Source organism: Brienomyrus brachyistius, chromosome 3 (genome assembly GCF_023856365.1).
Source record: "Brienomyrus brachyistius isolate T26 chromosome 3, BBRACH_0.4, whole genome shotgun sequence".
Lineage (NCBI taxonomy): Eukaryota > Metazoa > Chordata > Actinopteri > Osteoglossiformes > Mormyridae > Brienomyrus > Brienomyrus brachyistius.
The window spans coordinates 30,937,326-31,081,504 of NC_064535.1; the positions used below are offsets into that span (position 1 = coordinate 30,937,326).

At 42.0% G+C, this 144,179-nt stretch overlaps 1 protein-coding gene and 1 long non-coding RNA gene across 6 annotated transcripts; both read left to right on the top strand.

The window, feature by feature from the left end:
- Window positions 1-3,279: 3,279 nt before the first annotated feature.
- Window positions 3,280-112,130, top strand: LOC125738038 (protein O-mannosyl-transferase TMTC2-like). 5 transcript variants are annotated; one of them, XM_049006521.1, is made up of 12 exons: window positions 3,280-3,719; window positions 37,637-38,219; window positions 61,723-62,524; window positions 64,149-64,263; window positions 66,895-66,980; window positions 67,770-67,954; window positions 68,292-68,370; window positions 72,077-72,198; window positions 78,885-78,966; window positions 82,119-82,233; window positions 105,868-105,931; window positions 109,781-112,130. In XM_049006521.1, the coding sequence occupies exons 1-12, from the start codon at window positions 3,637-3,639 to the stop codon at window positions 109,958-109,960; spliced, it is 2,496 nt and encodes an 831-aa protein (XP_048862478.1). In that variant the 5' UTR covers window positions 3,280-3,636; the 3' UTR covers window positions 109,961-112,130. The 5 variants fall into 5 exon arrangements, with proteins under 5 accessions (XP_048862478.1, XP_048862481.1, XP_048862479.1 ...); XM_049006524.1 differs by lacking the exons at window positions 105,868-105,931; window positions 109,781-112,130 and adding exons at window positions 82,773-82,846; window positions 83,358-84,917; XM_049006522.1 differs by lacking the exons at window positions 105,868-105,931; window positions 109,781-112,130 and adding an exon at window positions 82,722-84,917.
- LOC125738067 (uncharacterized) lies at window positions 94,865-101,721 on the top strand. Its single transcript, XR_007396690.1, has 2 exons — window positions 94,865-95,390; window positions 101,663-101,721. It is a non-coding gene; the product is annotated as an uncharacterized LOC125738067 (long non-coding RNA).
- Window positions 112,131-144,179: the final 32,049 nt, after the last annotated feature.

Genomic DNA, 144,179 nt, shown 5'->3' on the forward strand with positions numbered 1-144,179 from the left:
AGTCAATACCAAGGCACAGCTGACATGCTTTCCCTTCCCAAGAGTTGCATCTACTGGACATGGGACACACCGCCGTTGGTAAGGCTGTATATGAGAGAGATGTGGGAGCAGAGCACATGAAAGAAAACACGCCTGGGGAATAGTTACATCAACACATGTAAGTGTGAATCAGGATGAACTCTGTCACTTTATAAGTCCCGCTGAAGGCCAAGTATCCACTATATTGCCAATTATTGTATAGTAATGTGAATCACACCACTACAGCTTCCCTTCCTGAATATTGTGTATAGTGCACAATGCCATATAAAACAATGAGGATATGGATGGGCACAGCTTAGAGAGCAGTTGCTGCAGTGTCTATGAGCGAAGTTCTCAAGAAGTACAGCGAGTCCAATTAAAAATGTGTTATATATAATGTAGGTGATCAAAAGGAAGAATAGAAGTTGAGCTCCTCAGGAAGACATATTTGCTTGGGTAGATTAGTGTTACTTTTTATGACTCACATATATCAACAAGTTTACTCATTCACTAGTCAAGTGGCAACACACGTCTCAAATTTAAGTTCCTGAGTAGTGACTGCTCTTTCAAAACATTCAGGTTTGGTTTTAGAAAGTGTCATATGCTAGATGAGATGTGGGCTTTCATGGGTCTCTCGTTGTTCTCACCTCTTACACTGACTTACTTATTCCTTCATGTTCTCCTCCTGGTCACATGGGTGAGGTACCCCTCAGATCACAAAACCCAAAGAGTTTAATTCACAAACATTGTTTAGACATTAACTTTGACTGACTGACATGAAAACATGAGCCACAGTATTTTATGATTATAAAATGGTTAGTTTTTGGGGGTGTTAATGGTGTTGGGAAATACATTTTCATCTTCGTTAAAAATACAGCTCTTGGCATTCACAAAAAAAAGTGATCACGATATCCTGAGCCACAAAGTGGTGAAAATATATAGACCTTTAGACACTTAAAATAGTTATATTTTTTAAAATTTCTGGAATACTCCTTACCTCACGAATTTCTTAAACTAGTTAACAAGACAATTCAGGGAAGTAGCATGCTAAACTGAATCTGACAAGATTAATGCATTCCTGAACTATGCCGGACAAAGTCAATAAGCATGCTTCATTTTTCTCTTTTCAAATTCACTCATTTATTTTTCTATAAAGTAGCAGAAACCTGCACAAATCCTGCAGGTTAGTGCTCAAGTTCATAGGGAACTCGTGTTGGGATGCAGTATGTGAGCCCCCTGCTGGCAGTTCCTGGAACCGGCACGATATTTCAGCTTAGAGATACGGTTCAATTGTGAACACTAAACACAACGCATTTCAGAGGTACATCTGTTTCAGATACCCTGGGTCATTGGAATTAACAGTTAGAAATGACTGCCACTTGCTCAAACAAACAAAACTAAAAAACTTTAAAGGAATTCCAGGTGTCCATCAGTTGTATTGATCAAGGCCAATTTAATGGAACACTTTGCCAAATAATTATTAATAATTATAGCTATGCTTTGCCTCAGTTTACAGTGATATGTAAAAGTACTGTAAGAAGAAATGAACATTGCTACCCTGAGATAATGCGATTATTTCAAAAGGTATAATAGTGTTTAAACAATCTGTTTGATGTGTTTAAATATACTGATGAGGAAAAGTTAAAAATCACCTTGCAATGAACAAACCATTTAAATATCTTTATAACATTGCCAGTTATTTACAATTTTATGTTATATTGTATGTCAAAGGATTAAATACACTATACAAAGAGTACTATCATATCCAGAGATTACCCTATATGACTCTAAAATCTGTCATAAATATTTTTGAGATGCTATTTATTATTCATTAGTTCCCAAAAATCCCTATAAATTGTACTTTAATCTCAATCCCAGATGTTACTGAGTATACATGCCAGGTATTTTTCTATTATTGTCAGACACAATCTAGAGTCAGTCCTACAATCAATCAGTTCCCAAACCTTACTAAGGCACTCAGTTTCATTTACATCGCAAATTGTCCCATCCATCCATTGTCCAAACCGGTCATCCTTCTGGGTCGTGGGGAGTCTGGAGCCTATTCCGGAAGCAATGGGCATGAGGCAGGGAACAACCCAGGATGGGGGGCCAGCCCAGCACAGGGCACGCAAATTATCCCAATTGTGCAATTAAAGACAATATTTGGATTATAAATCACTTCACCTGGATTTCCAGGTGTCATTCAATTGTTAATTTTAAAGTAATTCAGAACCAAAGAAAACTAATTCTTAAGCCAAGGCTGTTACTCTAACGTGCCCAATATGTCATTAAAACACGCCTATTGTTTACATGTTTGGGATATTTGCATGCTTAAGGTAACACGTTATAGATCTCCAAGGAGGACATTTTCTTAGTCCAGCTGCAAACATAAACAGAAAGAATTTGGAGATTAGGGAAAAAAAAAAATAATATACACACACATACAGATACATATAAACAATACATACAGATAAAAGGAGAATAAAAATACAACAGGGGGGGCATGGTAGTGCAGTGTTTAACACTGTCGCCTCACACCTCTGGGACCCGGGTTTGAGTCTCCGCCTGGGTTACATGTGTGTGGAGTTTGCATGTTCTCCCCATGTCGTCGTGGGGTTTCCTCCGGATACTCCGGTTTCCCCCCACAGTCCAAAAACATGCTGAGGCTAATTGGACTTGCTAAATGGCCCATAGGAGTGCATGTGTGAGTGAATGGTGTGTGGGTGAATGGTATGTGAGTGTGCCCTGCGATGGGCTGGCCCCCCATCCTGGGTTGTTCCCTGCCTCGTGCCCATTGCTTCCGGGATCGGCTCCGGACCCCCCGTGAACCCAGTAGGATAAGCGGTTTGGAAAATGGATGGAAACATACAACAGTAAGAAGTAAAACAGAAACAGTCTTCTGTATTGTACTACGTTTATTTTTTAAACACTTGAATGTACCTTGGTAGCATGAATTCGATTTTAATTAAAACCTGCAAGGAAAGAATTTGGGGTACGATAATCCTGGATCAAGTTAATTACTTACAATGTCGCCTACTCTAGGCATTAGTCACCCAGTACTCAGTGACAACGTTTATAAAGACGGCACTCATCCTTGCATTTTATGCGTTCACCTAGTAATTCCATATACTGTATTTCATAAAAGGAATTTTTCACCATGCACATAAATATATTCGGGGTGTGTTGCGCCACAGTGAAGAGAACACCAAACACCGCGACAATGGGCGAGTAGAACACGAACATTGCGCATGCGCACCGGGATCTTAACCACATGTGGCTCGGCAGTACGGTTCATTACGGTGGGTCTGACTGATCCACTGGCACTACAAGGAGAAGGCTTTGCCGGTGCTGTCCGTCAAATCTTAAACGCCGGCCAGTACGCCGTGCCGGGCGTCAGGTCAGTGGCGGTTCGCGCGAGCTAAAGAGAATGGGTTAGGGGGAAGGATGCTGGATTACGGACTTTGGCCACTTTTGCGAAAAAGGAGAGTTGCGGTCGGATCTTTTATTATTATGGACACACAGTGACAAAGAAGAAGAAAGAAAATAAAGAAAACAGAGGCGGGGATTGATTTAGTACCTCCGCAATTCCTCGTATTTTCATTCTTTTTCTTTTGAGAAATGATCGCGGAGCTGCTCAGCTGCGCCGTGGCTGTCGTCCTTTATCTGAACACCCTGGGCGCTGATTTCTGCTACGATGACAGGTACGGACGCCGGGTTTGGTAATGTGCACCGTGAGACTCACTAGCCTCGGTTAAGTTTTACGCGACGGCGTTAACGTCTCCAGACGTAAGTTTTGGGGCTATGAAAACGCATGAAAGAACCCCGCCGATCGATCTAAACAAGCAACCGGTTACTTTTACGTTTGCTAAGGGAGATTTGTGTGGCATTTGTAGGTGCGGGCAACTTTCAGCTATCAGGAGGAATCGTGTCGATTTTGGGGATTCGCGCAAACGTGGCTCTATAAACTCTGCTGTCTCATGTCCAGTCAATATGCATCCATTCACGACAATAGGGACATAATTTATTAGTGAATCGGAGTCTAGACTCTGAAACATAATAATCTGACGATTAATGTGACAGTTAATGTTAAATTTTTCGGGGAATTTGTGAGGACACGCAGGTGAATGAGCCTCGGTCGGGAAAACTTTCATAAGAGAACCTGTGTTTTCACGGTACGCCCCGGCCGCTTGAAGAATTAGTTATTAAACTAAATTATTGACGTGCAGCTTTCATATAGCTTGGAAATTAATTAAATAAAACAATACGCTTGTTAAAGCAATTGAGGGATCAGTCGCGCTTTATTAAATCTCATTCCATATATTTTATACTGATTATAAGATTTTTTTTTAATTCTACTTAGAGACCTGGTTTTGCTTTTTAGAATTTTTGCATTTCTTCAACAATAATACAATGCTGTGTTAGCTAATACAAGAGACGGGACGTTACAATGTTCCCATGGTAAATTGTGGCCGTCTTTTGACTTGAACTACTCGCGTATTTTTCCGTGTATAACATGCAAGTAGGTGTCAGACAAGAATACATTGTTTATAGTAATAGTCATATTCATAGTTATAACCTGTTATTCTTTAATTTCCCTCTTCTTGTAATATACATCTAGCTGAGTTCTGTGTACCATAAAGAACCGTGAAGCTTAAATGTTTTGTTAAACATTACATTTGTATAATGACAAATGTTGTATTAAGATGAATATGGGTGTGTGATTGACCTACAAAGGGAACCAAATGGGTGCTGTGTGGCTGTTCATGGTTGGGGGTGTGTGTTTGTATCTAGAAGGTCACCAGTTCAAATCCAGTGGCCAGCAGAGCAATTATATCACTGCTGAGCTCTTCAGCTAGAACCTTAACCTCACAAACTGCTATAGGGTAATGGATAAATGGCAGACCCCATGTTCTGACCATAGGCTTCTCACCTTTGTTTGTCAGTTTCATAGGTGAGACGAGTCGTATATGAGTGGGATGAACTGTGCCAAAATCAAAGAATTCTGCTATATTTACAGCCTGCCTCAGCCATCTATTGATCATATTCCCTAGCTGTCTCTGTGGCAGTTAAGCTTTTGTATGTGGTTAAGGGGGTTAGGAGTTCACTATGCTCTGGCTTTAGTAAAGACAATTTGGAAAGAGAGAGAAGGGAGAGACTTGTTAGGCAGATGGAAGATTTCATCCCTTAATGGGTTTTTTGTGTTCAGAAAGTCTGTTTGGTACAGAACGGCACATTCAAATGGTCTCTTTCTTTGTGGAATAGGTTCACTTTGTGCTAAGACCCATGATTAGCAGGTTGTAACAAGATGCTGGTCTATGCTGCACCTGCCCTTCCCTGGAGAACTGGGTGAGGACTCTTTTGCAAAGTGTTGCTGAAATGTTGGGGTGTTACTCTGCGCATGATGAAACTTCATTGGCTGGGAGGCCAGATGAGGGTGGAGCAGGACTGGTGAAACCGGCTCCTGTAATTGGCTGTCTGCTGATGTTAGCTCATTAAAAAGGTTCCTCCTGTTGCTTGCAGGCTAGGCTGAGTTGATGCATGAGCCACAGTGTATCAGTTGTTTATTGCAAATTACCATGAAATATCATTGTTAATGTATAATGCCTGAATGGAGATATGTGGTTGGTGAAAACTTTGATGCTGAAAGCATATCTGTGGCATCGTAATGTGGAAAAGCAAACCAAGCACTTGCAGTGATTTGTTGCTCTGATCTGGAATTTTATTTTTGGCACCTGTGATCTCTACTCCTCAAATGAGGGTGTTGTTAGAATTGTGGTTATGGCTTTAACGTCAAAGGACTGCCTGTTAGCAGCCTGGCCTTCATGGTGATTGCAGATAATCACATCAGCCCATTGTTAATGCTGGAGTCCTTGTCTCACACCTCTGAGGCAGTTTGTGTTGCATTACTGTTTTGCAGCCCTTTGTAGTGCTAACATTTTATGTTGCCCCAAGTTGTTTAATGTTTGAATTATTTGTTTGTGACACTGATCTTTTTTTCCCCATTATTGAACTGTGAAATTGAAAAAGATGACGGTTTTTAGACATTTAGTTACTCATCATGTCTAACACATCTAAAGTATTCTACAGTTTCTTTACACCCATTTATGTCACTGGATATATAACCTGATTAAATAAACACTATGCTTTAAATCCTCAGGTGACAACTTTAAGATGTTAGTTTCCATATGATTAGTTAATGGTGTTTATAGCAGAAATGGTAGCAAATTTTCCAGGTTCTAACTTTTACTGGTAGGTGTTGGCATCACCCAGAGGTTTGTCTGTCTCATTGGCTCTGGAAATGAAGGTGGTCCTGCTATGGTGTTCTTGTGGTTCTTGTACTGGTCATTGGTTTGATAGACATCCCCTGACAGAGGCTCATGTTGACTGTTTGGTATATATCTTCTGACACTCGTTTTCAGAGCTGGATTGGCTGACCCTTCAAGGAATTGGAGACAAGCAGAGACCTAGATTAGGTTAGTTCATTTTTTATTTCCATAAAATCCTTGTACTGTACCCATGAAATATAGAAGTTACCCGTCATATAAAGAAGATGCTCTGTCGAAGGATACACTGGTTGTGTTATACTGCAGGATTTGTCACTTGAGAGAGATCCATAAAATTCAAATGCAGCACTTTTTAGGAGGGTAGCATCATTGCTCCAACCTTGGAGTTGTTTGGCTTGCAGCCACCAGTCACAATACACTTGAATGAATCCTAGGCTATGCCTAGTGTTTCATCTGCTAAAGACACCCTCTGAAAATCTCATACAAGTAGATAAGTTTGAAGGGTGAAAATAAAACCAATACTGGAGGATTCAGGGGACATTGTTACTGTAATTCAAAGGCACATGGTTTTTGCCCATCAGGATTTTTAGCTTAGGCTGACAAGCTTGGGGCGAGTTATCACATCCATTAAATCTATTACTGCTTTTGTTTTAGTCCAATCAGGTGATTATAAGCTTATCCAAAGGGGGTCTAGAAACGATCCATCCCTTTAGGCTATGAACTGTGTAATCCTTTTGTTCTCATGATGTGATGAAGTCCTAGGCATGCTGGGCTTGTTCTCAGCCTACACAAAGCTATCTCCAGGCTGCCTGGTTCATCTGAACGAAGGAGATGCCCCGAGGATTCGTTTCTGTTGACAGGTCCATTGTCCTGAGATGTAAGAGAGATAGCACCTGCAGGGGGCGCTGTTGTGTATAATAACCCATCAGTTCCACATTGCGAACTGCCACGTAAATGGCATTTAGAGGGAACCGAGCTTGTATTCATCTGGACTTGGGATCAGTTGGTTAGTACAGATGAGATTATGGCTCCTGTCACGTTGCTGCTACTGAAACGGTCGGCCGTTTTGTGCTTTCTGGCAGTTAGCGTTGCCCCGCTGTCCTAGGGAGATGAACTTAACTGCCCTGTAAGGTTTCAGAGAAAGACACTGAGCTTTTTGATGCAGTTTTCCGTTTGTAAAGAAACCATTAATTCAGCTACTGAAACATGTTTAGGATTTGTGTTATAAAAATTTAGTGCATTTTTTTTTAATTGGTAAAGGTGTTTACTTACTGGAGTAGTTTCCCCGTGAGATGGGTGTTGAGACTGTAGGGTAACTGAGCATGACATCCTGGGAATCCTCCCTCCAGCTCTCCAGATTGAATCTCACTCCTCTGGTGACGCTCTCAAGCGTAAAGGAGAAATATGATAACGAGAGCCCTGCTTGGACAAATTTAGTATGATTTCTACTGTTGTGCCATTTTAAATCATACAGGAAGACAGGAGATGGTCACACTTTGGCACTTTTCTTTATCTTATTCCAGAAGTTTTCTTGGCGAGGAAAAAAAGACACCGTTGTTTAAAAAGTACACTAGCTGTGTGTGTATTATCCTTGAGCATTTTTTGCACGTGTCCCCAGCTCACTCTCCTGTTTACTTAGGTGGATATTCACCTGAATTTGGTTTGGTTAAATAACTTCTGAAAAGGTACTAGAGCTGGACTCCAAATTACAATTTCTGAAACACTCGGCTGTCTTTATATGCTTCACGAAAACAATGTAATAAAAACTTTATAGAACTACAAAGGCTTGATGCATAAAATGTTATTAGTAATTGTATGGAAAAGATTTTGAGTGATAGAAGAATCCAGAGTTAACTACATGGTGTATCTTTGTGGTTGGATCTGGAAAAGTGGCATCACGCTCCATTTTTGACAGGCACACTTTTTGGTAAATGGCTTATATTTTCCATCCATCCATTTTACATAAGAACATAAGAACATAAGAACTATACAAACGAGAGGAGGCCATTCGGCCCATCAAGCTCGCTTGGGGAGAACTAAACTAATAGCTCAGAGTCGTTAAAATCTTATCTAGCTCTGATTTAAAGGAACCCAAGGATTCAGCTTGCACTACATTATCAGGAAGGCTATTCCATACTCTGACTACACGCTGCGTAAAGAAGTGCTTCCTTAAATCCAGCTTGAAATGTTCTCCCGCTAATTTCCACCTATGGCCACGAGTTCGTGTATTTAAACTAATGCTGAAGTAACTATTTGGTTGAACAGCATCCAAACCTGTTAGAATCTTATATACCTGGATCATGTCCCCCCTCAATCTCCTTTGCTTGAGACTGAACAGATTTAGCTCAAGTAACCGTTCCTCGTATGACATTCCTCTAAGACCAGGAATCATTTTTGTGGCCCTACGCTGCACCTTTTCTAAGGCCACAATGTCCTTTTTAAGATATGGTGACCAAACCTGCACACAATATTCTCTGTATATTTTCTGTAACTACTCATTCTATTCAGGGGCATAGAGCCTATAGGCATAAGGTAGGGAACAACCCAGGATGGCATGCCAACCTATACACATGCACACCTACTGGCAATTTAGTAATTCCAATTAACCTCAGCATGTTTTTTGGACTGTGGTGGGAACAACTGGAGTACCTGGAGGAAACCCCACAATGTCATGGGGAGAACATGCAAACGCACAAACATGGAACTCTGGCAGAGACTCAAATCCAGGTCCCAGAGTTTTGAGGCAACCGTAGTAACCACTGTGCTGCTCCTGGCTTCTATTTTGTTTTTATAAAGAACAAGACTTGTGACCCTGTCCAGGATAAGTGGTTAGAACAGGATGGATTGACAAGATCTAAGTCAATTTTTGCAGTGTATTCAAAATAGTTCCAGTTCGAACTTCTCAGAGAATACACTGGTTATAAATAGTTCAGGCACTTAGCTGCAAATGGACCAATTAGTCTTGGGAAGTGGGCTGTATTAAAAAAAAAAAAAAAGATGCTCAGCTCTTGAGAAATCTAGTTGACATCCCTATTTTGAATAAAGATTGCTTTATTAGATTTCATTATGTTTTTGTAAACCTATATTTACCAAAATGTGTATTTTTGTTTGTAATTTGCAAGGCTTTACAGGTGTATGAGAGGGGTTAAGTTATAATTCTGTTGACTTGTGGGGCTTGAGTTCAACAACCCCTGTCCATGTTCATGGAACTCTACCAACTCTGTGTCCTGCAAAGGTACGGTTCTGGATCTCACGGCATCTGTAGTAGAGGTTCAAAAAAAGCATATCAAGATATAGTGTTTATAAGAAGTGGATCATGTCTGTTTTTCAGGCCTGTAAAATCAACAAAACCACTCCATACTGCCATCAACATCCTTGATGTTGGTCAATGGTTTCTCCACATTCTTCTGTCCGATATGAGTCCCAAATTGTATGTTATATCCACCACCGAAGCATCGTAACGGAAACAACCGGAAACTTGTTTGCTGCTAAAAATACTGCTGATTAGATGTTTGACTGTGCATTGTGTTCCCGTTGTTTCCCACAAGCTGCATAATCAACTAAGGAACTTGTCAAACAGAGTCAATTTCGGTGATCATGGAAAACCATAGGCTACATTTTTTTTCCAGGTCTTGTTTCTTTTGTGTTCTTCAGAAACATTAGTTTAGATACTAGATTTGAGCTTAATCCCTAACCCAGTATTTATACCTATGGTCACTTTCTAAATACAAATAAAATTGAGTCTTTATTATATCTTTAAAGAATGCCTTATAGCTAAATGGGACTGGATTCTGTTGTATTGGTCTACGTTTCCCTGCTTGAAACAAGCATTGGGTCCAGGGCTCATCCAAGGACACCAGATGTGAAAGAGTGATGCTTTTCTCTGACCGCTTGTTTTGCATTGTTGAATTTTTGGGGCAAATTGGCTTACTTGGAGTGAGCTCCTTTTTCCAGGCTTTGGTAGCTCTGCTGAGGCAGCCTTCTCAGATTGGCCTCTCATCAGTCTTCCATCTGATGCTGGCTCTCTGCTGATGATGCGAAAGTGATCAGCTCATGTGTCTTGGCTGTTTTAACCTTTAAAGAACAGTAGTATTGAGTGTATGAATTCCTTTTATTACATAGCTGCATATGAATTGTGTGATTGGTAAGCATCTTTTTGTATTCCCATGTGTTGACTCACTTTAGTCAGAACAAGCTCTAGCCACTTGACTTTGTTGCTCCAGCAAGGTTGTTTTCAGAAGCAGTGTGACCTTTTTGCCACTTCAGCTGTTTAAATTTAATTTGGGAAAAAAAAAAAAAAACATGAGATATTCCAGCTGCCGACTTTTAGAAATGGATCCTCACTGTGCTGTGCAATGGATTATGATTTGGATGCTCCTGGTGTCTTTTGGTAGGTCGGAATTGGTCCCAGCCGGGTCTGATGGTAGGTGGCTGCCTCTCTCCCTCTGCTGTAATCCTGTCCCCATCCCTGCTCTCAGTATGCCTCACGCTAATGGGATTAGCAGTGGTATTCTGGTGGGGGGAGAGTTGGGAGCTCTTTCAATCAGAAACAAAAAGTCCCTTGTGGGCCGTTTGCAGTGAGGACACTGCGTGCCAGTGTTGGTAGCGCTGGCACGGATGCCGGAGCTGGTGACACTCACTGACCCCGATTGTATGTTCACCCGCTGTCGAGCGTTGTGTGGTCCAGCCACTCTCACCCGTCATGCCAGGCTCTTCTATATATCTGTGTGTGTGACCAGCTGAGGCCTGCAGGCTGCTTGTTTGGACCCCCAGAAAGTGCCTCTCTGTCCAGCCAAACAACAGATCTACATGAGTGGTCTCGTGACATGAATCGGCAGGTCAAGAAGATGGTGGTGATGTTGCAGTCAAGTGCTTGAGATTAGAGGTGGGCCATATCATATCATTCACGATAATTTCGTATTTTTTTTTTAAATTTATTTTACTTTAAGACTAAATACTTTACTAAATAAAGTTATTGCACTAAAACTAACATGTAATATATTTTTTAAGTTTTTACAGAATATTTGAAGGTTAATCTGTTATGTTTATGCTGTCAAATGATTAGCATGCATTTTTTCAATATTTTGTTATATCATCAAATTTATCGTTATTGTCAGAATACTCTGAAATATCGTGATATTATGTTTGGACCATATCACCCACCCCTGCTTGAGATACCTGTATCTGTGTGTGCCCCGGTATTACGGTGGTTTCTACAGAACAGTCTTAGCCCACAGTCTTCAGCCGTAGCCAAAATAAATTAGCTCCTCAGGCTGAACAAGTATTGACCATTCTGATGTCATTCGTGAAGCAAGCGTAATGGCCTCCTTAGTGGCGCAGGCTCCATACTGAACTGAATGAAAGGCATATTTCACCAGCTGTCGGGCTTCTTGGGGCACTAAAACTGGGCTGAACCTCTGTGGCGGCGGCATGACCTCCCAGCATGCTTTCCCTACTTTTTACCGGCTCAATCCGTGTCATCAGCTCTGTGTTCTCCTCGCACAATAGGATTAAGGAATGCTGCCATGCCAAGGAGTTGGGACGAGACCTCTTAGGCAGTAACAGATGTTCTGAATGGGGAAGATCTGTTTTCGATTAGGTAATTGGAATTGTTGTTAATACCTGTCTACTTTGAACATTTTCATACTTTTTATTGTATTCTTTACAAATGTTAAAAGCAGATTGCTTGGTGTGACGTACTGTATAGGGGAGCAATTTTCATATGGGCGAGCTGTACGATATTGAAAACTGGACCTTAGCATTGGTTGAAAACACAGTAATAAGAAGACATTAATCAGCTTGGTATAATACTGGATTGTGCCTTTAAAACAATGCATGTTATATGTAAAATTAATGAACACTGAGTGAAATATCGCAGGATGTGTGTAGAGGCCATTTTTGTGTGTTATTGTGGCTTCTGTTTGCTTGCCAAGATGGTGGTAGTGATGTGTTGTTGACTCTGTCAGAGTCGTGATCTAAACTCCTAGGTTCGAATTCCAGGAAGTGTAATGGTGCTTCACGCTTGAGTGTGCGGCTGGTGCAGCTCTCTGAATGGATTAGAGTGGAATGGGCTCTCCATTCAGATGCCTGTTTGTAAATGTAAATCTCAGAGTGGTGATTTCCAGAGAGGTGTGGAGAGAGGGAGGCGGCTCACACTGTTGACTTTTCAGTAAATGCCCTCTCTCTCTCTCTGGGGTCCCCATCGCCCCCTGCTGACTGACACGTCTCCCAGCACCGATCCAGTCCAGCTTTATTTATAAAGCACTTTAAGGACCAAAGTGTTGTACAGTAAATCCATCCATCCATCCATTTTCCAAACCGCTTATCCTATTGGGTCGCGGGGGGTCCGGAGCCTATCCCGGAAGCAATGGGCACGAGGCAGGGAACAACCCAGGATGGGGGGCCAGCCCATCGCAGGGCACACTCACACACCATTCACTCACACATGCACACCTACGGGCAATTTAGCAAGTCCAATTAGCCTCAGCATGTCTTTGGACTGTGGGGGGAAACCGGAGTACCCGGAGGAAACCCCACGACGACATGGGGAGAACATGCAAACTCCGCACACATGTGACCCAGGTGGAGACTCAAACCCGGGTCCCAGAGGTGTGAGGCGACAGTGCTAACCACCGCACCACCATGCCGCCTTGTACAGTAAATAAATTTAAAAATAATAGATAAAACAACACAGCAACATAAAAAATAAGAACGAAATAAAACACATAATAAATAACAGATCTATATTAAAACAATATAAAAGAACATATAACTAACTAAAACAGTCAAAAAAAATTTTAAAAAAGGTGTCAAAGGCCAGGGTGTAGAGATGGGTTTTCAGAAATGATTTAACAGACAGAGAAGATATCGGTCTAATCTCTAAAGGCAGATCGTTCCACAATTTGGAAGCTGCTACAGCACAATCTCCTGTAAGTTTATGCTTAGCCCTGGGGGCATTCAGGAGCAGCTGATCGGCTGACCTGAGAGAGCAGGTGGGTGTATAAGGCATTAGCAGCTCTGAGAGAGAGGATGGGCCAAGGCCATGGAGGGCTTTAAAAGAAAACAAAAGAATTTTAAAAAGAATCTTAAAAGAAATGGGCAGCCAGTGAAGTGAAGCTAAAATGAGGCAAATGTGCTCAAACTTCCAAGTGCCAGTTAAAAGACGAGCGGCAGCATTTTGCACCCTCTGGAGGTGAACGATGGATGAAGCACTGACCCCTATATAAAGTGCATTACGGTAATCGCTGGTTGGTCACAAAGGCATGGATTACGGTCTCAAAGTGTTCCTGAGAAAGAACTGGCTTTTATTTTAGCCAGCTGCCTCAGCAGGAAGAAGCTTGATTTTCCGATTTGCCTTAATTTGACTGTAAAACTTGAACTCAGCGTCCACATTAGCCCTTCACTGCTGGCCCGGGCCTGTTTGCCTCTTTTGGTATTTGGTCTTTCTGGTGGCTGAATATTGAGGGGTTTTCTCAGGCCCTCTACTGTGAAGGCTGGTTCATACTTCCCGCGCATCCACTCTGCATCTGCATACACAGAAACGTTCATATTTCCCCGGTCAAGCTGTGTACTTTGCGAACGTTTGAGTGGACACGTCCGCTAGTACACGTGCGGAGAAGTATGAACTAGCCTTTACTTTTTCTTGCTGTGGTGCCTTGCGGGCCGAGGGTAGGAAGTATGGCATTTCTGTGTTGTGGATGCATAAGCAAGATGTGGCATCGAAGTGATCTTCTGAGGGGAGTAGCCTCAAGTGAGAAAGGAAATGCGTTGGGGTTAAAATCCATGTCAAAATCCATTTTAAAGCTGTTTTAGGATGTAATTTCATTCAGTTCATTGATTATGGTTTTCTCATGTGGTCACAACAATGGGGGCACAAAGCAAAGCATGAGTGGTTAAAACGCTCAGTTGTCGTTATAATCCTAATTACAGACAGTGGCAACAACAGGACTAAAATGAGCTCTGTAATCAATTTAGCTGCTTTGCGTACCACGAATGGCGCCGAGGATTAGCAGGTACTATGGGATTAACATCAATGTGAGCTCATTTGAATTTTATGTGCCTTCTGGGGTCTAGGGGTATTGAACACACTTTCACTGACTAGGGCATGATCACACATTTCATTCATTATCCTAAACTTAATTCAGGGCAAATAAATTATTTCTAGTATATTTATTTTGGCATTAATCTCATCTTAATCTTAGTATAATTTATATGTCAGATTTATGTGATGTTTGTAATTTGACAGTATTTGAAGTATAGACATTGTAAAATGCAGTTTGGAACACGTGCAGGAACATTATAAAAGTACATATTAAGCAATGGTGGTAGTTTGTTTTGATCCCATATATCTTATCACCAAAGTCTTGGCTACATGAAGATGACTAAATTGTAAAAAGAAATGCTCCTTTCTATGTCACTATTTCTGGTCTCTGTAGCAACTTTCATATGTATGCATGAGCCATTCACACCTGGCCATATCGCCCCCCCCCCCCATTTTTAAGGTGCTAATGAGGATGTATCTGTTCATCAAATTACCATGCGAGTGCGATTTGAATACGCGGTAATGCGCTCATTTAGAATGCGAATAGTGATCTTCAGGTGAGGGCAGCACTACACGCCCCTGATGCAGGTAAAACAAAGGAAGGTGGCATGGTTTTACTTTTTTGCTCATTTAACCTCATTTTAAAAACTTTAATACTTATGACAATGGACGTTTTGAAAGAGAAGACAGATTACAGATTTAGTCAGTGTTTTTTTCATGTTTCTACAATAAGATTTCATTGAGTTATGAACTGAAATACATGAGAAAGATATGTGGTATAGCTGATGATGCTTTCGACTCCAGAGGGTTAATCAAAAGGCGTAAAATGTACCTCATTTGGAGTGATGCTTAGAGAGAAAATGCTTATTAAACATTCCTGACCATTTATGGTGAGCAAGCAATTGTTTTCTTGTAAATGTGAAGGAGACCAAAGTAATGTTCCCTCAACATTCATAGGTGTTGCCTTCAAGCCACGTGGGTGCTCCAAGCCCTGGGCTATGACAAAGCCGATTGGGTGCCTTTGCTGTCATGTCACTGCTAATGATCCAATGACGGCCTGGTGCTTTGTGTGAATGGTGTTTTAATTTGCTCTGATGAACCGGTAGCGTGTTGATCAGAGCTCTGTGGAATGCATAATTTCTGTCTGACATCTGATCGGGCACGTTGGGACCTAAGGCCGGTTTGTGATGAAGCAGGGGGAACCTGTCTGTCCTCAGATATCAATCTCTCCATATCCTAATGGTATATTTTGAAATGTTCTTCTTTTTAAAAAACAACCCCAAATCCCCTATGCGCATTGTGAAGATTTCCAGTGTATATGATTTATGATCCTTCTAAGCATCAGCTTTTAAAAAGGGCACACTGAGTAGCTGGTTCAAATTATATTTCACATTGAAGTTCAACTTTTCACATGATGTATTTCCAAATGATGGTTTTCCAAAGCAGCGTTTCATTTCAACATGACTAGCTATGATTGGAGGACATCGGCATGCCTTTTGTAAGCCACCAAGAGGCTGCAGGTCTGTAACTTTCCCATAGGGGACACTGGCTGAGGGTTCCGTGGTAGATGACGGTATGACCCAGTCTGCGTTTGGAAGGACTGTTAGAGATGTGGTCATTTAGGAAACTTCAAGCTGAGCATTTGAGCATTACTTCGTTGAACTCTGGATTAGCATCATGGCTATTTGCAGCACTGTTCCTCTACACCTTATGCGTTCTCTTTTCTGTACTCTGGTGTCCTTCTGCAGTCATTTTTATAGACCTTTTTCAGAATCCATTTTTCCACTTGTATCCCTTGCCATTGAAGACGCTAACTATACTAACCATGGTAACCATGCCAAACACCCATTAAAAGGAGATTTTAACATTTTTGCTGTCCTGTGTATTTTGTGCTGTGTCCATCGTGTTGCTCCAAGGCAGTGACTCCTTAAGTTTCTGTTAAGCCAAAAGGGCCTGTTGGAGTGTCATGTGACCTTCACAGCCATTTTTAGGCCTTGTGTATATTTTTGTTTTACCTCACCAGCTTGGGGCAGCAGTAGGCTCTTGTAAAGGAGGGTCACGTCTGAGAACAGTCCCTGGGTGCCGTCTCCTATTAAGGCTGACCTTTTTGAGGAAACGCGTCCAAGTGCTCATTAAGGCTGTCAAGATGACATTTAGTTTTATTTCCCATTGTGCAGTTTATTGATCACTGTAACTGTAAATGTTTGACATCGTTTCCAAATATAAAAATAGGTTATCAGTGAGACGGTTGCATTTGGGCTTTTGGTTGATGATTTGTTATAACAAATTGAATAGACTAATTGAATGAAATTCTCAAAAAATTCTAACAGTCAGATGAGTACAGGGTGATTTTTTTCCCATTGAGTTGGCTCGGGCTTGGCAGCAGAGGGAAAACATGGAGTTAAGTGAATAATTACTAGGAGATCATTCATAGTAAAAGTATTGCATCATTAACCTTGAAATGTGGTGATGTTCATTGTCTGTTTTGTGCCTGTCAACTTTCTAAATTACAGTACTTTGTTCGTCACAAATTTTGAATTTACTACTTTCCGTTGTGTATCTTTGTATTTATTCTTTTGCATTATAACTAATTGTTACTTTTCTGTTGTCACGATCTCCAAGTTTCCAGTGGTCGTGGTTGTATGGCAGAGAAAGAGATCCTAAACACCTGCTGAATGTTTTGTCTGGATTGTGATTTTTACATTTACGTTACCAAAGAGAGTGATATGAGGGTGCTGGTAAGATGTAGATGATAAGGAAGCTCTGCTGGGGGTAACGGCCTTTTAGAGCTGAATATTGGTGGTCATCATGCATGGGTTTATTTAATTAGAAGCACCTCCCTGGACCTCTGGATGCCCGCCTGTACCCTGGTTTCCTGCATGAAACCAGCTTTTAGAAATCAGTGTAATAAAATAATGTAAGACATGCAGCAGGTCTGAAGCATGACGACACCATCATGTTTCAGGCTGGAGCAGCACTGTGGCCTAGGGGCTTGTTAGGTTCGATCAACTGCTCTGTCACGCACCACCAAACTGAACACAGCACCCCACTTGTAGGTGAGGGTGCATCACGCTTTCATGCTTGCTGGACAGCTGACAGGTACACAAGTCATTTGTGGCAAACCCTTGGGAGGGCAATCGGGGTGCATCTTCGTGGTCATACCACGCACGTTGCCTCTAATGAACTGAGTTCTGAAATTCCACTCGCCAGCATATTGTCAGTGTTCGACATAGATAATATTCTGATTGTCTTTGGAAGCTGGTAGAATCTGTTAGCAACCAGTCCCTGCATCTAGGAAGGTGCAGCTTGTCATTGGGATCCAGCTAGTGAAGCATACCACAGCTCCCCTTTAGGGTCCTCCATGGTCTTGAATCCCTCGAACACTTCCTGCCAATTTTTTCCACTGTATCGAGTCACTTGGAGTAGGGCAGAATGTGATTGTATTCCTCATATGGATCATCTCACTTTGACCAGACACTTATTGTTACCGTCGTATCTCTGCTGTAACTCTGCTTTCGCAGATTGCATTTCAAGTGGTAGAGACTTTTAATATTAGGGATTATACATTATTAGGTCGACATTTGAGAATGTCCTACACTTTTACCTTCTCCTCTCCTCTTTAAAGGGATCTGCTCAGTCATATTGATGACTGTAGTCATTAGCACATTCTTCCTGAGAGAGCGGCATTTGTTTATTCGAGTTGAAGCTCATTTGACTGCTGATATCCATTTTGCAGCTAGGAACCCCTGTGTGAGTGGTTTCCTCTCCTCTCTTATTACAGTACGCAGGTGGCCCCTGTACCTACCACGGGCAGCCTTGGGTTTTACTCAGATAATGGATTATTGCTGCATATGAGTCAAATTGATATAGAAGGCAGTGACTCAGGCCCCTTTGAACTGGTTATATTGATATATCACTGTAATATCCCAACATAAACAGCATCATTTGGCTCCAGGGACCCCTCCCCCTGCTCTCCCTTGTTTGCTAAATAGCAGCAGTAACTGATGACAAGGGGGAGAGACCATTTTTTTCGCTGCTCATCTGGGTTTGTTACCTTTGTTCTATTACCTAAAAAAGCGAGGGGTCATTTTTCTTCGTTCTCTAAGCCAATAATTGGTTCCCAGTAGCACTGAGGGGCTAGCTGTCTGTTATTTTCCAGGAAGTTTAATAACTGTTTAATACATTTTCAGGTTCTTTGGTTGCATCATGTGTGGATCCACAACTCTGACAAGGATTAGAAGATAGAATGATGGACATATACAGTTGTGTGTATATTTAAAAATGAATCACATTATTAGTATTTTTTAGGGTCGTAACTAGAAAATCTGAGCAAGATGTTCTATTATTTTTAAACAATTCAATAAAAGGTATTTCATAATAACATGCATCTTCTACATATAATCTTTTGTATTTTGTAATAATGTTATGGTTTTCATTACAATCTTATAAAATATTATTTTATAATGAAAATGTGTTGACGTAAATGGTTAAAATTATTATTATCTGTATTATTAAAAGCTTTGTATTTCAAAATGCTGCTTTTCATAATGGCGTGATTTATCAATGTCTTTGATGGGGGTGGACCCATTTGATAAGTGGGAGGTCTGTAATGTTTCTTGGGAATATAATTTATTTTTGGTGTACTGAAGCACCCTTGTAAAACAATGGATCTGCTGAATCTGCCAGGGTATCAATACCCCTTCAACACCCCTGGTTGTCGAATTAAACCAATAGTAAAACAATATTACTGATTTAACTTGAGACTATTATGTCAAATAGGAAAATAATCCAAACTGTTTCAGAATTTTCATCATGTGTGGGCTTTTTTATTTCGGTCCGGCTTGCTGAGAATGATGGACCATGCAGCATAACTGAAGCATTAGACCTGTAACAATCAGTGGACCAGTAAAAGACCACTGCTAGTTTAGCCAATGCGCAATCCTTTTGTGTGACTGAAATGGAGTGTAGCTTTTTTTAGGAGGCTTTTCTTGGAGAAAATGATCGCAGCTGTTTCCTAATAATGTAAAATGATGGCACCTAATACGGTCTATTTTCATATTTTATTTGCTTTTTCATCTATGTCTATCTAGCTTTTTCAGTGCTGTTGGAGATATGGTAGCTGAGAAATTTTGTCATTATCATTTTACCCCAGGGTCACACTCTTTGTTGCACAAAATTATAGATTAAAACAAGTGAGTAACATCTGCTGAAGGTCAGTGTTGAATAATTGCCCTACAGACAGACAGGTGACTTTTTAAAAAAAAAAAAAAACAGGGTGTCATCACCATTAACTTTACAGTGCCACATGATCTCTAATTTGGTTTGCATTTTTTAAGCAATGTGCCTGCTTAGGAGGGTGGAGTTTTTGTTCTGGAAGACATTTAGTTCTAGAAGACATAATACTAATTGAACATCGCACTATACGTTAAAGTGAACCAATAGACTTGTGTAACACTGTAAATATGGATGCTGGTAATCTTTTGCTTGATGGACAGCAGTTTTGTTGTACCCTCTGTGATCGTTGTGACACCTCAAGAGCCAAAGTGTTGAGTAACACAGATGTGATTATCACAACAGAACTCTGTCCAGCCTGTGGCTTGAACCTAGTCAGCTTTCAGCAGGTGATGGATACCCAGTCCTCCATCGCTATTGGTTTCTCTAACTCCCTTTTACCAATATTTGCTCTGTGATAAATGTAAGTCGTTTTAACGCCTCTTCACCTTCTCCCTGTGAAAAATATCTGCTGGCAGCCTTTGCAAACTGATATAATTAAGAAACCAATTCAGCACGCGTTTGGGCTTTGTAGCAGAATGGAGCCCTCTTAAACTGGGTCTGTGAAAGATGTCCATCATTCGTAAATTTATGTTTACATGCCTGTCTGCCAGAGTGAAAACACTCAGGAGACAAATTTGTCTTCACATACTGTTCACAGGTTAACCACTGTTGGACCCAAAGCAAACTCAGACCACATACACTTGTTTTTATATGGGGGTGGGGGGCTTCGCTTTCTTTGCCAAGAGAATCAGTTAATTTACATTTGAGATTTGAAAACCAGATTTGGGCTGTCACTGGACAGTGTGCATGGGCGAGCGGAATGGAATGAAGTCTTTGGCAAAGAGTGATACAGCAAAGAGACCATCTTGTTATGTGAACTGCAGTAGTGTTCGTGTGAGGAAACTTCTACTGGATTCTCAAAATGAACACCATGTTGTCTGTTGAGCTGCTTCCCCATATTCCTAAGAGTATTGTACTTTTGTTCTTTATTGACAAAACTTAATCAGTTTAAACTAGTGCCTAAGCAGCTCTTTCTTGCCGTATTTAGTGTAAGTCAGGTAATCTGAGTCCTCTTTGCGCTGTGACATCCCCAGCATCGAATGCTGGGCTCTGTCGGCGGTTACGGTCCCCATAACAAGTCTCGACAGGGAATTGGAATCTGCCACCACACTGACAGCTGGATATTCAAGCCCCCTGTATTCGCTCCATGCTCAGTGACTTCTGGGCCAGACTGCGACCACGCACACCATCAGATGTCTCATCGTGGCAGGGACACAAACCCTTTTCCCGCAGTGAATATAAATGGCGAACAGGAAAAACTATAAAAACAGGAGGAAAAACTTGTCATTGGCTGGTTTGCTTGATGGTGTCCGTTGATAGCTATTGATTTTTTTTTCCCCTCTGTGATTCATTTTTCCATTTTGCTGCCTTGATCACTGATTCCAGGTCAGTGATTCCTGGCTTAATTAGTGGAATGAAGCTGGGTCTGAATATTTTGAGTCTGGTTAGTTCCTGACTGTCTTCTTTACCCATTATGGTCACTGGTGTCCATCTGCGGGGAAGCTGGCAGGCCCGATGTTCACCTTGACTTTCGGATTCCTGCAGAGAGAGGAGGGGCCAGGAATGACAGTCTGGCTGTGATGTGCTCATTTCAGTCTCCCTAGCACTACCCACAACCCTTTGCTTTGTGGCCTGCATTTGGAAGAGCAGACTAATATTTAGTCCTCTGTCATATCTCACTTCTAAGCATGGATGACACAGGCCATATTGTGTTTGCGTGTGTCTTTCCTGAGGGGTCACCTGATTTAAGGCTTTCATTAATAAGGCTAAGGTGTACAACCTGGCTATGTTTTGCTTAACCAGCATTAAGTCCTCCTAGTGCGAATGAGAAATAAACATAACTCCTTTGGATCCTCTACACACCAATGGTAGCACAGCCAGCTGTTCGCTTGGCTGCTTTTTACAAACATTGTTGAATGTGCGATTTTGCCCTGAGGCTGTATTGATAGCTGTGTCCTGGTTTGAGGGATCTGCCGCATCTGTTTGATTGCTTTGTTGCTTTGGGTGACAGCTTCTTGGGCCCTGAACAGCAGGACCTATACAGACTGGAAAGTTCATGTGCAAAAACTGGCCCAGTTAACCTGCAAAGATAATGATTATTTTTTGTTCTTATGCAATTTCCTGCTCATTTTTCAGGTGTGGTACCTGGGTGGCCTTTAATTCTCTGAAATATAATGTTGGCTTTTCTTGAGCCAGATAGTCTATAAAAAAACTGTCTGCTTCATGTTTAAAATGAAGCACATTGGTTGCAGATTATTGAAAAAGCCATTGTTCCCCAGATGTTAACTCCCTGCGTCATGCATTTGAAGCCCTGATTTTGTGCCTGGTTTCCCAGCTGGTCTCTGGCAACAAGGGCTGGGGATTCCGAAGGGGTTTATGGGGGTCCCTGGGGTATTGTCAGTTCATCAGACCAGCTTGTGAAGGGGGCACCCCGGTGGACTCCCCATGTTCCGCCCACGTGTAGTCCACCTCTGCTTCCATTTACCTTTAATTTTTCATTTAAAAATTCATTTAAAACTACAAAGTGTTTTATTTTGGTATATGTGGCAATAAAAATGTTATCTGACCACTAAAACCGAACACTGCAGTCTCTCTAGGTCAGAACAGCAGCCAAGTTACCAATAAATCATGCTCGCGGGAGTTTTACTTACACAAAAATGTTCTGAGGGCAGAAGAAAAAATTATTGGTTCAGAAAGAGAACTAATCCGATTGTAGTGGAGGTTGGTCCAAGTAACCAGAGGAGGCGGGACCAAGAAATCTGATTGCTTGGATTCCTCTACTTGCTTGGACCCACCTCTACAATCTTTAAGGTGTGCAGTGTGTTAACCCTATGGGTGTTTGATGGGCTTAAGAACACAGACATCACATATGAACTGGAGTCTTGTAACTTTGTTGCTAAGGAAGTTTTAAACCAAAACTTTGCAATCATGCACCTTTTCTGTAAGCTGCACATTCAGTAAAATACTTTGCAACCATGGGATATAGCAGCAACCCCCCCCCCTAGCAAAATTGTCACCTTTTGTTCACAAGGCCAGCCTTGAAAGCAGCACACACCCTGGCCTCAAAGTGCTGACACACATAATCTTGCACAATCTGGGGGGGGGGGTCAGTTTTAAACTGAGTGCTGCCATTCCCAGAGGCTGCCTTGGATGGGGGTGGGTTGGGGGGGGCGGGGCAGGCAGGCCTGCCCAAACTGATAATTTGATTCGAATTTGCATTCCTGCTGCAGCTTTAGCTTCTCTGGGGGATCTGTGATCCCCCACCCAGGTGGGTTAGGGAGAAATTAGCTGCTCATTTTGGGGGTGCCGATTTCAGTATTTATGTACTTTAATGGTGCCTGCATATTTCTAGGAGACAAACTAATTGCTTTGTGTAATTACTTTTTATGTGCCCGGAGAACCTTGGCAAAGTACTTTTACAGGGAGCAAATCTCCCCTCCCACCCCATGTGAAATATTTACTTTGATTCTCCAACACTGTGGCACCTTCAAATTTCCATCTGCAAAGGAATTTACCATTCCTTGGTATGTGACAGACTCCCCCCTCCACACTTCTCTACCATGGAATGGTCCAGTGTGAGTGCCTTGTACATGGGGTGAATGTTGTGCATCACTCCATCTGAGAGCTGTCCTCAGCTCCAGCTGACTGTTGAGGACTGCAGTCATGTTTTGACTTGCTGTTTGCTAACAGCAGTGGCTGATTGATTGATTGATCCTTCCTGTTTGGTTGTACAAATAGTCTGTGCACCAGGATGCTCAGTACATCAGCAGCATTTAATGTGTTTACGGACAATGCACACGTAGCTTACTAGGTATGTGTTTGTTCATCTTCTGCTTTGTCCTGCATATATTCCAACAAAATGTTTCAGCACAAAAACTTCAGGGTCCAAAATATCCATCCATCCATCCATCCATCCATCCATCCATCCATCCATCCATCCATCCATCCATCCATCCATCCATCCATCCATCCATCCATCCATCCATCATCTTCCGCTTAATCCGAGGTCGGGTCGCGAGGGCAGCAGTCTCAACAGGGAGGCCCAGACTTCCCTCTCTCTAGCCACTTCATCCAGCTCCTCTGGGGGGATCCCGAGGCATTCCCATTCCAGCTAAGAAACATAGTCCCTCCAGCGTGTCCTGCGTCTTCCCCGGGGCCTCCTTCCAGTGGGACATGCCCGAAACACCTCACCCGGGAGGAGGCATCCTAATTAGATGCCCGAGCCACATCACCTGGCTCCTCTCAATGCGGAGGAGCAGCGGCTCTACTCTGAGTCCCTCCTGAATGACTGAGCTCCTCACCCTATCTCTAAAGGAGAGCTCAGCCACCCTGCGGAGGAAACCCATTTCGGCCGCTTGCACTTGCAATTTCGTTCTTTCGGTCACTACCCACAGCTCGTAAGCATAGGTGAGGGTAGGAACGTAGATCGACTGGTAAATCGAGAGCTTTGCCTTTTGGCTCAGCTCTCTCTTCACCATGACAGACTGATGCAGAGCCCGCATGACTGCTGACGCCGCACCGATTCACCTGTCGATCTCCCGTTCCATCGCTCCCTCACTCGTGAACTCGTGAAGACCCCGAAATACTTAAACTCCTCCACTTGGGGGAGGACCCCATCCCCAACCCGGAGAGAGCATTCTACCCTTTTCTGGCTGAGGATCATGGTCTCGGATTTGGAGGTGCTGATTCTCATCCCAGCTGCTTCACACTCGGCTGCGATCTGTCCTAGTGAGAGCCAGAGGTCACGGTCCGATGAATCCAACAGAACCACATCATCTGCAAAAAGCAGAGACCTAATCCTGAGGTCACCAAACCAGACACCCTCAACGCCCTGGCTGTGCCTAGAAATTCCGTCCTAGAAAAACTATGAACAGAATCGGTGACAAAGGGCAGCCCTGACGGAGTCCAGCCCTCACCGGAAACGAGTCCAACTTATTGCCGCCCATGTGGACCAGGCTCTGGCACCGGTCATACAGGGACCAAACTGCCCGTAAAAGGGAGCCCGGCACCCCATACTCCCGGAGCACCCCCCACAGGACTCCCCGAGGGACACGGTCGAATGCCTTCTCCAAGTCCACAAAACGCATGTAGACTGGTTGGGCAAACTCCCATGAACCCTCCAAAACCCTGCAGAGAGTATAGAGCTGGTTCACTGTTCCACAGCCAGGGCGAAAACCACACTGCTCATCCTGAATCTCAGGTTAGACAATCCAGCGGACCCTCCTCTCCAGAACCCCCGAATAGACTTTACCAGGGAGGCTGAGGAGTGTGATCCCCCTATAGTTGGAGCACACCCTCCAGTCCCCTTTCTTAAAGAGGGGGACCACCACCCCGGTCTGCCAGTCCAGAGGCACTGCCCCCGATGTCCACGCGATGCTGCAGATGCATCCAGAGCCTTGAGGAACTCCAGAGTGGAAAAGGGTCCAACCCCCCTCAAGGAGACTGGTTCCAGAGCCCAAGCCGTGTGTCGAGGTGAGCCTGACTATATCTAGCCGGAACTTTACAACCTCGCGCACCAGCTTAGGGTCCTTCCCCATCAGAGAGGTGACATTCCATGTCCATAGAGCTAGCTTCTGCAGCCGAGGATCGGACTGCCAAGGTCCCCGCCTTTGGCCGCTGCCCAACTCGCGTTGCACCCGACGCCTATGGCCCCTCCTATAGGTGGTGAACCCATTGGAGGGGGAACCCACGTGCCTTGTTTGGGCTGTGCCCGACCAGGCCCCATGGGCGTAGGCCTGGCCACCAGGCGCTCGCCATCGAGCCCCGCCCCCAGGCCTGGCTCTAGGGGGGGCTGCAGTGACCCGCGTCCGGGCAAGGGAAACCGTGGATTCAGAATGTTGTCCGTCATTAGGGGTCTTCTGAGCCGTACTTTGTCTGGTTCCTCACCCAGGACCTGTTTGCCTTGGGCGACCCTACCAGGGGCATAAAGCCCCAGGTAACTTAGCTCCTGGGATCATTGGAACATGGAAACCCCTCCACCATGATACGGTGTCGGCTCCAGGAGAGGGGGTAAAAATTCTCAAATTTAGCTAAACTGATTTTTTGCTACCTTACAGCAGACAAAATAACTTCCTCAATGTTTCACGGCAAAGGTTTATTGTGTGTCAGTGTAACATGTTTCTTCTTTTTTTTATTAAGGATTACGTGACACCTTTTGAATCCATACACAGCCTGAAGGCTTCACTGATGCATGTTCTTTAGTGGGGAAATAAATTTTAAGCATGACTGGTCCATAGGCTTTATCAGACCACTGAAAGTTATAATTATGTCTGGAACTTTATAAGTAAATCCACGTTCATGAGGAATACAACTGAAAACACTGGTTGGTCTCCAAGTGAAATTCGTTTTGTTAAATTTGATCCTTGTGGTATTCGTACCCCATCTGTCGATGTGGGGTTGGGGCATATGGCTTGAATAAGGCTCCTGCATGGCCACATGACCCATGGCTTTGTGACAATGTCAGCTAGTGACCAATGGTATGAAGAAGCAGAGGTCGTGCTTGTGAAACTTGGCCACTTGTGCCTGGGAAAGGTTAGCTTGCAGGAGGTATAGCCAGTGATGTGTACAATTGACTAATGAGATGCAAGAGCAAAGGTCATATGTGTCTTACCTGACCAATGAGAAGAGCTAATCCCCCAAAAAGTCTACTGCTGTATTTTTGCAGTCTCCTCCGGGCACTCTATTATTTCGGCACAGCTTAAATTCTAGGAATACAGTGTCCCAAGAGTGGGACAGAGTGTATCAGGCCCCTGCATAATGTGCAGAGTTGCATTTCAGGCCCCCTTGGCCTTGTTATCATTTTTGCTGCAGCTGTTGTACACCAAGGTTACTTGTGTGTCACATTAACAGATTTCCTGCTTTATGGGTTACTTTTTAAAAACACTGTGCAGCTCTTCAGGCCTCAGTCTGTCGTAGTCACTGACTTCCCCCCATTAATTTAGCGATATTTGGGCTCCTTTGGGTTGGTGGGTGGGCATGACTGACTGTGCCATCCCTCTAGAGAGCATGGTGTCTCATTTTCACAGTGTCAGGAGCTGTTCTGCTGAGATGGCTACCTTCCTGTTTAGGGTGGCAGTCTGTATTTGCCTGCCGACTCTGCACTTCACATTCAAGCGTGTCCTTGGGTGAGTGTTTACAATGATCCGCAAAGGGTAGGAGCCACTCACATTGGTCTTTTGTGTCCCCTTCTTGTGATGTTGTTAATCACTCTGAAACTTTTGTCAGATCAGGGGACCAGCTCCAGGAGTGTGTTTTATGCACTTTCTAGTAGGAGTGTAGCAATATACTCAGCCCACGAGACGAGACACGGTATTGGGTTCACGAAAATGAGACGAGACGATATTTTAACAATATTTTAAGGAAAACTTCAAAGAGGAAATATATTGCTGGAAAGGAGCCTTTTATTTGATTAATTTGAAAGACAAAAAATGCTAAATAATGCAGATGTATGGTGAAATGTTTTAAATAATCACCATCATCATATGCGGTAAAGAACAGAACAAATATCTATCACCATAAAATATTTCATCAGAAACTCAAATGACAGGATTCTCTGGTATTTGACTACTCAATTGAACATAAAATAGAATATAAATTAAACAATATAAGAAACATAAAACTTCTTAAATGTTTTCTTTACTGTTGCAGTGGATTTAAGTAATGAGCTATGATGGTGCTGCAAATGGCTTTGCACGGTAGTAGCGTTAGCCGCTGTGTACAGCATTATTTTCCTACAATGCTTACAGATGGTTCGTGTTTTGTCTGTCACCTTTTCACCATTTACATATTTCGTCGGGTAGCCGAACTGCTGCCACATAGATTTAGAAGTGTCTGGGGCATCTGCTATGGAAATTTCGTCAGACGCTGACATGCGTACATCAGTTGATTTGCAGCGCCTTCGCGAGACCGTTGTTCATTCCGACGAGAAATCTCGTCATTGTAATATCGCGAGATCTCATGACACCACTACTATTCAACCAGGGTTTCTTTAATAAGTGTTTCACGTGTAAGTAGATCAGCTTGTTGCTCATTATTCTTATTCATTGTCATGCCCAGGATCTCAGAATTTATCACAGAATTTCACACTTTTAAGAAATATTGGTCTTGATGATAAAGATTTCCGAACCAGGGTGTAAATGACGTTTTGTATTTGTTCAAAATGTATTTAGTTTTTAGTTTTAGTCAGTTGTTTTAGTTTTTGTATTTGTTCAGCATTTAATTCTTCAGTATAGGACGATCCCTTAAAATATGCAATGGGTGGCAAGTCTGCACAGAACATGAGAGGGCAGGACATTGCAGAGGTAAGAAAAGGTGTAAATCCATGTTTAAAAGAAAGATGGGGTGACAATGACCAGCCTCTGGGATTATACAGCGGCTTCCCTGTGCTAAATCCACATTTGGTACAGTCTGGCGTGGCTAACTGGCAGCACTAAACCTTGGGCTTTTAACAGCAAATTTTAACCTCAGTCTCCTTAGCAGCAGGTGACTGAGGCAGCCTCAGACATGAGCCTGCAACCTGGTGGGTAATATATGTGCTGCAAGAGGCTTAGCCTTGGCAGGAGGGCGACATGTCCCATAGGAATGCAATTCTCCCAGCCCGATGACTGGGGAAGGACAGGTATTGTGACCCATGCTTACACCTAGGCAGGAGTCATGAATCACAGAAAACCGATTAGCCCTGATTCAGTGTGTCGAGGGAATCTTGCTTTAAAAGCACAGCACTGTTAATGAACTGAATTGCCTTTTAATAATCTTGTGGCCAAAATGTGATGGGGGAATGTTACTGAGCACTTGTGAAGCTGATTGATAAAACCTGGGAGAATGGTCTGAGAACTGCGAGCAGTGTTGAACACGGTCTCCACCTCCAGACACAGGCTGCGATCCAAGGCTTAGTAGCAATCCAATACAGTGAGTCAAACAAAGATCTCTACTTCGTAGCACACAGGTACAACAAACCATATTGTGGTCATTAAGCCATGACTTGCTCCGAAAAGCCTCTTGGAAGGTACCCCGCTACAGTATCATCAAGCTGTGAAGGCTGAGACATTTTTGTTGTTTTTCCCATTGCTGTTGTGGCTAAAATGAGGAGAATCGCAAATGAGAGGCAGTGGAGCCCACAGGCTGAGCAGGAGGCTTGTGTGGTTTTGGTAATTCGGTGGCAGTAAAGTCAAAATGCGCAAATGAGCCACTCTAAAAAACGCAAATGGCCACCATGTGGTGGTCGGCGCCTTTACAGACGTTTACGTGGCTGTTTTAGGGGTTTTGGATATGTTTATGGGGTTCTGAGTGTCTCCGTCTCACGCAATGGGGCAGATCTGCTTTCTGGTTGGGGATTTTCTTTCTTTTGTTTGTTTTTGTTGAATTACTTAGAGCCTTTTTAAGGTGGGTTGAGTGAATATCAGTCCCACAAATGTGTTGTTTGTGCCTGTGGTTTTTCATTTAGACTTGATTAGTGACTCAATTTCAGCAGACTGCGCACGGTATAACGCACCCCTGGTTCACCATCGCTCAGTGGCACCTCTTGACCATGATTATCATGGTGACCAATAGTTGCTGTGTGGTGAACGTGTCCTGCCTGACAGAGTAGGCCCAGTCCCACTCAATCATTGTAACATAGAACCATCCGTCCATCCATTCATCATTCTTCTGCTTAATCAATACCGGGTCAGGGCATCTAATTAATAAATCAAAACAGATTTAAATGCAAACTAACTAAAACTTTTGTATTTATTAGCCTAGATATTTTTAAATGTCAGGCAGATTTCCTGGAAAATTGTGATTTTTAGGTTTGGGTGGGGCTGGAATCCATCACAGGCTGCCTACCTACTCATCACTCTGTGATTTAGTAACACCGCTTACCCTGATGTCTTTGGAGCAAATCCTGGGGGAGGTGTGATTTAAGACCCCAAACCATGGAGGTGGGAGGTGATTGTGCTACCCACTGAGCCACCATGCTGGGCTAGATTTATGTTGGCTTAAAAATACACTTTGGAATACCATTGTTTTGGCATTTGCAACAATGGCTTTTTGTTTGTCTCAGTGACACGTTGCCTGATGATTAGATGAGTAGTTTTTTCTTTATTTTACTGCACCGCATTATACTGACTAAATCCATCCATTTTCCAAACCGCTTATCCTACTGGGTCGCGGGGGGTCCGGAGCCTATCCCGGAAGCAATGGGCACGAGGCAGGGAACAACCCAGGATGGGGGGCCAGCCCATCGCAGAGCACACTCACACACCATTCACTCACACCAATTTAGCAACTCCAATTAGCCTCAGCATGTTTTTGAATTGTGGGGGGGAAACCGGAGTACCCGGAGAAAACCCTACGACGACATGGGGAGAACATGCAAACTCCACACACATGTAACCCAGGCGAAGACTCGAACCTGGGTCCCAGAGGTGTGAGGCTACAGTGCTAACCACTGCACCACCATGCCACCCTACTGACTAAATTGGTAATCTTAATTGTTAACCTTATAACCTGTATCTGGACCAGCATCCAGCAGCAGTAATATTAACTTTAACTTTAATTAGGCTAACCACAAGTTAATGGAATTATCATGTTTTTGCATGGTGATAGTACTGTACTATGTTCGATCTATTTCTTCTTTTAATGTATCATGTTTCTGATTGGATTATAGAAGCCTTGTATGATTTAAATTTAACGCCACATGTGAATTTTGACCTCTTTGGATTTTTTTTTGCTGTAACAGCTTTAGAAAGTGCATTTAATTAAATAACCCTGAGTGCATATGCATTCTCTGCCTCGCATAGCAATTTTATGAAGTAAACCAGTATTTATGCTCCCAGGAGGACTCTGCTGGTATACTACTCAGAAAGGTAAAATATCCAATCGTGTAAATGGCTAAAGTTGCTGTTTTCTCTACAAAATGTTCTTCTTGCTTTTCTGCATTTTAAGCGCATTAGATTCTGCAGATGTATACGCTTGCTGGAATGAATCAAGGCACCTTTCCACTAGAGATTTCGGCACTGCATCCTACACTCGATCTGAGCTGGTGATCCATGATGGCGCTGTCTAGTGCCAATGATGGGTGTTGCATTGGACGATGCGTTTTTTTTTAGCATTCTCCATGACCACACGCATGCGTCGTTAACGTGATATGGTGCCTCAGTCGGACCAGACAGCTCTGCATCGCTTTGTCGAAGGGCCATAGCGCCAGAAGGGATGTCCTTGACACAAAGGCCATTGTGTTTTTAATGAGGTATTTTGTGAGATAAAAGCTGGAGGAAGGGGAGTCTAGCCAGGAGCTGGATAATGGACAACACTTTCACTCTGAACAGTTTAAGGGAACAAACCTATAGACAGGACGGTCTAGGATATTTAAAATATATCTGAGGAGTTTGCTATACCCTGAACTGTACACCATCATCTCTCTCTCTCTCTCTCACTCACTCGCACTCACTCGCACTCACTCGCACACACTCGCACACACACACATTGGTGTGTGCCTGTGACATCTGTATGTCCCCCTGTGTATTGACAGTCTATCTTTCACAGTCTAAAGGCAGGTAGGTCATCCAACCTAAGTTGGTCTTCCTATCTAAATGGGGACCGTCTGTTCATTTCTATGGGAAAAACCCTAATCCCAATCATGACACCCTTAATCTCTACACAGCCCTAACCTTAACCATAAGTAACCTACCAAAATACAAGAGTTTTTGCACTTTTACTATTTTGATTGCATTCACAGATTATTATAAAATTGAGGTTATCTAAATGAGGACCTGAAGAAGTGTCCTCAAAAGTAAGATTCAGATTTTACCGCACTTTGGGGACATTTTGGTCCCCAAATGTGATCTGTGCAAACCCATACACACACAGGTCACACAATGAATTGCCCTTTGAGTCTCCTCGAGACCCCAATTCACATAAATCAAATGCTGGAGAGGGGACAAGTTAATTCCATACATCCATGTTCCATAGACAGTTGTCCAGTGAAAGGTCATGGAGAGACTATAGCCTGTTTCAGGATGCATGGAGCATGAAAAAGAGGACAAACTGGACAGAATGTCAGTAATAATTTTTCATTATCGTTCATAGTTTTGTGGAAAAATTCATCGAGTTCTATTCATCAAGTAAATGAACTGGTATAATAGGTTACCTGAATGTTTTTTCCTCCAAAGATACTATAACAAGAACCTGCAGTATTAGGTCATTAAATATGTCATACTTAATATAAAACACAAAAAAACCAACATATTTAAAAGTGCATAAGTCCATTAAAAACAGACAATAAAGGGAAATGCTTTTTTTGGATGATACGCTGAATGATATTTATTTAGATGTTTTTCTGGCCATAAGATGTTTAATGCAAAGTGGCCGATTGATCTAATCACTGTTAGGGGTCTTTTCAGGGGTCATGTGACACTGGGTTAGTAGGTCACCGGTTACAATCCTGTAGCTGGCAGAGTGATGTCACCGTTGGGCCCTTAACCTCAGTTTCTCCAGGGACTGGCTGATCCTCTCTTGTATGCTGTTTTGGGTGAAAGCATCTGCTTAATAAATGTAATGTACATGTTTTCATGGTAAATCATTGAAATGTTACATTAACACTTACACTGTTACCCACTGTTATCTGCTGTCTTCAAATGCAGCCCTAACGAAACTTGGAGGTTCAGCTGTACTGACAGATTCGTAGCTGCAGGTAACGGGGTCATCAGGTCCACAGGGAGGCCTCTCTCCCTGCCTTCAGTGAGTAATCAACGCAGACCAGTGACTCTACATTGCCTATGATATGCAGCCAAGGCACGTGGCCGTGGATTTATGCCATTCATTTATCAGCCACCCTCCATAAAATTGGTTCCCACACCTGGCTCGGTCATAAATAGAGCCCATCTGAGTGAGGGGTGGTGTTAGCGTGGAGGAATCATGGCTGTAGTGAAACGTTCTGTCATTGGTTGCACTGGAGTTTCTCAGTTCAGCCCTTTTTTAAATTATTTTTCTGTGAAGCAATGTGCAGGCCAGCTTGCATTATTACTTAATCATGTTTATTTTTTCAGCACTGTACAGATTGCATACTTTATTTTTTTTCTTATTTTTTCCACATTTTAACAGGGGAGATATGTCCATAATTAAGGTCACTGGATTAAATAGCTTAGTCTACAAAGTGATTTCAGTATTGGACCGTTGAGGAAGGCCCTTCCACTTTTGACTGGTTGACCCTGCTTTCTCAATTAATACTTCACATTAGACTAAATCGTCTGCTTTGACCCAGTGTGATGAAGACCTACTAGATGGGGAATAGATATTTAGGCCGCGTGGGGCGCCTTCAGGACCGCCTTCCTGGATGCCAGGACACGGAGATTCTGGAGTTTTCGGAGCTCTGCTGTGATCCCATGTGCCTTAATTTGAGATGATAAAATTCAGATAAATGGCACTACCAGTCAGATTTAACACTTCAGCTGCATTAAAATGAGCTACATTAACATACGTTTGATTTTTCAAATACATAATCTAATACTCGGAAAGCCGTCCTGCATGGCCTAGCTGTGGTTATTCCCAGCCACATCACAAGAAAGCAATGGTCACAGTCAAAAAGTCATTTTTGTAGTTTCCTGAAGCCCTGGGTTAAGGTGTCCGTGAAGGTCATCCTGAAGCTGTCCTGCATGGCCTAGCTGGGGCTGCTTTGGCTTGTGTGCGAGGCTTGGTGGCTCAGTAAGCAGCACTGTAGCCCCCCACCTCTAGGTCTGAGGGTCTCACTCTTACTTCCACCCTATGTGCATGGAGTTTGCCTGTTCTGCATGTGTAGTATGGGTTTCCACTAGATTATCTGATTTCCTTTCACAGTCCAAAGACATGCAGTTAAACAAGTAACCCTAAATTGCCAGTTTTGTATGATTGTGTCTGCATGTAAGTGGATTTGGCACCCCACCCAGTGTGTTCCCAGCCTTATTCCCTGTTCCAATTTGAAGAGGCTCCCAGCTCCCCTCCATATCTGAAATGGATGAATACAATTTATCACCATTCCCATCATCCTGACAATCCAACATGAATCTGATTTAATAACATTAGAAAAGGAATTTGTCTTCTGTTTTGTAATTTCAATGTAGAATGATTTGGCATTGCATTACCCATAGTCAAATCTTGGCCAAAGCTGAATAAAAACTGGATCTAGCCCGGGAGACCAGGACCTTCTCACCTGCTATGTAGGAAACCCATAGCTCCCCAGCATATCCACACCTGCCCAGGTGTTTATCCTTGCTAGCTGCAAATTTTTTTACCGCTGGCTCAGATTGTTGCTTTTTTAAAACTATAAGGTAAAAACTTGCACATCTTCGACTCTTGCAGCATGAAATTCAATATGTCATGATGTAACACCTCGAATATCCCTCCCAGAAATGTCTTCTGAAGATGTTTCATCACGCAGTTTAAATACCCACCAAACAGCCTTCTAAGAATAACCTGTCAATGAAAAGAATTTAATGCATTTAAATTATTTTGGCTTCTGTTCCCTTTATATGCAGCCCTGAAAGATGATAAGACTGTGATTCTGGAGAGATGATTTGAATCCACTTGATTTGGGGGTTATTTGAATGATGTATTCGATTCAGGTCTGTGTGATTTATGGACTTTTTTCCCCAGCACTACCTGAATCAGGTTTTCAGAGATTGTTGATTTAGGGTGTTGTGATTCTGGGTACCTTAATAAATGACTGTGTAGCACTTGTCTTCTATGATTCATGGCTGTGTGTTTATAGCTGCATGAATTAGGACTGTGTGATTCAGGTCATAAGTTTTTGTTTGATCTAGGCTGGCTTGATTAATGATTATAACTAGGCTTATACACCAGGAGTGACATCACTGAGGGCGTGGACAGTTCTAAGGTCACCCTGAGATAGAAGCGCATTGAATGTGGATGCAATGTCCCCCTTGAGAGATGTTAAAATATCATGAGTGACTTCATCTGTACTGAAGTCCTGTCACTCCTTCATCTGTCAAAACTCAGTGGCAGAAGGAGAAAATTGATAAACATCCTTGGCCTTCTTGTGGCACCTCTGCCTGTGTGAGATTTCCAAAATAAGACCCAGAGTTCGATGACTTGGTGGCGATCTCTTCCGGCGCTGCAGTCATCTAGTGAAACCAGGCATGAATTCACAGTTCCTCCTGGAGTTTGGTGGAAAAACTTATTTTAATCTGGTAATTTAGCTCTTGCTATCAGAATCTCTCAGTTTCCTGTTTGGGCTTTTCATTGTGGCTGGTCGCTTACATCCTCTATTGGAAGAAGCACACAGCTGTATTGTGGCACAGTTTCCATGCATGTTGTCTGTACTCATGCTTGTAGTGATGAATGGACAGTCTGATGGACATGTGTCAGTCAGCGCGTGATCAGCTGCACAATACTCAGAGCATGCAGAGGAACTACAAACTCACTGCATGTAGATGTTTTGTTACCTGACCAAGTGGTAAGACTATGTTGTGCTCTGGTGAGGAGTTTCACAGGGAATGGCTTTAAAATTTATGTATATTAATGCAATCAGCAGTATCTGTACAAGATGCCAGTATAATCAGTCTGACTACCAAGCTGGTTGGGGATCTCAGCTGGGGGATGGGGTTCACTGATTCCTAGCTTCGTAACTGTGGTTGAACAACAAACATTCGTTTGATGGTAGAACAATGGGAGGGTGGATGACAGAATTGCATGGGGGACACGCAGCATGCGTGCTTAAAGGAGGAGCCGGCTTATGAAGCGATTAGGAGGAGTTGGCAAGAGCAGATAGCAGAAGGAAATGGTGAGGTGATGGAAGAAAGAAGAAGCTGAGGCAGTCACCTGGAAGATTAATAAGTCAATGCCACAGCATCTTGGCACACAGTGAGGAGCACCTGAGTCTGATCGGGTAACATTCACATCTCGGAAAAGCCCCACACAGAGGCCTTTTACATACTTTTTGAAATTATGGTGCCAAGGGCTTAAAGCATGGTGCAGGAAATGGAGCTGAGAACAGCCATTCCAGCAAAATGACTACAGCCACTTTGAAGTTGGGTGAATATGCAGCAAAAGAAAGAAACATGCTTGTCGCGTTTAGAAATAAATTCATTCATATGATGGTGTGAATAATGATTTAAAGTATCATCATAAGAATTGTTTTTTATTCGGTCATAGAAAACAGCAGTGAAAGACAGACACAGCGAATGTAGTCAAGCAGTCATGTCTGTACAGCCACAAAGCTGACGTCGTTTATCTGGCTGGTGCATGCTGTTCTCCAGGAGCATAAGGACATCGCTATTTAGAATTGCAAATGGCCTCTTTTAGCCACCCCCAGCTTATTTGTAATCTATTGAAACAGCATGACAGAATACATTTGTTGTGCGTGTGGTAGATATTTGTTTGAGGAACCGCTTTGTTCATTTTGAGCTCTACCTCTGCTATTTGATCATTTTTTTTTACTGGATCTGCGGAGATTGTATCCTGGGACTTTATAGACTTAACAGTAAACATTGGGGGTATTTGTTATTGACATCATCATCACCCAAACCCACTTGTCTCCACTTTGTTCTAGTGGGGTAGTTATGTTTTGGTCATGTGATAGCATTGCGCTCTTATTGGTCAAAGATGACCCAGATTCTTGTATGCTGACAGCTAGGCACATGCAGGGTGCTGGAATGTTTTCCGGGATCTTGAAACCCCTGTCCAAATCGGCTAATAGTCTTGCTGCACCGTCATGCTGAATTTGGCCGCAGTGAATTGAGAGCGCTGCGTGAGACAGGACAAATGCATCACTAGTGCTCGGTGAACAGAAGGGTGAGAGTGCATGCAGCATAACGACCAGAACGGCTGCCCTGGCTGGGCCTGGGGCTGCTCTACAGTCCGCCTGATTGGCTTTAGAGTTTGAGTGCACTGCCCCCACACCAGGCAGCTGTTACAGTAGAATATATCACTGCTTTTGCAAATCTGAGAGCAGTGGTCTCCAATGTTTTTTTTGCAGTGAGTAACATTTACAAAGAAAATAATCTAGAGAGCTACAGTATATTTTGCCAGCTGGGGGGGTCCCATCTGAGATTCTGTCAACATGACAGGTACATGCATAAAATGCTTTCAGGTGCTACAGTACTACTAACGTTAAACTTACCGGAATGTCCCTTTTGTGTGCCAGTTTATTCAGACAGTCTAGTCAGAAGTGTGTTTCCCCCTATCACATGCCACTGTGTCCTGGGCAGCTCACACTGCCTTCTGGAACACGCCTGTCAATCCTCTGGGAGTAAAGCTGTTGGTGAAAGTGAGTGACCCACTGAGAGTTTTCAGTTATGAGCGCATGAGGACTGAATTCCTACAGGGAGGGATTAGCTGCTGCTTAAAATATTTAGGAAATTCAAGCTGTTATAGTAACAGATACTATTCACAGTAGAAAGAAGTAGCATGAAAGCCTGTCTTACTCCATTACTATAAGTGATGTAGCTTTTATTTCAGCTTGTGGGGGGAAAATTCTTTTGGAGTGTGTGGAGTTTTTTTTTTTAACACTTCAGCAGGATGTAATGTCTGTCAGGAAAGTGAATGAGACCTTTATGCAAAAAGCAGGGTTTTACCGATTTTTATCTGAAGAAATTCAACCCCACAGCCCAGCAGCGAGCACATAATCAATTTCAGGAGGCTCATATTTGCGTCCTTCATTGAATCACATTGTGTGATAGTGTGACATGTTGAATCTGAAGTTAAGGGGTGAGGTTTTCAGGTATAAGATCTCCCAACATTGCCTACCTGCATTAGAGTTCATCATAACATCTTAAACATGGATAGTTATTATGTTATCAGCTTTTGTATTTCTCCAGGGATGAGCATCTATTGCATTTCCTACTAAAAGATAATGGAGGTTATGATGCTTTTTGACCATAGTCCTCTTTTTTTTCTGCCATTCAGCTTTCCCACGATTATCTTGTGGTGTCAAGTGGTCCTTTGAGACTGTAGCTCATACCCATCTGCTCTTTTGTTTATTTTTCAGCCGTGCAATTAAAACCAACCAGGACCTCCTTCCAGAAACTCCCTGGACAAACATCTTCTATGATGATTTCTGGGGAACGCTTCTCACCCACAGCGGCAGCCATAAGTCTTATCGGCCCCTATGCACCCTCTCCTTCCGCCTGAACTACGCTCTGGGTGCTTTGGATCCATGGGGGTACCATTTGGTGAACGTGGTGCTCCACTGCGCCGTCACAGGCCTCTTCGCCCACCTCTGTCGCCCCCTGCTGGGTGGCGGTCGCTGGACACTGATGGCCGGGCTGCTCTTCGCCTCACATCCAGTGCACACGGAGGCAGTGGCCGGCGTGGTGGGCCGGGCAGATGTTGGGGCAGCACTCTTCTTCTTGCTCTCGCTCCTGTGCTATGAGCGACACTGCGCCCTTGGTCTGCCCTTGGCCCAACTCTCGTTTCGCTCCTGGGCCTGGTTCTTGAGTAGCCTTGCTTGCGCCTCCTGCAGCATGCTCTGGAAGGAGCAGGGAGTCACTGTGCTGGCCGTGTCAGCCGTCTATGACGTCTTCATCCTGCAGCGTCTCAAACTCCGACGGCTCTTCGTCCTTCTCCACAAGGTACCTGCTGTTAATCTTATCTACGTCTGTTTCTGATAGCATGTTTCTACTACCTCTTCCAGAAATTATTTTTATTTTTATTTGAAACCAAAGCCAAAAAAAGTGTGTGTATGTTTGTATAGACAGCTTGCTGTTCATTAAGCGTTTCTGTTGGAGAATATTGCTTGTGTTGGCAAGGAGATGTATGAGTAAATTGGATCTTTTTGTCCTTGCTTATAAATGAGAGGAAAACATGGAAGTAAAAAACTGAGCATAGAGACAAAAGACGTGTTCACTGGGACTAACTGTCTGGGAGGCTGTAGCTAGCTGTCTCCTTTTGCAGTGCTGTAGCAGCTCCTCAGGACCCTCCTCATCTCTCTGGAGAACTGAGCCCACATCTGCACTCCCAGCCTGCAATTCAGAATTAATTGGATAATCTTTAGGAGCATTTGGCACCGTGATACCTTCTTAGATGTTTCATTTATAGGGATGAGTCAACCTGAGTGAGCTGCTGTAGATCTTTAAAGAGACGGACACTTGTGAGATGGGCTGGGTGAACGATCACGGGGAGTTTGGGGGTGAATACATGGCATTGAACGCAACCATAAAAGTTTGGAGTAGAAATCTCTCACATCTTTGGCTCAGCAGGGGCTGGATGGTGGATGGAGATGGGGGGTGGGCAGAGGCTGGGAATATGGGTATGTGTTTATGAAATTTCTGGACTGTGATTTTTCTATCCAACCCCGCTCTGAGATGTAAACTTTATGGACTATTGATGGCAGGCGATGTACACTGAATATCTGGGGTGTTTTATTTAGGGTGTGGTTAGATGCACTTATGGGGACATTGTGTCCCCATAAGGATAGGTATACCCACTCACACACACATGGGTTCTGCTTGTTCACCCCCTTCTGCTGGGATGGTCCTGTTACAGGGAAGAATATTGTGCGGCCCTAAACCCACAGAAGTCAGTCTGTTTCTCGTGCTTGGGCTATTACCTACTTAGTGCTGCTTATGGTTCCTGTCAGGCTGACGGGAGGAACATGTGTGTTTCAGTGAAAATAGATGCCCCACATGGTTCCTTGTTTGAAATGCACAGTTCCTGCCATATTCCTGCTTAGTTTTGCTAGTCAGATGATAAGGTCTCTGGGTATTTAGTTCCTTTTATTTTTTTTCTCTCCTGGTCTTCTCAGAGAGTCTCTTTCGTTATGACTAGATTAAATACCTTCGGTACAATCAGAGCTGCTTTTTTTTATTTTAATTTCCTCCCTAATGGGTTTTTCTTGGTCTACCTGCTTACCACATTAGACCAGACTAGTATGTTCTTTGGATCAATGTATTTATACCTGGAGTCCAGGCAGTGTTAAAAAACTGAAGGAACAAATCTCTGCAGCATCTTGCGGAGCCGAAACAATGGTCAAATTTCATTTTGATCTCAGGATGAATCTGTGAGTGTGAGCACATTTTGAACTCACCAAGATGTAAAAATAGAGCAGAGGTCGGTGGCATAAGGTCTCAACATTCAGAAGTTCAGCTGATCTGGTTTACTGAATGTTTTGTCTACAGCCAGTGTCTGTAGAGGGACCTGTGAGTTGTTGAGGGGTGTTCCTTCGTTAAAGTCTCATACACCTGCCATGATCCCTTGTCTCTGAGCTGTTCAGTCATCCAGAAATGACCTGAGCCTCCTCTGATTAGGGTGTAGGGTCCCCCATCCCATTCTCCTGGTGATGCTGATAGTGAAGGATTTACATGTAATCGTTTCAAACCAGTGGAGGGTGTTGCTTTTGTCCCAGAGTGTTTCCCCATCATTTCCCTGTAACCAATTGCCATTGTGTTTAGGGTCAAGAACAATAGAGATGCACAGGGCCTATCCATGCTTCTGTTCCTCAGTATAGTTTTAGCAAAACCATTTTCCCAGGAGCAGCATGCATCCCCCTTTTTTAGTTCAAGCAGTCCCTCAGATGCAATGCTGTTTATGGATGGTAAAGATTTTTTTTCGATTGATCATAGAGCCAAAAGTTTAAACTTCCCCTGAGTTCTTATAAATTTGTTATATTAGCAATAGCTGCTGTTGCTAATTTAGCTGATGATCTGTGTGGTGGTATTCTTGATTATTTTTGATGCTGCCATGTATCTTTGAAGGCATGTGTGAACTCTGCAGGTCTCTTTGCATCTTGTCACCCCCTGCTTCAGCAGGAGCTGGGCACAGCAACAAACCAGCAGATTAGTGAGGTTGCTGTCTGCCAAATAACAGGCTTTGTGTCCGTGATCTGATTGCAGTCATTTCCTGCCTGAAGAGTGAAGCCTGCTGTGGACAGTCCCCCTCTTTCCTCAACAAAATTCCCTCTCACCAGGCTCTGCCTGGATGGATCCATCTCTTCTTTGCTTTTTTGTTATTGTTCATGACTTCTGTGTCTAACTTTCCATACCCCGGAGTGTCTGTCTGCCAGCAGCAGGGTTTCCCATCTCTGCCCCAGCAGGTATCTCTGGCCTCTTCCCATCAGCCCCTGTGATTCGTTTAAACCACCCACTCATGTGACATTTTCCTAGTCAACTGACTTCACTCCAACAATACAGCATTACCTTTTTCACTTACCAGTAAAATTATATTTCTTACTTTCTGGTTTTCTAATGTTCTTTTAGACAGGTACATGAATCATAAATGTGTCAATGTCCAACTAATTTGCCAAAGCATGCTGTCTGACGCAGTTATCTCCATCTCAGACTTACTGATGAGTATTGTATTCTGGGTGTTTCACATGGTCGGCAGACGCCGTGACAGGCACGTTTGTGGTATTGGTCGTTTTGCTCAGAAGTGTGTCGTGTTCATTAAAGATGGGGGTTCTGAAAATACCATTTCAGTGGTTCACCACTATTTCCTGTCCATTGCCTGATTGTTCAATTAATAGCTGGATAATTCCCATGTGAAGGTTGTGAATGTGCTGTAATAAAGGAGGTATATGCTTCTTTAATGCTGAATATAGAGTGCTCATTATAAAGCCCAAGTGAATGTCCGGGCTGATCTGCTCTTCAGATAAAGCCTAGTTTAAACAGATCAGGTTTTCATCGACTGACAGCCAGATGCAGACAGGCGGCGTCAGGGGTAATTGGTCCCTGCTATGAGTTTTCTGCCCATTAATTAGCCTTGGGCTTCGCTAAAATAACAAATGAATAAAATCTCAGGCAAATATTCTCCAGTAGATAGTGGTGGTGGTGTATAGCTATATAATGCTTAATTTGATTAATTTAACTAGAATAAAAGGTTTTTTGAAGCTTTTGTGGCATTACCCATGTAGTTGTGCTCCCTCTGCCATCTGTCCATCAATCCAGGCACTTCAACATCTTTTGATAATAACCACTTGGATTGTGATGATCTCTGAGGAAGTATGGAGGGTCAGTCAGAGTATAATGCAGAGGAGACACTAGTCCCTAAGTAGAAAAGCACACACTAACAGGGAAGTAGAAAAGTAGACAACTTAACCCTTTGAGTCTCGAAGCAGCACTGTTTGCCCACCTATTTGCATATAGCGCTATTCATATGATAACAATACAATAATCCCACGGATGTTACTGGGTCAAGAAAATGTGTGAAAACTCCCATAAACAAGAACACATGTCTGGGTTTTGTTTACACTGATTCAGGAGCTGCAACCTTTTATTTTGTGATGCGAGAGAGTTTTCAGTGAGGAAATGCGTTAAATATACATCACTTAAATTCATAGATAATTAGAAATTCATAAACTACAAATGTCATTTGTTTTCCAATTTTGATTGCTATTGTAAAAACTTGTCTTTACAAATGCATGCAAACTGTAGGTAACTGGGTTGGTTTTTTGGTGTTTTTCACTACTTTTGAGATTTTTTGCAAGTATAAGAGTACAAAGCAATCATTTTATTTAACTTGTGTTTCTAATGATACATATCGTAAAACAGCTAAAAATAGTATGGATTGTATTTGCTGGAAATAAGATTCTACTTCAAATATTAACTTTTGTGTAATTCATACAAATAATGCAACAAGGGTACGTTTACCGAAAGCATAGCTGCTAATTATGTTAGCAACTTATATTCAGTTTCATGGTTCTAAATGTGTAAGTCGCTAACAGGAGCTTCTGTGAATGGTGCCCCAGTTTAGCAGTAAAACATGAATATATTTTATGGAGTATTTTCATTGTGGCGTTTAACACACTGAAGCATGGTAGCAGCAAAAATAAAACTAAAAAAGACAGTTTTATTGTAGCCCAAGAAGGGGCCACACACTAATAACAACCACACTCCCATCGCATATAACGGAGACACACAAGGTCTGACACTGGACTGTAAGGTACACACATGGTAACTACTTACAAAGAACACAGAAACCCCAAAGTAACTGGCACCGATTGGGGCATACACAGGTAAACACACTTACACAAACCTGCCAATTCAGATTTACATTCGGTGCAGCCAGGATGACCTACCTGCCTTTAGACTGTGCAAGATAGACTGTCAATACACAGAGGGACATACAGATGTTACAGGCACACACAAATGTTTGTGTGTGTGTGTGTGTGTGTGTGTGTGTGTGTGTGTGTGTGTGTGTGTGTGTGTGTGTGTGTGTGTGTGTGTGTGAGAGAGAGAGAGAGAGAGAATGTGAATCTAAATAAGAGGGTGTGTTTGTGTGTTGAGCATGTGAATGTGTGAGTACCTGTGTTAGTCACTATTCAGCCCTTCTCTGACACCTTCCCCTGGAAATTCATTAATACAGCATCCCAGCAATCAGAGTGAGAACCACTCGTCGTGAGAAGGCATCCAAGTAGCCACCCATCCACCCAATTCCCTATGGCTTCCTTGCCAAAGGTGAAACAGCTTTTGTTCATCACTCTCCTCTCCCCAAAGATTAATGATCATGAAGAATGATGTCCTCATAGCTTCTGAGTCTGGTGTGCAGCCTTGGCTTCAGCCAGTCCTGTATTGCCCTACCAATCCATGCATGCTTGTGTGCGGCCAGTACTGGTGAATGTGCTCAGGGCCGGGCAAATAATCTTGGTCAACATGCTCATGGATGGTTCCGTGATGCTAGTGAACGTGCTTGTGGCTGGTCATGTGATGCTTTTAAAAGTGCTTCTGGGCGGTTGCATGATGCTGGTTGGCATCCGCCTCCCTGCTGCATTGTTTGATCATAATCCGAAAGCCTTGTGTCAGCTCCATGCATCTTTGCTGTAAATTACGCCGTTAAATGCCAGTCAGTTATGCAGACATTTATTTATTTAGGAAGGATTTCCATTCTCAGTCATTTATGACCCCAGAATAGCATTGACTTGTCTTGTTTTGTTTTCAGAATCTGTGGTTGTTTGAAAATCTCCAGTGGCTTTATAAAAATGAGCTCTCTTGGTGTTATCTTTCATACAATTAGTCGCGATTATGTGCTTGTTAAGATTATCCATATAATACAGTATCATTGGCCATGTTCTGACAGCTGCTGCTTCTGTGCCTCCCTTGGTAATACTTTAATGGTATTCACATATATTATGCCTGGCTTGTCTGGTCTAATCAGTTTAAGGGGAAATGTGTATTTTACGATCTTATTTTCTGCCCGAGGAATCACTGAAGTTAGTCACATAACCTCCTGGCCCAGAGAGTGTGTTTCTTTATAATATGTCCTGCAGGTCATTGTTCATTAATAGTGTGTAGTTTATGCTCATTGGTGAGGCTTTGGAACATCCCACTGGCCTCATGAACTGTCCCAGACACTCGACATTCTGGTATATTGTGGGACTGTGATGTTCATAAACTGGTAGCCTTCTCCTGCAGCTGAGTTTTACATGGAGACAAAGAAAGGACATGAATCAGCCTGAAATTAACATGATCAGCAAGCAATGACTGGAATTCTTGAGTGGATACATTATTTAACCCTGAACATCATTTGTCTTGTGTGCCTGATGTGAATGAAGACTATTTTGCTGTAGATGTTCCTCATAACAAAAAATAAAGGATTTTATATGAGCTTTAACCATCCTCCCAATGGAAGAAACTCTCAGCTATTGCTATTGGTAAGAAACCAAATACAGTGATATAAATATTGCTGCAGTAGTTCATATGTGACATATGAATAACAGAGAATGGTTACTGATGTATTATATGGATACTGATCATCTACGATCCATTACAGTCTTAGAGATAAGCTGTGGGAAGAAAGAGTTTCAGCTGGAGTTCGTGATAGTTAACCTGTAGTTTCTCTACTGAAGGGAATGTGCAGGCTAGCACCTTGTTCCAGTCCTAATGAGGTTAACCCTGTAATGAATGAGTCCAGTGGGATCAACCTGTGATATTTCATCCTATCACACTGTAATGGAGGTCTTTTCTCAATTTTCTGTTAGTCATGCATATGTAATATGCCTTTTCTCCAGCAGACATACCTAACATTGGGAAATCCTACAGTGATTTTCATTTTCTCCTAAGCTAACAGTATTCAGGTTGCAGTATAAGTCTGAAGAGGAAGTCAATCCTTTTGAAATATTCAATCTTGCTTGTCTCCCCAGAAAGCAAAATCCCATTGTAGCCCTGTTTCAATTTTACCTAACACGAGTGAGAAAGATTAAGTTGACCTGTACCTCACCCTGCTGTAGGAGCCTTTGAGTCAGTATAATAGGACAGTGGCTGTACAAGATGCTCTTCCCCCTCCATATGAATAATTAAAAATTTGCCTTAACAAACCATGTCCTAGGTGTGGATCATATGGCAAAAAGATCATATAGTGATTTTTTTTTTCATGCAGAATCACGATCCAGATCTTATCACAGTTATTCTCATTCTTTAAGACTATTTTGCGAGTTACTAAACAGTACAACCAAACAAATTCCGCAGTTTTAAAATACAGTCAAACCTCGGATTGCGAGTAACTTGGTTTGCAAGTGTTTTGCAAGATGAGTAAACATTTTAAATAAATTTTAACTTGATAAACAAGCGAGGTCTTGCAATACAAGTATTATGTATACGCTTTGTCTGCCTAGCGTCACGTAATCACAACTGAGCCAATGGTTCTTCTCTCTCTCTCACTGCAGGATTGTGGGTAATCATTTCCCCTGTCTCAGTCGGCATGCCTCACTTGTATAGTCAAAATTTTGTAGAAAAGCACCACCTGAATAGGGGTGTAGCAGTGCGAGCAATGAATGTTTAACGACAATGCAATGTCCTCATTTCCGCGAAATTGAAAAGGAGACAAAAGCGGCTGTCATTGGATAGCTTTTTTGTTAGTCGCACAAAAAGAAAAAGATTCCAGTGAGCCAACAGATAGCAGTGATTCCGTTAGTTACAGTGAAAGTCGTCCTACAAAATATCTCTCTTCTCCTCACTCTCGTCTCCCTCACACCATCCACAATTCTTTTCAGAGGTAAATTGCAGGTTAATTTGTTTTATGTATTTTTACTTTATATTTTGTATTAATATTTTTTTATGAACATTCGTTCCACAACCCAAAAATAATCTGAGTTTCCATTATTTCTAATGGGAAAATTTGCTTTGAAGTACGAGTGCTTTAGATCAACTGTATTCACGAGCATGTTTCTGGAACGAATCATGCTCGCAATCTGAGGTTTTACCGTAGCTGTTTGGTTGTGTCGGTTTTGGGAAATTCAAATAAGTTCCATATTACTGTAAAATCAATGTAAAATTCTTTTTAGCGTCAAACTCCTCCATGGTGTACATGACGCTATGTTTCCAAATAGAGAATATGTAGCATGTTGGGCATTGCATGTTGAGCCTTCCATGTTGGGGCAAGGGTGCAAAGGGGAAAGAGGAAGAAATCCAAGGCGCTCACTGCTTTTTGCTATTACCAGTTAATTGGTTTGTCAAAACCAATTTGGCTGATAAAAAACTTTAGATATGTGTAGGAGCCATAGACCTGCCACTTATTGTGCACTGTAGCACAATACTAATGATCTCTCTGTAAAGGCAGATCGTTAAGATGTTTTAATCATTCGCAATCAAATATCATCAATTTTGACACCCCTACCCTGTCCTCTGCGTTGGGAATGAGCACTCCCCCCACCCCTCCGTAAAAAATGTGCCAGTAGCTTGTGGAACTGGCGTCCTTTCAGTTGCTGATCTCTCTTCTCATGCTAACATGCATAGCACATCGTGTAGAGGCAGCATTTTACATGTGGCAGTGACAAGACCTTATTCAGCAGTGGGAAAACTGCTGAAACCAGTGAAACTGTATCTTTGTTTTTATGAAACTAGGGATAGTGCAAAATGTACAAGAAGCTGTTTATTCCTTCAGTGTCCTATTAGCATTCTGTGGAGAAATCTGTCAGGAAGCAGATTGTCTGCTAATTTAAATGCATTTTCAATAGGCTGTGTATTCCTTTTAGCATGTCATTATATAATAATTTTAGCAATTAACATATTAAAATTTGCAAAGGTAATTTGTATATGCAAGAGGCCAAAAATTCAGTGGGCCTTTGCATATTTATTCACATATTATTGGGTGGCTCCCATTTGTTTGTAACAATTTCAATGTTTGTAACAATGTCAGATTAGGGTAATGTGGTCTTCGGCTCATCCTGGGGATAGTCCCGGCAATCAAGGGAACTCACTCCTACACGCATTCTCACGCAATGTGGTGTATGCATGCTTTTAGGCTGTGGGAGGATACCCACATAGACACCGGAGAACATGTGAACTCCATGCTGAATTCGCTTCAGCAGCCCTGGAGGTGCTGTTATTACCAGCAGATGCTGGCTTGAATTTGCCACTTAAATACTGCTGATAATTGCTCTCCTATACTGTCATGTATCATTTTGCAGTATTGCTGACTGGGGGTCTCTTACACTGGGAGTTTGGCTGGTGCTGTAGGTAGCATTGATGCTTCATACCTCCAGGGATGGGGGCTGCTTTGTTTACAGTATGTGCAGTTGACATCCTCTCCCCAAATCATGTGGTTTTCTTTACAGGTTCTTCAGTTTCCTCCCACAGTCCAAGACATGCAAGTTAGGCTGATTGGTGTTTCTAAATTTGATTGGTGAGTGTGTGCATGTTCGTCCTCTGTGATGGACTGGCATCCTATCCAGGGTGTGTGTGCCCATTGCTGCCTGGGTTTGGCTCCAGGCTTACTGTGATCCTGACCAGGATATGAATTTGGAAGGTAGCTGAGCAGATTAAGCATTTCATTCAGCATATTTTTAGCAGTATATTTCCAACATCCGTCTACAGGTTTACTAAGCAGAACAGCATCGTTGACAGCTATAAAGGCAGACAGATCTGAACAGGAAAAGATGCCGGGAGTAAAAGAAGGTTCTAGGTTGGTGAAGAATTTTTCAAGCTGGTGCTGTTTAGCTTTTTAGTGGCTCAACCTATGAATATGGACAGGTTAATGTTTGGTGGGTCCTTGTTTGTGGCACAAGTCCATATCAGGACATTCAGCTTGAACTGATGAGGAATAATGAGCATATACTGATGCCGAATAGGTCTATCCACTGACAGCCTGTGGACTGTAGCAGCATTGTCATTTAAGGTAAGGTAGACTTAACATGGTGTGTCTTTAGGAATATTAATGCTAAGATGATGGGAACCTGATTCCACAGACCTGCAGGCCGTGCAATTGAGAGCTTTATCTCCAGCATTTCTTAGCTATTCTAGGAATGATAAGTAGATCTTGGGGTGATAGAGTGGTCTGGTTTGTTCACATTCACTTAGATAAGCAGGGCCCTGACCTTTCCAAGAAGAACTTTTGAAGTCCATCCCGAAGCTACTAGGAAGTGAGTGATAAAACAGTAGAGTCTAATGAGAGTTTTCTGCTTCTGGTTATAATATGTATACTTCTGTGATGCTCTGAATATTCTATGACACAGAGTATGTATATGTGCACTGCATAAAGGGCATTACTGTTAGTCATGCATATGTAATACGTTTAGTACCGATTCACCGTAGCTTTACAGTAGATTTCTGAAAGTCATGCAAAAGCTACATAAAGAGCTGGATACACCCCTGGGGTCCACACAGGCCAGTCTCAGATCAGAGCATGACGTTTGTGCCAGTAAAACCTTTACTTCCCTGGTTATAGCAAATTCTGCACTTTAAAAACGTAAACTATGATGTACTCAATTTTTTGGTGAAACATTTTTACACTTAATAATATTGAGTACATTTTAAAGCTGTGAAATTAACTATATATACCTAATGGACTGAGTAAATCCAAATACAAAAATTAAGTAGATCTGAATAACTAATTTGATTATCATAACAGATAAAATCGAGTAGATACTCAGAAAATCCTAAGTCATTTCGACAGTAATTTTAAGCATAAACCACAAAAAAATTCGAGTAGCTATGACTGAAATGGTAGGTTAGATGTAGCTGAAAATAATACATTAACAATCATTTAATAAAACAAATTTGTTACTAATGTTTCCATTCGAAACTTCTCATACAAATTTATACTGGGCAATCAATTATCAAAATTAGCTATATTTTATTTACGGTTTACTCCAGGAACACCTTAAATAGATAATTAAACCACATGTAAACAAAGAAATTCTGCACTCATTAACATTTTAAACATTTATTCTGCTCATATACAGTGAGATATGCAAACAATACATCAGGGCTCTTCCAATCTGGCCCAGAATTCCAAATCCAGGCATTGTTTTCTGTTCCTCCAGGCAGTTAGTTTAATAATTATTGATTCTGATTGGCCACAGTGTCACGATCGGTACCGGTGAACAGGTGATCGCACGGGCAGGCAACAGGCAGGAAGCAAGCAAGGCAGGCGGAATCGGGGAAAACGGGGATTTATTAGTGATACAGGGCTCGGAGACATCAGACATCGACGAACATCAATGACGGACAAGGGACACAGGCAAGACTTGGACTCAAATAGACAGGACAGATCAAAATAACTAGACACAGCTGGGTACGATCAGGGAAACACACGTGGATAATCAGGGGGGGCGTGGCACACACGAGGATCGTACGAGCCAGATATGACACACAGAGGCTTCACACCTGACTCGCAGGTAAAGGAAGTCTGGAAAATCAGCAATGCTCAGCCCTAGAGGACCATGATTTGAATAGTCCTGCTCTACACATTCATTAGACAAGGCCACCTTCTTCCTTAGCCCTACAGTATGTTGTAGCTCTGTTGCTCAAACCTATTTTGTGGGAATGGACCAGATGGGCTAGCTTTCACTCCCCATACACATCAATCTGCCTTTTGCACCCATTTACAAGGTCTAGTTATTATATATACTGCAACATCTATTTCTCCCAGCCCTAATGGAAACCAGCTTCAGTTAATTGCACGATAGTGCAGTAACTTCGATTGATTAGACAAATTATTTCAGAGTTTTATAGTAAACGGCTCTTCTGCATCTGCTCATTTAATAAGAATAGGCAATGCTAGTTACAGCTGCCAATCCACGGATACAGGCAGGCACTATGGCAAGCTGTTTTTACCTTTAGCTAGACTAGCCGTTTGGCATTGTAGATATGCGCAATATTCTGATTCTGTTGATAAACTTGATGGCTATGTGGTTTAATTAAATGTTACAACGGCTTGCTATATCACACTTCATCCATGCATTCTATCAAATGCATCATTCAAAGTAAACAGCAGCCACTTTATACACACCTCGGACACGGATAAATCTCATGAAAACATTTTTTGCACAGTGTTTAAAAAAGAATAAATTGCACATTTACATCGAGTTTTGGGAAGCTGTATTAACCGTGGGCTAGTTGGGCAGTTTGGTTATTGAAACAGACAAAGTAAGGCTGAATCTAACATCAAGACTTGCCCAATGTAGGAGGTAGTTAACGTGCTAACATTCGATAACACGGCTGTGACACTATTCAGAAAATTACACACTATAAAGATGTGTATGCACGAAGACATGGTCATTATTAATTAAATGACAATATTAACTTTTCCTGCTTACCAAAATTTGCAAGTATTCTTCAAAGTGGATTCGTCGCTGTGCTTCTTTGGCCACCCATTGCCATATGAAAAGGCGGACTGCCGTGAGGACTTTCATCGTTAATGGCGTCCAGTTCATGACATTTATCAAAACTTACTCAATTTCATACGTTGTAGAGGAAGATGAAAAATAACGATTTGGAATTACTAAGATATTTAGAGATTTTATTAAGGTAGTATAACTTTTTATTATTGTGATATTTACAAAGCCACTGAATTATTTTTTAGAGTCTGGGCTAGTTCTATAATACAACTTCAAAATGTGCTTTCTGTTGGGGTCTTATATGTTTGACATATATTTGATATTAAGGATGGACCAGCTTTTGGGTTCTTAAGCAAAGGTCCCATGCTCTGCAGGATTGAAGAACAAGATGTGGTGGTGTTTTGGGGACAGGACCCTTTAATGCCTCCAGAGGCTCTTTGCAGGCAGGTAGCTGATTTTGGTTTCGTGAATGATCTTCCCTGTCCTGATTTTGTTTTATCTTACATCAAGGCTAAAGGGTTACCTCCAGTTGTACACCCAGTCAGCTAAGTTAATGGGTGACTCACTCCACAGTAGAGGGCAAATGCGTTATTTACCGAATTAACAAAGGCCGTTAGTGGCAACTTCTGTAAAGAGAACCTGTATTAATAGAACATTTTAAATGCTTTATTCATCCCAATGGTGCCTTGTCCAGGCATTTATTTTTTTGTTTTACTGTTAGCAGTAGCAAACTTTATGCGAGTTCTAATGTACTAGATGGAGGTTTGTTATCATTAGGGCTTATATCCCATCAAAGGGCGCTGGTCTCATGGGGTCTTGTCTGTAGTGCCTATGTGTGATTGGACAATCATAAAGCTCACACTCATTCTGCTCTCCGGCCTCAGAAAATACATCTTTATTGGAGTTGGAGAGAGATGGATTTTTTTTTTTGCGAAGTACGGTACAATCATATTCACATTTGATGATCCATGTTTATCATATCTGGTATTCTGTGAATGCTGTTTACATGGTAAATACAGGGAAATATTGTCTGAATTTGGGTATATCTCTGGTCCATGAAGTGCTTGAAGTGCATTAAGCTCCAGATGAACCTTGAGTGACCTGGGCGACCATCTGGCACCAGATATAACACACACATGATTCTCTCACTTAGGGGAGCTTGACCAGTGCTTCTCCAGCTTCCCGGCTCCTAACAGTCCTCCTAGTGATGTACCACTCGCATTCACTTCATCTTTTACTTTTTAATGCCCGGGTTAGCGTCAGAAAGTGGATTTATTGCTTTTTAGAACTTTTTGCATTTTAACTGAATATGTTCCCATGTGGCTGTTTGAGGATACAGTCTCACAGCTGCTGGAGCCCTCTCTGCCAGAACACTCTCCTCCTACCTCATAGTTCCTCAACTTACTGAGGATACCGAATAACAAAGGTGTTCTCACAAGCGTTCCCATTTTCCAGAGAGTGATCACTACGATGCTTTCTGCCATCATGTATGATAAACTGGCAGCATAGCACGAGTGAAACGATCCTGGGGGAGGGGGGGTGGGTTCCTCTGGGGTGTCATTCTGGTAGCTTGCCTCATCTGCAGTATTGTGGTGCAGTGGGCCTTGCACAATTGCGTGAATACGAGGAGCCTGCTATGGTAGGTGTTTGCTGCTGAAGTTGAACTGCGTTACTCCCAAGTGTCTCTGATGGAGGGCTAAGGTTTAGACATTAGGTTTAGATGGTATGCTTTCTTTTGTAACTCTTAAAAGGGTATTGAGACCACCACTGGAAACACTGCAGGGTATCATTTGTGTGTATATATGCTAAATGTTCAGTCTGTTTCTATTCAAAACAGGGATTTCGCATAAAGAATGATTAAATCATCACGTAGGTGATGCTTGACCCAAATCAGCCACTGGACCCACTAGCATACCTGGGGTGTCCCCAGTCTGTTTCCATAGTGACTGGCACACACAGGGGCGAGGTACACCCTGTCATATTCCTCTGGGCACCAAGCATTCCTGGGGTGCATCAAGTCACTGGGAGCCATCTGCTCTTTCGGGCTTTGACACATCTTTTAAAAAAAAAAAAAAAAGAGTCATTGTTTAATACCATTGCTTTTATTTGCCGTTAAGTGTGACATCATTTTTTAGGCTATGTGATCTCATTGTTTCTGCTTGGTATTCTGCGATATCATTTGTAGGGTGTGGTTTGTATTTGGAATTGCGTATGACAGGAGTGTCCAACTCCCCTGTGGTGCGTTTGGTTCAGAGACATTAATCCCACCATATGTGTGGTCTGACTGTTACCCATATCTGTGTAATTGTTGTTGAATTAAAAACTTTGTTACAGTTAAGGGAAAAATTCATTATATGCATAGCAGTAGACAGAGCTCAGTGGAGCCCAGCTCTGCATCCTTATGTCTGTATCGCACCTTGCCGGAGTACAATTCCACATTTTTATTGTTAACCCCATTCTCTTAATGTCACAGAATTCAAAGATTCTAAGCAAATGATTTAATAAAATGTCAGTTTTGTTCATTTTTTATTTTACTAATGCTAATTTTCTGTTTTCCTTAGTGAGTGAGATATTCCTACATGAAGCCTATTTTCTGTTCCGTGATTTTACATTTTGACTTATTTCAGTTATCGTACTGCTGTCAGAACTTATGGAGTCTTGAATATGTTTGTCATGCATGTGTAATATGTTTAAAACCATCCATTAGTAACTAGGTATTTTAATGCATTTTCAAGAGATATCAATATGCACGAATATGACTTGAATCAATTTTGATGCATTTTTAAGTTCCACTTGCATGGTATAATATATACTTAAAAAAGTCGTATTTAACCGTACAATGTGCACAATAATCATATCAAATAAAAATAACTTTTTAATCTATTTTTTATTTTATATTGCTTAAAAGTGGTAAAACAGCATGCCAACATACTGCCTCTTTAAGATTGCGATCATAAAAACATATGATAACTAATGTACAGTCATTTATTCACTCTACCAGACAGGACTCCCCCCTCCTCTCAAATTCTGATTTGACCCCTGATTACATGGTATACAAATAGACAACAGTATTATAATAAATCCGCGTCAATAGAGACTCATTTTCTCCTGTATAATTCCTCCACTGCTACACTCTGAAATTTTATGTCAGTTAACTAGTATAAAACGTCTCACAGCAACCTGCCCGTGGGGTCAAGGTGAATTTGCCATGTTTGAATGAAAACATGGTTTGCTCCTTCCATCTCAATTGCGAACAGACATAAGCTTCTGAATTTGCAGAGCACCTGAAACTGACCTTCTCATCTCTCAGACATTGATAAAAGTCACTCGCTGTAGACTTTTGTGTATGTCACTCTTTTCCCCCCTCTCTCCTGTAACATTGTGCTATGAATGGTGTTCAGCCAACATCATCATTGTAAGAAAATGGACATACCTGCCACAGTGATGTTGGTACATCCCTGCTCTACTACCTCAGCATCTCCACTCTGAAAGGGAACACACTGTCACAGATCCTTCACAGACTCACTGAGATGTGTATCAGTGTCTTGTGTCTTCCTTATTTGGGATTTCAAAATGCACTGATATGGATGATGTCCTTGGTTTTCTTTGGTGCCATAATTCATTATTATTGTGTTAATTGTGGTGGTTCTTTGTTTACAGTACAGTGGCTGGGCTGTTTGTTATAGCCATCAGTATCGGTACTACATTATAACGCCAGTTGCCCTGTAGAGCTCAGTACTGTCAATGTAGCTACTTGTGTAGTTATGCCTGGTTTTACCCATCTAGCCTGCATTTGGCCCGGTAGAGGTTCAGCAGCTCATAGCCATTGGTTCTTACTCCACTGGGTTTTTCTCCCTCCATGTTGGTTACCGAGAGTCGGCTGGTGTTTCTGTTTAGAGGACTTTTCATGAATGCCATGGATAGATGTTCTGTTATGATGATGATTATGATGATGATGATGAAAACCCTTTATTGCTGTTGCAATACACCATGTCACTAGTCACAAGTACCAGCGAAAAACTGGCCATCAACCGACCATACATATACACAAACATCACAGTAGGGGGTAGACCGGTCGGGAGACAGGGGAAGAGAGAAGAAAAGAAACAGAATAACATGAGGAGAGAGGAGGAGAATAAAAAAACAGCCCCCAGACTGTACTCCAGTGGGGAGGACATTGTAGGAACCGAAAAAAAAACACCTCAGCAACATAAACACCTGGTCATTACACCTTACAACATAAAAATGACACGACTTGCAACGGGTGGGGGAAATGGGGAGGTGGAGGTAGTCCAGCATAGACAGACAGCCATCCGGTCCTGCAGCCATGGAGGCGTTGGTCACAGACCCGCCTGTTCACGCTGGGGTATGAAGCGGCGAAGGCGTTATCAGTTCCACGTTGGAGCGTCTGGCATTTCCTGGCTCACTGGGTGTCTGGTGCCTGTACTGCCAATGAGGTACAGGTGTAATTTGCAAATACAGGACATGTAACATTTGAGTGTGTGTTTGTGTGTTGTAGCGTCTGTGTGTTTTCTGGCAGCTTAATGACATTATGTCTGTTCTGTTCAGGCCTGGCAACTGTCCTGTATCCGTTTCTACAGCTACCAGAATTGTGAAATATTAAGCTTGATCCTCTAAAGTCAGCTTAAATGCTGCTGGTCTCCCAGACCTGGCGGCTTTAAGTAAAAAGTAAACTGACTCTACCCAAAGATAAGCTGCTTCCATTTTTCTCGAAATCTGGTCAGTCTATATAATAACAAAATTCCTTTTCCCCCTTAAGTGTCTTGCACTGTCGTAACAGATTTGGATCATGGTCACACTGGATGGGGCCGTTTTTCCTAAATGCTTAAGCAGAGAATGGGAAAGGAGCACACTGGCCGGGACTGTGGATCATAGTTTTTACTGTGATTTTATTTAATGAATATTCCCAGTAAAAAGGCATTTTGGATATACAGATCCCTTTTCAAGCACCTCTGTTGCCATATTTCAATTTTATTCAGTCATTAGTAGCTTGATCAGCAGGTAACATAACCCCTTTAATATAAAATTACTCAATACAGTTAATTGGTGACATTTTTCTGAGTTTATTTATATCTGCGTTTGACTAGCTTCCAGTTTAAAAATCGGTAGCATGCCTGTATTATTTTAGTTTCACTGTGTTACAATAGTTTCACTGTGAATGTACTGGGTTACACAGTGTGGGGGAATGAGAAGGTGAGTTTCATTATTAAAGAGGACAGGGTATGTGAAGGCGTTTACATCAAATGTGTGAAATCTATGGAATGAGTATTCCATATAGTTTGTAGCTTTAGCTGAGAAGTTATTACATTCAAAATAAAATCCAAGCCAAGATAGCACAAATATGCTAAAATCTGCAGAGAGAGTAGGTATCTCAGAAGTCAATATCTTATTACTGTCAGTAATCTCTGAAGCCTCCGAACCATAAATGGTAAATATTTTCTGCTCAACTCAGTTCTGCTCTGCAGCTTTTGATCACCTTAGGGTTTCATGGGCTACATGGCAGGTTCTGTGAAGTCTGACCTGCAGAATGCTCTCTCAAGACCACAGTGTCCTTGTTTATCGTGTGATTTAATGGAGTGTTTTCAAAAGAAGCCTCGATGTCAAAGTGTATGAGTGGGTGGAACTCTTACTTGAGGTTCTCCTCTTGCCCTGGGTTTCACTCTGCTGGGTAGAGCTCACAAGACTATCCTGTCTAGTTGGAGGATGGTGCCTATTCCAGAAGGTTGGTCAGGGTTTCTGGTTTGATGGGGGACTGAACAGTTACACTGCAAAGATGATTTAAATGCCTTTGTGATCCCTAGACCATATGGAAATATTCCAGGTATAGAGCAGGGTTTTTCAAACAGACCCGGAGATGAGAAGATTCACCTCACCTCTCCAAATTCTGTCAGCTGTGTATGTTTCTTTTATTTTTCCCCATTGTCAACGGTGCCATGTTTCCCTCCAGAATGGATAGCAGCAGAGCATTTTATTTTTTCTGCTGCTCTTTTTCCCTGTTCTCTCTAAGTGTCCAGAATAATGATTTCTGAATGTAAAAGAGTCCCTTAATTGGTCTGCTTTGCATTTTATCTCCATGGATATTTTCTTTACACTCCTACCTCATGAAAGCTGAATTGTTTCATTTCTAACCCGATGGAGACAGTATTACAGAAACGCCCCTTGCCTCCTACCAGGTTGTGCTAAAGTACTTATTTTGAGAAACAAAAACAGACAAAGCTTTCATTGGCCATATTAGAGTGGCAGGGGTCTGTGGGAGGTGGAGTTTAAAGATCCCCTGAAGGGTAAGGAGTTCTGCATGTGCATCTGCTAATTAAGAGCCATTCAATTTGCCTTACTTTCAGATAACAGGAATTGTAGGAGTTAGTAGTACGTGGGAACAGCTTAACAATACCAGTAAATATCTCATCAGCTTAGAGAGGCTGACATGTTATGCCTAATGAGGCCTGGCTGGCAAACATTCTGTAAGCTCAAAGAGGTTAACATATACCTACCAACAATCCTGTTCTTCACAGGTTTCTCCCGTATTTCCTGCACCCTCCCATTTTGTTGTTTGTCCCAGGAAACTCCAAATTTACATAACCCTCAAACTGACATTACTGAAGTTGCCAGATCATCTATGAAACACAAACTAGTCATATAATCCATACATGACATACAATTTCAACCCATCTGTCACTGCAACCCACAACCCAATTCAAGAGCCGTGTGCAGCTGCTCTCTGGACAGGCCGACAGGCCAGCTGAATGCTGAATGAATTAGCTTGCTGGTGTTAAATTGTCAGGGCAGTATGGCATACCACCAAAAAAGTCTGATTCTTTATTTATTTACATATCTGGATTTATTTGCTTGTTTGTTTGCTTCTTTCCTTCTCTCTTTACATCTACCTCCTTGTGAGGCTAGGCCAGCAAACGTCCCATAACCTCAGAAAGACTAATGGTCACTACTTAGTGAGGCTAGGCCTAGTACCAACACTGTAGAAGTGAGTATATATAAATGTTACGTTGCCATTGGTAACCTGGAAGTGAGTGTTCCTTGATCTCAGTCTAAGGAAGGCGGTCTGTCCTGCTGCTCTCCTAAAGCATGCTCCTCTTGGACACAAGGGCAGATGTGGCCTCCAGGTCTGCTATAGAAGTAGCCTGTTTCTTCCAGTCCGTATCCTAGGTTTTTTGCCTTCTGCTCTCAGCGTCTCTCTGAATAAGAACACCTAGCTCCCCCCCCCCCCCGTAGTTCTGAAATACTGTGAATAGGGAGTCTTGGCTTGGTACTCCCCTATGCTTATTCTACTGTAATCTTTCCTGAGATGGATGTTCACTTCTGGGCCTGGAGAGGTGTAGCTTTTCAAACCGGCCTATGCCCAGGGTCAGCTGAAGTTCAGACAGTAATTTCTGAAAGGATGGTCTTCAGCAGCAGTAGGGGGCTAAATATATTGCTTTACCACCAAGCACCCTGGTGATTTGCTGCTGAACAGTACACACTGTATCCCAATGCCGAGGCTTCTTCTGATCTCTGTCACGCCATGGGAGACGACAGTGTGCCTGGGCTGACCCTACTGTCTGAACAAAGAGAGATGTTAAAAATTAACAGCTCTTATATAGTCAGCTCTTATATAAATAGCCTTAAATATGTTGTAGGGCAGACTGATCATGAAACCAGTGTTTCAGCTTCAACTTTGAGGTGATTTATAGGTTTTTTGTTGTCACTAATTGCCTACTTGATTTGACTTGGTCTTCAGACATGATTGCTGCATATTGAAGCCTAAAGGCTGATTCATTAATCTCTGCACTCGTACTAGCGGATGTATCTGCTCGAAAGTTTGATGTGCTTCTCATCATTGTGCGCCGCGGGCGAACGCCTGCTGCACTTCAAATTTGTGTCCACGCAGCGGTGAACACACAGATCTGCACATGACCGATTCTTTGTGGTTCACAATCATTACCGACGAGTGTTGGGATAGGTCACTGCGAACCCTACAGACTATTTACAAGGTAATAAAACAGTTACATACATGTAAATGCCTGTGTATGGGAATGCAGACTTGTCTCAAATTGAAAATCTCACACCAGCCACCTGACCGAAGTTGGCAACCCTGTGAGCTGGTTCTCTGAATTTCTAAAACGCAGAGAAACTTCTGGTGGAGGTTGGTGGGAGGGCCCACATTGCCAACGGAAAATTTTATTAATAAAAATATAAATACGACACGTTGGGTGCATGTGCAAAATATGCAGCTTGACCAGAGAACTATGGACAATTCCATGTATGCATAAGCACAGTATATAGACGAGTGCTGCGCATGTGCGGAGAAGTATGCAACAGCCTTAACCCTCCTGTGGTGTAGTAACGAGTTAGGAACTTAACCTCACTTGCACTATGCGCTGATATACACATGAACAAAGCTCTACACGCTAATCTCCCCCATCTTCATATGCGACTGCACACACAATAAGGATGCCACACGTTAATGTGAATTAAAATTTGAGGCATTCTTTCTACAAGGGACATTAAATATTGCTCTGTTTTAATGGGATGAACGTTAACTAGTGCATTTAAAGATAAATGACATCCTAAAATTTGATTGCCATCACCACACAACCAGTTAACTGGATGTCAGACATGCACTGTTACATAATTCGTTCACGTTATAAAGGAAATTTGTTTTATTTGGCTTATATTTTCATTTATAGTTGTTTACTGAACTTTCCAGTGCTTAACAAGAATAAAAAATCTGCAGTTTATTAAATAAATGGAAGAATGCTTAATAAACATGTGGTGTGCAAAAACTTTTGACTAATAGTGTATCACACACGCGCACACACACTTGTAATTGTTCATTTCTTTGGGGGAAACTCTAACCCCAACATCACAACCATATCCCCTACTATGCCCAAACCCTAAGTATAAGAAAGCAAACTGGTTTGAGATCTTTGGCGTTTTTGTTCTTTTCATTGCATTTCATGAATCATTGTAGGCACCTGAAAATGGTCCCCACCACATCAACATAACAATTTTTTATCACATTGTGGGGGATATTTGGTCCCCACAATATAATATAAACATAATCCATGCATACACACACACTCTGCAGTCACAGATTTTTAAAAATCTAATTCCCCTTCTGGGGACCGAAAAAATGGTCTATCTAGAGCACACACACACAGTACCATGCACAAGTCCTCCCCTCTTAATCAAGCCAGCTGTCAGGATTAGAGGAAATGTCACACAGCTATAAGCCTATAGGTTTCATGTTTCATAACTTAAGTAAACTCAGCTGAATACAAACATCTATGAAAGGATATCCAATGGCAGTCTGGCTCCCATTTAACCCTTCATAGTTCATAGAACCAAAGACTGTTCTACCAGGCTCTTCAGAAGTTTTGTTTTTGTATGTACCAGAGTGTCCATTCATTAATGCAGCTGAACACCCCAAGAATCTTCAGGGCCTTCTTATCTGAGTCACTGGGGATGACTGTGGCTTTCAAAAGAAAAACAGTCAGCTCAAGTGTTCGGATTGAGGATAAGCAACCCTCTGTTTTCGAGAATTCCATACAGCCAAGCTGAAGATTCACAGCAGGTAGAACAACATTTACAGATCCATTCTTGTAACTGGTTCCTTTCACTAGAGAGACCCTGATGTATCAGTCTTGAGTTTCCCAAGTCGGTTATGCTTTAGTGAAGTGTGTAGCTTATCCTCAAACGTTAATGTAAATGGGACCATCTACAGTATCTATGACATTCCACTCTCTCTTTGAGGTTTTCTCTGATGGCAGGCTCTGGTCCCAGTGGCACACTGTGCCTCATAAGTGATGGTGATGATAGCGATGACGGTTCCTGTCCTCTGTTCATCATTCTTCATTGTAAGCTTCTGGAAGATTCCATATGGCTGCTTTTACATGCCCTCTCCACCCTTCATTCATCTTAATGAGGGCCAGTGATAAATGTCTGGAATTAACCTTTACTCTTTGGGGAGCCAGACTTATTTATGAATAGCCCACTCTCACTGACCTACTTTGATCTGTCCTCCATGCTTTTTGTTTAATGTATGTGTAAATAGGAGAAACAAGGGGTCACTGGAGGTCAGACTATTTGCATTTTGTTGCTGGATGTTCACTTTTTTACTCACAGGGCACCTTTCAGCTTTCCCACTGTGTTCCAGGATAAGTAATATGCAGAAATGGACCCGATCAACAGTCATTGCTTCTCCTTTTTGAAGTGGACCACTAAATATGAGTGATTTGCTGAATCCCTGTCCCACATGATGGTTGTGTCACCTATGTTGACGACAGTTTCAGACATGAATTTGTACCATTTCTTAGGCCCTTGTCCACCTAGCCCACTGCAGATTGAGGCCACCTTGTTGTGTCACTTCAAGTTGTTGTTATTGTTATTATTATTTGACGCCAGGGTGTACCACATGTTTTCTGACAGGATAACCTTGCTGTTTTTTTTTGCAACAGATGAACTATTGGAGTAACTATCTGTTTGTATGTCTTATATGTTTTTGAATCATTTGTAGAACCAACCATTTTCTTGTCTGCTGTTTCTTTAAGGGACTGTACACTATTGTATTAGTTCTACTGATATATGTTTTTTTCCCTTCCCTCTTGAGTTTAGCTATCAAGTTAGGAATGTAAAGTAAGTTAAACTTCATCTTGACCCGCATAATCAAATCTAGTGTACACTGTGAGTCACATCATCATGGTCGGCCCCTTTTACGGCTCCGACATCATTGCTTTACTGGGCCCTTGTAACAGTCATAGGTCAGCAGATGCGTGCCTGGTTTGTTTTGTGTTTAAATATGCTGTGAGAAAAGGAAACTGCAAAACTCCATCAGAGACAGCAGAATAAACACTGGCGGTTCCGCTAATCCTCCTCTGTCCCCCTGGGATAGGTAAGAGAGGGTGGATGGCTTAAGTGTAGATGTGCAGAAAGACATTTCAACAGCCTGTAAATACATCATAATTTCTGTATTGGAACAGGGTTATATCTAGTTTGAAAAATGATAAATGGGCTTGAATATATACCACCGAATGTGGTAGGTGAGGTGTATGTCACACTCCACTGTGCAGAGGCACAGATATGCCATTAAGTTGCAAGTAAAATTCCTTAAGGGTCTTCCTCGTTGGAATTTGAAATAAAACTTTAGTGTTTTGTATGGTGTATTAGTTAGAGGATTCTTTAGTCCCATTTGGTGCTTTATGGGACCTGATGCATTTGTGGCATAGTGGAATGTCCCCGTTTCTACGTCTCGGGTGACTGATTGGCAGGGAATTGTGTTATGACTGGCAGCTGTTGTCACATTGATCAAACTCAGCAGCACGGAGCGAGGCCAAAGCCAACTAAATTGAGCATGGAGGTGAGCTTCAAACAGCATTGCAGAAACACTTAAGTGTGTCCCATCGCTCACAAACACGGCACTCCTGCGTAGTTCCTTAGGAGCAAGGTCCTGACTGGAAATAATCTTGCCTTTCTGTGTTTGGTTTGAAACTTCCCCAAGATTAACATTTGGTGTGAATTATCATGAGCTTCTGTGTGTGTTGAGACTTTGCCACCTGTGTGTGTTTCTGCCACAGAGGAAAAGCACCTACCTGCTGGGTCGGGTGGGCTTTCTGGCTGTGTGGGGAGCTTTGTTGCTGGGGGCCCGTCTCTACTGGATGGGCAACAAACCCCCCAGCTTCTCCAACTCCGACAACCCTGCTGCTGACTCGCCCAGCCTGTTGGCCAGGACCCTCACCTTCCTCTACCTGCCAGCAGCCAATGTGTGGCTCCTCCTATGCCCGAACATGCTAAGCTTTGATTGGTCCATGGATGCTGTGCCCCTGCTGGAGAACACTGTCGATTGGAGGAACCTGCACATCTTGGCCTTCTACACCATGCTGCTTTTCCTGGCATGGATCGGACTCCGGGGTCTGGTGGAGGCTGATGGGAGGTCCCACGTTGCCAACGGGAAGCCCATCGCCAATGGGCATGACTGCCACTCAGATGTTGTCTTTGCATCCCCGAAAAATACCACCAATGGTACCGGTAGTCATGGTGCCTTGGCAGGCTTCCTGCCTGGCTTGGAGAATATAGTGGCATTCTCTCTGAGCCTCTTAGCCATCCCCTTTCTCCCTGCCACCAATCTGTTCTTCTATGTGGGCTTCGTGATAGCTGAGCGGGTCCTCTACATCCCCAGTATGGGCTTCTGCCTGCTTGTGACAGTGGCCATGCGCTGCCTCTACATCAGACTCAGGGGCAGGCTCTTCAAGGTGCTCGTGTTGTACTGCAGTGCCAGTCTGCTAGTCCTCTACGGCGTAAAGACCATGCTAAGGAACCACGAATGGCAAACTGAGGAGATGCTTTACAAGTCAGGGATATCCGTGAACCCTGCAAAAGGTAACTCGCATACACCATCAAACACATTATATGTGCATTTACCCAATACACAATTGCTTTCATATAGTTGTCTTCCAAACAGCTCAATAGAATTATGAGCCTTATTAAATAAGTGTTGGATGGATGAATGCATGGATGGATGGATGGATGTTAAAAGTCTTTAACACAGACTCAGTAACTGGTGTAGAGGTACCTGCATTTAGAGTAGTGTTGATAGATGGAATTAAATATGTGCTAAGGATGTGAGTAAGATGTTCACAATGTGTGCTTGCAGACAACTAAGAACACAAACAGAAGGTAATGTGGTGCTCATTTACCTTCTAAGAATTTTAATACATCAGTTTATTACTCTGCAGTCTGTTTGCTTTAGCAAGTGAACGCTGTCTCACTGTTACTGCATGTTGTGCTACTAAGGATTTCATGGAATTTGGCATGAACCATTACAGAAACAATTAGCATCAATGTGTTGCTTTCACTTTAGTCATTAAATGTGATAACGGCATGAATTAGCATTTGTTTAATATGACTTCATTTTCAAGCCAAAAGACATACAAAAATAAATAAATATATGCAGGACAGTTATCTTTTAGAGGTATGACATTAGGGTGATGGAAATATTGTCTTCACATTATAGATTAGATATACAAAAGTGTACATTGCCACTACATTTCTCCATAGCTAGTAGGATTTGAACTTTGACTTCCAGTCATGTATCAGTGTGACTGTCCCACCCTTGTTAACTATACAGACTACTATAGTGACTGTGGCTCTGGTCTTATGAAGCCTGAAGATGTCAGCAGGTATACTTTAGAATACCAAACTAAAAAGGGTTATCTTGCAAAAAAAATAAAAAATCATAAATTTAAAAAGACCCATTCTCAGAAGAATATGTACCAGACGTTGCCTTCTTTTCCTCTGTGATTGTCTGTTATAAATTCATTTTAAAATACAATATTTATATACACAAACACAGAAAAGAGACAGCAAGGCAAAGGTTAAACAAGCAGGCATCCATTTTGAACTGCAAGTTAACCGCCCGCCCCATGATTGTTTTTGCAGTATTGCATATTTGTAGGGGGGACAGGGAGGACCTGGCCATTGATTACGAGTGTGTGGGTATGTTTACAGAAACCACAACTCCCACTGAACTGCGACGATAGTAAACTCGATAGCATGTGGTTGGCTCTCCTCCTGCCAATGAATAAACACAGCATTCAGCTGGAGGAACCAGTCAATATGCTTGGTCAAAAAGTAGCCTAAAACACACATTTTCATTTACTGCATGAGGGGGGGGAGGCTAGACAAGACTGGACGATTACAATAACCAAAACTCGATCAGAAACCCGGAGAGTAAGAGCAGATGTGTACGTAGTTGGTGAACACAGTGTTTTACTTCTAGTTTTGTTGAGTACAGTGAAAAAAATTATTGTGCTTTAGGAAGTTGCTCATAACTCCTCAATTAAGGCTTTTCAGTAAGTAGTTAATAAGCATCATTAAGCAGAAGGCTACTTTGGACCAGCTGACCTTGCCTAGGGCAAGCACAATGCATTCTGGACAAAAATAACAATTTACATGGTAGAAAGTGAATGATATGCTTTTAATTGGGCTCCTCTGTCCCTGGCAGCCTGGGGCAACCTAGGGAACGTCCTGAAGAACCAGGGCAAGGTGATGGAGGCCGAGAGAGCCTACAGGAACGCCCTGTACTATCGCAGAAACATGGCGGACATGCTGTACAACCTGTGAGTAGGTTTCCTTCCTTATTTGCCTTACATTCTTCTGAAGAACTGTGACACTCAACATTCCTCATCCTTGGTCCAACAAGGGGAACCTTGGGAACAGATTTGTGTCCATCGTAATGTTAGATAGTGTTTCTCAGCCCAGCACACCTGAACAGAGCAATCAAAAACACCAAATACCAGGTACAGATGTATTGGGAGCTGGGAGAGGGCAAAAATGTACACTGTCTGTGGTTGCCAGAGGACTGAGTTGAGAAACACTGGTGTAAGGTATAACAGCATGAATGAGAGTATATTTTGTTTTCGTGATCATTATTTACAATGTAGAACTACAGATGTTTGCAGTATGTTGAAGCTGAAATGGTGGGGACAGTAATTAACAGCGAATTTTAGTATATTTGTCTGTATGTTTACTTTTATAGACTGCTGCTTACAAAAGCCTTAGAATGTCCTCTGTTCTCCAAAATGGTACTGATATCTTGTTGAATGGTTTGAAGAATACCATTTCAGTCCTTAAATGTCTCATCAGGGGCACTCCAGCCATTCCTTGTATTTAATAATTTTGTGAGCTGGTAATGAAACTTAAGTTACTTGGTTAACTCAACGAGGTATCGATTAGCCAAACATGGTATGTGAGTGTTTGAGTCAAAAAAATACATAATTGGATGGTGTGTTGGATGATTGTTGCAAATACTGGGGTGACTTTAAGAGAGGGTTTGAAATGGCTAAGCTGACAAACAAAACACTAGCAACATGAAAATAATTTTCATTTCATTGCCTTTGATTGCCAAAAACTTTTCAAAGTTAATGTATGTTTTGCACTGTAATATCTTTGATTTGTTTTCCTGTTTGAAGAAATAAGAGTGTAATGAGGCATTCCTCAGGCCCTCAGATTTGTATGAGTGACTTCTTGCACGCCCCAGTTTTATCTAGGAGCTATGAATATCACTGTGGCTATGAGCAGCAAGGCAGATGTGGCCCGGTTCAAGGTCCATGTCATGAATCCAAAATAGTTATGATGACAAGCTGTGGTAGGGCTGCACGATTTGGGGAAAATATCGCGATTTTTCTGACATTGTGATTACGATCTGATTTACGATTAAATTTTTTTATGTCAAGCTTCAGTTCAATATTCAGTGTGTAGTAATTTTAAAACATATGATGCAGCATGAGATACCATCAATATGAACTGGTCTATATTCTAATGCAAGGATGAGAATTTAAAGATGTGGTGTGTCAAGTTAAATAAAGTAATAATGAAAACAATTGCAGCAAAAAGAAAATTAGTGATCTTGCAGGTAACGCTGATTACCCACTAATAACACTAGAACTGCCTTTTCCCACGCTAATGAACAAGCAAGAACTACATCAGTGTAGGCAGCCCTTTTGTTTACTCTAATGTGTTATTAGTGTTAATAACAGCAGCTAACAACTCTCAAAAAGCCGTATTGTTCATAACAGAGTGGCTGTTCTGTCCGTAAAGCTGGAAATTTTTAAACGTAGTATGCATTTTAGAAAATGTTGAATAAATAGAAATCATTTATTGGTGATTTCATGTTGGTCGAAGTTTCTGCTTTTTAACAACTGTATACTGTTATTTTCTAATCTAATCAATTCAGGTGAAACAAAAATGTACGTGTTTAGGGTTGAAAACTTAGACTCTCACGCAAGAAATTTTATGGCAAATCTACTGTATATTCCATTCTGAACTTAAATTTTGCTGCATCAAACCCTACAGACTACAATAAAACTTACATACATGTAAATGTATGTGCAGAACAGAGAACAGAAAATCTCATGTTAATAGCGATTAAACCGATTTATTGTTTTAGTATTTATGTTAAAGCATGGCTTTTATTATATCACTGTTGTGAGATTAAGATTAATATTTGGAAATAATAATTAAATTAATAAGCACAAAAACATATAATATAAACACGACTGTATTATGGGTTGTACGGATTTTTGGGGGTACCGACCGAATTATTGACTGTCTCATTGTTGTTTTGATGGCTTAGCAGTATCCTAATGCTATTGCCTATTAACAAAAACAAAAGGTATGATACACTGAAGTATATCGACGCTGGTGTTTAAAAGGAGCTCACCGGTTCTGTTCATCAGTAGGACCTTTCTGAAACAATCTCAGACCGTGAAATAGGAAGGAAATTCACTTATAGCTCAGTAGCGGAATCAGTATTTTTCCACACCGTGAATGTAACATTTTCCTTGGGTTTCACTTGTTTGCTGTTTGTGGGCTTATACGCCTTTTTGGTCCACTTTTGATTGGTGAGCATTACTGGCACACGAGAAATACGGCGCTTGTGATTGGTGAGAATGACTGTCACACAGGGAGCAGCATGAATTTGTGAAACTATTCTTACAGCAGTTTTAAACCCCGGGTCCGATGTGCTGTATGATGTATATCCTAAATCGCAGCCTTTGCGATTTGCTAATCACGTTGTTTCAAATCGAAATGGTAAATCAGATGTGGTAAATCGAAACTAATGGCATCAGGTGATCTGATTTGAAATTCTACCATGACTTCACTCCCTATTGTAATGACAGCATGCCTTTACTCTGCCTGCTACCCTTGCTGAGTGGTCTCATGTATCCCCTCTGGCCTCTCACTTCCAGGGGCTTGCTGCTTCAGGAAAACAGCAGGTCCACCGAGGCCTTGCATTACTATAAGCTGGCCATTGAGAGCAGGCCTTCGCTAGCTTGTAAGTAGGCCGTCCCCACTCACCTCCACCTTTGACTGGCAGCTGCAAATGTGCCCACTGACCAAGAACTGCTCTGTTTCTGGGCCAGCTTTCTGGGGGCAACACCCCCTCATTTGTACTGATTAAATCCCAACTTCATGTAGTTGATTATAAATTCAGGTGGAAAGTGGTTTTGATTTGCTACTTGTGATTCTCTCCTCTGTCCAGTCCCTCCTCTATCCACCAGGCCATCTGGTGTACCAGTTTGGATCTATTGGTGTCTCTGTCTCTCTACCTTCCTAGCTGTTATGTTTAAAATGTATCTTCCTTGTTATTCCCATTTAGATTTAACAGAGGCAGGACAAGACCTGCCCGTTGTCCTTCAGATTAACATTAAATAATCACAAAGACTGTTATCTTAAAATCAGAAGTAAAGACAGTAATTACATTCCCCATGTTTGGTAGATGTGATTATTCTAAATGGAGATCATTTTAAGTAATCTCTATAACATTGCTTCAGATGTTAGTGGAACCGTATATATCAGTTATGAAATTCATATGGGAAGTTCTGTCATGAATGAAACTATGGCACACCAATAACTGGTGCTCTGTAATACCCAGGTAATAAACACTGTAACAGAGCTACATATTTTCAATGAAAATAGTTTTCATAAATCTGTATATTCTGTCCTGTAGTGACGGATGGATGGATTGGTTAATTTTTGTAAAGATGCAACAACAAGTGAAGGATGAACACAGCACATATTGTGCTGATCTTTGATTACTTTGTTTTTTCTGCCAATCTCTTAGCCGCATACTTGAACACGGGGATTATCCTGATGACTGAGGGACACCTGGACGAGGCCAAGCGCACCTTCCTCACCTGTGCCGACATCCCCGATGAGAACCTGAAAGATCCGCACGCCCACCGGAGCTCGGTCACTAGCTGCTTGTATAACCTGGGCAAGTTGCTGCATGAACAGGGCCACCAGGAGGTGAGTGGATCCTTGGGGTGGGGAGCTCATTCGGGAGGAAGAGCAGGCCCTCTGACCTCCACCCGCAAGCAGAGCGTCATGCCACGCTAAATTACATTTTAGTACATGCACACCTACATACTTAAAACATTTACTTTTGGTCACAACCTAAATCTTAATGTCGTCTGCCACCCACCTAAGCATCAGTCCGTTTTTAATTTGTTTAGACAAGATATAGATGGCACTGACTTCTGGCATACACCTGGATGACAATGGTGGTTTCCACAGAGAGGCCAGAGACATGAGGATATGACCTGAGCTTCCATCCTAAATCCACTGGCTTTGGTTTCATCCACAGGAGGCACTCTCTGTGTATAAGGAGGCACTGCAGAAGATGCCGAAGCAGTTTGCACCTCAGAGCCTCTACAACATGATGGGTAAGAAAAGCCTCTGTGGGGGGGGGGCCTTTGTCATGTAACAAACAGAGTCCACATCCAAGCAATTTGGGTGAAAGGGCGCCATTTCAGTTTTATATCAGACCAGTGGTCACCAACTGGCTGACTTCAGTCTGTATCTGGATCAATGGCAATGGACCTTGGCTTTGTATTGCTGATGGAATTTGGCTGATGGAACCCCTGTATTTGAGCAACACTGTGGCCTCAACTTCGACTTTGTGCCCGTCCAGTTCGTCCCGTGTTTATGGGGCCTGTTTTGTTAGCTTAAAAAACTGCCCACAGTAATGCTTCATCTCAGGCTCTGCCAGTCAGTGGAAGTCTGACTTTGGCAGCAGTACAAATGTTCTGGGTTTTTGGGTGTTAGGATTCCTAAGAAAAGTGCCCTTTACTCCCACTGACTTTTCTATAGTTCATGTAAATGCAGAGCTTTCTGTGAAGTAAAGAGGATGCGGAGGCTGGCGGTGGGACGATCTGCTCAGTGGGGCTCTCTGCCAGGGCTCCACGCTGCATTAAAGCCGTTAATTCGGCCTCTGCTGTGACAGTGGGCCATCTCCTTCACGCCATGGGCCTCTGATAACATCTGCTGTTGGGCTGTCCGCTGCTCTGTCCAGCCAAGCAAGCCTGTACTGCCCCGGCTCTGATGTTGGGGAGCCTGTAAGGCTGGAACCTGAATTGCCCTTTGCTCTGGGGTGGTTATCATTTTGTCATACATCTCATTTAAAACCTGAATTCAAATTTTTCCCCCTCACTTGACACTGTAAGGCAAATTGGTGTCAAAAACCTAACATGCCAGTAAACCAGGAAATGCAAACCATTGCACTGGATAAACAGGATATCGGATTTTACATAGCCCATTCATCAAATGTGTCATTTTTGATCCTACAGCACATGAACACAGACATTTAGGGATGTATCTCAGTCATGTTCCATGCGACTGATCGTTTTCTTTAGCAGGAGTGGCTTTTGTAATGAAAAGAATAGCTATTTTTATCTTTTAGCAAGAATTTTGGAATGATCACTGTGATGTCAGCAAATACCACGTAAAATTGTTAGCAAATGAAAGGGCTCATTGGTGTTTTAATAATGAGATGAACTCACTCCACTTTGACTCTGCTGACCTGTTTTCAGTAACTTGAGCCTGTTAGTATTAGAAGTAGAATGCCTTTTATTGTCACTATACACATGGCATACGTTAAGGTATATGTGGTGAGTTGTGCCACACCCATTTTTGCTAACCTACAGAGCGGAGCCACACCAATTTACAGCTAACCTACAGAACAGAGACTCATCTATTCATAGCTAACCTACAGAACAGAGACTCACCTATTCATAGCTAATCTACAGAGCAGAGACTTGCCTATTTTTAGCAGACCTACACAGGGGTTACATCAATCTTTAGCTAACGTATATTACAGCACTATGGCCATATACGGCTAACCTATAGCGTAGGGCCATGCCCATATAAAGCAAACTTACGTAGCAGGCCTGCTAACCAACAGATCATGGCCCCACCCATCTACAACAAACCTATAGAGCCAGACCACTCCCATGTACAGGTAACCTGCATACCAGGGCCATGCCCATCTACCGCTAACCTGTACTGTAAGGTCATGCCTATATAAAGCTAATCTACAGTACATAGCAGGGCCATACCCACATACAGCTAACTTACAAACGAGGAGCACACCATATACTGCTAACCTATGGAGTAGGGCCATGCACTGAGCTAATTGTTCAAAGCTATTCCAACCTCTAATAAACAGGAATTACCCTTGCAGCAGTTTACTAACCTCAGGTCTTAAACTAGCACAATGACTAATCCAGGCTGTGAAAATATAATTGCGAAGTTCAACTTGTGTATGTTCTGGTGTATTCCTTAGAAGGATTTTTGCTGTATTTTTTGGATAATTAAATATGTTACTTTGGGAAACTTATCCAGAAAAAACAATGGAAAATTGCCACTTCAGCTCGCCTTCTAATTATCGTAGGGCTTGGTCACCCTGTCAGATTTCCTGGGTATAATTATTAGGAATTTTCAGCTTCTATCAAAGAACAAACATTGGTATTAGCTATTTTTACTCTCCTTGTGATTTATTATTTGGATAAGCCTTCTCCACGTTACTGCAATAAAATCAACGATTAAAAATATTAAAACTGAAAGCACCGTAATAGAAAGTCTTTTTGTTATATCTGTCATTATTACAAAAAAAAAAATTCTGCCTGCTATTTTAATATTTTTTTTCCGGCTTCCTGCAATAATATTTCCGTAGGTGGAGATGGAGAGTCTGTGGTTTCAGGTGCTTGAGAGCCCGATGGGATTATGCTGGATGATGTGTGCGGGGCCCTGGCAGGCATCAGTACCTGTGGAGCAGAGTGCCCTGTCGCTTAGATCAACATGCTGGCCTGAGCAGCTGACAGGCCTCAGTAATAAGACAAGAAGGAAGTTAACTCCCAAGATATTGCTTTGTGAAATTAGTTTTTTCCAAAGATTTGTTTCACAATTGTTGGGAGAAGGTCTGCACAATGTGCAATGTTGATATTGACATTGCTTGTTATGCATATGCCAATGTCATATCACTGGGACCCTGATAGCTGGGTTGAGACCATCAATAAATTGTACTAGAACATTTTTACTGACATAGGAAGCAAAAGTTACCTATGTAATTTTAATGATTGTTCCTTTTTAGGATGATTATTTAAGAAATCTAAAGTTTAGTGACCCTGCTTTTGCGTGAGCACTCTCAGACCCAATTATCATCATGTTCTTTGCTGTTAGATTCACTCATAGACAATGTGGCAGGTTTGTGAGATTTAACCAAAATGAATGAGGATGAGGAAAGTGAACTAAACCTGTTCACAAAAAGACATTTGTCTTCCACAGTATGGAAATATTTTTGATTGCCTAGAGATGATTTTGAGCACAAGCACCTGTTTTTCCGGCACTGCTTTGTCTGTTGGCACAACTCACAGCAACACCAACCAACTTATTTGACAACCTCTATTGGTGGACAATACTTTATATTTGGCTGCAATTTATTTTGAGTAAATTATTAACCTTTTGTTTCATATATTTCTAACAAAAACAATTGAAAAACCACAATGTGAACCTTTTCCAATATCTTTCAGCCATAGCTGGGAGTAAGGAAGTGAGTCTGTTAAAATGAGCTACCTTTACCCTTTTGGGAGGTTGGTTGTATAGTGTTTAAATACATGGACAACTCAGTTTGTAAGGATGATACTGACAGTGTCACTCATACCTTGTATACTGATTGACAAGTCATGCAGCCTGAAATCAGCCATTCAAATCTGCCAGGTCCTTCAATTGAACTACTAGAATACTTGTATATCACTTTCTATAAGGATACTTCCCTTTGCAACTAACATTGTGGTATTGAGTTTAGAAATATAGGCAGGTGTTTAGGACTTGGTAACCTATTGCTGCAAAACTGAATGAACATTATTCAAATTGTTTCACTGACTCATATTTTCCACAATGTTTAGGTATGGCACTCTGGCATCCTTTGTGAATGTGAGCAGCTGAACCTGGAAGCTGACATAGATGTGGCCAGAATATCTAATAGCTAACTTCTAGATGACTGTTTAACAAGTAAACACAAGCTCACTGAAGATCGACCTCTTGAAGGCTTCATTTTCATTTAATTAACACACAACCCTCTCCCCAACACAGGAGAGGCCTACATGAAGCTGAATAAGTTGGCCAAGGCTGAATATTGGTACAAGGAGTCCCTAAGGGTGAAACCTGACCATATTCCTGCCCACCTGACCTACGGCAAACTACTGGCCCTCATGGTGAGTCAGCCTGCCTGTCCTTGAGCTGTTTGGATTCTCCTTATTCATCTAAATATTCTCTTATCCAAATCCAGCTGGTTCTGTGGCCTCAAATGCTTTTCCCCCGATAACTGATGTGCTCCAATAGAGCTTGTACATCAGGATCACTGAGTTCTCAGAGTGGCCCAGTTTTCAATTAAACAGTAGATTAATTGTCCGTGGAGTCTTGGTACTATCCTGCTAATGTCTGCCCTGTAAAAATTAGTCTTCATTGTTAGGCAGAGCCAGTTTTTACACATATTGGTTTTGTGAGGTTATTAGGGTATCTTATGTTTGAGCAAGAACAAGATCGCTTCGATTTTGCGAGGATTAGAGTCAGTTAAAGATCAGGCTTCTGGATTTGTGCAAAACAATGGAGACCCACAGTGAGCACTGCAGGATATGACAGGAAACGTGGATCAGGGGATTAGGAGATAGCTGACAGGGGACAAGGTTCAGGGGATTAGGGGTATCTGACAGGACACAGTTCAGGGGACTAAAGGGTATCTGACAGGGGACAAGGTTCAGGGGACTAGGGGGTATCTGACGTGACAAGGTTCAGGGTACTGGGGGATGTTTACATGTATCACTTTATATCTGATTAAAGTAAAACTATGAATCTGAATATATCACACATATCAATTGTTTTGGGCAGCAATGTGGGTATTACTACTACCGTACACTTCTGATTTATTGAGGTTCACATCCCACTCTCGCTCCGTGTGTCTGTGGAATTTGCATGTTCTTCCAGTGTCACAGGGGTTTGCTCTGCTTGCAGTTAGTTGAACTGCGATTTTATAAATTCCCCTTTGTGTACAATTGTGCACAAATGAATGGATAATATTATTATTTAAGGATAGGAAGATCAATCAAATTTTATTTATAGAGCAAATTTAAAAACAACAATGTTGACTGAAGTCACCGAAAGCACTTCGCTTTACATTTCAAATAAGTCATGGAACATAGAATTATAAATATGCATGGATAAATAATAGCAAAGAACTACAATAAATATGGACCACTAGAATGTACTGCTAGTTAAAAGCCAGGGAATAAAGATAAGTTTTAAAATAAGATTTAAAAACAGAGAGGCTAGGAAGCCAGCCTGATGTGATGAGGCAGTTCATTCCACAACCTGGGTGCAAGTACTGAGAAAGCTCTGTCACTCCTATTCTTGAGCCATGTGCTGGGAGTACATAGAAGGGACTGGCCTGCAGACCTCAAAGATCTTGATGGGGAGTAAAATTCTAAAATCTCAGCAATATATGATGGAGCCTGCCCATGTAGGGCCTTAAAAACATACAGTAAGATCTTAACCTCATTTCTCCTCTGAACAGGGAGGCAATGCAACGCGGAAAGAATAGGAGAGGTATGATCTCGTTTATGAGAACCTGTAAGGAGATGAGCAGTAGCATCTTGGACAAGTTGTAATCATTACAATAAAGCCTGACTGATGCCTGCATAAAGAGCATTACATTGGGCACCACGTTTAAGGCAATTATCTACTTTGAAGCCAAGATTCGTCACAGTTGCCTTAACAAATGGTTCCAAATCATAAGCATCAGGAACACCACTGGGACCAAATATAATGACCACGGTTTTCTTTTCATTTAAGTTTAGGAAATTTGAGGCCATCCAGGCTTTTATGTCCTTAAAACACTCCAGAAATTTATTAAACAAATTTGGGTTATTCCTTTTAAGCGACAAGCAAATCATCTGCATAAAAATGATACCCAACAAGGTATTTTTTTTTTAAATAGAACCGGAACCGAGGGGAAGCAGGTAGAGAAAAAAGAATAGGTCCCAGCATTGAGCCCTGAGGAATGCCACATGTCAGAGGCACTGAAGGTGAAATAAAATCACCAAGTCCAATTCTAAAACCTCTCCCAGAGAGATGACCTGAACCAATTTAACGTGGTGCCTTTTATCTCCACGCTATGTTCCAAGCGAGAGATGAGAATTTCATAGTCTATTGTATCAAAAGCAACGGTAAGATCTAAAAGCACAAGAATGACAGAATCACCAGTCAGTTATTGTTAAAACGTCATTACAGACTCTCAAAAGTGCATATTCAGTACTATGATACTATGGGTATCTAAAAAAGATAGAACCGCCTTTTCCAGAATTTTTGACATGAAACGAAGTTTGGAAATCGGGCGATACTTTGAAAGTACAGCGGCGTCCAAGTTTGGTTTTTTAATGAGTGGCTGAATCACTGTTCACTTAAAATAGGATGGTACAATACCAGAGGCAAGGCTACTATTAATAATTGTTTGAAGGCTAGGTCCAATTGTGTCCCACACCTCTAATAACAAATGAGGTCGGACAATATCAACAGGACAGACTGAGGTCTTCAGTAGTGCCAAAATCTTCTGCAGGGACGAAAGAGACAAAGGCTCAAAATGATTGAAAATCGCTGCACACTCAGAAGTAACATGAGGGCCAGATACACTGGGAGCTGGGATACTTGCTTTAATAGTGGCAACCTTCCCTACAAAAAATTTGAGCAATTTTTCACAGACCTCTACGGACGCATCACTGCAGGTTGCATGGGGAATATTAAGAACAGAGTTTATTGTACTAAAAAGATATCAGAGATATTTGGTTCTTTCTAATTTAACAACTTTTTGATAGTGATACAAACTCTCCTTTAGAATTTTCATGAGACCTGTAAGTGATCATGTTTCCATTTGCTTCAGCTTTTCTACATGCTCGTCTAGCAGCCCGAGTCTCCTTTTGCCACGGTGAAGGTTTTTGTTTCAGGCGCATAGATTTAAATAGTGCAACAGCGTCAAGAATGTTACAGCACATGGATAAAAAAGAAATTAGCTCTGTATTTTGGCACAAAGACGAGCTATTATCTTCTTTGGCCATGTTAAACTCAGCGGAGAAATCAGAAGCAGTAGAAGGTTTTATCACCCGACAGACGCGAACTGGAGCACACTTATTATCCAAACGACATGGAGTGGAAATGTCAAATAAAACCCTCAATGATGCGCATGATCAGAGAAAACAACTTCTAAGACGTTCACATTTATAACAGGAATACCACATGACAAAGTATGTGCCTATGTACTTGAGTAGGACCATTTACAGACTGTATAAAGTTAAAAGTATCAATTAGACTTAAGTCCTTTGCGAGTAGAGTTTTAGGACAACACACATGAATATTGAACCATCAACAATACCCTGTCGTATTTAGACATAATTTCTGAAAAAAAATTGAGAAAAGTCACTAATAAAGTCCTTGTTATATTTAGGGGGCCGGTAAATAACTAAATAAATACCGAGAGGCAGACCCATTTCAAACACAGTTAGTTCAAAGCTGGCAAAGGAAGCCAGTGATAACTGTCTACAGATGTATTTATCCTTTAAAATGATCACAAGTCGTCCTCCTCCACCAGTAGTCCTTAGAGAGTTGAAAAATGTGCAATCACTGGGTAAAAGTTCGGAAAAGCATCTTAACTCACCAGCATTCACCCAAGTTTCAGTCACAAACATGAAATCCAGACCGTAAGAGGAAAAAAAGTCATTTAAGATAAGTCTTGTTTATTAGCCATCTTGAATTCACCAGGGCAGATTTAACAGGAGTTGGAAGATTTGCCTTCCGAAGTGCCTGTCTCAGCGACCGAAGGTTGTGGTAGTTGACACTGCCTCTGCAGAGGCGCGATGAAAACTTCCTGGAAAACTGGCCTTCTGTGTCCAGGCTGACAACATGTACCAACCCGGTGCTGGGAGGGTCCACGAAGCTCCATGAGACAACATGGTGATTTACCGAATCATGAAAAACACGGGGAAACTCACCATTTCCAGAATAACTGGCCAGGCAAGCCTTTATCCTCAGAAGCCGCCCGCCACGTTTCCCACGTCGTCTCTACCGTCGTCTCCTGAGAAATGGAGCCGGAGTAGGCAAGAGATGGGGGGTATCCCCGATAACAGCAAAGGAATAGAGATTTTATGCCATCCTAAATCATATATCGACACCGATTGAGCAGAGCACTGTATCTTGAGCAAAGTTTGGTGGTTATAAACCAACAGCGAATCAATACTGTGAGTAGAACACTAAAAAAAAACAATAAAATCATGGACAAATGTATCAGAGATAGACAGCACACCAAACACACTAAACACATTAAAATGCTGCTCTCAACATCCAATGGGGCGGCACGGTGGTGCAGTGGTTAGCATTGTCACCTCACACCTCTGGAACCTGGGTTTGAGTATCTGCCAGGGTTCCATGTGTGTGGAGTTTGCATGTTGTTATAATGTTGTCGTGGGGTTTCCTCCAGGTACTCCAAGAGGTATTTCCCACCACGGTCCAAAATCATGCTGAGGCTAATTTGAGTTACCAAATTGTGTGTGAGTATGTGAGTGCATGGTGTGTGAGTGTGGCCTGCAGCGGGTCGGCACCCCATCCTGGGTTGTTCTCTGCCTTGTGCCCATAGGCTCTAGACCCCACACAGCCCTAGACAGGATAAGTGGTTTCATGGAATGTGTGGGTGAATGGAAGATAGGAAACATTACATAAAGACTTCTGTTTATTTATTTATTTGTTTGTTTGTTTAGCCCTTTTATTGTCACCGACTAGTTGAATCCCACATGTCACAGAGCAAAGTGCAGTGTTTGAGACCAAAAGGTGATGATAATGTTGCCTGGAACCTTGTTGTCTCCATCTACTCTCTGTCAAGGGAAATTAAAGTATAGGGAAGAATTTTGTGTGAAGTTGTATCTGTTATAATTGACTCTTTGCTGCAGAATCAGTGTCAAAGTACTTTTATGAGCAGTAAAAATTAAAAAACAAGCAACAAACAAATAAATAAATAGCCAAAAGTTTTATGAAAGTTGAAACCCTAAAATCGAAACACACTTCAAATGAGTCTACAATTCAGGCCTGCTCTTGAAATGAGTTGAATGCAATGCAGTGTTTCCCCTACATTATATTTGGGGGGTGCCCCGCCCCCCCAACGGAACCTCCCGACCCCCCCCCCCCCCCCCCCCCCCCGAAGGTCAAGTTAATTTAATTTTAATTTAAATTAATTTAAATAATCAAAACAAAATTTAAGGTTACCTTTCCTATAGCACTGGTCTATAAATTGTCCTTTTTTAAACAAACCAAATAGCCTTATGTTATTTATTTTATTTACACAACATCTTGTCATTTTTGTCTCTAGTGGCGCGTTTACAATTCTCCTCTGCTCTCTGTATTGCACATGGTGGAGTTCCACCCCGATACCCGAGCACAGACATGTGAGCACACTCCCACCAGCGACTATTAAAAGAAACATATGAACACCATGAATCCTGTCGGTGCCCGTCTGTCCCCCCTACCCCCCTAAACTGTAAACCTAGTGGAAACACTGCAATGCACATCATAAATTGTCTTCAGGAGACCATATTCATGTTCATCATGTATCAGTCTGTCCCTTGAATAAGTCCTTCTCTGACTATTTTTGAATAACCTTTGTAATCTACCCACCCTCTTTGACTTTGGCGCAGAAGATTGTTTTGGCACGTCACCTAAATGGTAGAAATTTCCAGTAAATAAAGGCAGTAAGTAAACTTCATATCTAGTACAAATGTCAACAAAATCATGCATGGCTTTTAAAACTGCCATAATAAATGTGTCCCTGTCTTCAGACAATGTGTCTGACTAATTTAAAGTAACAGTAATCAGACCACTACTGAAGAAACCAAGTTTGTATCCAGAGGAGTTCAGCAATTAAAGATCTGTCTTTAATGTACCATTTTTGCCCAAAGTTTTGGAAAAGATCACTGCTCATACTGGATAGATTCCAGTCTGGCTTCCATCAGGGGCACAGCACTAAACCTGCCTTAACTAAAGTTGTAAATATAGAATGGCAACTGATGCTGACAATGTGAAAGTGCTAATATTCTGGACCTTAGTGCAGCCTTTTGCACAGCTGACCATTTTACTCTATTGCATAGACTTCAGTTTATGTTAGGTTGTGTGGGATGGTGTTGAAGTGGTTTAAATCCTGTTTAAATAATCAATATCAATATGTTCAAATGTACTCCATCATCATTGTCACTAGTCATATATGGAGTACAACAGGGATCAGTTCTGGGTCCTTTACAGTTTTCTCTCTACATGCTGCCATTAGATAACATAATAACAAAACATGTTAATTATCTCTCTTAAGCCAACGATACCCAAATATAAATTGCAGTTATGCCTAATGACACCACATCTATTGTCTCTTTAGCTAATTGCTTCAATGAAGTAAAGACCTTGATGAGTGAAAACGTTTTATCACTTAATGTGCAGAAAACCAAGGTTCTGTTGTTTGTAGGCAGGTCTGTGGATAAGAATGCTGTAATCTCCACACTCCACTCCAAGGGTCTGAATTTTTCTCTCAGCAGCTCACCCTGTAACCTAGACATTACCTTAGATTCAACATTCTTAATCAAAGTGCTTCCTACAGCTACATAAGATTGCCAAACTATGACTGAGGCTGAGATCATTCGCATACAGCAGCAGTTGTGTCTCTGGGATATGTGACAGTCCAGCTTAAATGGGTCCCAATAGCAAAGCGGGCTGATAGCTGTAGGTGCTGATGCTTGACAAGTAGGAATTGATATACATCTACAAGGAGAGACTGTGATGTCTCCCAGTCACCGAAGGCCAACATTGATGTTCTCTCCTGCAGGGTGCAAAAGAGGAAGCAGAGAGGTACTTCCTGACAGCGATAGAGCTCGATCCAACGAAAGGGAACTGTTACATGCACTATGGTAAGATGTAAAATGTCATTTTAGGGTATAGCTAGCTCATATATTAAAACTTAGAATATTTAAAACAATGCATATAAAACTGTGTGTCTGTGTGTGTGTGTATATATATAAAATATACACACACAGCTCAAAACAGTTAAGGGAAAACTTAAATCGGATCTCAATGAATGAAATATTCAAGTCGAAAATCTTTATTGATGTACATTATTTAATTCATTGACATGAAAACGACAGCATGGTGGTGCAGTGGTTAGCACTGTTGCCTCACACCTCTGGGACCCGGGTTCGAGTCTCTGCCTGGGTTACATGTGTGTGGAGTTTGCATGTTCTCCCCATGTCGTCGTGGGGTTTCCTCCGGGTACTCCGGTTTTCCCCCAAAGTCCAAAAACATGCTGAGGCTAATTGGAGTTGTTAAATTACCCGTATGTGTGCATGTGTGAGTGAATGGTCTGTGAGTGTGCCCTGCGATGGGCTGGCCCCCAATCCTGGGTTGTTCCCTGCCTTGTGCCCATTGCTTCCTGTATAGGCTCCGGACCCCTCGCGACCCAGTAGGATAAGCGGTTTGGAAAATGGATGGATGGATGGATGAACATGACATAATATAATGGTCAATGTAAACCAAAATGATTGGAAATCACATCAAAAATCAAAGTTAAAAAACTGAAATTCACAGACTGACTCGCATGAATTTCATCACAACTCATAATGTGGCTTAGTAGTGTGTATGACCCGCATAACCCTTCTTTGCATTCCGGCAACATCTGGGCATGCTCCTAATGAGACGACAGATGGTGTCCTGGGAGATCTCCTCACAGCCCTGAATCAGGGCATCAGTGAGCTCCTGGACAGTCTGTGGCGCTACTTTGTCGCTTTGGATGCAGCAGCACATAATGTCCCAGAGGTTCTTGATTGGATTCTGGTCTGGGGAATGTGGGAGCTAGTCAATGGCACCAAATTCCTTCGGCATCCAGAAACTGCCTACGCACTCTGGCCACATGAGGTCGGGCATTGTCCTGAAACAGGAGGAACCCAGTGCCCCCAACACCAGTGTTAGATCTGACAGTGGGTATGAGGATTTCGTCCTGGTACCTAACAGCAGTCAGGGTACCACTGGCTAGCACGTGGAGGTCTATGCAACCGTCCAAGGAAATGCCTCCCCAGACCATCACTGACCCACCGCCAAACTGGTCATACTGGATGATGTTGCAGGCTGCATAACATTCTCCATGGCATCTCCAGACTCTTTCACATCTGTCACTTGTGCTCAGTGTAAACCTCTTTTGATCTGTGAAGAAAATAGGGTGCCAATGGGGAACCCGCCAATTCTGCTGTTCTCTGGTGCATGCCAATCGAGCTGCATGGTGCTAGGCTGTGAGCACATGTCCCACTAGAGAACACCCTCATGGAATCTGTTCTGATTGCTTGGTTAGAAACATGCACACAAGTGGCTTGCTGGACGTAATTTTATAAGGCTCACAGTGTTCGTCCTCTTCCTCCTCGCACAAAGAAGCAGATACTGGTCCTGCTGCTGGCTTGTTGCCCTTCTATGGCTCTGTCCTGCTCTCTTCGTGGCAAGGCCTGCCTCCTGGTATGAGCCTGTGCTTGGAGACACAGCAATCCTTCTTGCGACTGCATGTATAGATATGCCATCCTGGAGTATCTGTGCAACCTGAATGGGCTGTAGGTACTGCCTCATGCTACCAGTAGTGACACTAGCGAAATGCAGAACTAGAGTAAAAAAACAGTCATGAAACACAAGGAGAGAGAAATGATCTGTGATCACCTGCAAATCCATTCCCTTTTTTTGAGGTTGTCTTGCCCATTCTGTCCACTTGTTGTTGTTTCCATATGCACCAAAGCAGGTGAAATTGTTTCATAATCGCTTACACTTCCTAACTGGACAAATTGGTATCCCAGAAGTTTAACTGACTTGATGTTATACTGTGATGATTAATTGTTCCCTTAATTTTTTGACAGTGTATAATGATTATGTAAAAATATTTCTTTAGAGAGATGCTCAGTTTCTTGGAAATTTTGTTGTTTTTATCTTGTAATGCTTACAGATTACAGTTCACTTCAATTCACTCTTAAGCTTTTTCATTCCAGCACAATTTGAAAGGTTTTATGACCTTTAGTGTGTAGCAGTAATATTTCCCTGCCAGTCCCTGTCTGTCTTTATCACCCAGTGGGAACCTGTAAGGTGACCTGCAAGAAGTCTAACTTGGTTACTGACAATCACCCAACAGGATAAGCGGTTTGGAAAATGGATGGATAGATGGATTTAGAAATTAATGCAAAATCATGCAAACTCTGCAGTATGTGCAAGAACTTGCAATTCTTCAAATGTACCACAGCTTTTCCTCAAGAAATGGCCAAATTAGCAGACAGCTGCTGTTTGGATCATAGCACGCCCTGTGACACCATCGCAGCAGCATTATGTGTGTTTATTGCTAGTCTGGGCTGTGCCCCCTTTAACTGTGAAAATTACAGTACATTTTTCTGCCCATAGGGGCTGGGCAGTGAACTAAAATATATATATAACCAAATACTTAATCTCATACGAATATAAGGTCAGGTTATCCATTGAATTTATATGATATACTTATGATAGGAAGACATTTTGGGACCTGTCTTTTGAGACACTGGTATCATTTAAAGTTTGATCTTGTAACCTAAATGTTTCAGCTTTTATAGGTAGCAACATATGTACCATGAAATTCCTTGGCTCATTTGTATAACTTATTAAAATTCACTTTTCCTGTAAAGGAATATAATATTAGACATTGATTAAACCTTTATCCCAAAATTTGCAGAACCAAAATAATAGTCTTGCTTAGTTATAGAGATCAAAGTAGATGTATTACAGTAGTTAGAATATTTTTGTTTTATTTGCAGCTGGATTTAATTTCCATAAACAACAGCTCAAGATCTGACTAAACGGGGTGTGTCTGCTGTCCGAGGTTTATTTCATCATGGTGCCCTCACACTGTGGCCAATGAGAACATGTTTTCCATCCAGATTATTTATTGAGATTCTTGTGGGTTAAACAGCGTTGCGTGTGTCAGCTCGGACTTGCTTGTCTGTAAATGCAGTGGTGGAATGTCGGGGTTCTGTGTCCCGCCTGACCCCTTCCCACTGTCCCCCCTCCCCAGGGCAGTTTCTGCTGGAGGAGGCTCGTGTGCAGGAGGCTGCTGAGATGGCACAGAAGGCCGTGTGGCTGGACAGCACTGAATTCGATGTGGTGTTCAACGCAGCCCATATGCTCAGGTGAGATTGCTGTAGTGATGCCGAAGCATGGCATTGGACCATTAGTGTAACGAATGTTTTACCCAGTAGTCTAGTTAGTTTAATTTATTAATATTTCATTAATAATGACCTACACAGTTGTAACCAAATGGATTTTCTGCTTAGAAGCCAACATTTTTTTTCTATTTAATGTAATTTAGTTGCTGTAATTCATATTGTTGTTTGCTAAATTTTGTATTTAGGATATTTTAGTAATTGTTGCATAATTAATATAGCTACAGTATAGTAATGTACTCAAGGTACTTTAACCAACACAGTTGTATTTATATTTTTATATATTTATACTTATATTGCTGAATTGAACTGTTTACTTTGGTGTACAATGTAATTTACTATTTGTTGCATAGCTAATATAATTTAGCTAATGTCATTTACACAGTGTCATTTAGCAGGATGCTATTTAACGGTGAAAAATGGCCTGAATATGTCCTATAAGAGGTATCTTATAGCCGGCCAGATGCAGTGGATTCAGCCGACATTGTTGTGAACTTGATGAACAGGGGCCTCTTAACATCTTGCATGGCAGACTGCCTTTCAGGCCCTGGAGGAATATGATGGATTCTCCGCTAATGAGGTGAAGCAAGGGGAATTTCTCAGTGCTGATACACCCTGGATGTGCACAAATCCACAACCAAAAGCAGCCCTAGAATACTTAATGCCTTAATCATCATTTCACAAGTTGCAAGTACAAACAAATTCAGTATTTGCATATCCCATCATGTTGTTTTCTAAGAACCACAAATACAGCTGGGGTCAGAGCACAGGGTCAGCCATTTATCCAGTTACCCTGGAGCAGTATGTGTTATTAAGGGTCTCGCTGAAGGGGCAAGCAGCGGCATCACTCTGTCGGCCACAGGATATGAACCCATAACCTTACTAAGGCAGACTCAGATTCCTGATCCACAGAGCCACACGTTGGCCTGGTAGCCTTATGGCTCAGAGGAATCGAGCACTTTGTGTGTATGTTTTGTGTGGAGCCAGTATATACAGTACAGCAGTTTTGTGTTCAGTGCCTTGTTTCTTAGTGGAGCAGATTTCCCACGATGTCTTTGTTACACACCTCCCTTCTCCCGCATTCTCGCCAGAAGCGGCACCCAAGGCTGTCTACCACTCCACTGCTCCTTTGATTTCCAGTGCTTTACAGTTGTGAGGCTGCTTCCCTGCACAGTGTTTCTATGACCTGTCGGATACAGCTCAGCATTCCAGCGTGCTGGGATTTTAAGGCTGCGCTACTCAGACGTGTCTATTTTTCCAGTGTAGTTCCCCTCCCTTCCACCCCTTTAGAATTACACGCTGGGCTTTTAAAAGCCAGTGGCATTTGTAATGGTAAGGTTTACCACATTTGGTGAGACGAAAAAGAGGACATGTCCTGGGATAAGAATATTAATGACTTGTTCTGTTCAATGACCAATCAGGTAGCACTTCTCTCATGAATAGTAATGAGTTTTTGTGTTCACTGGCCAAGCAGGTAGTGTGTCTTGTATGAATATTAATGAATTTTCCCTAAGCAGCCTGTACACAAAAATTCATGTCCAGGGAAATACAGACGTGTGGTAACTTTACAGTTAACTCTTGTTTTATTTTATAATCTACAGACAATATCCGTACGTATATACAAGTTTTTTTCAATAAAAGTTATAAAACACTAAGCTAAAGTTTGTTTAACTTCAAGCAAACATTGCAATTCACTGTTTACATGAAAACAAAAATAAAGTGTCAAAGTGGCATTGATTTCTGGAAGCTGAAATCACTCATGAGCTGCGTGACACATATGAATATGTATATTGTTTAATTCAACAAGCAAACATGTGCATGAGCCTTGCAAGTCCTGTATGATGATACTGAATGGCTAATGTATATTGTAAATTGGTGCCTTTTCCTTCACTTGGAACTCCACTATAACTTGCACCTTTTGGGTCATTGGGACCATTGGGACAGGTTGCAGGGCTAAACCCAGACAAGCCGATGTTTTTTGAAAAACCGCCCGGTATCAAGTTAAAGTATCAAGTTGTTTATGGATTGCTTCTTCCACAAACACTAGAAGAGTCTAACTAGTATGTGTAGTTTTGGCAACAGATTAGCAAGCGAAATAAGTCAAAATACAAAAACATCAAGGTGTCATATAGGAATCTTATCCAAGAAATTAATTTGTGACAAGAAATTAATGTCTTGTCAAAGCTACTAATGAAAATTAACATCACCATCCAATAGAACATGGGTGCACAATACTGTACGTCGTTCGCGATCTACTGGTTGATTACATGGCATAAAAAATAGTGGACGGATGACGCGTTCAACCATGCCAGCTGCTGCAGAACTCCAGCATGCGACCGAGTCGCTTCTAATTTATTTCTACTAAACTTCAGAAAGGGTATAAAAATGAATGAGGGAGCTGGATCAAGTTAGAAGCCAAAAGCCTACCACTTCCACGGAATGGAAGGAGTTTTTATTTTCCCACAATGTCATATTTGAAGGACGTTTGCTTCATCTGTCAGTCTGCCGTCGCTATTCCGAAGAAGGGAAACGTGGAGCGGCATTTTCGGACTGGTTATAAAAACTACGACGTTAACTTCCCTCCGAAAAGCGGGCTGAGAAAGAGAAAGGTGAAGGAACTAAAATCCCAGTTCAATTAAAAAATGCTTCATTTATCCCAAAGAGAAATTAATAATAACAATAATAATGATAATAATAATAATAATAATAATAATAAAGAATACTTGGTATATCTATAAATACATGTTTTGCATTTTTATAGTAGGTAGATCATTTTCACTTGGTCATTTTAAGTAGCTCGCAAACTGAAAAAGTCTGGGCACCCCTACAATAGAACATACAAAATGCAAGTTCTTATAGCCCAAACACTAGCCATTAGGGTTTCCACTTTTTATCTGAAGAAATACGGGAAATATTGAGACTTTAATTATATTGCGATTGTCACCAATATCAACTGATACAAAAAGATTCTGATAAAATATTTGCCATATTTCACAGCCAGCACAAGAGAGAGGCACTCGCAAAACACCATAGTTGACATATGACTAGGTAATTCAAAGGTACACATTTATGGGATAAATATGAAATTTAATGAAGAAACGGCTGAAGGTATAATTAAATAGATTGCAAAAACATATTAAATAAATATAAACAAAATGGGAAATATGGAAAGGGAAATGAAGTGTTGCTCTGTCCAGTAAAGTGAAGCTAAAGTGAACCAAAGCCCCTTTGGCTTTGCCATGATGACATTCCCCTGAAGATCAGCATCCTTCATATCTGCCATACATATATGTTCATATTTACCATCAGTCTGGGGTCTGGAATAAACCAAACAGCTGTGTGAGCAGTAAAATATATTCTCTTTCGATCCTTAACTCATGGGGAAATCCTCCATTTTTGTAAATCATATGAATTGATAAAATGGATTCCAAGGCAATATTTCATATTTAAGTCATTTTACTGGATTCTTTCCACTGCTGCTACCCCCGTAAGCACTGAGGTCCCCTAACGGAGAGTGTAAAAACACCACAACGTGAAACACAATGTGTTTCCGTTTCACAAAGTTAAGTGAAACGGAACAGCTGAATGCAGGGGTTTATGGGCGCTCAGTAGGTCTCCGCTGGAGATGTCATACTGAAGGCTCTGGGTGGGACACTGCAGATACTGCACTGCAGATCTCACAGGGACACCTTTCAGACATACTGTAGATCTCAGGATCTTATTCTGTTTGTCTAAGGGCTTCATACATTCACTTTCCTCTCATCTGTTTCCTGTTGCTTTGCACCTGAAGGGTATCAGGTTCACCCCTGTCCTAGAATATTTGAGGAGTTGCATGTTCCTTGTGTTTTTTTTTTCTTTTTTTTTCTTTTTTTTTTTAATATGGTTTTCCGCAGTGTGCTCCTCACAATTGTGTGTGTGTGTGTGTGTGTGTGTGTGTGTGTGTGTGAGAGAGAGAGAAGAGAGAGAGAGAGAGAGAGAGAGAGAGAGAGAGAGAGAGAGAGAGAGAGAGAGAGAGAGAGAGAGAGAGAGAGAGAGAGAGAGAGAGAGAGAGAGAGAGAGAGAGAGAGAGAGAGAGAGAGAGAGAGAGAGAGAGAGAGAGAGAGAGAGAGAGGCGGGGATCAGATATACATTACATTGTGGGGCACCAAATGTCCCAAAAACATGTTTTGACATTGTGGGGATTCAACTTTATAAAATTCTGTAACTGCAATCAAAAAACTAAAAATACCAAAAGACTTAGGTTATTTATAGTCAAGGTTTGGGCTGGTAGGGGTTAGGGTTGTCATTGTTGGGATTGGGGTTTTCCCCAAAGAAATGAATGGGCGGTCCCCACAAAGATATGAATACCCTGGACACACTCTGCCTTGTTATACATTTCAATTAGTCATTATTGAAGATGGATGGGTGGCTGGATGGATGGGTTCTGTATCTGAATGAACTTGCCTTCATAAGAGTGCCCAGCCTCCATGCAGTGAAACCAGAGTTAATGTATATACCACCATCCACACATACAAATACTTTCGGCATGGAGGCACCTCCATTTACTTTCTGTCCCAGTGGGAAATTTGGCATGTCTTTCATAAGGGATCATACTAAACATGGCACTGACATTGGTCCTATGCCAGTGTAAACGTATCATACATTTATCATGTTAAGTGATTACCTGATAAAATCTACATGGAAAACTGCTGTAAGTCACTGTTTTTGCAAAATGCAATACACCAGATGCAATACACCTTATTTTAATTTTATTGTTGCCTAGTGAAAATCATAACACTTTTTTGTTTTGTGTTTGTGTGAATCTGTCTTACTAAAGTCCCTGGCATTTTAATTTCTAAAAGTGATGCCCTCTGTGGCTAGTCCTTTGTGACAAAAAGCACTTTTAAATCAGCTTGGTCTGATGCCTCTATATTTCAAGCCTTTGACAGCAGGGCTCTCTGCTGGCAGCTGGGGTATGAGCGTTACTTAAAAGTAGCAGCAGTAACCGTGCCCAACTTCCTTTCCTCGGGGCATCTAACAGCAGTTAATTCAGAAATATCTTAATCCTTGACTATTTTTTTAAAGAATCACTTGTCCTGTTAATGTGTCTGCTTTGCTGCTCTGAAAACTGAGCTTTAAGGTTGTCATACCAGCCGTTACTATACATTCTCACTTTGCTACTGAACGTGATAGAAACTGGTAACTGTATATGAATAATTTTACGTGGCAAATAAGGACCTAATTCAAAATAGTGAAAGAAATTAAAGGTTTATATTGTTCATATTTGAATCCATTTTGGTCAGTTTATTGGGTACATCTATTTGCTAATTCTCCTCCTCTAAACAAATACCGCCAGTCCTGTGGCTGCAGCTGAATACACACAGCATAGAAGCAGGATTAGAGGTTTGGTTACTGCTTGATTCAGCGTTTGATTAGCTGAGGTGTTTGATCTAAGTGATCTTGAAGGTGTTGTGATTACTGGTGCCAGACGTGGTAGTTCCAGCACCTCAGAAACAGCCAACCGCCTGGGATTTTCACGCAGCATAGAGTCAAGAGTTTACAGAGAATGAGGTGATGAACAAAAACCAACCAGTCAGGGGCAGTTCTGTAGCTGAAAACACCTTGTTAAAGAGAGAAGTCAAGAGAGAATGGCAAGATTTGTTAAAGATTTGTACAAAAATAACAGCTCAGTACTGCAACTGTGCAAAGAATGGCTTCTCTGCACACAGCTCATTTGTCCTTAATGTGGTTCTGTAGGCAAAAGTGGGACCTAACCGTTACTAGCTAGCCTTGATATTCTGGGTAACTGTTTTTAATGCGTTTTTTTCCCTTAGTTTGTAAGAATCTCATATATCTTGGTTTCTGAAAGATGTTTGAAAATTAATAAAATGCACTTTTCTTAGCCAAAACATCACTATGATTTCCCCTTTGTTCTTAAAGCCCTTATTTCAGGTTCCAGAGTCACACACTAATTTCGTCCTCTAGACTCACAAAATGTGGCAGGTTGATCAATTTGTGATGAATGAAGTGGTCTCCTGGCATAAGCAAAAATCTATTTTAATTTCAACATTTTTATTTTTTCCCCCAAAATGTGCATAAGTGCATCGTTCACACGAATTATTAATTTATTATGAATATAAAGGCACACACTTAAAATTCAAGTCATCTTAAATGTTCACCTGCATTTCCTTCCCTTCCGTTCTAGATATTCACTGTATCACATGGGGACGACTTTTATCCTTGACTTGTCTGTATTTGATATTTAATTTATCAATTGAACTTATGGGATCAGGGTAATGGATTACTTGAATTAATATACTTTCCCCAACCAAAGATTCTGAAATTGCTTGGAAATCATATGATTTCAATTGTAGTTACTTGTACATCATTGTAATTAAGTGTTTGCCACTTTTCATGTGGTGGTTGATATGAATGGATTTTGGTTGCTGTTAATGGGTAAATTCAACAGATTTATTATTGATTTTTGCAAGTTATATTATTGATAAAAAAAAAAAACTGCTAAGTATGTGATGGAGCACTGTTTTGACCCTACTTGTTAAATGGATACTATAGTGACACTGTTAGTAAGTTCCCAGAAGTGAGTTTCAAATACGTACAGTACAGGCCAAACGTTTGGACACACCTTCTCATTCAATGTGTTTTCTTTATTTTCATGACCATTTACATTGGTAGATTCTCACTGAAGGCATAAAACTATGAATGAACACATGTGGAGTTGTATACTTAACAAAAAAAGGTGACATGGAAGCAGGCAAGGAGGCGAAATACGGGGAAAATGGGGATTTATTAAAGGGAAGGTCAGGGAAACAGCGAGGAAACATCTACTCACGTTAACTAACATCAATGACGGACCAAAACCAGGGCAAGACACGGACTGAAATAGACAAGACTGGGTGAAAATAATCGGACACAGCTGGGAAAGATCAGGGAAGCACACGTGGATAATCAGGGGGCGAGGCACACACGAGGATCGGACGAGCCGGGCATGACAGAACCCCCCCACAAAAGCACGCACTCCGGGCGCGCTTCAGGGGAGGCGACGGACGAGACGAGATCGGGGAACCAGGACCTAGAAAACAAGAAGAAACCATTAACGGGACACAGGGAACAGAACATAAAGACAAAACTGGCACAGGGGCAAAAGCCATGACAGGACCTGACATAGGACAGGGAAGGCGGACAGACAGATCCGGAAAGGACACGGAGGGAACAGGCGGGACGAAAGGGCCTGGAGTGAATGGAGGGGACACGGGGGGGATGAGGAGCAGGGACGGGAGGAACAAAGGGACGAGGAACAAACATGGGAGAGGCAGAGACAGGGGACAAAGGAGAGAAGGAGGGGGAACAAAGCGGAACCAGAGGGAGCTACGGCGGGCGACGGACAGCAGCCGCAGGCGACGGACAGCAGCCGCAGGCGACCAGGAGGCCGGAGCAGGAGGGGACCTCAGAGGGGCTGAGGAGGCAGGGCGAGGGACAGGCAAAGGGGACGAGGAGAAAGTCGGAGGGGGCACCAGGGAAGGGGACGAGGGAGCTGAAGGGGACACCAACGAAGATAAGGAGAGAGGGGGAGCCGCAGCAGGTGACTGCAAGGCCACAGCCGGCCAAGGCGACGTCCCTCGATACGCTGGAGTGGGGGGACCCGCAGGTGACAGAGGCGCCGCAGCAGGGGAACCCACAGGCCACAGACGAGGAGTTGGAGGCGGGAGTGAGGCAGGGTGACGAGGCTTCGGAGGGGGACCTGCAAGTGACCACTGACCTGGAGTCCCAGGACCCGTAGGCGCCCCCGAGCCCCAGCCAAGGCGAGCGAGGGCGAGCCAGGGGGCAGGGCGGGTGGGACCACAGCCCTGCGTCTGTGTCCTCTCCCCTTCCGGGACACAGACATATGGGCCTTTGGCCGGGATCGAGCTCGCCGGAGCAAGAGAAGCAGAGTCACCTGGAAGGTCTCCGAGGGGTCCCATTCAAGCTCCTCCACCTCCAAGGAGGGAGGCGGAGAGAGCGCCTCGAGTGTAGCTGCAGCAGTGGGCGGAGGTGGCTGCTCGGGCTGCGGAGATGCAGGCGGAGGCGGAGGCGGCTGCTCGGGCAGTGCTGCAGGCGGAGGCGGCTGCTCGGCTGCGGAGCTGCAGGCGGAGATGGCTGCTCGGGCTGTGGAACGGAAGGCGGAGGCGTCTGCTTGGGCAGTGCTGCAGTCAGAGGTGGCTGCTCGGGTGGTGTAGCAGGGACCGGGGCTCTCTGTAATAGGAGAAGCCTCCTCAGGTCCTCTGCTAATCTCTCTAAGTCGCCCCGAGGAGAGGCAGGAGAGAACACGCCGAAAACACGCCACAGCTGCACGCCGAGCTGGTCCACCTCTGGGGAGCCCTGTGTGGCTGGTTCCAGTAAAGTCCCTGGAGGGTGAAGAACTGATCGGCAATGGCCGCGGGCATAGCTGGGACCTCCAGCTGGGGCTCAGCGGCTGTTGCAGGCAAAAGCAGAGGCAGCACCTCGGGCAGAGCGCACGCCGGCAGGACAGGTAGGTCCCGCGCAGGCGAGATGGGCGTGGCCCCTTTAAGAGTCTTGGGAACCTGCAGGATAGCCTCCCTAACAGCACTGGCCCCTTTATTTGCCAGCCGTGCCGGCCGGAAGAAATATCACTCGAGGGGTGGCGGTAGCTCTGTGGCGGCCAGGCGCATTCCCAGGACGGGGGAAGCTACCCGTGAAGGCAGCTTAGCGGCGGTGGTGACCTCAGGTTCAACCGGGGAGTCATCCTGCTCACTGGCTGGGAGGGAAGCGGGGGCGAGCGCGCACGCCCCCAAGACGATCATTGGGATGACCGCTGGCTTTCTCTTCCTTCTCCGCCTTCGGGTCACGGTGGCCCCTGGAGGATGCGCTAAGTCTAACAAGGCGGACGGTGGGACGACAGTCCCTGCGACGCCCAGCGCGACCCACCGCTCCGTCCTGAGATTGGTCAGCTGCTGGAAGTTCTCGCGCACCTCCTCCGCAAGGTGTGCATCCTCCTCGAGGGACAGCCCCTCTAGGATCTCCTGGCTCCGGCTCACAAGTCCCTACGTCCGGGGATCTTCCCGGATGCCCGGCTGGTCGATCCAAAATAGTACCTGGTCTACAAGACCGAGATACTCCTCCTCGGTCACGGAAGGTGCTTTCTTCAGTAGGTCCGTCATTCTGTCGGGATCGTGGGTGTGCGACGGGCAGGAAGCAGGCAAGGAGGCGAAAAATGGGGAAAACGGGGATTTATTAAAGGGAAGGTCAGGGAAACAGTGAGGAAACATCTACTCATGTTAACTATCATCAATGACGGACCAAAACCAGGGCAAGACACGGACTGAAATAGACAAGACTGGACGAAAAAAATCGGACACAGCTAGGTAAGATCAAGGAAGCACACGTGGATAATCAGGGGGCGTGGCACACACGAGGATCGGACGAGCCGGGCATGATAGTGAGGAGGACTGAGGATACGTGGGAGAGACAGCAGGAAGCAGCCTCCTCCAGTAATCATGAGCATGGGTGCATAGTGTGAGGCCTCCCGGCAGTCTGAAACTGCAGAAATTCTAAGTGGATGGTTTAAGTAGTATATTTATAAGCCATCTTATGGAAAAAGATGATTGACACAGTTTGATGAAGTCATCAGACCGTTTGATAAATCTTAACTTTATGTATCTGTAGTCTCTGTGTCACTTTACCTGGGGGCTCTAAAAAGAGTGCACTTGTTCTTATTTGATGCAGAAATACTGAAAGGCACCTCACTTGGGGTCATCCATTTTCCCTCTATTGTGTAATGCTATTCCTTTCAAAGTTCAATATATAAACCAGAGAGGGAATGATAATGTAATACAACATTGAATAAATGTGCTAAAATTTATGAACTCTCCTCTTCCCATGGGTACAGTGGTCAATGCAGGCATAGTTTTACAGTGGGGATCCAGGTTCGTTCTGCTTGGTCTCCACTGATTTCAGTATTTATTAGAAATTAAGCTTTCACTTATGGTAGTCCAGTCAAATTGTAGCTGTATCAAATGGTAGTTTGCCCCTACATTTATTTGTAGTAATTGTACATCAGTTTGTTGTGATTTTATAAGGATAATTCCTAAAGTGAACCTAAACAGTACAATTGGTTGACATTGACCCGTTATTTATTCCATGTAACTAAAGCAGTCACAATGACAGAATTAAACTTGATTACTCAATTACAAAAGAGCATTGATTTAAAAAAATATATATGTTTTTGGCAATATGCTGGAAGGAAGACGGCTCATAAGCAGATGAGGCTCTAAATAAAGAGTTAAAGCATGTTGCAGAGCAGAACTGATATATATACAGTACATATTATGATCAATCCAACATTGCTTAACATTGCTTCTCCAAATTCATGTTGCTGACTATGTTCAGTACCCAGGGTAAGTGGTTTCACTAAACAAGCATTTCAACTAGTTACTGAAAAGCGCAGGACTTTAGTATTCAGCACAGGTTGCATCAGGACTTCTGAAGAGAACTGTAAATGGAGAATAAATGTATATATTGAGACAACTTTAGCCAAAGTGGGAAATTTATGACGTTTTACAAAACTTGATGATGTAAAAAGAAAACTGTATTTTTAAGTGGCCAATACAGTAACATTATACTGAACACATTTGGCAAAACAGACCAATAACAGGAGCTTCTCATGTTACCTTATCATAAATAAATATCCTTTGAAATAAATATACTTTAGCATAAGATAAAAATATCCCAAATTTTACCAAACTAAACCAAATCATTGTGGTCATAACAATCATTTTATCTGTACAAGACTGAATGGAATTTATGCATTTACTAATTTCAGCAGCTAAATGAGTGAAATGTTGTATACCACTCTAAGTATTTTTCCATTAATTTTTCATGCAACTGAGATTAAAACAGAACAAATTCATAAATTAATAATGAGATAAATGTTCAATAAGAAAATTAAATAAATGTAAATAAAATAAGGAAATTAAAGGAATAATTTTCCTGGATTGCTTTTAATTTTGCTGTATTGCTTTTAATTTTACCATATAGGTTTTGCTGTATTGCTTTTACTTTATTTTTACCGTATTGCTTTTAATTTCTCCAAACTGCTTTCACTTTTACTGTATTGCTTTTCCTCAAAGGCTGTCAGTCAACTCCTGCCCAGGCTGAGTAGTCAATTCCAGCACACATGAATCCTGCTTTGGCGGAATCTATGTATAAAAATTCATTCATTTTCTACGGAGCCCTGGATGGGACATGGAGGAGGGAAAAAAAATAAGAACAAAATGCCATTTTGCGAGATCTCACAAAGCTGAGATGGACTTTTGCAAGATTTCACAGAACTTTTCTATTACCATCAATGACTGCGCTGTGTCCATTTAAAGGACCAAAGATAAAATTTATTTATGGACTAATAAGTATAAACCTAAATGGCACAGACATGTCCTGTGAAGTGTACTTTAAGCATTAAACATTGGAGGACAATGCATACCTTTTATATGATGTGTTTCTTTACATAAGAAACAGCCTGATTTGCTTCACAGTAACCCATCTGTTTCTGGCTGACTAATGCTGCGTGCACAGAAAACATGACAGGAAAAAGAAAGGCATTTTCTGTCTGTGACAAATATAGACTCTTCAAAGGTTATGATAAACTAACAAAAACAAGCAGCTGTATAAGCTATATTTTATGTACGCAGTACATTTTATTACCTTATATTCATGTATTAAATATTTAAAAATCAATTAGATGGTCATCTGCCTTAGACATAAAGAAAAAAATTTGGTTATTATGGCGCATACTGTGATGAGTTTTACCCAGACAGATGAGATCACTATAAGCGGTTCTTTCTGTAGGTTATTTTGTTAGATAGTTATTTGTTAACTATTGGGGGATTGATAGCGGGACACAAGTTTTTATTTTTATAATGCAGCGCTGGTGGGGGTCAGCATGCCAAAACATGCTCACAGGTAAATAGCCACTGGCTGTGTCTTGTAAATAGCCTTTGCTATATCGTTGCCATTTATGGTTGTATTTCCTGGATGTGGCGCGTATGTTGTCCCCGTCTTATGTGAAGCCTGTCCGATCCTCACGTGTTCTTAGTTTGTATAAATCTCCCACCATATGTGTACCTTGCTGTTTGGCGTCTGACTGCCTTATTATTCCGCTGAGTGTATTTGGGTTTGGTGCTAGTTGGCTGCCTGCTGCAGTCTTGTTCAGGACTGTACTAAAGAGCATGTTTTGTTCCGGCATGCTAGTCTCCTCATCTTTCACTATTCTTGCAGTGCCTTGGTCCGCCGGGCCCTACAATACTTTGTTACTTATAGGGCCTGTTATATGTTTATGATTCTTATTAGATCTGGCCAGCAGGTGGATTTTTCATTTTCCACAGAATAAATGTAATGTGATCCCATTAATAAGTGCTTGCAAGGTTCATATTAAACTAAAATATATTTATTATAGATAGTGTTAGAAAGGCTCTTGTGTCTTTAAGAAACGGCAGTGCGTGCAAAGGACTATGGGTGCACGCAGGACTAGAGCGCGGGAGAGCCGGAGAGATAGGTAGCAAGTCAGCGAGCGGTAACTCATAATTAGTTAACTTAGTTGTTCCTGAAAGTAATAAACTCCGTGGGTTATGTATGCGTCACTGATGAACGTAAGTATTGAGTTTATTGAATAAGTTGCAATTATCGCTGACGAGTGTTTTGTTATACCTTAGGAAGGTATTTACGTTGATTTCCTATCCAATCATTCCCTTTACTTCGATTATGTATTGTGTTGGTGTGTTATGGTAATGGCTTTGTAAGCATTGTAGTAATTGGTTTTCCGTTTATCTGTTATAGAACCATACATACATCCATTCATACGTACAGGAAATAAAACTCATAACAACCTCCCTCCATCTTGTCTACCCTGCATCGTAATTGATATCCCGCAGCGAGTACTACCCTCCTGCAGCAACTCGTACAGTTTTCCCAGGGGAGTGTGGCCCCCCTTTTCCACATTTGTTGGTCCTTCGAGCCGGATATCGAGTACTTACTGTGGAGACAAGATGGATAGCTCCCAAAGTGATGATGACGCTACTCAGATTATGCGACCTCGACGTGCTACCCATCGGCCATTATACCTCGATGATTATGAGGTAGGAAATAGCCTACCGCATAGATCCTCCCTACCTCTAGAAGTTTCCCATTGCAAGGATGGCGAAGCCGAGGGGCTCAGAGTAGGCATGGCGAGTGGAAGGCAGAATAGAGCAGCTCAATCCTACTCACCAGCATTTGATGCAATGAGCAATGTTAGTGGAGATACACCCATAGAAGATTGGAGCAGATACTATGGAGGAGCCAGGGAGACACACGCCCGTGATGGTGCATACCTAGAGACCCTTCAGAGCCTCAAGGATGAGATACGGCAGTTGAGAGCTGAACTGAGACAGAGGTCCAGGGACGAACCCTCAGCTACACTCTGTCACTCATCAGTCCGCCAGCGTGCAGAGCCACTATTACTAAATATGGCGACACCTGCGGAGCATCCTCACTCTGCACCACCAGTACCTTTACCACGCACCATCTTCCGACGGAGAATTACCCTGACACCTTCTTCAGAATCGTCTACTCCAGCTCCACGTTCATCATGTCAGCCACCTACTCCTCACCCTTTACCTTATCCACCCCAGTCCATTCCACATATCTTCCACAGCCCAACAGATCCAAACTGGGAGCATGATCCGTATATTGGAGCAGACATGGAAGAAGTCACTACAGAGGTGAGGCAGAGAGTCCTTCCTGATCAACAGAGCACCTCCATCAAGCAGCACCAGTGGGTACAAACCAAACCCACCAACCGAAGTCCCTACAGTGCCCTCCAAGAGTGCAATGACCCCGCTAGATACAGTCACCTGGGGCCACATCACATTCCTGTAAGAGGTACAGTAGACCAACGACATGGCAGGTCTGTCCCTCATTATTCAGCAGAGCAGTACCCACCGGAAGGCACCACCTATTACTATCAACAGCATGAGCCTTTGTCCGTGCCCCCACGCAAGCGTTCACAACCAATCTTTGAAGGATTGATGCCCCCTGCTGCCAACACCAGATGTTACGTGCCTGCTCGACCAGCAATGGTGAAGGAAAGGACCTACCGAGGCCCTATACCAACTATTCCTGATTTCACTAACAATGACCCAAGTGAATTCGCACGACTGAAGATAGCTTTAGAGAACCTCCTGCCTGCTGATAGCACTGAGCTGTTCAACTATCAGATTTTAGTGGATCACCTAAAGTTAGAGGAAGCCCGCCTAGTGGCCGATTCATTCATTAACTCCCCTACCCCTTTTTCAGACACTATGGCAGCCTTAGATGAGCGCTTCGGCAAGCCACACCAATTAGCGCTGAAGAAGATAGCGACAGTGATGGACCTACCAGACGTACGCCGTGGTGACACAAGTACATTTGAGAGGTTTGCCCTCCAGATCAATGCTCTTGTGAGTATGCTCAAAACCCTTGGTCCAGAAGGTGAAGCTGAGCTGAGGTGTGGGTCAAATGTAGCTCGCCTGCTGACTAAGTTACCCCCAGACATGCGAGCTAATTTTCGCCGGCATGCGTACAAGCCACTAGGAGCTGTACACACTTTAGGCGACCTTGCAGAGTGGCTGCAATATGAGTGTCACTGTCAGGGTTATGACGGGCTGACTAAAGGGACGGTGGTCGAATCATCTCGGGACAGGAGAGATCGACGCAGAGAAGATAAACCGCCGAGAAGAACAGCCACCATTTTACATGGAACTGAAGAGGTCATGGATAAACCCTCAGAGCTGGTGCACACTCGGCCACCCAAACCAAAGAAACCTAGCTCAAGGTCCTATTGCCCATACTGTGACAGTCCCGAGCATTTCCTCAGCCAGTGTTCCACATTCATGACGTTCACCAAAGAGCAGAAATTTAACTGGCTGCAGAGCAATAAACGCTGTTGGCGGTGTGGCAGAACTCACCAGGCAGCTCAGTGTACCCTCAAGAAGCCCTGCAGCATCTGTCAGAGGACACATCTACAGATCCTTCATGATGTGAACGACAGAACCGCTAGGGAGGGATCCTGCCTTGTAAGCTCTGCCGGAGACACTCTTTACCTGAATCGACCTCCAGAAGGGAGTAAAGTCCTACTAAAGGTTATCAGAGTTATTCTGAGTAACGGGAACAAGAAACTGGATACCTTCGCTGTGCTGGATGATGGATCAGAACGCACGATGTTGCTTCCAGCAGCCGCCCACCAGTTAGGGTTGAAGGGTCATCCAGAGGACTTAAGCCTACGTACCATCCGCCAAGACATCCAAGTCCTGCATGGGGCGGCAGTTTCATTCCAGGTTGCTTCCGCTGTGCTACCCCAGAAACGCTTCCAAATTCATAACGCCTTTACTGCAGCACAACTTGGCCTAGCTCAACATTCCTACCCCATCACCACTCTTCAGGAAAGGTACAGGTACCTGAAAGGTTTGCCACTGCAACCCTTCCACAAGGCAAATCCACTTTTGCTTATTGGAGCTGACCATCCCCATTTAGTCACTCCTATAGAGCCAGTGCGTCTTGGGCCACGAGGAGGGCCAGCAGCAGTCAAGACGAGGCTAGGATGGACACTGCAAGGCCCAGCTAAAGGCTTAGATTTGGAGTCCCATTCGCAAGAATGTCTCTTCACCAGCTTGAGTTCAGACACAGCTGAGCTGCTTCGTAATGTGGAGAAGTTATGGGAAATGGATACATTACCTTATCGGAATGAAAAGCTGTTAACCCGTTCTAAGGAAGACCAGGAAGCAGTTTATCTCCTGGAATCTAGGACCACCCGTGTTGAGGTTGATGGCACATACAGATATGCTACCCCACTCTTACGCCGCAAGGGTATGCCCTTATTCCAAGCTCCTGCAGAAGCCGTTCTACCACTCCTGAGAACTACAGAAAGGCGTCTTGCTAAGAATCCTAACCAAGCAGCAGTCTATCGTGCTGAAATAACCAAGCTAGTGGAAGCAGGCTACATAGCAAAGTTACCACCTGAGGCAGTGAGAAGCAAGGAAGAGAGCTGGTACTTACCACACCACATGGTACAACACAATGGAAAGTACAGGGTAGTTTTTAACTGCTCATTCCTGTACAAGGGCCTGAATTTAAACAAAGCTCTGTTACCTGGTCCTCAGTTGAGTTCGTCATTGCTTGGAGTGCTGCTCCGGTTTAGAGAGCATGCTGTCGCAGTCAGTGGTGACATCCGCAGCATGTTTCACCAGATCCGACTTCTACCAGAAGATAAGTCAATCCTTCGTTTCGCATGGCGAGATCTAGAAAGCGAGCGAGCTCCTGACATCTATGAATGGCAAGTGCTTCCATTTGGAACCACATGCAGTCCATGCTGTGCTAGTTATGCGCTGCAAAAGCATGTTCTGGACCATAGTGAGCCTGGTGACAGTGTCCGTGTAGCAGTGATGAAGAGTTTCTACGTAGATAACTGCATACAGAGTGTATCCTCACCAGAAGAAGCCAAGGACCTAGTCGAGCAGCTACGCATACTCCTCTCAACAGGAGGATTTGACATCCGTCAATGGGCAAGCAATGTGGCTGCAGCGGTGAGTCATCTCCCGAAGGAGGCACGCGCAGAAAGCACAGAGCTTTGGTTGTCATACGATAAAGTTGACACCCCTGAACCAGCATTAGGCCTTCATTGGCACTGCTCTTCAGACACCTTAAGGTATAAGCATCGCTTAGTGAAGTACACAGAGCCCACTATGAGGAATATCTACCGGATATTAGCTAGTCAGTATGACCCTCTGGGCTTCCTGATTCCGTTTACCACTAGGGCTAAGGTGCTAGTACAGCAACTGTGGGCTAAACCCAGACAATGGGATGACCCACTCCTCCCAGAAGATCTCCTGTGTGCATGGCGGAAATGGGAGGAAGAACTTAAGCAGATACCTGAGGTCTCTATCCCAAGATGTTACACATCCCAGAGCCTGAATCATCCTGAAGTGAAGAGAAGTCTTCATATCTTTTGTGATGCATCAGAGCGTGCATATGGATCAGTGGCATACCTGAGATCAGAGGATAACTGTGGCCATGTAGAAGTAGCTTTCCTTATGGCCAGATCCCGGGTTGCACCAAAGAAACAGCAGTCCATGCCGAGGCTGGAGCTATGTGCTGCACTCACGGGAGCACAGCTCCTCAGAGTACTGGAGAATGAGCTCACTCTGCACATCCAGGATAAAACCCTGTGGACAGACTCAACAACAGTGCTGAGTTGGTTGCAATCAGAGTCTTGTCGGTTTAAAGTCTTTGTAGGGACTAGAATCTCTGAGATCCTGGAGATAACAGATGATAAGTCCTGGAGGTACGTTGACACAGCTTCGAACCCTGCAGATGACATCACGAGGGGTAAGCGACTCTCTGAATTGACTACATCCACTAGATGGAGCAACGGACCACCCTTCCTACTCCAGCATCCAGATAAGTGGCCAGTAGCGCCTATCACAAACCCACCTGAGGTCACTGAAGAGCTGCGGCGGGTCGTCTTCTGTGGAATTACTGGTGCCATGTCTAATCCACCTGTACCTAACCCGGAGCAGTTTGATTCATGGCAAGGCCTGGTGGAGGCTACAGCCCAGCATTTAATTAAGACAGCCTCCCCTGAGCGCTCCCTTACAGCAGAGACCTACATAGAGGCGGAGCACCTCTTATACAGTAGAGCTCAACAGGACAGTTTCCCGGAAGAATTCCAATTCTTAAAGGCCGGCAAGCCAGTACCCCCTAGCAGTCGTCTGCTCACCCTTTCTCCAGAGTTTGATGAGAACCACACAATCATCAGAGTAGGTGGTCGATTACGGAAAGCGCAAGAATTAGAAGATACTATTGTACATCCTGTAGTGATGGATCCTAAGCACCCAGTGACTCGTCTTCTAATTAAGGACTACGATCACCGATTGTGCCACCCTGGTCCAGGACGTGTGTTTGCTGAGATGCGACGTTCTCTTTGGATTCTGAGAGGACGTGAAGCAATTAAACGACACCAACGCACCTGCATTGGTTGCCAAAGATGGCGTGCCAAGGCAGCACCCCCAAGAATGGCCGACTTACCCCCTGCACACCTACGACTGTTCAAGCCAGCTTTCCACTCGACAAGTGCCTCACAACAAGAGCAGTTCACTTAGATCTCCTACCAAGTATAGACACAGATGCCTTCCTCATGAGTTTGAGGAGGTTTGTGGTTAGAAGGGGTACACCCGCTGAACTGTATTCAGATCAGGGGACGAATTTCCGCGGTGGGGAAAGGGAACTCAAGGAAGCTTTTCAGCTTATGGGTCCTGAGCTGCGCCACCAATTAGCTAAGCAGAAGATCTCATTTCATTTCAATCCCCCAGCCTCTCCTCACTTCGGAGGTGCATGGGAGAGGGAAGTTCGATCTGTGAAAGTAGCACTCCGTTCCGCTCTGGGCAGCCAAACTGTTACAGAGGAGGTTCTAGCCACTGTCTTGATAGAAGTGGAGGCCATTCTGAACGCTAAGCCTTTGGGATACATCTCCTCCAGTATTTTGGATCCTGATCCAGTCACCCCAAATCACCTCCTCATGGGGCGGCCAGATGGTTCCTTACCACAAGTTGTCTACCCGGCAGCTGAGCTACTGAGTCGGAGGCGATGGCGCCACAGTCAGGTCCTTGCCGATCGTTTCTGGACTGCCTTTATTAAGGATTACCTACCTACATTGCAGTACCGGCAGAAGTGGCATAGCTTGGTACCGACTCTTGCAGTTGGATCAGTAGTCATGGTAGTAGATCACCAACTTCCCAGGGGCGACTGGCCGATTGGTCAAGTCACTAAGGTATTCCCGGGCAGCGACGGCCAAGTACGGACTGTAGAGGTGAAGATCAAGGACAGAGTATACACGAGACCTGTGGTGAAGTTGATCGTCCTCCCTGAGCTTCCAGCTGATGAAGAATCCCGACCGAGTACCATCTAGAGCCTTAGTTGTTCTATTTATGCAAATATGCCTTGCATATTTGGGGGCAGCAATGTTAGAAAGGCTCTTGTGTCTTTAAGAAACGGCGGTGCGTGCAAAGGACTATGGGTGCACGCAGGACTAGAGCGCGGGAGAGCCGGAGAGATAGGTAGCAAGTCAGCGAGCGGTAACTTATAATTAGTTAACTTAGTTGTTCCTGAAAGTAATAAACTCCGTGGGTTATGTATGCGTCACTGATGAACGTAAGTATTGAGTTTATTGAATAAGTTGCAATTATCGCTGACGAGTGTTTTGTTATACCTTAGGAAGGTATTTACGTTGATTTCCTATCCAATCATTCCCTTTACTTCGATTATGTATTGTGTTGGTGTGTTATGGTAATGGCTTTGTAAGCATTGTAGTAATTGGTTTTCCGTTTATCTGTTATAGAACCATACATACATCCATTCATACGTACAGGAAATAAAACTCATAACAACCTCCCTCCATCTTGTCTACCCTGCATCGTAATTGATATCCCGCAGCGAGTACTACCCTCCTGCAGCAACTCGTACAGTTTTCCCAGGGGAGTGTGCCCCCCCCTTTTCCACAGATAGGATTTTAAAGATGCAGAAATTGGAGACATGAGTAAAAATGTATTAACTGATGCATTAAAAATGTAATTGAGGTACAAAAATATTTCCATCTGCTCAATTTTTGCTCCACGACTTCTATCTCTTTTCCTGTACTTATGCGTAACTTCCTAGTTAACACCGGTGCTTGTTGTCAACCAGTCAGCAAGTTTATCCTTGCACCTCCCCAGTTCGTATTCGAAGGAAAAGTACCTAACCTGAAGTAGGTACTTAAAAGGGTTCTGGTTCAAACTGCCTCCAAGCATCTATTATCGAGTGAAGGTCCTACAGTGCGACCTTGACAAAAGTACCTGGTTCCAGAAAAAGATTCTGGTTCAAAACGTTTCTGTTGTGTTAAAGTGCCCTTAATAAAACGTGCCCGCATTTCAGCATATTGTGGGATGGAATTAATAAAGTGTGACCATGATTTAACGAAAACGTTTTCCGCAAGTAACTTGTCACATTCAAGGGTAACACCTCTTGTGTCAGATTTTGAAAAATATTTACGTGAAGATTTAAAACCAAAAGATCACACAGTTTCTGTGGTGAATTTTACCATTGAATTTTACCTCAGACTACCTCCGGCCTTTTCACTGAATTTAAGTGTGTCTTGTGCACTGTAGTTTGTGGCATACGTACTACTGCACGGGCCCAAGTGAATGGGGCCTAACATGGCCCGTGTCTTCAACCTCACACCATTAATCTGTTGTTGCATGAACTCAGAACACAATGTGCGTGCATACCTGCCATTATGCACTTAAAAAAAAACTTGGATGTGTGCGTGTGTATATATATTTCTTTGTATGCATGTAACATTTACTTTGAGATGAGTAAGTCCAGAATGTATGCCATTATAGCAGACAAGGCCAAAGATGGTCAGTCAGAGCACCTGACTGTGTGTGTTAGGTAGGAGATCTAAAGGAACATTTTTTAGCACTAACAAAGCTGAAGTTTTTTGATGCACAATCTTTAAACCGAGTTGCAGAAGCAGCTCCAAATCAATGGGCTAGCAGAGTTGCAATGTGTAGCTCAGACCTATCATGGTGCGCCCATTATGAGTGGTACACTTGTGACATACAAACACATTTTAGAATGTTTCAACCAGAGGCACTTTATGTGCATTGTTATGCTCACAAGCTGAACTTGGTGTTATGCCATACTTGCAGAGCTGTTTCAGTGGCTGGAGACTTTTCTTAGTTTGTTGGAGAGTATGTATTCTTTTTACAGTACCTCTCTAGTTCACTACCACACGTTCAAGGCAGTTCAATGAAAACTTGGTTTGAAATCAGCTGAACTTCTTTCTTGACACATTTCCTACCATTTTTGAATATCTGTCTGCCATTGGATCTCATACAACTGTTGGTTCGACAATGAAGCTTTGCAATTTCTCAAAATTGTACTTACTACTGATGTTTCAGTCCCCTCTTCATTTAACTGAGGGACTTCACAAGGTTCTATAGAAAGAGACTAAAGATCTGGCAGAAGCTCTTCTCGGTGAACAAGCTGTTTGTGACACACTGAAAGGCAAATGCTAAGATGTATTTGCCACTTTGGGCATGGGAGAACCAAAGCTCTGTGCCACTCTCACAATATTCCAGAACCATGTGTGATTTAAAAAAGAATAAACTGAGATAAATGGATGATGTTGTGTTGGAGGTGAGAGTTGACCAGCTGCGACCTGCTGTTTCCTTGCTTGTACAGGATGGTTTGCGAACTTGATCAACAGTTTTCAAGTGTAGATGCAATCCTATTAAATGGCATACAGACTCAGTTCAGCGCACTTCTTGAGGGAATCGTATTTAACTGAGTTTGCCAACACTACAGCATTGTTCTTAAATCAAGAGGTACTAGTGGCCAAAAACTTTATTTCATGCTAAGAAAAAGCTGGATGTTTACCCCAAGATATGTTAGTTATATATAGACCCTTATGGATTCTGATATGTTTCCCTCTTTAAAAGCGGTCATTGAAGTTGTTCTAACAATACCTGTGAGCAGCTGCTCTTTTAGCACACTGCGATGACTACACTCCTGGCTGCGTATAACCATGGAGCAAAAGCGGCTTCGCAGCCTTGCTTTCATGTCTATTCTGAGTGAAAACCTAGGGCTGCGTCTTCTACAGATTTGCCACCATGAAAAACAGAAGGTATTCTTTGATCCCCTCAAAGAAACCTAAAGTTAACCCTAACCCACCTGTAAATTGTTTTATGTGAAAATGGTATTGATTGACTTTAATACCTCCTGGATCTGTGCCTCTTGTAAGTGGATGGAACGGTGTATTTTATACCAATGTTATTGTTCTCTTGGGAATCTCTTAACTGGTGGCACATTTATTCAAAGGACAAAGATTTGCTTGTTTTTACAGTAGATGTAAGATGGAAGTAGGTTTGTGAGTTTGGGAGGGCCAGCAATAAAATTAAATAAGTTGTGTACTAATAAAGAAATGTAGGTTATTTGTGGAAAATGGCAAACATACTTGCAGTTTTGAATGTGATGAAGCAACTTATGAATTGACTTGAATATTTTTAGTATCCTCTACCATTATGAGAAACAAAACTGCACTTTAAAGTTATTTTTTAAGTGTATGGAAACATGATATATTGAAAGTTCAGAATGTCATGTACATTAAAAATGTAATGTCTGTGTATTATATCAAATGTACAGCACAACACATGGCAAGATTACTGGAAACACACATCTGCTGCGCAAAACAGTCATGAACAGATATTTATGAGCTATTTAAAAAGGGAGGTTTGCTATCACCCACCCCCCAAGCAAAGACTCAGGCCCTCTGTCCATTGATCTCTAACTACACCCCTGCTTTCTACAATTCCTGTATGTCAAAATAAATACTTGAAACTAAGGTTAGCTCCATTACTTAACCTCATCATCGTAAATAATGAGGTAAATAATAACCGTGCAATATATTATGTATTTTTGATATTATGTGTTTTACAACTGAGTGATATTGGGATAAGTTCACATTGCAATGTTTGAAATTTGTGGGATATTTAGTAATTGAAAATTAACTGTTCCACCAAATAGAACTTATTATTCATCAGCAGAGTCTGTCAAATAAGCAGACACAAAGCAATGCTAACAAATCATTTACTTCTGCTCAATATTGTCTCTTTTGTTGTGTTATTATACTCAAATTCTATTTGTCAAAAAAAGATCAGATCACATTTTACGGCAAATAAACCACAAAATTCCAAAAGGTTCTCACATTTTTTCTTACCGCTGTATATTCTGTAACAGCATCTGGGGATGTTTTTTTTTTTCTTACTATTGATTTCGGATTTCCTCCAACCTACATTCTATCATTGTTCCTTCCTTTACCTCCATGTTGTCACCAAGACTTCATCCTTGACTTATCGGAATTAAGCTCTGATATCTGCAGCCTTGAGCTACTGAAGCCTTTTCCTGTGTCTGATAATCTGCTCCCAGTGCTGTGAGGATACAGGCACAAACCCGTCATGCTAAAAGAGCAGCTGCTCACAGGTATTGTTAAAACTTCAATGACAGCTTTTAAAGAGGGAAACGTATCAGAACCCAGAAGCTTCTGCCAAGATCACATTGATTTTATCCTTTTGCAGAACTTTTGGCTTTTTCTGGTAGTCGTGTGTTTGAATTATTGAATTTAAATTTTTACTGTGAGAAATGTGTCTTTGAACACTTACACAAAGCTTTGCTGTGTTTGGTAGTGCATCTCAGAGCCTAACATGCCCTTTTAACATTAGTTGCTTCTGTCCTTTGCTGTTACCCATTTCCTCCTGTTCCTCCCGCTTTTTCAGGCAGCTTTGGAAATCACACACTAACTCGACAGGCGATGTTCTCCTGAGAGATGGCTAGGCTGATTCTGACATGCCACCTTGGGTCAAAGGTCATGACCTAGGAAATAAATACGGCCCCCATCTCTTCTGGAGGCTGTCTTTTGTTTGGAACTTACCAAGCCAGACACGCAGAACGTGTGTTTCATAATGTAAAATTATTAAATGTGATTTACTTTATTCTTCTCTTTTACAGACAAGCAAGTCTCAATAAAGAAGCAGAGGAGTTTTACTGTCTAGCTGCGAGCCTGAAACCCCATGTAAGTACATATTTGGTATGGAATTGACCTATCACTAGTGAAGTGACTTTAATCAAAGGTCTTCAGATAAGACTTTCAAATTTCTTTTAATGAGGAATATGTTTAAATATCAAAGTTTGCTTGAAGAGTCAAAAACCTGACCTTGAAGGATTTAGCCTGGAAAACCTTGAAGAAGATTTTAGAATAAAGAAGTGTACTCTGGATGGATGGTGACCTTGAAATGAATAGGCCACCAATTGCACGTTAATTTCACTGACTGTGAAATACAAATATGGGGTCACTGAGATGTCACTCTTGGTTTCAGAAAAGAGTCCCTGTTTATTTAGCCATTTATTTACTTTTAACTCCTATTCAAATGTTGCTACTGGGATTATTGGAAAGTTTATATAGAAATATATAGTGTAATGTTTTCCCTCACTGCTCAATATATTGGCTTTCAAAACACACCCTGAAGAATGTTTTTATGTTTCTATTCCAATTTTTCAGGTACGTGTATAATTGGTATTCATCACAAGTTGTTAGTAGGATATGATATACTGGCTAAGTGAAGGTAATATCCAGCCATCGATGAAATGAAATCCTTCTTCGTTGATAGTGATACTGTTGTGCTTTCTAAATGTGAGCTGTGTGTTTGCTGCTTCACCATGTTCAGTTTTAATTCAGGATGAGTATATTGATCATGCATCTTTCCTGTGGGGCTAATGGTGCAGATGACCCTGTGCTCTTATGATATCTTGTAGGGTCCCGATGAGCATGTGCTGTAATGAACTTGTGCAGACTGGGGTACCTCTGAGCACAAGGACCGTGTCCTTTTGCCTTAGGAAACCCTTATAATATGGAAGGCTTTCCAAGTGTACCTTCACTAGAAACCAGCAGGGTCACTGGGATGGTGCTGTTAATGGGGAAATGCCTCCAGCATCCACCCAGCTATCCCACTGTCCTCAGCTAAAGTGCTGCTGTGGAGTGGGGTTATGTCTGTTGTCTGTGCTTGGTCTCATCATCCTAGTTTGTCTCTCCACACTTACACAGTATGTTTCTCAAGAGAAAATGGCCTCTCTCATTCTGCCAGCCATTCCTTGTTGAAGCATTATTATCGTTGATTGATTGATCACTGTTCCTTGATCCACATTCTCTGGGGCAGGAAAATCTGTGCTTGTGGGAGTTTCACTTACACAAAAATATTCTGGGTGTGGAATTAAGTATGATTGGTTCAGAGAGAGAACCAATCAGATTGTAGAGGACGCGGGACCTAGCAACTACATGAAGTAGGACTAATTGGTTGGTCCCGCCTCTTATAGTTGCTTGGATCCACCTCCTTTACAATCTGATTGGTTATCTCTCTGAACCAATCATTTCTCTAACTGCTCTCAGAACATTTTTGTGTAAGTGAAACTCCCATGAACAAGATCTGTGATTGGCCACTCCCAAAACCTTAGAATAGAGAGTGTCTAATACAATGAGAAAGCTAGTTACCATAGAAAATGCTTTTAAATGATTCACTGGGTACCTTTTCCAGAATAAATTTCATGCAAATGCCCCCAGGCAGACTTACTTGACTATTATGAAGTGAATAAGTACAGTTTTATAAAGTATAATCTACAGTTAAACTACAGTGTACTTTGGACATGATAGATTATATTTGACTATAATTGAAATTGCTTGGAGCTTGCTAAATACAGAATCACATTTGTCACACAGCTGTGTGCTTATTACAGAGTATATTTGAGCTTTTTATTTCTATATTGGTTTTCTCCCCCCTGCACAGTTTGAGAAATACAATAAATGTTACAGAAAGCCTCACTTATCCAGGATGTTGGTCTCCTTTTAAGGTGCACAGAGCAGTTTTACTGTCACATAGTGAAACAATTTCCTTCTTCATTCCTGTTAAATTAACACTGTATATAATTTCTCAGAATTGGCTTCCTATAGGGCCAGACACAGTGGAATCATGAATGCAGCAGTGTGGGGATCATGTGAGGGGCCTACTGTCATCATGCCAGAGTTTACTTTGGCCTCGACCTCTGTGACAAATGCGGCCTCTTATATACATGAAGAGCCTGGCAGGTCCTTATGAGGTCTCTAAGCCGACTCAGTACTGCCTGATTTATTTGCTGATTTAATTCTCTCTGGAAAGTTACTGCCCTTGATACCTTGTTGGCATATTGGTAAGTGGACAGAGGTGCTCGACGAAGTGAGGTAAACACTGAATGTGTGGGCATTGAGGCCCACTGTAGGCTTCAGAACAAAATCACTAAGCATGCATCTGATATTAGGGAAGGAGCACAATACTTGCAACCATGTTGCAGTAATGGACTGATTTGAGGGTGCACATTATTAATCTGGGGGTGCTGTGCACCCTTAGGCACACATGTAAACCCAGGTCTGTAGTAGCCTTGTTTGGGTATATTGTGATCTAATGGAATGGCAGTGGCCTTTAGTGTGAGCACTCCCAGAGCTACTAGCTTCCAGCCAGACATATGGAATCAGTGTGTTCTTTCGCATTCTCTTCTCCAGTTTTTCCCTCCATTGTGCTAATTACGGTCGGTGGACTTTTATCAGCCCTGCTCGAGCCTGTGTCTCCTCTTTTTTTGGAGGCAGGTAACCCCTCCCTCAGACTCATGCATGTTGGTGGGCAGAAGTTGAAGAGCTTTCAATGTTCTTGTGACCTGATTATTAGAAGGCTCATTAAGCAGGTATTATGTTACGTCGTACCATCAGTGACTGACAAGATGCATTCCAGAGAAGTTCATTTTCCCTGGGTGTTTTCCCCTTTAAGCAGTGTCTACTCAATGTCCGTTTCGCTTAGTCTGTTAAGTTAGATCTGGAGCTGGAAAGAATGAACTTGGCCAGCTTTACACCCCAGTCCCAAATGGACCACTGATGGCACTCTTTGAGCCTGTGCAAACTGTGAATAGTTCCCAATTTCATAATGCCGAGAGTGAGCTTTCACTGTGATGCTTGGCAGTTGAAAGCAGTCATTAACAGGATCCTGTATAACTCTATGGGTGTGCTGGTAGTGGCCTCATCAAGGGTATACTGTAGAGAAACAAGCATATGTTACCTCCTGCTGACACACCTCTAGGGTTCTGTATGGAATTGAATTGTCACGGTGAGATTAAACTTGGTCTGCTAAATAGTTAAGGAGCCATGAGCATGGGGTGCATTTGAGTAGATTACACTCTGAATCCATGGCCCATAACTTATGAACTGGTGCTAAATACTCTGCAGTTTTTTAGTTCAGTGTTTTAAATAGATCTTGACCTAAAAAATAACCAGGGTCTCTAGCTTTATAAGATTGGTTCATGCTAATTTTATAGTGCAGATATTCCTGTGTAATCTCATTGGGATATTCTGATTTTTCCTAACTCTACCCAAGGAAGGAATTGCATACTTTTTTAAATAAACCAATGACATGGGCAGCAAATACGAGGTGAAAGAGAAACCTTTGGTATGTATAATCCACCATGCTGTCAACCAGTTTTGAATCATTAAATGACGGACTCTGTAACCCAAAAGGCAACACAAATAACACTGTGGTCAATGCATCCATCTCTCCAGCCATCCCTTTACTGTAAGATGTAACCCAGTTTGAACTGTATATGATGGGAATCACAAATCAGATGTTTGGAAATTTTTGTTTTATAACAGCAGTTAAAAGTGTAAACAGCAGTTAAAACTATATCACTGCTTGTCCTTGAGTATAGTGTTTGTGTCTATGCTTTTTATTGCTCCTAATTAGTACTAATATGAAAGATAACATTGCGAGCTGTACAGTGTGGATTGATTGGGACGATATGAAACGAAAGTGTCAGGTTTTAAGGCTCTGACTGGCATGTACCTCTCTTCTAGCATCCTGCAGCTTTGATGAACTTCGGCGCTATACTGCATCTCAATGGGAAGCTACGGGAGGCTGAAGTCAATTACCTCCGAGCCTTGGAGCTCAAGCCAGATGACGTCATCACGCAGTCTAACCTGCGCAAGCTGTGGAACATCATGGAGAGGCAGGGCCTCAAGGCCTCCGCCCCCTGACCCCTGACACTTGACCGGAGAGGAACTGGACATGATAAACTATTGACCCTTTGATGGTGGAGAGATGCACACAGATCTGTTGTTCCTGGGACATCAGCTTCTTCACAAGGAAACACATCTTGGTCATCGTCTTTCCCCCCTTCTCTCCAAACGTCCAGAGAGTGAATCTGAAGACGGCCACTGACATGTACGTGAAGTTCTGCAGTAAACCAGATCTGGATTTGTTAATAAGTAAAGCATAAAGGAGTTAAAATTTGACCGTAATGTTCATCGTTTAGTTTGCCATCGTCTCGTGGAGACTGTAAAACCCTTCTGACTAAGATCTTGTTTGCTGTACATGAGCTCACTGGGTAGTTCATGCTGTGCCTGAAGAATTGTACCTTTTCGGGTAAAAACTGCATTTATTTTGTGATGCCATGTCCTCACATGAAATTTTACTCAAAGTATATTGCTTCATATCAAAATGTCATTATTTTAATTGGGTTTGATGTTTAAATTATCGGCCGGGGTGACACTCAAAGATAAAAACAGTTTTGAAATGTTTAGGGTTGTTTTGTGTTTAGGGTTTAATTGACTCCACTAGCTATTTAAGTCAGTCTGGTTTCAGTTCTGAACTTGGGCTCTGCCCTTTGGGCGCAGATGAGTTGTGGTATCAGTGCAGCCACAGAGAGCCGGAACTGAGAATTCATGTCAGTTAGAGTGACTCTTGATCTCACAGCAGTCCTGTTACTGTAGCAGCTCATGCTTCTGTTCCCTAATGCATCCTTTGGCAGAAATAGGGTTGCTGCCTACAAGCTTCCTCTCTGATAGTGCACAAGTGGGAAAATTGGTCACTCATCCCAGCCCCATTTTTAGCCCACAAATTCAGGTGGTGCCAAACGCTGATGGATCTTTCTGGTAAACAGATATCAGTTGTGACAGCATTGAATTAGAAACAAACCAAAAAGCTGTACAGATGTACAACCTTATCACAGTCGCAGTCAGTCATTTTTGGACGAGAATCCCTGTCATAATTTTTCTTGCGGTGTTAGTGTGTGGATTCATAGTGCATTGTATAGAACACACTTGGGGTGGGGGGCTTACACACCCACCTTCCTGGAATAATGACTCACATATCCACCATTCATCAAAGCTTCTCATTCTTCATTTGAGTACTTGTCAGTATTTCTCCCAGGAAAACTTTGATTTTTTTCATTGTCCTGACATTGACTGGATTACACACAGGTCTCTGGGAAACTATTAGTCTTATTTGGGCTAATGTATCTTATATTTTGTCTTAACTTATTGCAGCGTGTAATCTTGGCTTGTAAGCATGCTTTTGCTTGTTAGTATTTAAATTGTTTGAAGTGGAGAAACAAAGGAGGTGTTGCAATTTATTATGATGAAATAAGCATTTTCTTTGAAGGATACCTGGTCGTTATCTAGTTAATGTGTTCAACTGTTACGGCCTAAAATGATTTGTCTTTCCATCTGACACACCCCACTCTGAGTGCCTATATTAAAAAAGAAAAATCTAGCAGTCCCAAAACGAGATTAATTTAAAAGTTTGCTCTGCTTTTGGTCGGCGGAAGAGAAACTCCTTCATCTTGTGCAGTATTTGTTTACATTAGCCATCACCTTTTGAGATTCACAGAAGAACGGGAATTTGGGCCACATCATATTTAGGAACTCAATTAATTCTACAGGTTCTTGCTTGAAAACTTAGTAGTAAATTTTGTTTTTCATGCCTAGTTTTGCTAGAGATTAGTCAAGAAACCCTTTTTAAGGAAACCCTTAATGCTTTCCTGGTTATTCTCAGCAAATCACGCTAACAAACGTGGTCATGGATCTTTGGTGACCGTGGTAACCATGGTGACAGTATTGGCACCGTGTCGCCAGTGAAGATGCTGGCCATTGCAGATATTCAGAATAAGAGCAAACTGGGAGGAAAGGAGAGGTCTCTCTCCCCGTGTCTGCTCAGGGATCTTGTACAGTGGCTTTGTCCAGAGCTGTGCTCTCATAGTACAGGGAGAGTTTACTTCAAAGTTTTATTTTTTGAAAATGGTCATATTTGTATAAATTATGCAGATTTGTAGCCTTTCCTTTTGTAATATAAAATGTTCTGTGCCAGAATGGGTCATCCAAGATGTTTTTTCCCCTAAAATAAAGTTAAAATGCTGTCATATCTAAACTGAGTGTATTTCTTCTTTGAAATAAAGCCAATTGGTGAGATTTTGCACATTGTATGTGTGTAAATATATATACAGGTGCTGGTCATATAATTAGAATATCTTGAAAAAGTTGATTTATTTCACTAATTCCATTCAAGATGTGAAAATTGTATAATGTATATTCATTCCACACAAACTGACATATTTCAAGTATATTTCTTTTAATTTTGATGATTATAACTGACAACTAATGAAAACCCCAATTCAGTATCTCAGAATAATTAGAATATTGTGAAAAGGTTCAGTATTGAAGACACCTGTTGCCACACTCTAATCAGCTAATTAACTCAAAACACCTGCAAAGGCCTTTAAATTGTCTCTTAGTCTATTTCTGTAGGCTACACAATCATGGGGAAGACTGCTGATTTGACAGTTGTCCAAAAGACGACCATTGACACCTTTCACAAGGAGGGCAAGACACACAAGGTCATTGCAAAAGAGGCTGGCTGTTCACAGAGCTCTGTGTCGAAGCACAGTAATAGCGAGGCGAAGGGAAGGAAAAGATGTGGCAGAAAGAAGTGTACAAGCAATAAGGATGACTGCACCCTGGAGAGAATTGTGAAACAAAACCCATTCGAAAATGTGGGGGAGATTCACAAAGAGTGGACTGCAGCTGGAGTCAGTGCTTCAAGAACCACTGCGCACAGACGTATGCAAGACATGGGTTCTAGCTGTCGCATTCCTTGTGTCAAGCCACTCTTGAACAACAGACGGCATCAGAAGCGTCTCGCCTGGGCTAAAGACAAAAAGGACTGGACTGCTGCTGAGTGGTCCAAAGTTATGTTCTCTGATGGAAGTAAATTTTACATTTCCTTTGGACATCAGGGTCCCAGAGTCTGGAGGAAGAGAGGAGAGGCACAGAATCCACGTTGCTTGAGGTCAAGTGTAAAGTTTCCACAGTCAGTGATGGTTTGGGGTGCCATGTTATCTGCTGGTGTTGGTCCACTGTGTTTTCTGAGGTCCAAGGTTAACGCGGCTGTATACCAGGACGTTTTAGAGCACTTCATGCTTCCTGCTGCTGACGAACTTTATGGAGATGCAGATTTCATTTTCCAACAGGACTTGGCACCTACACAGTGCCAAAGCTGCCAGTACCTGGTTTAAGGACCATGGTATCCCTGTTCTTAATTAGCCAGCAAACTCGCCTGACCTTAACCCCATTGAAAATATATGGCGTATTGTGAAGAGGAAGATTCGATATGCCAGACCCAACAATGCAGAAGAGCTGAAGGCCACTATCAGAGCAACCTGAGCTCTCATCACACCTGAGCAGTGCCACAGACTGATCGTCTCCATGTCACGCCGCATTGCTGCAGTCATTCAGGCAAAAGGAGCCCCAACTAAGTACTGAGTGCTGTACATGCTCATACTTTTCAGTTGGCCATGATTTCTAAACATCCTTTCTTTATATTGGTCTTAAGTAATATTCAAATTTTCTGAGATACTGAATTGGGGTTTTCATTAGTTGTCAGTTATAATTATCAAAATTAAAAGAAATAAACACTTGAAATATGTCAGTCTGTGTGGAATGAATATATACATTATACAAGTTTCACCTCTTGAATGGAATTAGTGAAATAAATCAACTTTTTCAAGATATTCTAATTATATGACCACTTCAGTTCCCAAACTTCTCCTCAATGGCACTCGAACCGTTCTATGCATTTATTCAATTTCACCACCAACTCGTTTAATTAATTAACTTAATTAGTTAAAATATATATGTGCCCTTGAGAGGTAAAGTGGGCTATCCCACAAAAACAAAAGTTTTTGTGCTCCAAAGTTGAAATTTTTAAAAAAATTCAGTGTGCCTATACTCTACAATTGATATATATCATAGGTAGCACAGAGGTATGACTTAGATAATTTATCCAATTATATAAAAATATTTAATAAAAAGGGGGTAGGGGTCAATCACATCAATTGCTTTGTAATTATGAACAAAACTATTATCTGGATGTATGATTGTAGGGTAGGCTAAACATTCCTATATTACATATTGTACTGTATTGTAATTTTGTTCCTCTGTACCTAACAAGGTCTGATGAAAGCTCTCTACCTTCCAGTTCATCCCACGCAATATCCACCATTTCTACATTTCACCATCCCATAATGATTTCCTGAGATGCAGTCTTATTGATATTCCAGCGCCCCTTTTCAAATGACAGCGCCTCTCCTTTCATCCGCGTGTGACGGGACTGCACTATAAACTCTCCCAGCTGTTCGCCCAGCACATCTGGAGCTTTTTCTCCAGCCCGTACTTTGCCTCTTCTCAGCCCCAGCTTTGATGCCTCTCATCACTCCATAGCAGGAAGATGGAATGATGGGATGGAGAAGGGGTCCACTGCCTCTGCAGGCACTCTCCAGGCCATCAGAGCCATTTGCTGCTCAAAGTGCTAGACACATCACACTGGCCCTCTTAGTAATATAAAGTATACTGGGACATGTCAGTCAATATTTAAGTGAGGTGTTCATACAGATGTATATTACATTTAAAATATGTTTGTATATTCCTTAATACAGCACTGTTGAATTCTCAAATCTGATTGATGAATTTCTTGTAACTCCACTGGTAGTAAAGGTGTGATTATAATATTTAATTCTAGCTAACATTTCTTAAAATTATAAATGTAGAACACAATTTAAAATTAACAGAAGGTAAACAGAAATGTGAAATAGAACAGGGTGTCTTTTATTGTCACTGCATGAAGAATGTACACACTTGGACAAAATTGTCGGTACCCTTCAGTCAATGAAAGAAAAACTCACAATGGTCACAGAAATAACTTTAATCTGACAAAAGTAATAATAAATAAAAATTCTATGAAATTTAACCAATGAAAATCATGGAAAATAAGACCATCTCGAAGCAGCTTGATGTTCCTATGACTACAGTTGCACATATTATTCAGAAATTTAAGATCCATGGGACTGTAGCCAACCTCCCTGGACGTGGCCGCAGGAGGAAAATTGATTACAAATCAAAGAGACGGATAATACAAATGGCAACAAAAGAGCCCAGAAAAACTTCTAAAGAGCTCGAAGGTGAACTTCAAGCTCAAGGAACATCAGTGTCAGATCGCACCATCCATCGTTCTTTGAGCCAAAGTGGGCTTCATGCGAGACGACCAAGGAGGACACCATTGTTGAAAACAAATCATAAAATAGCCAGACTGGAATTTGCCAAACTACATGTTGACAAGCCACAAAGCTTCTGGGAGAATGTCCTATGGACAGATGAGATGAAAATTGAACTTTTTGCCAAGGCACATCGGCTCTATGTTCACAGACGGAAAAATGAAGCATATCAAGAAAAGAACACTGTCCCTTCTGTGAAACATGGAGGAGGCTCTGTTATGTTCTGGGGCTGCTTTGCTGCACCTGGCACAGGGTGTCTTGAATCTGTGCAGGGAACAATGAAATCTCAAGACTATCGAGGGATTCTAGAGAGAAATGTGCTGGCTAGTGTGAGAAAGCTTGGTCTCAGTCGCAGGTCATGGGTCTTGCAACAAGACAATGACCCAAAATACACAGCTAAAGACACCCAAGAATGGCTAAAAGGAAAACCCTGGACTATTCTAAAGTGGCCTTCTATGAGCCCTGACCTCAATCCTATTGAGCATCTTTGGAAGGAGCTGAAACATGCTGTCTGGAAAAGGCACCCTTCAAACCTGAGACAACTGGAGCAGTTTGCTCATGAGGAGTGGGCCGAAATACCTGCTGAGAAGTGCAGAAGTCTCATTGACAGTTACAGGAATCATTTGATTGCAGTGATTGCCTCAAAAGGTTGTGCAACAAAATATTAAGTTAGGGGTACCATCATTTTTGTCCAGGCCAGTTCCATGAGTTTATTTTTTTAAATAATTCTGTTGAAGCATGGTTGAAAAGCAATGTCTGATTTTCATTGGTTAAATTTCATAGACTTTATTTTTATTATTATTTATTTTATTTTATTTATTATTACTTTTGACAGATTAAAGTTATTTCTGTGACCATTGTGAGTTTTTCTTTCATTGACCGAAGGGTACCGACAATTTTGTCCACGTGTGTAGTTCTGCTAATAAATTCATTTTCAGCTTGTAAAAATGAAAATGACGTCATAGGTACAAACGTGTAAGCCAAATGAATAGTGACTGTGGTATAGACAGGTTATGTATGGTCATGCATTAAACCTTACAGAAAACATACAAAAAATATGTATGATGTGGCAATTATACATATTTTTCTATTTAGTGTTTAGTAAAAATAAATACAAAAAAAGTTTTAATGTTGTTGTTCCATGCAAACAGTGGTGGCTACATAAGGTGATATGTTTTAGTACTGGAGCTATTTATTTTGATGTTTGATAGGAAGTTTGTTGGTTAATCATCCATTTGTAACTGCATGGTGAGAAATTCAGTCCATATGAACATTACTGCTGAGTCAGAAAATAGCAGCATTTCTTTATATTGTTTTCTTGAGTTTCTTTCTCACTAAGACAAAACCCTTGCAGAAAATCCCTCATGATCCTGTTTTTCTTTTGGTAACTCCTGTCAAGTTGAAGGGCTTTGTGTTGGTCTCGATGGCGGCAGTTGAATCTGATTGGCTGAAGGCATCAAATGGGTCCATAAGCACAAGCAGACATGAGAATGTATTGTGTCATGATTGGAGACATTTTAATTTACTACAAGCTAACCAAAAATGACTTAATTTACACATAAACGTGGAATTAACAAATAAATGTACAGTTGGCATTTTCTCATCCTAGAAACATACCTTGACATACCTCCATCTTCATCTCGTTTTTCCCTGAGGAAGATAGTGGAGGCAGTATGTTCTAGCTCTAGCTCATTCTGGAAGATGCCACAGCTTTTCCAAGCCAGCAGGAGGGTGATATAGTTCCTCTGGCATGTGCTGGGTCAGCCTCCGGGCCTTGACCCTGGGGGATGTGCCTGGAACAGCTCAACATACTTTCTATTCATGAAACTTACCTTTCTGTCATAAGACCATTAAACAATTACACATTAATCTGATATGCACTCTTTCATTATGCTGGACAGCCTCCAATCCACCTGTACTGTGCAATGAAATTCAAAAATGTTGTACACATGTATCTATCAGGTTAGTGGATAAATGTTTCCAGTGCCGGCCAGCTTAATCATGCAAATTGTCCTCTGTATCATCCATAACACGGATCCATTATGTCATTCCTGGTAATGCTGTTTAAGTCTCGCTAAGTGCTGTGTATTTATAAGAATGGAAAGAGGCATAGGGAAGAGGGATTCAAGCATGACAGCCAGTAAAATGACCCCATGCAAGTTGGTTCAGAGTCTAGATAAATAAACACTAGCGGTTAATTAAACTTATTGCATCCCAGCTGCCAGAAGCCACATTAAAAATGACCCTCAAACTTCATTTCTACTGTGGTAATCTGTGACAGAGCCTACCTCTGTGAGGATCCAAGAATTATTGCAATCACATAAAAAATTACACCTCTGAGCTGCTGGAAGACACAAGTACAGGCTAGCGGCTGGCCTCCACTTCATTGCTTCTTGGGAAATTGAAGGTTTAGATAGCAGCTGGAGTTTCCTTCTAACAGAAAAGCTGCATCATGTTTTTTGGTTAAGACTGACTCCATACAGCTGGATGTTTTACATTTATTTGCTGAAATCTGTTACTTTCAGTGGTGCTGGCATAAAGAGGTGAAGAATTGTTTTTTGTAGTCACAGTAATTGTTTTACAGAACACATCCTTATTTGCCAGCACAGTCTGATGGCTTTGGGCATCCAGCCCCCATTTTAACAGCTGAGGCACTGCGGGTGGATGGAGTGTGCATGGTGCATGGAGCTCTCTCACTATGAGACCTGCTCCTCCTCTCAGGAGTCTCTCTAAACCTGTGGTCACCAATGCATCACCCGTGAGACAATGAGTAGCCCTCATAACACTTTTAATGAATTGAATAATTTATATTAATTTCTCTTTTTTTTTTTGCTTGTAGTCAAATGGGCTTGGCTTTTTCATGGGGAAACTGATTTCCTCCCACTCCTTTCTGTCTGTCTGTGGACCACCATTAATATTGTTAAACATCTACTGGTGGCAATTGCTTGCGATGATTCCTAGTCAATCATGGCAATCAGACCATCACCCTCCTCCTAGCAAAATATATCGTTATGACTCAGTATTTCTCCAGATTATTCCCTTTGAGAAAATATCTCTCATTAAAAATGAGGTTGGAAGCCAAAGGACGTAACTAAATTGCAATGGCGAACACAGCTACATAAGGAAGTCATATTAGGCTGAATGCCAATTTGTAGTATATGTCTACTGTAAAAGTGTTCCACTCTGAGATGATAGTGCCTTCATATACACTGGTAAATAAGGTGGTTTTATAAACACTAGAATGATGTCAAATGCTTTCTTTGACCTCCGGGATCACCGGAATGAAAAACATTGACATTTATTTTATATTTTTCAGATGTTTCGCTCATTTTGCCCACCGCCTTATACGGGTGATACATGATGCTCAGAGAATAAATTAGTATTCGTTGAACAAACGCTATAAGAGATAAACTACCTTAGATCATTATTTTGGAAAATTTCAACTAAGCATTTTTTTTCTGTTTGGAAATGTTCCAGATAAAGATTTAATATAATTACCTTGGATTACCTTCCACAATTCCATAGGGGTCTAAAGGTCATATATGCTCATTAAAACTGGACTAAAACAGTTTTATTATATTGGATTTTGCAATCCAGAGTGATCGATGTCTGTTCTTATGCGATTGTGTCATATGATCAGAAAAAAAATGTGAGAATTAAGGGAATAATTATCACTACATCAATGTAATCACGTGTTGAATTAAGGCAAAGCTCAGTTCCGAAGCCTTTCTTTACCGAAACACCACTTTGTGGTTAACTTTCTTATGCTTGAAGACTCTCTTTCATGAATGCATGAGGTTATGTTCAGTGTGGCATGTTCAGTGAGGTTAAAAGATACACTTAAATCTGGCATTTAAGTGTGACGGTGCTTTCAGTGCAGGTGGTAATTGAAGAAGATCCACAAAGAGAACTTGTCAAAATCAATATAATGTATAATGTATTTCCAAACAACACAGGTCAGCAAAAGTCATTGGGACTTTTGAGCATTATTTCCTAGTTAAAAACATTTTTAAGAAAAGTAAGCAAAAGTAATCAAATTACTTTGATGAAATAATGATAATGGTTACATTACCTATTACATTTTTGCAGGGTAACTAGTAATCTGTAACCTATTACTTTTCAAAAGTAACCTTCCCAAGACTGTTTGTCAGTGTAACAAAGGGTGGTTGGTTACTGTATAAAATCTCTTTACCCTTCACTGAGTAACACATGTTTTTAATGCAGCCAGACTGCGATCAGTCTGAGGTCAGGAGAGCCACACATTAGCTTTGAGTGCCTCGTATCCATGTTCTCTGAATGAAGGCCAGTGTGCTCCTCACCTGGAAAAGCCTCTGGTTCACCACACATTGCTCTTGCAGTGGAAACACATGAGGTGGTATATGTTACTTTCATATACTTGGCCACCGCACTCTTTAAGAACAGCAGTAGACCTTCACTGAGTCATATATAATGTCACTATATATTGATTCATGATCAAAACAGGTGCAAAATCATACAGCATTTTTATTATAATTCAACTAAGCAAAAACATTTCTGTATAATACTGTAGAAAAATATATAATGTTCAAAGCTCTCTTGATCTGTTAAATGGTGCGGTGACTATCACTGTGGCCTCACACCTCTTTGGTTATGAGTTCAATTCCCCCCACCCTGAGTAGACTACATGTGTTACTGGGTTTCCTGTAATGAGCTACAGTGAAGAGAAGTGGTATCTCTATATTTCTCTAAGGTGGTTTTGTGTAAATGTATGTGCACTGGGCTTGCCTGGCATCCTGTGCAGTGTGTCCTCATGCTCTGTACTTGCGGGAATAGCCCCTGGATTCACTGTGGCTCTTTGCTGGAAAAGTTGTTATGCAAATTGCAGGATTTAAAATGATAGAAAGGGTAATCCCCTTGGGAGGGACCAGACTCAAAGGGGGAGCCCATCCTTCAGGGGCCGGCAGGGATAGTCAAATAAGAGTCAAGTCACATTGTCCCAATCGTAAGATTTGGGAAATAACTGGAAAGCAGGGAAGATGACAAGCCAATGCTGAGTCTTCTTCCAATCGCCAGGCAACCAGAGGGCAGCGGGTCAGACATGGAAGATGACACAGGCAGAAGGGCGAGCTGGATGCAGGGACGTCACTGGTGGTGGCAACGTCACATGTAGTAGGGTATGCTGTACATCTTGATAGATTGAGGTCCCCAGGCATCACCCCCCAGGAGGAGTAGGGGAAATAAAATGTACAATTAGTCAAAGTAGAGGAGGCTATCAGCAGTGCTAAAAGCTAGATGAGTGCAATATGAAGTCCAATGTACAAGCTCCGACAGATATGGCTATGGCAGCATCAGTAGGAGGGAGAGGTAAGTGGGAATGCAGGCATGGGGAGTCCCTGAAATGTCAGCACTCCAATTCCACAAGGGATTGTGAAGCCAGAGTGACAGCACTGACAGTCCAGTTTATCCAAAGCCAATGGCACCAATCCCCACCCAGCTCTACACCTCACACTACAGGTCTGACTGGGAGTGAGGAGTTAGCTAGAGCTATAACTAGTGTCCCTATACGCTATCCTAAACAGGTGTGTTTTTAGTCTATACTTGAATATTGAGAGTGAGCCTGAAACCCGCACATCCAATGGAAGACCATTCCACAGCTAAGGAGCTCTATAGGAGAAAGCTCTGCAGCCTGCCGTAGCTCTTTCTAGCCTAGGTACTAACAGGTATCCCATGGCTTGAGAGTGAAGCAAGCGTGGAGGGTTGTATGTGGTCAGCAGATCACTAAGGTATTCTGGTGCAAGGCCATTGAGTGCTTTATAAGTTAATAGCAGTATTTTATAGTCAATTCGAGACTTAACTGGCAGCCAATGAAGAGAGGATAAGACCAGTGTAATATGATCAAATTTTTTTGTGTTTGTTAGAACTCTGGCTGCAGCATTCTGTACCATCTGCAGTTTATGCAAGGATCCAGACGGGCAACCCGATAGGAGGGCATTACAGTAATCCAGTCTGGAACTTACAAAGGCATGTATTAATTTTTCTGCATCATGAAGTGAGAGCATCTTACGAAGCTTGGCTATGTTCCGTAGATGATAAAACGCAGTTCTAGTAATACTTTTTATGTGAACATCAAAGCATAGATCTGAATCAACAAGAACGCCAAGATTTCTAACCACCATGTTAGGTTGTGTAGGAAGGCTACCAACATTGAGGTGGTGAAACATATTTCTTGCAGCCTTGGGACCAATTACCAGTACTTCTGTTTTTTCTGTGTTTAACATAAGGAATTTTTTTGCCATCCAGCACCGGATATCTATTAGACAGTCTTCTAATCGAGATAGCAGTGATGTATCATCAGGGTTAACAGATATGTACAACTGTGTATCATCTGCATAACAATGAAACCCAATACCATGATTTCTAATAATGTTATAATTTTATAATGTAATATTATAATATAATGCTATAATTTTTTTGTAGAATATGGCTCAATAACTATACAGAAAGCAGCCATACAGTGCAAAGTATGTACATGATGAAACACCTTATTTGCTAAAGACATGCACTGTTGGCAGTTATTTCTTGCGTATTTACATTCTGGTCCAGTTACTGGTTACTTAGTTTGTTGAAATGCTTGGATATGTGTGACCAGGCTTGGAAAAGCCGTGATGAAAGGCTGAGCATCCTGTACTCCTAACATATGCAATCAGTAATACCCAGTACAGCCTCCTCTCTGTTCAGCAGGTTTGGATATGCATGTATTAGAATGACACTGATAGACAACCTGTCAGTTGAACATGGTGGCATATATGCTTGAAAGTGACCCACCCTGCCCAACACCCCCCAAGACCTATTAGCGCTGACAGTCTGTCTGACTCCACCTGTTCCATCTATCATGCAGATGTAGCATATGAGCTATCCTTCACAGGTCTATGTGTCTATTGTAGCCTTGTTTCCAGAAAGTAAAAACACAGGGCTGATTACACATCTGACTGAAATAGGGTGGCCGGGACAGGGAATGGTGTGAGGCTGGTGAATGCTGGCATCTTGTTGGCCCTCACAGGCTTCTCGTTTTATTTCACTTTCTATGTCATCTCAGGTGGTCCTCTGTAACCAGCCGCTGTGGGTAGCTTACAAGCCTCTCACCCTCTTCATGGTAGGGCTTGGACTTCTTTAAAACCTTAAAATGCATAGGGAAATAAAATGGCCTAGTGAAATGAAGGCTCCTTTCAGCTGTAGCCTGGAACCCTTCCCAAGGCATTTCTTAGTATCGCTACTTAAACTAAACTACTTAATAGCACCTAATTCTCCTGAGTACCACATAACCCGTTGGTGGTGACTGATATGAATAACTGACATTAACAACACGTGTAAGGGGTAGCTCAGTAAATCTGACTCATTCTAATTACATGGGTCATTTCAATAGGGCTCCCCTGGGCCTAACAATGGCTAGTTTGATAGCTTGCTATGAACAAAATGGCTAATTTGAAATGGGTTCTCTTATGAGCATCTCAGTGCTTAACTGCTGGTGATCATTAACAAATTTCCCAGAACAAAAAAGGAGGAAAATATCATTGGGGTGTCACCTGGCCTGAGATTTATAAAGTCACCTACTCTAAGCCTTTGTAGTTAGCTATTCTCTAACAAAGCAAAAATTATCTGTAGGCCTAGGTGTTCAAGTTCTCTGGAGAAATATTTATCAGGCTATTTTCCAAAGTACAAAGAGTACATTCCAGCTGTTGCTTAACAAGAAAATATATCTTATTTTAGTAAGTACGACAGTTAAATATTGTACGAATAGTGTCATGCAAATGAACCATGCTTTGGACAAAGCAGGTATTAAATGACATACAATAGTTTCCTAGAGGAATTCGGGGGCTGAAATCGATAGGCACAATTAATTCCTGAAATAATAAAGAATCACCAACTAGTTCAAAAAGAACTTGTGGAGATTCTTGGCCCATGTTTCCTGTAAAGACTGTGGTACGTGCCAGGCAAAGCCTGCATGAGGCTAAGCAGAGCAGTAAAATGTGGGACTTGCGCAAAATCCATGCAGCTTTCTGAAAAACCAGAGGAATGCAAACTCTGTTAATGACTGCATTCAATACAGCAGCATTACAGCGCTGTAGTAGCATACAGTAATACAGCATAAAGAAGTACAATCTGTTGTACTGTTATGAAGAATGAAAAGGTACATTCTGCTGTACTAAATGAAGGAGTATATACTGTAGCACTAACTGAAGAGATATAAATTAAGTACAGCATGAAGAGTTAAGTTCTGCAGAACAAAATGAAGAGGTATGTACTGTAGTACTAAATAAAGCGGTACGTACTATACAATTCTATAAATAGATACAATACCAGTCAAATGTTTGGACACAACTACCTAAAGGACCGTTTAGAATAATTATTTAAAAATTTTAGAATAATTATAAAGAGACTAAGGTGGCATGGTGGTGCAGTGGTTAGCACTGTTGCCTCACACCTCTGGGACCCGGGTTCGAGTCTCCGCCTGGGTCACATGTGTGTGGAGTTTGCATGTTCTCCCCATGTCGTCGTGGGGTTTCCTCTGGGTACTCCGGTTTCCCCCCACAGTCCAAAGACATACTGAGGCTAATTTAACTTGCTAAATTGCCCGTAGGTGTGCATGTGTGAGTGACTGGTGTGTGAGTGTGCCCGGCAATGGGCTGGCCCCCCATCCTGGGTTGTTCCCTGCCTCGTGCCCATTGCTTCCGGGATAGGCTCCAGACCCCCCGCAACCCGGTAGGATAAGCGGTTTGGAAAATGGATGGAATTATGCACTGATCCAAAAAGTATTGAACAAAACAAAAAAATGTTGACTGGGGCAGCTAGCTCTCTGGGTTGGGACTTGAAAAGTTTCTGGTTCAAATCTCAGGGATAGAGAGATTTGCTCTAGAGACTGCCGGACCCTACCTTCTGTTCTACAGAAGTTTCATGAGGTGGCCTCCTGGGATGCTTTTCCAGCTGTCCTGAAAGAGGTCCCACACATGCTGAGCACTCATTGGCTTGCTTCCCTTCACTCCCTGGTCAAATTCCTCCAAAACAATTTCTACTGTGTTTAGGTCAATTGGCCCAGTCAAGTGATGTGCCACTCTTCTTTGTAGGCAGCTTGCCATGTCTGAACTTTTGACTGGTACTGTGCATTCTGCAGTACTAAATGAAGAGGTATAAGATGTACTACCATATGACATGTTAATGCCTTCTGAAGTACTAAATGATAGGTGTATACTCTAGTATTGCATGACTTGATACATTCTGCAGTACCAAATAATAAGCATAACTCTAATAATTCATGCACAGGAGTATTCTGTATTAGTAAAAGGCAGCCTATACTCCAGTAGCATATGAATGCATAGAGTTTATAATATTAAATGACAGGTATATGTTTAGCGCCTCATGAATTGGTACAATTATATGATGCTCTGTTTGGATGAAGAGGCGCCTCCCTCAAACTGCAGCCTGTGGCCCCTTCATCACCACACCTTGTATGCACCAACTTCATGAATACATGTTACCCTTCAGTAGGTATTCGTTATGTGGTAAATTGTGCTTTTTCAATCATATAATCTTCCTACTTTTACATGTTTTGTACCTTGCTGTTCTCCCTCACATGTGATCTCATTGTGACCTTTAACATAGACTGCCTGGTATTTTTGCCATAGGGTGCCATAAGGGTTGTTAGCTCTAAGCAAATAGATTTTTCTGGAAAACACTGGGATCTGTCCTTGGGTGTAGAAGCTAAGAACACCTAATCTTTGTGGAAGGCCACAGACAGGTTTGAGACCTTGTGATGAACATGTAAACTTCTCAGAGATCCTTGTGTGTGCTACTTCTCAGTTTCTTTTGCATCATACTTCTACTATTTTATCTATTATACAATAAAATGAATCACGACAGAACTCGTCTCCACATTTTGTCATTTTCAGCAAAATCAAACAGCCTGCACCCTTGTCTCCCATGCCTGCTTGCTTGCCACAGTACATTCTGTAGTACTGACTGATAGGCACCGTGTCAATGGGTATATAGTGTAGCATTACATTAAATGGTATGTACTGTAGCACCATATGAATGGGCCTAACAATGGGTGTAGGCTGACATCCCCCTATCAAGTAAATCGCAACTTCATCTCACAACAGTTGGAGTCCATTTAAAATATATTTTCACAAGCTTTATGTGTAGCTTACCAACATACTGTGAGAGAGAGAGAAAAAAAGTTAATCAAAGGATTAAATTACCCGACTGAACCCACCTCAGGATGGGCTGCCAGACTGAGGTGGAAAGTCTGACTCCATCTGGCGACCTTTGCAGACAGATCCTACTGGAGCTATGCTCGTAGTAGAGCAGAAGTAATGGCTTTTCATTCAAAACCTTGATTGTTCATATGGGTGCACTATCGTTTATAACTGAATTTGCATAAAGCAATCACACAATGTTTTTGCCAAAAAGGAAGAGCAATGCTAGCTATGAAAGAAGATAATTTCTTGGGCTCCAAGGTGATGCCCAGTCATAAATATGTCATTCTGGTAACATTTCACTGTTAGACTGAGTAAGGCTGATTAATGAAATGTAGTGCCCCTCTGAATAACCAGCAGCCCTATCTATCTAACCTTGTCTATCTATTTTCAATAACTTCTTATCCAATCAGACGACTATTCATGGCCTGTCTGATGAAGCCAACCCTTTACAGGATACTTGCTAAAGACAAACAGCAGGGCCTGCTAGAGAACTGGAAGGTCTGTAGAAAATCTGGCAACAACTAACTAATATAACCCCTAAGTCAAAGGGGAGCCTAGAAATCGATCCCACAACTGCAAGGTGGCAAAGGTACTGGCTCACCTACCATGTGGCATCCCCTACAACCTGCATGATGGTGACAAAGACCCATCTCCCTTTTGTTACTGTTGACTCAACCTCAAATATAGCATTTATCGGGGATGTTTTTAATCATATTATCTGCTTTGACTATCCAAACAAAAAAACAATGCAAAAACAACAACAATGGGGAATTATAACAAAACACAACAGTGGTGCTACTACAATTAAATATTCATTTATCTGAAAAAACTCCTTTGGACAGATATGGAAATTACTGTAAACAGAGTGTTTGCAAGTTCTAGTTTGAAAAGGTTACAAGCATCTACACTCATTAGTCTCAAATCACAGTGGAGTAGAACTGTGAAGTTTCCTGCTGTGAGGTAGCGCAGAACAATAGGACCATTTTGGTTCCTGGTTTTTATGTATTTGGGAAATTCAAAGGACAGAATGAGTATGTGTATATGAGTATGATGGGTTTCTCTGAGTGTATTAGAGTTATATCACACTGTTGATATTTTCTTAAATGCAGCTGGACATCTCTCTTGCTAACATCCATGTCTTATCCATCTTCTAGTCATACATTTATAATTGTGTAAAGACAACAAAAATGTATTGTTTGAAAGAATAACATACTGTAGCAGATTTAGCAGAAATAAGTAGTGACGCAAGTTATAAAATAAGCTGAAATGTGTTTTTGGAGCTCTGTGTATTATCTCTTTAAACTGTGAATTTGTATGTGTGTGACTAACAGTATTAAAATCAGCATCAATGAACCACATATTGCTCACAGTTGCTATTCGAAATTGAATTTGACAAAGTCATCGTAGCTGAACAGATGAATCTTTTGTGCCTCAGTCTTAGTCATGGCTATTATGTGCAAATTTGTTCACCATACCCTAAAAAGGACATTGCTGTCTTGGAAAGGGTACAACGTAGGGCTACAAGAATAATTCCTGGTCTTAGAGGAATGTCTTATTCAGCTGAGCTGAATCTGTTCAGCCTCGTGCAAAGGAGATTAAGGGGGGACATGATCCAGGTATATAACAGGTCTGGATGCTGTTCAGTCAAATGGTTACTTCAATATTAGTTTAAATGCTAGAACTCGTGGCCATAGGTGGAAATTAGCGGGAGAACATTTTAAACTAAATTTGAGAAAATACTTCTTTACACAGCATGTAGTTAGAGTATGGAATAGTCTTCCTGTTCAAGTAGTGCAGGCTAAAACTCTGGGTTGCTTTAAATCAGAGCTAGATAAGATTTTAACAACTCTGAGCTATTAGTTAAGTTCTCCCCAAGCTAGATGGGCCAGATGGCCTCCTCTCGTTTGTAAATTACTTATATTCTTATGAATTAATTCCAGGAAAATATGCTGAGGTGTTCATTCCTCAGATTAAGCTATATACATGATATGATCTTCATTGTGCTCATGGCTTCCTTATCAAGTCTTACAGAGTCTGGCCTCTCTTTTTAATTTCATGGTGTACAGTGGTACATACTTGCGAATAAAAATAACTAACGCACTGGAACTAGGCCATTATCATCACATCAAAATAATTTTGCTGCTGTGTTTGTGGGATAGGGCTAAAATAAGATTAACTGGCTCCACAGTGGATGGTGGATGAGTTAAATCCAGGAATGATTTTGGATTACTTCTAAGATATATTAAAGAGTCTCAAGGTTAGTTATGAGTTCTGTTACATGTGTCGGTTCTTCAAAATACAGGGAAAATGACATTGATTAGAATGTAATGTTCATGTGAGTGTGCAAATATGACTCATGACTCCAAAAGCTCTTGCGCTGATGCCCCGTTCCCCACCGCCACGGACATTAGCTGACTGACATGTCTAGACATGCAATACGCATAAAGGATGGCTGTGTTTTTACTGATATAAAATAGTGCATGTTGTTTAAAAATACCCCGTTTACAATACATAACTACTGCTTTTACCATTTAAAACTGCCAGACCCTCCTTCCTCTCAAGCTAGAAAAGCTCGAAACAGCCGGTGACCCCATTGAAATTATTGTTAAAAGTTTTATTATGCCTTAAAACATATTTAAAATACCGTATTTATAAATTCATGTAATGTATTTTATTCTTTTAAAGACAATTGATTCCAATTTGGTGCCACATGCTTTTATCTTGTAGGCCGCAGGATAGCGCCATTTCTACCAGCTATAGGTCGGGGTGCATGTGGGATATTATGCTTAAATTCTTCGTTATTTGTTGTTGGCTATATGCTTTAAAATATAGTTTATACTTATTTTAAAATAACTTTTAACAAAACTTTTTTATACACACTTTTTATACACACTTGTTCTGCAGGGTTAAGTCTTCTCCAAATCCTATGTTTGATTCATAATTACAAGATAGAGAGTATTAGTTATATACATCCCGACAAATGTATTGAAACTGGCTTAAAGACTAAACAAGCAATAACTTTGGGACAAGGATTACTGAAGGATTGTTTCTGTTACTGTTTGAGGAGTAGGCTGGCTCCTCTTCTGTGAAATAAAACTCTGTGCTATCTCCTCTGCCCACTCCCTCTGTTTTTCACTGGTATATATATAGTACCTGTTCTCAAGAAATCATTCAAACTGATAAACTGACTTTATTTCATTTGGGTGAATTCTGTTGAGTAATTATTGAGAAAATTACTCTGAACAGAGGAATCTTCATGAATTGACAGCCACTGGCTGTTGGCAGTTGTTTTGTAAGCATCCTACCTGCACAAACACAAGGGAAATACCAGGAGTTAAATTAGCAATAGGAGCTGGCCCATAAAAGAATGGATTACACGTAATGCTAGACTGTGACTATTCTCAAAGGAAAGGAAGAACTATTTTCAAATTCAGATTTTGTTCTATTCTCTTTCCCTGCCTTGTGCCCATTGCTTCCGGGATAGGCTCCGGACCCCCCGCGACCCCGTAGGATAAGTGGTTTGTAAAACTGGATGGATGGATTATTATGTTTCCTGCACAGTATAATTGGGCCTGTTTTGGAATAATTTAGCCTGTGGATATATAATACTCAATGAGATGAACACTCCACGTACATGAAATTTACTCATTAGTTGCTGAAAGGAAGCTATTATCTAAATTGACGATTTTGATCTATTTGTTTCACGCACATGAACTTTAATGACATCCCATTTTTATTACATAGGCTTTAATATGGAGTTGGCCCACCCTTTGCAGCTATAATAGCTTCACCTCTTCTAGCAATGCTGTCCACAACATTTATGAGTGTGTTTAGGGGAATTTCTGATCATTCTCCCAGGAGAGCATTTGTGAGGTCAGACACTGATATGGGATAAGAAGGTCTGGCTCCCACTCTCCTCTCTAATTTATCCAAAAGGTGTTCTGTCGGGTTGAGGTCAGGGCTCTGTGCAGGCCAGTCAAGTTCCTCCACACCACATCAATGTCCTTATGGACCTTGCTTTGTGCCCTGGTGTGCAGTCATGTTGGAACAGGCAGGGGCCATCCCCAAATTGGTCCCACAACCATGAAATTGTCCAAAATGGCTTTAAATGCTGCAGCATTAACAGTTCCTATCAATGGAACTAAGTGGCCAAGCCCAACCCCTGAAAATCAAGACCACACCATAATCCCCCCTCCACCAAACTTTACACTTGGCACAATGCAGTCAGGCAAGTACCGTTTTTCTGGCAACCACCAAACCCAGACTTATCCATCGGATTGCCAGACAGAGAAGCGTGATTTGTCACTCCAGAGAACATGTCTCTACTGCTCTAGAGTCCAGTGGCGGCGTGCTTTACATATCACTTGGTGATGTAAGGTTTGGATGCAGCTGCTCAGCCATGGAAACCCATTCCATAAAGTTCTCTATATACTGTTCTTAAGCTTATTTGTAGCTATTGACTCTGCAGACAGTTGGTGACTTCTGCACACTGTGTGCCTCAGCATGCGTTGTCCCTGGGTTGTGATTTTACTTGGCCTACCACTTCGTGGCAAAGTTTCCGTTGTTCCCAATTGCTTCCACTTTTTTTTATAATAGCACTAACAGCTGACCGTAGAATATTTAGTAGCGAGGGAATTTCATGAATGAACTTATTACACAGGTGGCATCCTATCACAGTACCACGCTTGAATTCACTGACCTCCTGAGAGCACCCCATTCTTTCGCAAATGTTTGTAAAAGCAGTCTGCTTCACGCTTCGGGGAGGCACGGAACGGGAAAACAGGAGCAAGAGCTGCAGGATTGGGGAACAAGGGATTTATTAGGAAACCAACAGTGAACGCGAGGAAAAACTGGCAGCAATGTCAATGACAGGACTAAGGAAACATACTTGAATGCGGACTGAAATACACAGAATTAATTAACAACAGTGAGAAATGGCTGGCAACACGGGGATCACATACAAGGTTAACGAGGGGGCGTGGCACACAGGAGGATCGGACGATGGTCTGCATGCCTGGGTGTCTGATGTTATACTCCTGTGGCTATGAAAGTCATTGGAAAACCTGAATTCAATGATTTGGAGGGTTGTCTTTTGGCAATATACTGTATGTGTGGGAGCCAGACTGCTGGTAGACATCTTTACAAAGACAATCATTCAGCTTGAATCACTGAAAAAATTATGAAACCTATACATTTATTATTATGTGACATCCATCCATCCATCCATTTTCCAAACCGCTTATCCTACTGGGTCGCGAGGGGTCCGGAGCCTATCCCGAAAGCAATGGGCACAAGGCAGGGAACAACCCAGGATGGGGGGGCAGCCCATTGCAGGGCACACTCACACACCAGTCACTCACACATGCACACCCACAGGCAATTTAGCAACTCCAATTAGCCTCGGCATGTTTTTGGACTGTGGGGGGAAACCGGAGTAGCCAGAGGAAACCCCACGACGACATGGGGAGAACATGCAAACTCCACACATATGTGACCCAGGTGGAGACTCGAACCTGGGTCCCAGAGGTGTGAGGCAATATCATGTGACATTTGGTCTAAATTTAACAGCTGGGATGTTTGATAGATTGTATTTTACCCTGTAGATACAAATCCATCCATTAGGATATTATTCTTATATACTATATATACACTGGCATGTAAAAAGTTAAATTTTTGCTGTATACAGTATATGACATATACTACTTCAAGATAAAGTTCCCAGTATCTATCCAGTACTCCTGGTGTGGTATTCCAGTCTACATCTAAGTCAGTTCTCCATTATATAGTCCAGTCAATATGTATGTGTTTGTGTTTTGGGGATGGGGGGATCAACACAGGGCACAAGGCAGGGGAACACCGTCACAGGACACAGTTACTTTAAAAATAAGGTAGCACCAGAGAGTCAACTACAGCAGATTTAAAAAGAAAATGACCAAATCATGCTACCAAAGCCCAAAATAAAACCCAAGAAATGTATTCCCAAGTGGTTAACATCCATCCATCCATCCATTTTCTATACCTGCTTGTCCTATGTAGGGTCGTTGTGGTCTGCAGTTTATCCTGCATGTTATGGACACAAGGCAGGGAATAAACCAGGATGGGGTGCCAACCCATCATAGTAACAGTCATTCAGATATAACAAAATTATTTAAGGTACCTTGAAATATTTAATTTACCTCTACATTGTGGAAAGCGGTAAACAAAAAGTAAATGCTCTGAGCTAGATAAGAACATCAGTCTCGAATCTATCTTCTAATGTACATGATTATGACTGTCTTAAGAGAAATGTCATTAAGTAATATTGCATTAAAAATAGCAAGTGTGAAAAAAAATGGAACTGTAAATGTAACAGACATTCACAACTATTATCAGACTTGTGAAGAGAAGATATACTGACAAGAAAAACCAAGGAAAACGTATGTGATGCTAACCTGGGTCAGGGGGACCATCACTGGTATACAATACATTCTGCTGAGACATGTAGCTTTTGATGGGACCACTGAAGATGAGTTTTCCCTACTGCAGAGCACTAAGCTACGCTTCACTCTCATTCCATCAGTTAACAATGACAGTCCAAGAACTTGTGGAAAGCCATCAGTGGAAAAGAAAGTGATCATCTCTGAATTCAGTGGACCCCTGTTTTACTTGTGGGGTTTAGAAAACCTCAAATATGTCCAAACATGAGTACTGAAGCAACTGTGACAACCAATCGTTTGAGAAGCTTCTGTAAGTATAATATTATGCTGCAGTAGCAGTGCTTATGTTCAGATAATGCAAAACACATGTTAAGAAGAAAAAAATCTAGAGTAGTTGAATGGTAATTTCCTTAGGTACATAGTTTGAAAATGTGCTGATATTTTACTGTTCCTTTTGGAAGTACTTTCTTGGAAAGCAGATGTTAGTGCACCAGAAAAGATTAAATGTGCCATCGTACTGTAATTCCATAGTAATTCACCAAGACTCACATTCAAAACAGAAGCATTTATCTGTGAGGAACATAAGACCCTTTGCATCAATTCCATGAATGAATTATTGTCAAGGAAATATAAAAACCATAATTAAATAACTCATTTTAGAATAGAAGGGCATGGCAAGGACCTCTCCTCTAATGAATCACTCCATATTGTCTCCATCATTATTCCTGCACTGTTCATGCCACTACACTGTCACCATTAGCATAATGGTACAACATAACATAAGGAAGCCATAGAGACAGTGATGAACGAAAACCGAAATATTTAATGAATGAAATCACATCAGCCAATAGCGCAAGGCAATGAAAACAACAACCAACAAACGCAAAAAAAAAGAGACCCTCCGACTTTCCAACTTTGGGAAAACGGTCTATTCCTGTCTCCCAACCATAAACCAAAACAATAGTTATAGGTGAGTCTTCCAGGTCTCTGGCTTCTGTACTGACCTAAAATAATAATGTGAAAAAAAGACCAACCTCCACCAGCTCAAGACATACAAATCACATAACTAAATCCATTCGAAACAAAGGGGAAAAAAGACAAAACAAACATAACACTACAAAAGGGCAAAATGTCGCCAAAGGCACTACGCTAAAGCGTTCGTGCCGAACGGCCAACAGGAGTGGGGCTTAGTCATCAGAAATGGGCATCTTATATAGCTGAAGTCCATATCCTCAGAACAGCGGCAGAGCCACCTAGAGAGTGGAGTGGAAAACACAAAGTAAACACCAATCCATTAAGCCAGCTGAGGGCGTGACACTATTACTATAAGCGGTTTGTTGAAAATATTACCCATCTTCTGCAAGGGAGCTTTGATCTTCATGAGTACAGAAACATTTGGCTTTTCTCAGCAGTGTCAGCAAATTGCACTTTCACAATGCCAAATGAAACTTTGAGCAGAAACTACCTGTCACATTCAACAATGAACACATAAAGATGCATTTATTCCAACAGCATTGGGGTGTTTTTCAGGCTAATTGCCAAATAATAAAATGCATAAAACCTCTGGAATTAATACTGGAGAGCATGGAAATTCACATAATTTTTAGTTACTGTATAAACTTCTGTTCTCTCAGATAAACACACTAATTTAAAAAGCCATTTCAAATTTGCAATTATATATGTATTCTATTGGCAAGCAGCTCTTATTCCTGAAAGTGTGTGCAGATTTCTGTCACCTTGAAAAATCATTATGGTATTTCTGTTCTGGTTATTTTGAATAAATTGGCTTCCAAATATGTGACAGTGCTGAGTAGAAGGCGATTTAATATGGTTTAATTGGCTCTGTTATGAGAGCTTAAATGTGATTCACAACAGTCATTCACAACAGTATTTGGCATTAAGTACCTTTGTTCCAGTGAGAAATGTTATATTACGTTAAAACCTGCTATTTCAGATTCATTCAATTGAGATTTAAACCTGTTTACATTTTTTGGTTATATCTGCTGCTTCCTTTTCTTTGTTATAAAGTTATTGAATTTGGACTCTAATGTCAATTTATGTTCTTTGTATTTTGTAAGGAGAATTATGACCTCTTTATGTGTAAAATTTGTCTCTCAGCCTATAGTCTGACATTTTTCAGACTATAAAAAAAAACATCAACATCTTCCATTTAAAAAATTACCTCAAAATTACCTTACCTCATCTCTGGGGTCAATTTCTCATAAAAGAAATATATACTTCTATGTAAACATTTTAAGTTTTCATCTGTTCTTGTGTCTCTGTGGAGATTTACAGCAGTGAAACTGGACCTCTGCTGACATTATGTGGTCAAGAAAAGTTACCCTTAATGTAAAGGATGGCCCTTCATAGTGAAACGGGTGGAATGTATTAGACAATGTGAAAATTATTTAAATCTATATATAAAGTTTAGTACCGGGGTGAATTTGACTCCAAAACAGTACAAGAAGATTTGCAACACATGACCTATTAGTTAAACAAGTAATCTTTATTTAAACAAATGATCATCCCCATTTATGTTTATAAATTTATGTTTACCGATTTTTAGGGTCGGGTCTCGGGGGTAGCAGTCTAAGCAGGGAAACCCAGGCTTCCCTCTCCCTGGCCACTTCCTCCAGCTCCTCTGGGGAAATCCCGAGGCGTTCCCAGGCCAGCTGAGAGACATACAGTCAGGTCCATAAATATTGGGACATCGACACAATTCTAATCTTAATGGCTCTATACACCACCACAATGGATTTGAAATGAAATAAACAAGATGTGCAGACTTTCAGCTTTAATTTGAGGGTACTTACATACAAATCAGGTGAACGGTGTAGGAATTACAGCAGTTTGTATATGTGCCTCCCACTTTTTAAGGGACCAAAAGTAATGGGACAAATTAAAAATCATAAATTCAACTTTCACTTTTTAATACTTGGTTGCAAATCTTTTGCAGTCAATTACAGCCTGAAGTCCGGAATGCACAGACATCATCAAACGCTGGGTTGCATCCCTAGTGATGCTCTGCCAGGCCTCTACTGCAACTGTCTTCAGTTCCTGCTTGTTCTTGGGGCATTTCCCCTTCAGTTTTGTCTTTAGCAAGTGAAATGCACGCTCAATCGGATTCAGGTCAAGTGACTGACTTGGCCATTGCATAACATTCCACTTCTTTGCCTTAAAAAACTCTTTGGTTGCTTTCGCAGTATGCTTCGGGTTATTGTCCATCTGCATTATGAAGCGCCGTCCAATGAGTTCTGAAGCATTTGGTTGAATATGAGCAGATAATATTGCCGAAACATTTCAGGAATTCATCCTGCTGCTTTTGTCAGCAGGCACATCATCAATAAATACAAGGGAACCAGTTCCAATGGCAGCCATACATACCCACGCCATGACACTACCACCACCATGCTTCACTGTTGAGACGGTGTGTTTTGGATCATGAGCAGTTCCTTTCCTTCTCCATACTCTTCTCTTCCCATCACTCTGGTACAAGTTGATCTTTGTCTCATCTGTCCATAGGATGTTGCTTCAGAACTGTAAAGGCTTTTTAGATGTTGTTTGGCAAACTCTAATCTGGCCTTCCTGTTTTTGAGGCTCACCAATGGTTTACATGTAGTGTTGAACCCTCTGTATTCACTCTGGTGAAGTCTTCTCTTGATTGTTGACCTTAACACACATACACCTACTTCCTGGAGAGTGTTCTTGATCTGGCCAACTGTTCTGAAGGGGTTTTTCTTCACCAGGGAAAGATTTCTTCGGTCATCCACCACAGTTGTTTTCCGTGGTCTTCCCAGTCTTTTGGTGTTACTGAGCTCACTGGCGCGGTCTTTCTTTTTAAGAATGTTCCAAACAGTTGATTTGGCTACACCTAATGTATTTGCTATCTCTCTGATGGGTGTGTTTTTATTTTTCAGCCTAATGAAGGCTTGCTTCACTGATAGTGACAGCTCTTTGCATCTCATATTGAGAGTTGACAGCAACAGATTCCAAATGCAAATAGCACACTTCAAATGAACTCTAGACCTTTTATCTGCTCCTTGTAAATTAGATAATGAGGGAATGACACACACTTGGCCATGGAACAGCTGAGCAGCCAGTTGTCCCATTACTTTTGGTCCCTTAAAAAGTGGGAGGCACATATACAAACTGCTGTAATTCCTACACTGTTCACCTGATTTGTATGTAAATACCCTCAAATTAAAGCTGAAAGTCTGCAGTTAAAGCACATCTTGTTCGTTTCATTTCAAATACTTTGTGGTGGTGTATAAAGCCAAAAAGATTAGAATTGTGTCGATGTCCCAATATTTATGGACCTGACTGTAGTCTCTCCAGCATGTTCTGGATCTTCCCTGGGGCTTGACCAGATGCCCGAGCCACCTCATTTGGCTCCTCTCGATGCAGAGGAGCAGCGATTCTACTCTGAGTCCCTCCCGAAAGACTTCTCACCCTATCTCTAAGGGAGAGCCCAGCCACCCTGTGGAGGAAACCCATTTTGGTCACTTGTATTCATGACCTCATTCTTTCGGTCACTACTCACAACTCATGACCATAGGTGAGGGTAGGAATGAGCTTTACACATGTAGACTGGTTGGGCAAACTCCTACGCACCCTCAAGGACCCTGCTGAGAGTATAGAGCTGGTCCACTGTTCCACGGCCAGGGCGAAAACCACACTGCTCTTCCTGAATCCGAGGTTCGACAATTTGACGGACCCTCCTCTCCAGGACCCCTGAATAGATCTTACCAGGGAGGCTGAGAAGTGTGATACCCCTATAGTTGGAACACACCATCCGGTCCCCCTTCTTGAAGAGGGGGACCACCACTCCAGTCTGCCAATCCAGAGGCACAGTCCCCGATGTCCATGCGATGCTGCAGACACATGTCAACTAGAGCAGCCCTGCAATATCCAGATCCTGAAGGAACTCTGGGGGAATCTCATCCACCCCTGGGCCCAGCCACCGAGGAGCTTTTTAACCACCTCAGCGACCTCCGCCCCAGAGATAGAGGAGTCCCCAGACTCTGCTTCCTCATTGGAAGGTATGTCAGTGGGATTGAGAATGTCTTTTAAGTATTCCTTCCACCGACCCACAACGTTCCAAGCTGTGGTCAGTAGCGCCCCATCCCCTCCATAAACACTGTTGATGTTGTACCGCTTTCCCGCTCTGAGCTGCCGGATGGTGGACCAAAGTCTCCTCGAAGCCGTCTGGAAGTCATTCTCCATGGCCTCGCCGAAGCCGCGTTCCGCTTCGCCTGTCGGTACTCATCAGCTGCCTCCAAAAAGGCCCGATAGGACTCCTTCTTTAGCTCAACGACATCCCTCACTTACAGCCACAGCTCCGGTCAGCCACCTCCACAATGGAAGCACAGAACATGGCCCATTAGCCACTCCCAGAACATGGGCGAAGTTCTGCTGGGGGTAGGAGTTGAAGTTCCTTCTGACAGGAGATTCTGGCAGATGTTCCCACAAGACCCGCACTATACACTTGGGTCTGCCAGGTCTGACCGTCTTCCTCCCCCACCAGCGGAGCCACCTACCACCATGTGGTGATTGTTTGACAGCTCCACCCCTCTCTTCACCCGAGTGTCCAATACATGTGGCCGCAAGTCAATCATCGAACTGCGGCCTAGAATGTCCTGGTGCCAAGTGCACATATGGACACTCTTATGCTTGAACATGGTGTTCATTATAGACAATCCGTGACAAGCACAGAAGTCCAGTAACAAAACACCGTTCGGGTTCAGATCGGGGGGGGGGGCAAGCCATGCGTCGAGGCGAGCCCAACTATACTGTATCTAGGCAGAACCTCACAACCTCGCAGCACCAGCTCAGGCTCCTTCCCCAACAGAGAGGCCCTAGAGCTAGCTACCGATGTCCCTAGAGCTAGCTTCTGCAGCTGAGGATCCGACCGCCAAAGGTCCCCGCCTTTGCCCACTGCCCAACTCACACTCCACCTGACTCCTTTGGCCCCTCCTACCGGTGGTGAGCCCATTGGAGGGGGGACCCATGTACTTTCTTCAGGCTGTGCCCAGCCAGGCCCCATGGGTGTAGGCCTGGCCACCAGGCGCTTGCCATTGAGCCCCACTCCCAGGAAAATGGGTATTTTCTGCATTAAACATATGTTTAAAGGGTATCGTCACAGAACAATGATTTTTTTCCAGCAAATTTGGAATGTGGAGTAAAAATACAGAATGTTTTTGCATCCAGGAGGGGCCTTGGAGCAGTTGATCTTTAGATTCTCAGCTTTCTCATAACTTTTGTAGCCAGCAGCTCCAAACTAGTACTACGGGAGCCACAAATTCAACACTGATTTTAGCATCATGACAGTATGTCTACAACTTGGAATGTATGTAATATAAAAACAGGTTACTAGTTTGTTAAAAAGTAGAAGGAGTTTGAGCAACTGAAGTGCACAGTTGTGTGGAGGTAGTCCCACATAGATTAATCATGTTAAAGATAACAATGATTCTGAAACATGTATTTTCATCTTATGACATTTCTTTGCTTTTTAGGTGTTTATGACCTTTGATATTTGAGTAACAAAGGACTAAGCAACACCTAATGCTAAATACCAAATGCTAAATAAATGGCAACAATTCCAGAAGAACAATTCCAAGAATCACAGTATAATAACTGTTCCATACCCTTGCAGTGCTTTACTTCTCAGAATAATATTGTACAGTCTGCTGTATTGTTAGTATATTGTATCCTCTTAAATATTTTTTTCTGTAACATCTAAATATTCGTTAATTGTATTCTCTCCAAGTGACAACAGCATAATAATAATAATAATAATAATAATAATAATAATAATAATAATAGAGAAATATATTGCTGAAGACTTGTGAGAGAAAATCACAATCTGAGTGAAAAAGTGATTAAAATTTTACCAAGAATTGTGCAGTCCTAATGTTGATATTACAGGAGTCGATAAGCTTGTTCACTAAAATCCACTATGACAGAGGGACTTCCTACTCTGCCCAATCAGTTTTGACCTTTCCCTTTGAAGGGAAAACTGCAGAATAAAACAGTTAAGTATTTCTTTAACCAGGAGAAGCCCAACCTAGGTCATTTTGTAGACGTGTCATAGACCTGTGTCACACTTTCAGTAAGTGGCTCTGCTGCACAATGACAACATTAGCTACAAGAACATTGAGTGGCCCTCTAACAGGGACTTTTCTGTGGGAGATTTTTAACATTTTCCCAAAACTTCTCAAGCAGTATCTAAAATAAGAATAACTGATATACAGTAGCGGGCGGCATGGAGGTGCAGTGGTTAGCACTGTAGCCTCACACCTCTGGGACCCGGGTTCAAGTCTCCGCCTGGGTCACATGTGTGCGGAGTTTGCATGTTCTCCCCATGTTGTCGTGGGGTTTCCTCCGGGTACTCCGGTTTCCCCCCACAGTCCAAGAACATACTGAGGCTAATTGGACTTGCTAAATTGGCCATAGGAATGCATGTGAGAGTGAATGGTGTGTGAGTGTGCCCTGCGATGGGCTGGCCCCCCATCCTGGGTTGTTCCCTGCCTCGTGCCCATTGCTTCCGGGATAGGCTCCGGACCCCCCGCGACCCAGTAGGATAAGCGGTTTGAAAAATGGATGGATGGGATGGATAAATTAACTAGGGAGCAGGACAAGGGAAACCAAGCAGAACAGCATTAGCACGATTATCTAATACACAGACATAAAATTACAATGAACCATCAAAAAATGAACCAGAACAGGCACTTAAATACACAACTAACCAGACACAATGCAGGAGAGATGAGAACCATAACCAATTAACCAATCGCAACAACTCAGGGTGAACAAGGATCAGGAGTGGCATTACAATTAAACAGCACTGGGGACTAGGGAAAATGAACACTAAAGGTTAACTAAAGCAAGGAAAACTGAGTAAACAGGGGCCAAGGAGCAAAAGACAAGGAACAAACTGAAATACAAAAAACACCGAAAACAGGAAAGCACTGATAATCAATAACAACAGGGAAAACCAAACAAAATAAATGAGGCTTGTTCCTAGCCAGCTACAATACAGGTTTACAATCTGAGCCACAGACCTAGCCCACTGAGCTATGCGGCAGTCCAGGGAACAGGGCAAGAACATAGGGGCTGAAGGACGAGTGACATAGAGGAAGACAGGATGGCGGACCACAGGGAAGTGAACACATGATTTTTTATAGTTCCAAGATGACAGTATTATACTCTTGTACCTACTACTTTTTTATTCCCATGAGCAGAGACAAATTCAATTTGGGCCTTAATTACATAATCTGGTTCCTACAAGGCCCTCATTGTAGAAGGGCTAAGCAGACACAGGACTGGTGAGAACAGCTGCCAAATACTGTGAATATATTCAGGAATCGTACTTCCATCCATCTTCCAATTGCTTATCCTGTACAGGGTCATGGAGCTTGTACCAGGCAGCCCAGGGCACTAGGGTAGGGTACACCCAGTATGGGATGCCAGTCCATCACAGGGCACCTTCACACCCATACTGGAGGCAATTTAGAGAGACCCATTAGCCTGCATATCTATGAACTGTAGGAGGAGCCCAAAGGAAATTCAAACCACACAGGGAGAATGTACATTCTCCACACACAAAGTGCTGGATTCAAACTCTCAACCCCAAAGGTGTGCGATAGCGGTGCTACCCAATGAATGACTTTGCTACATTATACATGTTTTTTGAAAATGACAATAATCTCTGACAGTTCGAAGGGCTTTCTTTAACAGATGGCCCTTGGATAGTAATTGTATATGGCAACATCTTTTTGCTGTTTTGACTGATTTGTCACGGTGATTCACTGCAGAAATGGGGCCCTCATTTCTCTCTCTCAAAAAAAGAAAAATAACTCTCAGTATTATTATTAGTTTGGACAAAAACCCACCCACACCGACATTTTGTTCAGCGCAGTCTTTTGACAGCTCAGTCTTTTGTCAAATGGAGAATCAGTTGAATGTGTCTTATCAACAAATTTCTGAGTTTTTCTATAGATTTGTTGTCGGCAAATGTGGTGAACACATTTTCTGTGTTACAGAGCAAATGTTTATTAAGCTTTTGTGGTCTCAGATAAATTCTAACTGAATTCTAGCAGGTATTCCGGCCACCGCAAAATCCAGAAGACTGACCATGGCCCAGAGCCATTAACTCGGTTCCAGCCCTGCAACTGTGCCAAGCAAACATCCAACATACACAAAGTAATTCGTAGTAAGTGACTTTCAGCAGACGGTGCCAATACCAACTATTATGCTGCATACTGAAAACACATGAGCCAGAATTGGAAGATTAACAAGGCTAAATTGTTTTGTGAAGATCTCACTCTCATTTTAGTGATGCAAGCATATTAATTACCAACTATAAATCATGCAATTATACGTAATGGAGTATAGTTGATTTCAAGGGTTTCCTAACACTGGTGCGTTACTGCGTCATAGCAAATGTTTATCATATTTAATCACTATTCACCTCTGCTATGAGAAAATGAAATACCAGGCCTCAAATCAGAAGTCAGTATTCCTAACACAGTCTAAGACTATTAGAGGGCTTTCCAAAACACATTACCACCTCATGGCTTGCCACACCTGATGATTCACATCAGTGTATAGCAAAGAGGTCAACAGAGCGAGTTTAATGGACCATGACCACCCCCCCAAGTTCTGATTACCAACCCATCACTTTAATGGTGATGTTTCAGTGATGGGGGAGACTGCAGCAGACTGTGAGAATCAGTAACAACAGAATGTAGCCCAAACCATTTTAAAAAAGTATTTTTCCTATGAGAATTATCCCTTTGTGATTTCAGATATTCATGCATATATTAACTGTATTAACTGTACGATACTATGTCTCATAATTAAAATATTGTTATTTCTAAGAGTATGCAGAATAATAACAATATATATAGGAAATGAAGCAAATTACTGAGTTGCAGGGAAATGCAAACAGAAGTAATAAAATGATCATTTTTAATCAATAGTTAACACAGCTGCAAAGACAGCAAGAAAATAAACGTCTGAAGGTAATTTATACCATCCTTTTTTGTACTTTGATCTACCCATGCATATAGACAGACCTACATGCCAGATAACTTCCCTTTATGAGATTTTAACAAGCATACTTCTTTAGCCTCTGAAATTTGTTGTTTTTATAAGACATTCTCAGTGACTGGCTAGACAACATAGCCCTGCATGGTTTTTATAAGATGTGCTTACTGATTTGCTCAATGGCAAAGCCCTATTAGGTTTTTATAGGACACTCTCAGTGATTGGCCAGATGACAGAGCCCTTCTTGGTTTATATAAGACACTGCCAGTGATAGGCTAGATGACAGAGCTCTGCTTGGTTTTTATAACACACTTTCTAGTGATTGGCTAAATGACAAAGCCTTGCCTGTTCTGTGGAGCTTTGGCCAGGTGACATAACCATTCAGCAAACAACTGAGCCAATGTGGTTCCTGCAGTGTACAAACAGGCTCACAACATTTCAGTCTGGATGTCCACAGCCAATTGATCCTTATAAACCAAATCTGAGGTCGCTTTAAGTGAGGCCAATTAAAACGTTAACCGCATAATTTCTTGTCAGGGTGGTTTGTAGATGAGGGACAGGTTAATATGTTGTAAGCCCTGGCAGCTGGAATTCCTTTTTCCAGCATGGGTGGGATTGGCAGGATCTGATCATCTGCAGCCCAAACTACAGAAGTAGGTTAAGCACAGACATCACCACCAAGCACATAAATGTCAGCATTTTTTTCCATCTGGAAATAAGGAGTGTGTCAGAATAATGTAATGTACAAAAGACCAGAGCTTTCCTGCATTCCAGGGGCCATGTTTTAAGATAAATATCCCTGAACCTGGGCTGTCCTTGATGTCATACAATGAGGACACAGGACATGTCTCTATACATATCTCCTGTTAAACACATACTTGGAAACAGTCCTCTTTAATAAAAATGAGAGTTTGGCTCTGCTTGGTTTGTTTACCCATAGTCAATATTTTGTTATGCTTTACATTAACTGCACCTTCATAAAGCCTTTACAATTCATTTATAGAACATTCAGTGCACCTTCATAATACATTCTTAATTCATTCATAGAACATTCATAAGCAGCATGTAAGTATACCTTAACATACTAACATACCTTAAAAGCTTTATTACAGTATACATTAATAACTGTGACGTGCCAACTCTAGAAAGGAGGCAGACCCCATAATGCGGGAGAATTATTAAATAATAAGTCTAGTGCACCAAAAGCCAAAAGGGAAATCCAAGAAGGTAGTCAGGTAGAGAGCGGAAGATTGAAAGCCAGGAAGGTCAGTCCTACAGGCAGAGACAGAACGTGGAAATGATGGGATGGGAGAGAGGATGAAGGCAGACCGGGAAGGCAAGGCGGGACAGGCAAGCGGGGCAGGCAGGACCAGGCAGGGAGGTAGGGTCGACCAGGGAAGCAGGACAGGCAAGACAGCAGGGTACTAGGAGGCAGACAGGGCAGGCGGGGAAGACACAAGACAAAGAAACGTTCAGTAGATGTCATTCACAAGGCAACAATACTTTGCATCATTCTGTGGTACGATTTGTATTTAATGTGTTGTAATTGTGACAACTGCTAGCAGCTGTGTTGCCCCACACCTGTTGGCATGACAATAACAAACATTATACGATAACAGCAAACATTATAATCAAATAATTATGGCATATGTAGTGCCTAATGCTTTTCTTTATTTTTATTTTGTGTTAAGCGTACTTGAATGTCAAATATGAGAGCTTCTCATGTTTCATTTATCCATGAAAATGATAAATATTATTTCATCCTATTACTATACTATTATTGTGGCAAAAATCACATCTTAATCTTTACTAATCAGATTCCCAAGAAACCACTTTGTGACTACAGACACTATTGTTATTCATTTGTGCCGGGTGCTTAACTGGAGTTGCTGCTCTACTAAAAATTCCTTGAAAAATTTATGTTATGTTAAAGTCTAAAACTAAAAGCTACATAAACTGTCTTTGGATAAAGGCATCTGTTCTGCAAATAATGCAGAAATGTGATTAGAGAGAGGAAAGTAGATTAGTCTTGTAAACTAACATTCTGGAAGGGTTGTACTCCCTACTAATGGACTCTCTAGTCATTTGATCCATCTCTTGTGTTTGGCAGTTTGACATATGGGCGAATGAGACAAACACCGTAAATAATCCAAAACAGAAGAATCCATAAATCCAC

Coding starts and splice junctions, on each gene's coding strand:
- LOC125738038 (XM_049006521.1), top strand. CDS start 3,637: ATGATCGCGGAGCTGCTCAGCTGCGCCGTGGCTGTCGTCCTTTATCTG. Junction 62,525..64,148: donor ATCCGTGAACCCTGCAAAAG/GTAACTCGCATA, acceptor TGTCCCTGGCAG/CCTGGGGCAACCTAGGGAAC. Junction 105,932..109,780: donor CTGCGAGCCTGAAACCCCAT/GTAAGTACATAT, acceptor CCTCTCTTCTAG/CATCCTGCAGCTTTGATGAA.